This window comes from Tasmannia lanceolata, unplaced genomic scaffold, assembly GCF_043159265.1.
Source record: "Tasmannia lanceolata isolate RefF3 unplaced genomic scaffold, GAP_Taslan_0.1 ptg000011l, whole genome shotgun sequence".
NCBI lineage: Eukaryota > Viridiplantae > Streptophyta > Magnoliopsida > Canellales > Winteraceae > Tasmannia > Tasmannia lanceolata.
Window position 1 is genome coordinate 20,807,086 of NW_027518688.1, and position 107,966 is coordinate 20,915,051.

At 41.4% G+C, this 107,966-nt stretch overlaps 3 protein-coding genes, 1 long non-coding RNA gene and 2 pseudogenes across 9 annotated transcripts; 5 read left to right on the top strand and 1 right to left on the bottom strand.

The window, feature by feature from the left end:
• The first annotated feature begins 16,037 nt into the window (after positions 1-16,037).
• Positions 16,038-19,452, top strand: LOC143886243 (uncharacterized). Its single transcript, XR_013253720.1, has 2 exons — positions 16,038-16,595; positions 19,092-19,452. It is a non-coding gene; the product is annotated as an uncharacterized LOC143886243 (long non-coding RNA).
• A 2,265-nt stretch (positions 19,453-21,717) lies between these two features.
• On the top strand, positions 21,718-34,185 carry LOC143886609 (expansin-like A2; annotated as a pseudogene). Its single transcript, XR_013253880.1, has 5 exons — positions 21,718-22,037; positions 22,300-22,409; positions 22,509-22,687; positions 32,602-32,734; positions 33,183-34,185. The product of XR_013253880.1 is annotated as an expansin-like A2 (transcript).
• A 1,747-nt stretch (positions 34,186-35,932) lies between these two features.
• On the top strand, positions 35,933-40,032 carry LOC143886608 (expansin-like A2). The gene is made up of 5 exons (XM_077390656.1): positions 35,933-36,272; positions 36,695-36,804; positions 36,919-37,097; positions 37,750-37,882; positions 39,664-40,032. Exons 1-5 carry the CDS (start codon positions 36,161-36,163, stop codon positions 39,907-39,909), a joined length of 780 nt encoding a protein of 259 aa, XP_077246771.1. The 5' UTR covers positions 35,933-36,160; the 3' UTR covers positions 39,910-40,032.
• A 912-nt stretch (positions 40,033-40,944) lies between these two features.
• Positions 40,945-63,854, bottom strand: LOC143886611 (uncharacterized). Of its 5 annotated transcripts, XM_077390657.1 has the most exons (5): positions 62,831-63,854; positions 61,841-62,179; positions 56,921-56,971; positions 56,773-56,839; positions 40,945-41,218 (listed from the first exon to the last, which is right to left on the bottom strand). In XM_077390657.1, the coding sequence occupies exons 2-5, from the start codon at positions 62,033-62,035 to the stop codon at positions 41,190-41,192; spliced, it is 342 nt and encodes a 113-aa protein (XP_077246772.1). In that variant the 5' UTR covers positions 62,036-62,179; positions 62,831-63,854; the 3' UTR covers positions 40,945-41,189. The 5 variants fall into 5 exon arrangements, 3 of the variants coding, with proteins under 3 accessions (XP_077246772.1, XP_077246773.1, XP_077246774.1); XM_077390658.1 differs by having other exon boundaries at positions 56,773-56,802; positions 61,841-63,854; XM_077390659.1 differs by lacking the exon at positions 56,773-56,839 and having other exon boundaries at positions 61,841-63,854.
• Positions 63,855-64,575: 721 nt separating this feature from the next.
• Positions 64,576-65,541, top strand: LOC143886012 (expansin-like A2 pseudogene; annotated as a pseudogene).
• Positions 65,542-70,317: 4,776 nt separating this feature from the next.
• On the top strand, positions 70,318-71,216 carry LOC143886244 (DUF241 domain protein (DUF241)). Its single transcript, XM_077390185.1, has one exon. The coding sequence runs from the start codon at positions 70,323-70,325 to the stop codon at positions 71,214-71,216; it is 894 nt and encodes a 297-aa protein (XP_077246300.1). The 5' UTR covers positions 70,318-70,322.
• The last annotated feature ends 36,750 nt before the right edge of the window (positions 71,217-107,966 follow it).

A 107,966-nucleotide genomic window follows, 5' to 3' on the forward strand; every position in this document is an offset into this window, starting at 1 on the left:
TGGATTGTCCATTCAAGAGGGTGCAATTACCAAATCATGGGTGTGCTAACATCAGCACACCTCATGTTATAAAAGGCCAAGACCGAATTAGGGCAGGGGGGAAGGAGGCGCCTCATTTTTTCTGCAAAAAAAAAAAGGAGAGGGAGGAAGAGAAATAGCAGAGAGAGGGAGGGAGAATCTTCATCTTGCCGCCACCTCCTCCACCGCCGTCAACCACCATCTTCTCCACCCTCCTCTACTCCTCCAACCCTCAGCCACCCCCATTAAAACCATCTTCCGAAACCCAAAACCCAAAACCCAAACCCATTTTCTATACTCCAACAGCCGAAACCCACCTCCACCGAACCACCACCACCACCACCCATTCGAAAATCCTCTCCCACCCTCATCTCCTCCAACCCTCACCTCCAAAATCGAAACCCATCTCCACCCCAAACCCTTCTTCAAAACCCAAAACCGAAACCCATCTTCTCCACCATCCTCCTCCACAACCCACGGCCATCATCCACCACCTTCATCTCCACCCCAAACCCATTTCGAAAACCCACCACCAACCTCTCTCAAAACCCCATCTCTGCAACTTCTAAATTCGGTCGGTTCTATCAGCCATCGAAACCCCTTTTCAAACCCACCTCCAAAACCCGACCGACCACCTCCACCCACCACCATTGACTCCGGCCGTAGTCCAATCACCTCCATCAAACCCTCCCTCTCAGCCCACCATCAAACCCAAACCCTTATCCATTAAGACCATAGCTCAAGCCTACCACCATCATCCTCCGTCTCCTTCGGCCATTACCCCTACCCTCAAACCTTTGTTATTTAACCCTCATTGAAACCCCTCTCCCTTAACCTCCATTCAAACCCATTCTAATTCGCTTCCAAGGAAAAAAAAAGAAGGAAGGTTGCAGAGAAATCAACATCGGCAGCAAAGGGAGGCTCTTCGTTTATTTTGGGAGAACTGGCAGAGAGAGAGAGAGAGCTTTGAGTAGAAAGGAAAAATTGAGGGAGGCAGACCGCCATCAACTCCATCTTCTCCCACCCATCATCCCATCATTTCTCTCTACCCCGCTCTCCGGCCACATATCTGGCAAACCTGATCCCATCTCTGCTAAATGTTCTTCCCTCAGGTAGCTCATTTGACATTTTTATCTTTTCTTTGTGATTGATGATTTTCTCCTTTTAAAATTTGAGTTCCCTATTCTTCTATTAGATTGGTTTATGGGCTTCTATATCTACTAGTTTTGCTTTAACAGCCTTACGGATTTCTAATTCAAATGGTACTTTTATTGGGAAAATTTCAGTAGCTAATATTCCACTTGATTATCACTGGGCTGGATTTATAAGTGCTGGGCGAGGTTGAAGCTCATATGAATTTAATTTTTAATGATGTGTAGAGTGAAATCTGTGTGTCATGATATTGGTGTGGATGATGGACTAAAATAACAACCTTGGGCACTTCATTTGTAAATATCTGTACTGCCTTGCTTTAATGTTCTAAAAGCCGAACCTGTTTCTATTATTTTAGCTGAGCAATTGCAGTTGTTAGGAAGCCTATAGAACCATTTACTCAGGTAGCTTAAGAAAGCCTTGTTCAAGGTTGAGTTGGGGCAGTTTTGGGAGAACTGTAGCATTAGCATTTTCTTGGATGAGTCTAACCTGTGATATCAAACCAATTATATCTAGCTGATCGCGAAGCCCTACCTTGTCTCTTCCTTCCTTTGGGCTTGTTGATCTTGGAAATTGCAATAATCTTTGGAAGCGGTCCTTTGAGCACTTAAAGCTAAGGTGGGTTAGTGCAAGTTTGAGCATCGTGGTGTTAATATCATTTCCCTCATAAATTCAACTATGTCTTGATGGTTGCGCGCCCCCAACTTGTCTCTCTCTCTAAGTTGTGCCTCAACTTGTCCCCCGACTAGTTGGAGACCAACTTGGTCTGTTAGTTGCCTTTGTCTTTAATCATTGCCAGGGCGATGAAGGCGATAGCCCAAGCCCATCCTTAGGGGACTTGCTCAGTCCAAGTAGCGTTCCCCTCTTTTGTTTAGTAGGCCTACCCAACCTTTTGGATTTCTTTTAACCATTTTTTTTTTTTAAAAAAGAACCCTTCTCTGGGCAATGACAAGGTTACTTGGAGCCCGTCTTTATGTTTTGTGGCTCACCGCTTCGCACTTGGATCTGCACAAGTTGATGTCCCCTGTATGCACTGAAATTTTTACTAATTGGAATTATCATAATCTTTTGATATTTCTAATACTCTTCTTATCTTAAGCATTGAGTTAAGTTCTGAAGACAATAATGAATGGACTGTTCAGGTGAGATTATTTTGAAGCTTATCAATATTTGTTTAAATTTTATTTAAATAAATTTTTTTTAGGAAAGAAGGAGATCAGATGACTACTCTATTCGATATTATCGACATGAGTACTGTCTGATTTCAAGGCGGGATTAGAAATATTATCATGTGTATTATGATATCAGATGATTACTTTAGCATCATCTGATTTCATCCCCATATTGGGGTGGTGTTTGTGGTTGGGCATAGAAGTGTTTTATATTGTTTTTTTGCTTTATTAGGCTATCCGGCGGCTGGTCTGGACTAATTTATGTTGTTTATCATTTTATGATTGCTATAGGTTGTGTATTTTTTAATTGAAAATTCTTCTTTGCTTAACACTTGATTTATTTTTATAAGATTGGAATGGAATTCGCGATTATCTGGTAGCCTTTTCTTCTCTCTTTGGATAGACTAACACAGTCTTATAGTTTTCTGTTAAATTTCTTTAGATATTAGACCCCTGCGCTAAGAGATATACTTTGTCTCGTTAGGCAATCCTCCTTTGGAGACAAGCCTCTTTTTTAGCTTAACCTCGGGGAGGTTGCTTTGATTTTGATAAATGGTGTACCCATAGGAGGCATGCCTTGCCTCATTTAGAGAGCCTTTAAATCATTCGTTTGTGTGGTGATGTTATCAGGGGAGTCTTTGACTCATTTGATCTTTGTAGAATCCTCCCAATTAGTTGTCTTAGCCTTGCTTACCCCTTGCAAGGGCAATGATAAGGTTACTTGGAGCCCATCTTTGTGTGTGTTTGGGAGACCCGCCCGGTCTCATTCTCTCGTTAGTCCTCCTCTTTGTGCGTCGTTTGGTTTTGGGAGAACACCCTACTCGGCTTGGCAGCATACCCCTACCCTTATGGGTATTGGGTTGCACATTTGTTGCACCCTAGGGCTAGGCAGCTGTCCGGCCCGGCTGAGTGTTTTACCTCTGCCAAATGTGCAAATTCGTGTTTCCTTTTCTTTTAGAGAGTCTTTGACTCATCTATCCTTTAGTTAGTGTTAGTGGAGTCTTTGACTCGTGTTTCATTCTCTTTTAGAGAGTCTTTGACTCGTCTATCCTTTAGTTGGTATTAGTGGAGTCTTTGACTCGTGTTTCATTATCTTTTAGAGAGTCTTTGACTCGTCTATTCTTTAGTTGGTGTTAGTGGAGTCTTTGACTCGTGTTTCCATTTATTTTAGAGAGTCTTTGACTCATTTATCTTTTAGAGAGTCTTTGACTCGTCTATTCTTTAGTTGGTGTTAGTGGAGTCTTTGACTCGTGTTTTCATTTCTTTTAGAGAGTCTTTGACTCATTTATCCTTTAGTTGGTGTTTTTGGAGTCTTTGACTCGTGTTTCCATTTCTTTAAGAGAGTCTTTGACTCATTTGTTTTTGTGATGTTGTTATCAGTGGAGTTTTTGACTTGTGTTGTTGTCAGTGGAGTCTTTGACTCGTGTTTCCATATCTTTTGAAGAGTCTTTGACTCTTGTATCCCTCAGTTGCTCTTTTTGAAGAGTCTTTGACTCTTGTATCTCTCAGTTGCTCTTTTTGAAGAGTCTTTGACTCTTGTATCCCTCAGTTGCTCTCTTTGAAGAGTCTTTGACTCTTGTATCCCTCATTTGCTCTCTTTTGAAGAGTCTTTGACTCTTGTATCCCTCAGTTGCTCCTTTTGGAGAGTCTTTAACTCTTTTATCCTTCAGTTGCTTTTATTAGAGAGTCTTTGACTCATTTATTCGTCAGTTACTGCTATTAGAGAGTCTTGGACTCATTTGCTCTTATAATGGTATTATTAGAGCATAGTTTCTCCTTTTAACTCTAGGGTTCGTCCCTAGGATGTTGTTTTGTATTTTCCCTCCGGTCTTTGACCAAAAGGGTGAAAACATCAGAAACCTATAATCCAAAAATATCGAAACATTTGAATTGTTTTAAAATGTTCTGAGTGTAGTTAGAGAGTTCGTTTCGAACTACGTTGGCTTGATCCTCTTCCACGAGGTACGTAGTGCAGCTTGGGATCCATATCTCAAGTCCAGCCAAACTTTGTAAATAAATGTTTTACCCCTTTTTCTTCAAAACCTTGTTTTCAACAAGATCTTCCTCTAGAGTTAGGACCTTGTCTTAGATGGAGGGTTTTTAGAGTTAGGGTTTGTCTTTGATTTGTTGTGTGCTTGTTGTGTGTTTGTATTAGAGTTAGGAGTTTGTCCTAGCTAGGAGCGCCTCCGTCCGGTCAGTTGGCGATTCACATCGCCGACTGATGACTAGGTCTAGGATGCGTTAGTGATCCCATTGTTTTCCTTAGGACACACAGCCTAGTTACACATAGGTTGTAGGAACCACCTGCATTAGCTTAGGGCTAACTAGCATTTAGTTAGGGCATATAGGGAGTCCTAAAATCTACAATTCGCTGGAATTTAAATAATCGTTCAAGAAGCTTTAATAACTAGTCCGGTCTTTTAGATCGAGTCTAAGATAGAGGTCTAGGTGTCTTAGGCATCCTAGCTTAGAATAGGCGCGAAGAACTACGTTGCCTTGATTCTCGTGGAGGCGGGGATACGTAGGCTTCTTTGGATGAACATCAGACCATCCGAGGACTCGGGCTAATGTTTTAGAGTCTTAGGATTTATTGTGTTATTATTATATGTTTTGATGTGTTCTCTTACCTTCTTGTGTTGATCCTATACCTTTAGCTATAGCTTGCATGTGTTTGCACATCAGAACTTAGACACCCTTTAGGCATGTCACTCATAACCTAGCTGTCATTAGGTGACACATCTTTTATCTTATTTTGTGTGTGTTTATTATTTTATCCCCTGGTCATGCATGATTAGGTAGACGTCTTCCCGGGGATATTTTGTTCCCATTTCACATGATTTTTGCCCAAAACTCTTCGAGGTTAATAATAAATGGCATAAGAGACCAAGTGTTCGCACTCGGGCGAATTGGGGGCGCTCTTCGGACCTTCTCCATTCGTCACCAGGCACGGACCTTTTGTATCTCTGGTTATCCATTGCAAACAGAGCATTTGTTTTGGTTCCATGGCTTGTCCATGGATGGCGACTCTGAGTTTATTTTAGGTATGTCTCGGTTTCGAGCCCCGGCTCCGGATCAAGACATATCTCTTTCTTTTTATATCGCCACTCATGTTATGCTGTGAGAGTGGCATCAGTTTCGAGAGTTCCTTGGCAGAGCTCTCCTTCACATTGTGGAGATCTTTGAGGATTGCTGTGGGGATCTCGCGTCCCTCGGCAGCCGTCCTCCGGATCGGGGTCCACAGTATAGAGTTCACTTTTTTGTGGAACTTTATTTTGGATCTCGATGAGAATCATACCCCATGAATGAATTCCTCTAAGATCAGTAGGGTTCACTTATATGTGAAACTACCTTTTGGTTGAGTTTAGCTTGTTGTATATCTAAAACTCTTGGTTTGTCATAAAAGGATTCGTGTTTTCAGTTAGATTACAGATCTTTTATGATATAGACCATATGGTGATGTGGATGATTCAATATTTTGTTGTGAACATTACACTATCTATCTATTGGATTGTGTTATATGTAGAACATAGGAGGAGATTGTTGGGTATATAATATAACCCATGTATGTTCTAATATAAGCCCAATAAGATAATGGACCGGTGTAGTGGGCCTATTTGGGCTAGAGCCCACTAACCTATTAAAACCCTAGTGTATATAATATATATAGGGGCTGGAGGCAACAAACTTGGTATTCCAAATTAGATACCTTGGGTGTAATGCTTCAAGCAACCTCTTGCTTGACCTAATTACTCTAATAAATTCTACACAAGTCCCAACAATGGATTTGTTGAATGAAATCGAGAAAACTCAAGAAGAATCAGATCTGTTCAAAAGTGTATTTCTACTGCAAAGATTGGAATGCATGGGTAATTTTTGTTGAATTTCATCTCAAAACATCATATCCAAAGTGACTCAGATTTCCTCTTTTCATTTCAATTCTTTTAGAAAATGTATATGAGAGCTGGTTAAATTATGGAAAACAAAGCAATTCACTCAGATGAGTTTCATATAAAATGAGAACCAGATCTAGTTTCCACAAGCATTCCTCTTAGATTTGGAATTCAGTGAGATGAAGTTCTACATTGAAATTTAAATTTTTGCTTCCATTTTATATCTTGGAAACTATATTAATGAATATGGAAAATCAAATATGGTCTGCCATTGCTGGACGTTAACAAGGCAGAAACTGCAGATTTGTTTCTACTTCATATTTAGGGACTTTTAAAATCTCATAGATCTGCTCCTATTTCGTCCAAACTTAGATCTAGTTTGCAGCAAATACATTCACCAAAGGATTCTTTGGATTGATTTTGCATTTGGTGTAGACTAGTTGACCAAAATGGAACTGATGTGGTGATCCTTCTTTTTCTTCCAGGTTTGAAATTTTCACTGGACTAATTGATCTGGATCTGATCTATCATCCTCTACAAATCCTTATTGTTTAGATGTGTTTCTAGTTGAATAGAGCCAGCTGAAAACTCAACTTATCATAGAAGTTAATGCAGCTTGCAATTCCCTACTAGTTGAGTAGAAACATCTTGAATTCTAGTCCAAGTTCACAGCCAAGCTTTGGAATTACAGATCCCCTGTTCTTACTAGTTGAACTTGTGTTTGTGAGAAAAGAACTCGAACTTGACTTCTATTCTGAATTCAGCTGCTCATTGGTTCTATTCCTTTCCAAATTCCGCACACACATACATTTGATAGCAAAGCTATGCGACCCTTACCTACGTCATTTTGGTATCAGAGCTTTCTCTGCAAGCTTCAACTATGTCGCCTTCTATCTCTGTGAGCTTCAACTATGTCACCTTTTATTCCTTTCGAAGTTCAGCACACAAGCATCCATTTGATAGCTAGCAAGGCTTCTGCAACTTTCACCTGCATCATTTTGGCATCAGAGCTTCCTCTACAAGCTTCAACTGCATCACCCTCAATATTTTGCAATGTTAATTAGAGAGTGGACCGACTGACCCTCTCACCCACATTTTGTAAACTTAGAGGGCATCTACGCCATGTAGTTGAATTAGAATTCTTAAGTTAATGTTAGAGTATAGAATAAAGCAAAGTTCCTATGTTAGAGTTCTACTTATCAAAGTAACTAGCTGCCGACCCGTGAGATGCACCGGGCGAGGAACAAAATATACTTTAAAAATGTTCTAAAATTAGAAGAACTTCAGTCACTAATATAAGAAAAAGGAAGAAGGTTTAACAACAATTAAAAAGGAAGATTTTGTAGAGACTTTGTAGGAGGTGAAAACCCTCATGCATAGAAGCCTTAGTGTCCCTTTTAGGAAAAGGTAAAGTGCCTCGGAGGGCTTCATCTTCCCCACATGAAACCCATCTTCTCCAAAGATTTTTTTTTTAAATGATTCTTAAAAAAAAAAAAAAATTGCAAATGAATCAAACACACCTTTTTAGAAGGGGATGCTGGCTATCTCTTTATGATGATAAAGATATACATGTGAAGGTTGTAAAGAAAATACTTGAATAATCCAAATCCCAAAATATTTATTATCTTTTCCTATTCACATATAGGCAAGAATTGATTAGTAGATTGGGTCCAGTGGGTAGGGTTAAAATCCTATGAAATGGCATACACCATCTAATTATATGTATCTAATCAAGCTTTCTCGACAAAGCCACATCTCTATCACTGGGTATAGAAGGGCTGCCACATGGCGCACCCACGTCGTCCATGATTCTGTTTTACGTATCTATTATTTTCACATCTATTTTTCCTATTCGTGAATCCTGTGAGGAAAGGAAACTGGGTATAGAAGGGGTGCCACGTGGCGCACCCACGTCGTCCAGGATTCTGTTTTACATATATATTATATGACTATTTGGACTAACCGTGCGATGCAGGATAATTCGTAACTATAAAAGGGAAAAAAAGTCATATATATTATATGACTATTTGGACTATGTGATAGTGGACTTCCTAGGTTCCATTAATGTCTTAAAAGTTGACAGGATAATTCGTAACTATAAAAGGAAAAAAAGCATTACAACAAAGAGCTTAAATGTGACAAACATTTGGAATTTGGCATTATGAAACTAATTAGCCTGACCTAGCAAAATCTCAATCAGGAAGAGAATGGAGGGGGGCATTTCAAACATCTAGCTGCTAGCTTAAGTAACCTCATATAAGGAAAATGCTATTGCCGTTGGGCCCCAAGTTGGCCAAATGGATATGTTTAAGACTGTTTATATGGGCAGCAAACAGAAGCTTGATCTAATGATCCCATACTCTTGACCTATAATGTCTCGTCCAAGAGAACCTAAAGCGTTGTCCTGTCCAGTCCTTAATCTTATATATGGGTTGGCTGTTGTGCCTGCCAGATCAAAGATCTAGATCAACTAATTATGTTTCATTTGGAGCGGTGGTGTTTTTTTTTTTTTTAATGGGTAAGCTGGTGCTGTTTGTACATATGGTCTTTACTCTTGAATGGAGATCTTTACTCTTGAATGGTATCAAACATAAAAAAAGAGGAAAGTGAATGGAGATCTTTACTCTTGAGACACACTCAGTATTCAAAATTAGACCTTGGGAAATAAAGAGGATTGAACATAAACAGAAAAAAAACAAGTACCTATATCGGCAAAATGAATGGGAAGTAGCTAATCTCAAGTTCACTCTCCAAACATCCCTATTTGCCCATCCAATGGTCTTCATTTCATCTACACCTCCGTTTCCCAAAGCCTAAAATTCTACTGTATTCCGTTGCAATGGAGATTTTAATAAAATTCTACTGTATTCCAATGGAATAGAGATTTTAATAGATTAGGATTTTGTTGGAAAATTTGTTGAGGGTACTGTTGATGATAGAAAACAGAAACTTGTTGCTTCAAGGCGTGATATCACTTTCCTTAAGACAAGATTCGCCCCCACTAGCAGTGTGCAAAGGGGATCCGCGAATTGCCTCCAAGATACAATGAAGCCTAGTAGGGAAGCCCTACTAATGTTTGATGACGCGTAGCACTAGCGGAATCAAACCCGAAATGCCCTTCCGAAATTTCAAGCCTTAGAGAAATCTCTAGATTCTGTTTCTGCAGAAAAGCAGTATCTAGAACAGTAAACAAAAGAAAAACAGTATGTAGAAATACTTGGGGATTTTTGTAGGAGTGTAGAAGAGAGTGTAAAATCAGTCAGAATTGCCAATTCGATTTCTATCTTAAATGACTGAAGTTTGCACATTTTTATAGACCATCTGGTGTCTTTTCAGTGTGAAAAACACCTCTACAGGGCACCTTTCCAGAATGTTTGAAATCTGACCGTTAGATCGCACCCATTGATATTGAACGGTCCTGATCGATCCTAGATGTGACTGTTGGCTTGAGTAAAACCTCTCTCCAACCCAGTCATCGTTAGATCAACCATCTATGGTGTGGATCGCACCCCCTTGGCACATGACCGTTGGGGGAAGGGACACAACCCATTTGATCACACCCTTTGACCGTTGGAGTCATGGGCCCGTTGGGCCGACCGTAGGCCCGAACCGAAGCCCAACCCAACTGAACCATTCGGCTTGATGGGCCTGCGAACCATTTGACCCACCCATCCGACCGGTCCACCTTCATCTTGATCCAACGGTGCAGATCAAATCTGGAAAAATTAAAGGCTCCAATCGCTCCAAGTGCAAAGTGCACCTAAAAAAGCGCCAATAAAGCGGCACTATGCGCCCTATAGCCCATTGCCCACGCCGCGCGTGCGCGTGTGCGAACGGTGCGTTGCACCGTCCCGCGGGTCCAACCATGGGTTCAACCCAATGTGCAATCAACAAGAGTTAGAAAAGGTAGTGCTTTATAAGCCCTTCTCTTTCTTTTCTCTCATCCGATGTGGAACTATCTTTTTCAGCTACACTTCTACATCCTTTTGTAAAAGCAAATATTTCCAAGAAAACATTTTCTTTTTCCCAAACGCTTTTGATAAAACATTTTCCAAAACACTAAAACATGTAATATACATGATTTTGAAAATGCAAAATCACTAACAATCCCCCACCATTTTCAAAATCAAAGAAAATTTTCTCATCAGGCTTGGAAATCTTATGCATAGATGAAGGTATCTCTCGATTTAAACCTTCACTTAGTGAGGACATATCAAAGTTAACCAGAATTGCATAGTAGACGTATCTTTGAACTAGCTATTCTATATGATTAACCGGATACGTCTCACACACAAGATTTCACCTCTTTGGGCAATTTCTAAAACCGACACATGAACTGGCCTTGTGTCTATATCTTGGTTTCATGAGCGCTCTAGAGACTAGCCAGGTCTCATAGGAAGCGGCACCACTCCCACACTCACATAGGTAGGCTTATCAAGAGTGCCCCTGTAACTAAGACACTCCAACATTATGTTATAAGCCTATTAAGAGTTTAAATACTCAGCCTTCTCCTTTTAAACATTACAGGTACCAAGCACTTTACCTTGGGATGGCAAATAATACAGATTATAGTGCTTGCAATCACTCCATATGATGTACTTGGACTCATTGAACTTAAGACTTGATGTTTATTCAAGTGTTGAGTTGATGTTCCATCATTGGTGACTATTGGTTAATGGCTTTAACCCCATCCCTAATGATGTTTTACACACCAGATCTCTTGCAAGAGCTTTAGTGAATGGATCGGCCAAGTTTTGGCTCGATCTCACAAAATCAATAGTTACTACTCCATTAGTAAGTAACTCTCTTATAGCACTATGTCTAAGTCCTATATGTCTGGACTTACCATTATAAACATGATTATATGCCCTTGATAGTGTGGCCTGACTATCACAATGGACATAAATCGATGGCATTGGTTTAGACCATAACGGAATTTCCAATAACAAATTCCGAAGCCATTCCGCCTCTTTACAGCATGCTGCCAGAGCTATAAACTCTGCTTCCATAGTTGAAGTTGTTATGCATGTCTGTTTCTTAGAGGCCCAGGAGACTGCTCCCCCACCAAGGGTGAAAATCCACCCACTGGTTGATAAATGGTCTATACGCTCAGTTATCCAACTAGCATCAGAGTATCATTCTATTACAGTTGGATACCCACTATAACATAAACCATAGTCTATAGTTTTCTTTAAATATTTTAAAACTCTATAGACTGCATTCCAATGAGAAAAACTAGGATTACTGGTAAACCTACTAAGTTTACCTACAGCATATGCTATGTCTGGCCTAGTACAAGTCATAGCATACATAAGACTACCAATTACACTAGCATACCCTAGTTGAGAGATAGTCCTGCCAGTATTAAGATACAACTTTATATTTGGGTCAAAAGGTGTTGAAATGGGTGAACATTCAAAATGGTTAAACTTTTTAAGAACTTTCTCAATATAATGTGATTGTGTTAGAATAAGACCATTGTCCTGTCTTATGATTCTAATACCCAAAATCACATCAGCTTCACCCATATCTTTCATATCAAAGTTTTGAGAAAGATATGATTTAGTACTTTGAATGCTTGCAATATCAGTACCAAAAATTAACATGTCATCAACATATAAACAAATAACAACACCTTTGCCGCCCTTAAATTTACTGTATATACATTTATCTGATTCATGTATCTTATAACCATTTGACACTAAGACTTTATCAAATCTTTCATGCCATTGTTTAGGGGCTTGCTTAAGCCCATACAAAGATTTGATAAGCTTACATACTTTATGCTCTTGGCCTGGCAGAATAAATCCCTCAGGTTGTTCCATATACACTTCTTCATCAAGTTCACCATTTAAGAATGCGGTTTTAACATCCATCTGGTGAATGTGAAGTTTGTATATGGAAGCAAGGGCAATCAACACTCTAATGGTAGAAATCCTAGCAACAGGTGCATATGTGTCAAAGTAATCAATACCGGGTTTTTGAGTAAACCCTTTGGCAACTAACCTTGCCTTAAACTTTTCTATGGTCCCATCTACATTGATCTTCTTCTTGAAGATCCATTTACATCCTATAGGTTTAGACCCAGGTGGTAGATCAATCAAAATCCAAGTTTTATTACCCATGATAGAATCAATTTCGTCATTAATTGCTTCTTTCCAAAAAGCAACATCTTGTGACTTTATGGCTTCTCCATAGGTTTGAGGGTCACTTTCTATGCTTAAGTTTAACAAGACAGAACCTTGGAGTTTTTCCCTTGTCCCTTCTACCAGGTAGGTTACAAAGTCAGGGCCAAAACTCCTACCCCTTCTATCTCTTGAACTTCTTCTTATTTTACTAGGTTGTACACTAGGTTCACCAACTTCTGTTTGTGATTCTAAAGGATGATCTACAGAAGTTGTAGGTTCAATTTCTTTAGGAATTGCAGTGAACCTAATTTCATAGAAAAAGGCATCTCTAGATTCAATTATGGTATTGACATCTATGAAATCATTAGGTTCTATAACTAAGAACCTATAGGCCTTACTGTGACTAGCATATCCCAAAAAGATACACTCAATACCCCTTTCACCTAATTTTCTTAACTTAGGTTTAGGGACTTTAACTATAGATCTACAACCCCAAACTTTAAGGTAACTTAAGTTTGGTTTCCTTTTCTTCCACAATTCATAAGGGGTTATATCAGATTTCTTACTTGGTACCCTATTCAAAATGTGACAAGCTGTAAGTAAGGCTTCACCCCAAAAACTTTTATTTAAACCAGAATTAACAAGCATAGCATTAATCATTTCAGTAAGTGTCCTATTCTTCCTTTCTGCTACACCATTTTGTTGTGGTGTATAAGGGGCAGAAGATTCATGGACTATGCCTACTGATTCACAGAAATGAGGAAAGTGATATTCACCACCTCTATCTGATCTGAGACATTTAATGCTTGTTATACATTGGTTTTCTACTTCAGTTTTATAAATCTTAAATTTTTCTAAAACCTTATCTTTATGACTAAGTAGATAAACATAACAGTACCTAGAATAATCATCAATAAATGTAACAAAGTACTTTTTACCTCCCTTTGTGGGAACACTATGTATGTCACATACATCACTATTAATTAAATCTAACAAGTTAGAAGTTCTATCTACTTTAGGAAATGACTTAGTGATTATCTTGGTTTGCATGCATGTTTTACATCTATCTACTAAGTCATTTTCATATTTAGGAATTAAGGTTAACTTAACCATATCATTCATTTTCCTAGTATTTACATGTCCTAAACGATTATGCCATAAAGATAAAGAAGAATCCAAAACATAAGCAAAGACATTCACTTTATTGATATTAAGTTTGAACATCCCTTCATACATATATCCCTTCCCAACAAAAGTACCCCCCTTAGAAAGAATGAACTTGTCAGATTCAAATACAAGTTTGAAGCCATTCTTGTTGAGAATGCTTCCAGACACTAAGTTCTTTCTAACTTCTGGTACATGGTAGACACCGGTTAGAGTGAGTCGCTTGCCGGATGTGAACTCAAGTTCCACCTTGCCCTTCCCTTTGACTTCTGCTGTCGACGAATTTCCCATGTATAACACGCTTCCATCTTCAACTGTTTCATAAGTTGAAAACAGGTTCCTGTCTTTACAGACATGCATCGTCGCACCAGAGTCAATCCACCAATCATTGCCATCTTCAAGCATATTTGCCTCTGAAATCATGGCGACAAACTTTTCTTTGTCTGTTGGTGCACCCGACTTCTTATCCTTAAGAAGTCGGCACTCACTCTTGTAATGGCCTGGTTTGCCACAGTTGAAACAAGCACCCTTTCTTTTCTTATTCTTATTAGTATTCTTTTCAGGGTGTTTGTTTCTCTTCCAATTGCCTTTTCTTTGTTGGTTCGAATTCTTGACATTTTCCACCAAATGGATCTTAGAGGATACAGTTTCATTTTCTTTCTTGTCTCTGATTCCTGACTCTTCCTCAATCCTGAGGCATTGAGCCAAGTCTTCAATAGACATTTCCTCTTTCTTGTGTTTTAGACTTTTTCTAAAGTCTTTCCAATTTGGTGGAAGTTTGTCAATAATTGACGGGACAATGAAGGAATCATCAAGAAGGATGCCTTGCAAATGAATTTGATTAATTACATGTTGTATTTCATGTAATTGATCAATAACAGACTTATCATCTACCATTTTAAAATTTAAAAATTGACTCACAGTGAATTTCTTGCTACTGGCATCTTCCGCCAAGTATTTGGCTTCAAGTGCATTCCAGATTTCACTTGCTGATCCCATGCCTTGATATATGTCAAATAGTGTATCTGACATAGCATTTAGGATGTGCCCTTTGCAAATGTAGTCATCCTGTTCCCACTTCATCCTTGCACGAGCCTCCGCCAAAGTTTCATTTTCATTTGCTGACGGCTTTAGAGTAGTGAGAACATGGACCACTTTGAGTGATGTCAAAATGAAGTGCAACTTCTTCTGCCAGCGCTTGAAATTTCCTTTGTCGAAATGTTCGAGTTTGACAAAGTCTTGGGTCATTTGACGAACTGAATAAAGTGCCATTGAAACAACAGTAGAAAAATCTTGTCTTAAGATTGTTGGAAAATTTGTTGAGGGTACTGTTGATGATAGAAAACAGAAACTTGTTGCTTCAAGGCGTGATATCACTTTCCTTAAGACAAGATTCGCCCCCACTAGTAGTGTGCAAAGGGGATCCGCGAATTGCCTCCAAGATACAATGAAGCCTAGTAGGGAAGCCCTACTAATGTTTGATGACGCGTAGCACTAGCGGAATCAAACCCGAAATGCCCTTCCGAAATTTCAAGCCTTAGAGAAATCTCTAGATTCTGTTTCTGCAGAAAAGCAGTATCTAGAACAGTAAACAAAAGAAAAACAGTATGTAGAAATACTTGGGGATTTTTGTAGGAGTGTAGAAGAGAGTGTAAAATCAGTCAGAATTGCCAATTCGATTTCTATCTTAAATGACTGAAGTTTGCACATTTTTATAGACCATCTGGTGTCTTTTCAGTGTGAAAAACACCTCTACAGGGCACCTTTCCAGAATGTTTGAAATCTGACCGTTAGATCGCACCCATTGATATTGAACGGTCCTGATCGATCCTAGATGTGACTGTTGGCTTGAGTAAAACCTCTCTCCAACCCAGTCATCGTTAGATCAACCATCTATGGTGTGGATCGCACCCCCTTGGCACATGACCGTTGGGGGAAGGGACACAACCCATTTGATCACACCCTTTGACCGTTGGAGTCATGGGCCCGTTGGGCCGACCGTTAGGCCCGAACCGAAGCCCAACCCAACTGAACCATTCGGCTTGATGGGCCTGCGAACCATTTGACCCACCCATCCGACCGGTCCACCTTCATCTTGATCCAACGGTGCAGATCAAATCTGGAAAAATTAAAGGCTCCAATCGCTCCAAGTGCAAAGTGCGCCTAAAAAAGCGCCAATAAAGCGCCACTATGCGCCCTATAGCCCATTGCCCACGCCGCGCGCGCGTGTGCGAACGGTGCGTTGCACCGTCCCGCGGGTCCAACCATGGGTTCAACCCAATGTGCAATCAACAAGAGTTAGAAAAGGTAGTGCTTTATAAGCCCTTCTCTTTCTTTTCTCTCATCCGATGTGGAACTATCTTTTTCAACTACACTTCTACATCCTTTTGTAAAAGCAAATATTTCCAAGAAAACATTTTCTTTTTCCCAAACGCTTTTGATAAAACATTTTCCAAAACACTAAAACATGTAATATACATGATTTTGAAAATGCAAAATCACTCACAGATTTGTCATCCGCTCAATGGATCTGCCTTTGGAGAAATGAAATTGAGCGAAAACAAGAGGTGTAAGACCTGCAATTTATATTATTGGTAACCACCTTTAATTTTCTGTCTTCTTCTTAAAACATTTCATTGTTTTGTAATGCAACAGAACATTGGGATAGTAAAGAACATTATGTAGACAATCTTTAGAAATCTATAGGATCTATTCGAATTATGTAGCAAACATATTTCCTATTTAGTTACATGTAAATCATTGCTATCTTATCTCCCGTTGGTTGAGTTTTTATTAATTTTAAAGTTTGCAATTCTCTAAGAATCTTTGTGAATCTTATTAACCTCTTGTGCGATATTCTTTTGCAGCTTCAATTCGGGACAGGTACAATAACCAATGCTTTTGTAGATTTTTTTTTTTTTAATTTTCTTCTGAATTTCACTCCTCTCTTTTTATAAGATGTATGTTTAGGCTGCTTCTCTTAACGAAGGCATCCTCTCGACTGTTGAAATCCAATCACTTTAACAAAGGCATCCTCTCGACTGTTGAAATCCAATCAAGGGACAATATAGGTAACCACCTTTAATTTTCTCTCTTCTGCTTGGAACATTTTATTGTTTTGTAATGTAACAGAACAATGGGATAGTAAAGAAGAGCTCTGTCTCTACTACAATTTCTGGTCCATTTAGGCCCTATTCGTTTGGGATTATGGCAGCCGATGGTGAGCCCCCAAACTGATTATTGGACTCAAATTACATTCATTTTGAGTCCAATAATCAGTTTGGCGGCTCACCATCGGTTCTCATAATCCCAAACGAACAGGGCCTTAATGTGTGTGGATTGTGATTTACTGATCTCTCTGTCTCTCTACTAAAATTCCGAGTCGATTCTATGTGTGGATAGCGATGGGTGGCAAGGTGCCATCGTTAAAACATGAAGCTTATTCTGACCCATGTTAAGCCCGGATTTTTGGTGAAGATCGGATCGTATGGTGTGGCAAGGGTGCCATCACGAAAACGTAAGGTGTAAAATGGTGGGCCCCACCCTATGCACAGCTCATGTTTTGCATTGGTTTGGGTGGGGATTATGATGGCCTGGCAAGGGTGCCATCATCCAAACCAATTACCCATAATAGCAAGTTACAAATAGCTTTAGCCGAACTGTTTTGAGTTGTTATGTCACATGAACATTTCTCTATTATGTATTAAACACCTTATCGATGTAATTTAGATGGATATTATTATAAATTGTTTCTCCTTAAATGAATATCATGTATAATCAAACGATGGACAACTTTGATGTTCTTCTTGCAGGTCGTGTACCCCATCCTTCTTCAGGAGATCCCAATTAAAACCAGTTAGAAAAGGGTTTGATATAGAGGAGTGAATTAGAAACTGAAGAAGGGGTAGCAATTCATGGAGCAATGATTAGGCAGCAGCATTGTTTTAATCTCCTGTGATTAGGATGCAAGTCTCTATTCAATAAAGTCAGATTTTTGCTATTAACTTGGCTTTTTCCTCATAAATCTCCTCTGATCTTCTCTTTGGAGGTCATACTTTAACCCTTTGTTTCTGCTCTGTAGTCCCACGCCATGTATTCATCTCTTCCATGTAGTGACAATGTCAAGAGTGAGGTGTGACTGTTAGATTTTACAAGATTTTTACATTTGTTGTTGTTGAAGAACAGAAAGAGGGTTTTAGCCTCTGTACATCTGAGATTGCCCGGGCTTTTGAATTTTGTATGGCTGGGGAACATGTCGGTTGTTATTCTCTTATTTCTTACATAAGCATCTTATAATTTCTTTTTACACAAATGAAATTACTTTTTTTAAGTAATGACTGTATACTGATCAAAATATATGATAGATAAATAGAAGTTTTAATTATATCCCTCTAATTAAAACTTCTTTTTGTAATTCTTCACTGTTTCAGCTCTCTTCTTATTTTGTTTAGTGGTTCTGTAATTTAAATTTGTAGTCCCCAAAAAAAAGCTAGAACCACACCAGTTCCAACGGTATACTAAAAATTTATGGAGGATGGAAAAATCACTTCTCTCAGCATCATGTGTTCCCTTGCTTGGAAGAGCTGCATGTGATAGACAATTAAAATCCATTGTTAGCGAAGACTGTTTCAGAAATCTTTTGGGTTTATTTTAGCTGTCCTCTGGATCAGGGAGCTAAAAATGTGGAAAATATCCTTATGCCTATTCTTTTCCATTTCTATTTTCCCCAAGCACACTGTTTATGATTGCAGAGATATGGGTAGAGAACATACTGAAAGCATAAATTTGGGAGGAATTTATACTTACCTTTGCAAGCTGGTCTTCATCCATCAGAGAGGGATTTCAGATAGGGGGTCACTATTCTGAAGTTTTTTAATAGGGTTTGAAATCTCTGGCAATATCTTTTAAAAAACACATAATAATATCTTTTGCAACAACACATAAAAATTCAGAGTCCACATGCTACATTAGTATAATAATCTTATAAATAAAGGTACTGGACAAGGTAATTGGATTTTCCAACGCGAATGCACTGAAGGTCATAACAAATGAAAGGGTTGAGGAGATACATATTGTTGAGGTATTCAAAAGTGCCAGACTAATCAAGAAAGTGCAAAGTAAAGAAGATTGTGATTGTCATAAAAGGGTAGTGTCATTACCAAAGCACTGCAATTAGATGAACACCAGCTGTTTGAGGGAATGCATCAAGAACATATTGTTAAAACATTTTATACTATTTATGTTTGCAAAGATCTAGAATCAATTGCCAAACATTTTATAAAATCCATGTATCTTATAACCTAAGACACCATGGAATTCAATTAGTAGAAAATTTATTTATTTTGGTATTGGTTATCCATAGTAATTAAGAGTCCACATGCTATGTAAGTATAATAATTTTATAAATAAAGGTAATGCACAAGCTAATCAGATTTTCCTTAAGGTCATCAATTGAAATTCTGTTTCTTTGCATTTTCATATGTATGGGGGGGTTCTCTCTCTAAAATCCAACCACTGCCAGTGCTTTTTTAACTGACACTCTTTCACATGTATTGTATTGATTTCAGGTAGAGTCCATGGCTTCGAATTTGGAATTTCTTGATGGTATTCTACTTTAGCCTGCCAGCAACACAGTTATGACTACACCAATAGGGTCCTAAACCATCTATTTTAGAGGATTTATTTTGCCATATCCCAGTTATTAGACTATGTGCAGCAGTGAGCTTTATGGAGCTTTATGGAAGTTAATGGTGCCACAACTTATGGGGTTCATGGTATGATCCTGTAGAGTTTTTTTTTTCCTTTTTCTTTGTGTGTGTGTGTGTGTGTTCCTCCGGAGTCATGAGATATGGTAGCAATGGTGGTTTGTTGGCTCTCATGTAAGGTTCAAAGAATCCCTTATGCAAGTATCCATTTTGTTTTCTTGCTTATGCCTGCAAATTAATTTTCTTTTCCTTTGTTTTTCATTTATATGCCCATTAATGTTTTTTTCTTTTTTCTGAAATTTAATCTATCTAAAATTTTATTTCAAGAGAACATTGGGTTTTTTTATTTCTTCTCAATTTCAAATCTCCTTTTCTCTTGGTTTGTATCTGCATTTTTTCCAAGTTTGCAACTGAAATTAAAATTTATGGGAAAGAATGGTCTTGGTTTCTGTTACGCCCTTTTGTAGAAAGAATTGAGATAGGACAATTTGGTGTCAATGTCCCATTTGCAAAGAAACTCTGCAACTATGGCAGCTGCTCATGTATTAGGATGGAAACAGCCATGTAGTTCATTTTTCTTTTCTTTTAGTTTCGAAAATGAAATGGTATTAAGCATGAGAATTGTATCAAATAAAACATGATCAGTAGTTCTGCTTTTCTGTTGAATTCTTTAAGGGTCTAATTATTGACAAAATGGATTTAGCTAGGGGAATATCTATGACTTGTGGCCCGAGAGTTTCTGCTTCCTATTGGGTTTTACAGTTGTTGTATCCCAAATAGGGGTGTAAACGAGCCGAGCCGAGCCGAGCTTGGCCAAGCTCGGCTCGGCTCGTTAAGCTCAAAAGCTCGGCTCGAGCTCGACTCGGTCAGGCTCGGCCAGGTTCACGAGCGGCTCGCGAGCCTTACCGAGCTCGGGTTATATTAAGTTCACACCCCTCATCTTCCAAGGACAGCCCTACTAGTGTAATTTGACTACTTTTTTAACACTGTGGGGGGTGGACCAGTAACAAATGGGGTTCCAAAAATGAAGTGACATATTTTGCCCCCCCCCCTTTCACTCCCTAGACAACCCTTTTAATGTATATATTAATATATAATATATATATTTAAATATATTAAATTCTTAACTAGCCGAGCCTGGCCTAAATCGAGCTCGGCTCGTTAAGCTTAACGAGCCTGGCGAGCCGGCTCAGCTCGGCTCGTTAAGGATTCGAGCCAAGCTTGAGCGAGCTTTTGAGCCCAAGCCAAAATTGACAGAATCCCAAATCCTTTTATGGAATGCAAATCTGGTCGAAGATACAGGGATTTAATTCCCTCTTGACCGATTTTGCTGTATGATTGAATGACTGACCTTGAATTTTACATATTGAATTTTACACTAATTGGTACTTTTTTTATTCATTTTCCCAATAGACTAGATTTGTTTTACAATTTTTTTTACAGGTAAATTTTTTTTTTAAGCATAGATTTTTCCTCACCCCGTGCGCATCGCACGGGTGTCCCACTAGTACGATAATAGATAGATAATTCTACAATCTGCATATCCAAACGGCCCCTGCTCTGTTTGGTTGCCGGGTTTTTTTTGTTGCTGGGAGTTTTGTGGGAGAGTAAGTTAAATTTTGGTCCCATCCCATGTTTGGTTGCCTTTTAGCACTAGGTTTATTTTAATCCCACTCTTGTAATGATTACTTGTAGGGTGAATTTTTTAATCCCACTTTTGTAATGATTGCCTTTTCATCTCATCCCAAGATAATCCCAGGAACAAAAATAAACTCAGGAACCAAAAATAAGCTTGAGAAGAATTTTTTTTTCTACCCAACAGTTCAAGCAACCAAACAAAGGTTTTTTTTTTCCCACCATATCTCCTAGGGTATTTTTTTCTCCCACATAACCAAACATGGGATTTTTATTTTACCAGGATACTTCTAGGACTTTTTTTTTCCCACCTATCTCCCAGGGTATTTTTTTCTCCCACATAACTCCCGGGAACAAAAAAAACCCGGCAACCAAACAGAGCAAGGGTGCAAATAATCAACAGTTTTTCTACTCGCAGCTGTTTTCTTAGCATCGTTCTTGCTTGGCCACCCAGGAAATATAGAATTTGTTCTCATCTCTCCACCCATAACAAAGCCATCCAAATGATCACCAATAAATCCCAAACCAAAGCAAACCACCCTCCCCACTTCATGCCCCACCATGATAGACAAAATACCGCAAACACCCGCAACCGAAAAGATAAAGTTCACACAAGTGCACAAAAATGACACAAATACCATTATCTTTGATCAATAAATGCCATAGTTTTCAAGGGTATTTAAGTCATTTCAATATGCCTCATTCACATGGTCCATAGACTCTATAGTCTATACACACAACCCAAAAGCAGGCCCACACAAGTGACATCAAACATGACACAAACACTCTTATCATTGATCGTTAACACACCCCATGGTAGATAGACTAGTGTCCATAGTCTATACAAAACTTACATAAGTTCCTTCAATCATGACAAAAATGTCGACATTGATCATTACTTACCCTATCTTTCAATGATATTTAAGTCAATTTAGTACACCCCATGGCCACTCTAGACAATAAATAAAATAAAATCCATTTAAGCTTTCAGCATCTGTATTCCACTGCACTCCTCAAATCTATAAATTTTCTACCTCTTCTGTTCTTATCACACAAAACAATGGCTCTCTTTGTGGGTTTTATCTTCCTTTTCCTCTCCCCAACTAAGAGCTTGTGATCGATGCGTGCACCAATCTAAAGCTGCCTATTTCTCTTCAGATTCTGCTCTTTCTGGTTAGTAACTTACTCCATTTCTCTTCTTCATTTTCATTTTTTTTTCTAGGGTATATAATCACCATCAAGTCAATTAACCTGTCCTTTAGAAAACCCATATATAAAATCAAGCAAAACAAACCATGCAAGATTGCAAAAGCTCCATGTTCTACCACGCCTTTTTTTTTATATCTGCACCCCTCTTCTTATTTTTGTATACTAATTAAGCATTTTCTTATCAATAAATTTGATGGGTGTTTTTCCTTTTGTATCATTTATGCAGCTGGGGCTTGTGGTTATGGTGCTTTGGCTCTGGGTTTCAATGAGGGACATGTTGCAGCTGGAAGCTCCGCCCTATATAGAGAAGGAATTGGTTGTGGAGGGTGTTTTCAGGTTCTCTTCTTTTCATTTGTTAATCTCTTTATCTTCTTGTTTGAATTGAATTCGTCTGCTTCTTCTTCTTTCTAATTTTCCTGTTGGGGATTTGGGTAGATAAGGTGCGAGAACACAGCCCTTTGTAGCAAAGGAGGAGTGAAGGTGATTTTAACAGATTTGAACAAAAGCAACGAAACAGATTTTGTTCTCAGCAGTAGGTCTTTCATGGAGATGGGTCTTAAGGGCATGGGCCAAGAGGTGAAAAAGCTTGGGATTGTAGACGTGGAATACAAGAGGTAAAGTAAATTCACGAATCCTCTGCAATACCTGGTTTTTGTTCTTTACATCTAATATAAGCCAATGGATTGGTTTGTATGGGATCCATCTCCCATTTTTTCATTTTTTGGATTCTCCAATCCTGACAAAACCTGGTAACTATTTATGAGAACGGAACCCTGTTTTGGAAGTGTTTTCCTAGAATTTTTAGAAGGGATTTGGTAGACAGTAGACATTTCGCAGACAGACTGTCGCATGAGAGAGCAGCCACTTAGAACTGATATTGGCACTATCATGTTTTAATAAGGCCGCTGATATTCACACCCCCCCGGGGTGGCTAATGTTAAACGTTAGGCTTTCACGTATATGTCCCGTTTCACACCATTTGACCGGTCTCTCTCTATCTCTCTCTACACACAAATAAACCGTTGGTGGGCCCAACAGAAACCGTTGTGGAATGGTGGGCCCATCTTTGAACAACATAGGTCCCACCCATACCACACCATAGGATAATCCAAACTGTCCATTTGATGGGCCATAAACGTAAATAGGTTGCGTCCCAAAATATCATTTCCATAGGTTGATCCTAGCCCTCCGATCTAAATAGCAACTACTTATGCAACCTCTATAGATTGTTGGGTTGTGATCATCCTATGGAAATGATTTTTGGGGCACAACTTATTTACATTGTGGCCCATCAAATGAATGGTTTGGATCATCCTATGGAGTTGGCCGTAAAGTAACATTAAGGCCCGTCGACAACATAAGACGATCCAAGCCGTCCATGGTTTGGATAATCCTATGGAGTTGGTCGTACAGTAACATTAAAGCCCAATCGTAGGCCCCACAGATATTTTTTCAAATTGAAGCGTACTGTCCACAACATAGGATGATCCAAGCCGTCCATGATTTGGATCATCCTACGGTGTGGTTCGTACAATAACATTAAGGCCCAATTTAGGCCCCACCCATATTTTTGAAAATGAAGTGTACCGTCGTCCAGACCATAGGATGATCCGAGCCGTCCATTTGATGGGCCATAACGTAAATGGGTTGTGCCCCCAAAATCAATTGCATAGGATGATCACAACCCTCCAATCTATAGAGGTTTCCATAATAAGCAATTTCTCTTTACATTTGAGGGCTAGGATCATCATATGGAAACGGTTTTTTGGGACACAACCTATTTACGATGTGGCCTATCAAATGGACCGCTTGGACCATCCTATGGTCTGGACAGTACACTGTCATAGTGGGTTGGATTTGGGCACGAAGGAGGAGAATTTTGGGGGCCCATTAACTGTTCCTGTTGTGGAGCGAGGGGAAGAGAGAGAGAGAGAGAGGGAGAGAGAGTGGGTCTAGAGATGGAAAACGTGCACTAAATGATTCAAGGTGGGTAGTGCACTAAATGATTCAAGGTGGGTAGGTACACGCTACGTTGTTAAAAAAAAAAAAAAAAAGGAAATAAAAGGGGAATATAACCTCCATTTAGAGTTAAAAAAAAAGGAAATAAAAGGGGAATATAACCTCCATTTAGAGTTAGCAGTTGAAGCCTAACGTTTAACGTCAACCAGCAGAGAGAGAGAGAGAGATATCACACTAACTCATCTTGTCTTTTATTATTTAAACAGCTATTTTATAGAAACACCCTCACAGATCATTTTTAAGCTCTCTTCGTCTATTCGAGTAATTCTCAACTGAAGGCCACCAATGTAGAAATTGGGTGAAAGGCGCCTCCATTGACTGCAAGGAGCGGCTTTGCATTTATGATAGTAGTTGAAAGTCATTAAATGCAATCGAAAAATGTGTGCTGTATTCATGGAGGAGGGTGCTCAGAGATGATATCAATACCAGATCTCCAGCGCAAACCTCATCCTGAAGAAGAAGATCCCATGTTCCTGATGGAGTAAATAATCCAGTTTTGTAGGTTTCAAGAGAGTTTCTAGTTTTTAAAAAGAGGGTTTTGGGAGTTCTTCTTAAGGGCTTGGAACATGCTTGAATCCCTTTCTTATCCTTCTTTCTCTAAACAGATTGCCATGAACCAAGATCTGGGTCATCTTCTTCTCAGATCTGGGTCATCTTCTCAGATCTGAAAAGGGTCATCTTCTCAGATCTGACTCGGCTTCTCAAGATCGGATCGGATTCTTCTCCTTCTCAAGGTTCACCACTCTCTAGAATAATTATTTCTCTTCTCAGATCTGGGTCATCTTCTCAGATCTGAAACGGGTCATCTTCTCAGATCTGGGTCATCTTCTTCTCAGATCTGGGTCATCTTCTCAGATCTGAAACGGGTCATCTTCTCAGATCTGAATCCGATTCTCAAGATCGGATCGGATTCCGGTGTCCTACCGGCGAGGTTTTCCGGCAGCCATTCGGCGGTTGATTGAGAGATCTCGGTCGTAGAATTCTGAGGAAACCCAAACTCACTGACAACACCGTCGGATCAAGGGCTCTGTGAATGGCAGCCGGATCTCCGGCAGAATCGACGGTGAGGCGAACAAGATCCATCTCCGGCGCTGGAGGCCACCACACGTGTGCATCATCCTCACTCCTCTTCATCTGATCATAAAGTCTGGCAAGAATATCTCTCCTTCTGAGGAATTTTTGGGTGGAATTTGGAGAAAAAGGTACGAGAAATCTGCGGCAGGAAATATCTCCTCCTCTCTCTCCTCACCTGTCACGTCAGCCACGAAGGCTTGACAGGTTACCGAGAGATCCGGCCTTGTTGCTCCGAGCACCGGCAACGGAATCCGGCGGGTGCTCACCGGCGGAGAGATTCCATCCTGATCCGGTCCCTGTTTCTGAATCCGGCACCAGAGATCCGACCCCGGCGACTTCCAGACGGCAGCCGTACTCAAGACGCTGGGCGGATCGCCGGAATTTGCTTTAGATTCCGGGATCGGAGTTCCGTCAAGGATCCGTTCACAATATTGGGAGAGCGACACATTTTGCTGGGTGGTGGAACCTTTGGTGCTTTATATGAACTCCGGCGGGATCAGCCGTGTAGTGGGGGTGAACTCTAGATGGGCAACTGGGGCGAATTTAACCCCGCTTGGATTCCGGCGAATCCAACATGAACCTAATCATTTGGGCGCCCGGACGGCCTGTGGGCATCCGTTACGGTCTGGGCCTACCGATGAGGTGAGCCTCCGGATTCGCCGAGCTGAAGAGGCGGCTTGGATTCCCGTCCGAACCAGGAAGACCAGACGTCTGGAGAATGCCTTCCACCGAAGACAAAGTCGAGCTTTGGGAGACTGGAGATGCCACAGGTGTACTTGTCGGAATTTTAGCAGGAGAGCCAGCTGCTGGAAATGTCACAAAGCTTGGTCCAGTTTGGACTTCAATTTTCCCGGTCGACACTTACAGAGAGCGGCTCCGGTGGTGAGTCGTCCTCCTCAACCACAGGAGCTCCCTGCGGAGACAGTTAGATCGGAGGCTTTGCTTCCTGCGACTTCAGAAGGGGTAGCTTTCAGCATTGAGGTAGTCCCCCTTAAATCTATCAGTAATGCAGACTTGGGACTATGGGGGAAGATGAAGGAGGGTTGGGATGGTGATCTGGATGCCTTGGAGATATGGCTTGTTCAGAATAGCAGACAAGGGAGTGAAGCAGTGGTGTATAAAATTGCTCCTCTTGAACTACACATTGCCATCCCTGCAGGTGCTAATCGTTCGATTTTGATCAGAGACTGGAGTTCTTCATTCGATTCTCCTTTGGCAGACCTGCAAAATTGGGATCTAAAATTTCCTAAGGGGGGGAAATCGTCCTGGTGGAAAATAGAAGGCGTTCCGCCTGATGCTTGGTGTGCAGACAATTTTCGGCGCATCGGTAAAAAATTAGGCCAAGTGGTGGAGGTGGATGTCTCATGCTATGCTGGTTCCGGATATGGGGTGGGTAGGTTGAAGATCGTAACTGCAGGTCGCCCTGGAAATGAACTCTCTATCCAGAGCTCTATCGATGGCACCATTCGCTGGATTCTCGCCTCCCGGGAAATTGACGAAGGACAAAAGCACTGTGTCAATTTATCAGCTATTGATTCAAATGGGATGCTGGTTGAGGAGGAGGAGGTAAATCATCATCTCATTACTAACAACATGAGTGTTATCAATGAAGACCCACCGTCCATCAACGAAGTCCAGCATGCATTTAATGCATCCATTGTCGTCCCAGAGATCCTCTCAGAGTCGGCCTTCAATGTCGCCAACCCTGGAATGGTGGAATCTGCGCTCCCACCAATCGCTATTCGGGCTCAGCAGGAGTTGCCGGATCTCAACCTTTCCTCTGAGGCAAATGTTCAAATTCAAACAGAGGGTCCCACACAGGAACTCAGGTGGCACAGTGCCGATCGGCCTATTCAGGGACTTCCCTATTCCGATTCTCCGTACTCCCAGGTCAACAGCTATGCAGATATTATATCCATCTTATCTTCTCCGTATCAAAGAGACTCCTCTCGAGTGGGTGTCAGTCTCGTGCTCGCTTCGGAGCGCGAGGAAATTGATGCACAAGGGGTTGGCGATAAAGTCAGATGGGATTCTTCGCTGGCGGATCTTGGGTCCCAGGAAGGGGAGAGGGATTTCGAGCCTCATCACGTATGTCCTGGCTCAACCACCCCCTCCTCTTTGGCAGTTTTGAGCTCTACCCAGAAGAGTCTTATTTCCAATTTCAGTATCTCGGGTAACAATCGATCTTATTATTATGTGACAGCAGAGGAGACTGGGGTCAGCCAGTTGAGAGGACCTAAGACAATAAATCCCACCAGCAGATGTTTCTTTTTACCTAGAGAAGACTGTTTTTCCCTTCAGTGCCGGGTGGGGCTAAGGGTGGTGCTATTTGACAATCGTTGCTGGGGTGATATGCGTTCTTTATTCTACGGTACCCCTAGGGGGCGGCCCTTTTGTTCACTGGTCCAGGTTTCACTCGGCAACTACTCCCATCCTCCTTCTCCAAGATGGTGTAGCAAGGCAGTCCTACAGCCCCTGCTTTGTGCCCCATCACTCTCTTCTTCTCGGGTTGAATCTGGTCCAGTTACTATCCATCAGGTGATTGAATTGATGGTGGATCATACAGTGTCTCTCAGCTCACACTTGGGCCTAGTTTATCCGGGGCCGGCTGAAGATTACCGATCCAACATAAAGGCGGCAGAATTGAGGGAGGTCGATGGAGTGTCATCTCCTGCTCCTATATCCGATGCAAATCTGAAACGTACGGAGAGAGAATTGATACGGCTCCACTCAGATATCAATTATGACTCTGGATCGCATAGCAGTGGTCTCAAGCGTAAGACAAAAGGAAGAAAAAATGGAGTTGGGGAGGGGAGGATCTCACTGCACTCTAGTTGTTGATGAAGATTCTATCCTGGAATATCAATGGTTTGGGCTCTCGGGAGAAACGAATTCAAATAAAAGCAATAGTTAAACACCGGCGACCCGAGGTGGTGTGTCTACAGGAAACTAAGATGGAGCAAATCAGTTCCATAGATATGAGTAGCATGGGGTTCAACTCTGATTGGAATTTTGCTTTTGTAGCATCCAAAGGAGCTTCAGGGGGTATCTTGGTGGCATGGGATACAGTCTTGTGGGCCAGCTCGGATGTTTGGCGAGGGGTCTTCTCACTATCTGTAGCCTTCTGCAAATGTAATGATCAATCAGAATGGTTATTCACAGGCGTCTATGGTCCTTTGTCCGCTTCCGACAAGTGTTCCTTTTGGGAAGAATTAAATCAGAGGCGTGGCCTATGTTCCGCTCCTTGGTGTATTGGGGGGGATTTCAATGAAGTTCTAGATTCACGAGATCGAATTGGGGGTCAGCGCATTACTGTGGGTATGAGAAATTTTGCTGATTTTATCGCAAACAACGAGCTAGTCGATTTACCGTTGGGCGGTGCATCTTTCACATGGGCAAGAGGTACGAACCGGAGCCGCCTTGATAGGTTTCTTTTATCGGGCGACTGGTTGACAGGCATCTCAGAAGTTTACCAGCAGGCATTACCCCATTCTGTCTCCGATCATTGCCCTCTTCTTTTGTCCCCTAAAATGGAGTCCTGGGGCGCCCCTCCATTCCGGTTTGAATTAGCTTGGCTGGAAAATCCCCTCTTGGAGGCTCAATTAGTTCGATGGTGGGCGGACTGTGCCTTCTCGGGACCCAGTGATGTTGTCATTGGCAAAAAATTAAGGTTCATCAAAGGGAAATTAAAAGCATGGGCTAAGGCGCAGAAAGAGATTGCCCTCGGCAGGAAGAGGGTCCTTGAGGACCGATTGTTGGAGATCCATTCATTGGCTGATCGTGGATCGGCAACGGCGGAGGATTTTGAGCAACAAGGAAGGCTCATACAAGAACATAAAGAGTTGTTAAGGCTTGAAGAAATCTCATGGCGGCAAAAATCCCGAGTCAAGTGGTTGATGGAGGGGGATAAAAATACAGCCTTCTTCCATGCCATAGCCAGTGCTCGCAGACGAAGGAACCGAATTGAATCTTTAGAGGTGGAAGGGGCTGTTGTCTCGGACCGGGAGAGGATTATTGCGGAAACTATTGCATTCTACCGATCTTTGTACTCCGATGACGGGCTTGTTCGCCCAATACCCCAAGACATCTGTTTCTCAAATTTGAGTCTGGAAGCTTCTGCTGGATTGGAAATCCCCTTCTCCGAGGAGGAAATCAGAATCGCTCTATTCTCTCTAGCTCAGGATAAAGCCCCTGGCCCTGATGGATTCTGCTTGGCTTTCTTTCAGACGTGTTGGGACACAGTCAAATCGGATCTTATTCGTTTCTTCCTAGAATTTTTTGAGGGTGCTATTCTCGACAAGGGGACGGGGGCGACTTTTCTAGTCCTTATTCCCAAAATTGATGGAGCATCCAAAGTATCAGATTTTCGTCCGATTAGCTTGGTGGGCAGCCTATACAAGGTACTTGCGAAGGTGCTGGCGGACCGTATCAAAGTAGTTCTTCCATCCATTATCTCGGTAAATCAGAGTGCTTTTCTAGGCAAGCGTCAAATTCTTGATTGTTCCTTAACAGCAAATGAGGCAATTGACTATTACCGGCGGTCAGGGGAAGGCGGCATCTTATGTAAGCTTGATATGGAGAAAGCATATGACCGTGTGGATTGGGCCGCTTTAGATTATCTTATGGGTCGTATGGGTTTTGGGGAAAGGTGGAGAGGGTGGATCCGGAATTGCTTATCATCTGCATGGTTTTCTGTTCTACTCAATGGTTCAGCAAAAGGATTCTTCAAATCCTCTAGAGGATTGCGGCAGGGCGACCCTCTATCTCCATTTCTTTTCTTGATAGTGGCCGAATCCTTATGCAGTATACTGAAAAAGGGTAGTGACATGGGGCTATATAGAGGATTCCTAATTGGGACCAGTAAGGTGGAAGTCTCGCTGCTTCAGTTTGCGGATGATACCCTCCTGTTCTGTTCACCGGTCCTCTCCCAGCTTCTCAACCTTAAAGCCATGCTTCGGTGTTATGAGATGGTCTCAGGTCAACGATCCAATTTTGGCAAATCTCGGTTGTATGCGATTAATGTATCTGAGAGCGAGGCTTCATCCTTCGCCGGAATTATGGGGTGCGGTCTAGATGTCTTTCCTGCTACCTATTTGGGTCTACCTCTCGGGGTGGGCCGTCCGAGACACAACCTATGGGCTCCTATTATACAAAGGATTGAGCGTCGGTTGGCCACATGGAAGCGCCGTTTGGTTTCCAAAGGAGGTAGATTGGTGCTTATAAAGGCTGTTCTCTCTAATATGCCAATTTATTTTCTATCCCTTTTTCATTGTCCAGCTTCTGTTGCTAAGCGCATAGAGCAAATTCAGAGACGATTTCTGTGGGGTGGTTCAAGGACTTCCAAGGGGGTCTCCCTTCTTAAATGGAGTCTAGTCTGCTCTCCAATTAAAAACGGAGGTTTGGGTATCAGGAGAGTCCAGCTCTTTAATCAGGCCTTTATGGGCAAGTGGTTGTGGAGATACGGAGAAGAACACTCCTCTTTGTGGGTTCGGGTCATTGACAGTAAGTATGGTTCATCTCCTGGGAATTGGGACTCCGTTGATACTTTCAAAATCAAAGGAATCACAGTATGGAGGGACATATTGCGTTTGAAGTCCTTTTTTGCCCCTGGAGTTCGCTTCAGAGTCTATAGGGGGGATCGAATTCGGTTTTGGCAGGACCCTTGGTGTTCGTCCCATTCTCTTCAAGTTTTGTTTCCTGACTTATATATTGTATCTTCTCAGAAAGAAGCTTGGGTATCGGAATGTTTCGAACGGGTCCAAGGGCAAGTGGAGTGGATTCCCAAGTTCCGTCGAGCCTTTTTTGTTCGGGAGTTAAGCGATTACAACGCCCTTATCTCCTTATTAGGCTCTTGCTTCATCAAGTCTTCGGGCTTAGATCGTCGTATTTGGATTTGGAATCCGTCGGGGATTTTCTCTGTTAAATCTTTTTATCTCCATCTGATCCCCACTCTAGTGGAGCATGCGTCCTCCGCGGTTTGGCGCCTCGCATGCCCTCCAAGAGTTGCTTTCTTTGGGTGGTCGGTTAGCTGGGGACGAATTCAGACGATAGATTTCTTACGGAAGAGAGGAATGTGGCTGGTGGATCACTGCCCCCTATGTCTATCCGCCGGGGAATCCATCGACCACCTATTTATACATTGCCAGGTTGCTTCATATATTTGGGGTCATCTCTTTTCTAGATTTGGAGTCAGTTGGGTTGCTTCCAATTCTATGGCCGAATTTATTAGGAGTTGGGACTGGGCTCCGTGGAAGAGGAAAGGTAGAATTTTGTGGAAGATGTGTCTCTTAGCCTCCTGGTGGTTCTTGTGGAAAGAGCGGAATGCGCGGGTCTTTGAAGGGAAGGTCAGGTCCCCATATTGGATTTATATACAGGTGGTAGCAGCGGTCATCTCCTGGGCCCGTTCACTTCCTCTTTTTCGGTTTGTTTCTGCGTATGCCCTTTGGGAAGGGTGGTCAACCATATGCATGGAATCGGTTAACAAAGTGAAATCCCGACCCTCATGGTCCCCCCCGCCACCGGGGTCTCTGAAGCTCAATTTTGACGGTTCCTCTATCGGTAACCCAGGAGCGGCTGGAGTGGGGGGGTTATGTCGGAACCATAAAGGGGAAGTCATTTGGGCCTATTCGGGGCCTCTTGGATTTGCCGACTCGTCTGAGGCGGAGGTTCGAGCCATTCACAGTGGGATTCTTTCCATGCCTCGCTTGGAGTGCGACAGTCTGATTGTCGAAGGCGATTCCGTAAATGTTATTCGCTGGCTTTCGGGAGACGCTTCTCCCCCTTGGAGATTTGTGCACTTCTTTGAGGAGATAGAGGATAGAGGAAAGGGCTACTCCATGGTCTTTCAGCATGTCCGGAGATCGGCCAATGTGGCAGCCGACTCTCTGGCTAAGAGTGGTGTTTCCCGGGCCGAATTGGAGTGTTTTGACTATCTCCCCCCTTGAGTCATTGTCTTGCTATTTTATTTGCTCATTGTTCCGACAGGACCATCTCGGTTCTGCTTATTCATATATATAAATATATATTCTGTTGCTTTCTTCAAAAAAAAGGTGCATTAAATGCATAACCCCCTTTAGCCAATGGGGGCATCCTTTCAACCCATTTCTGAAAGCGCATGCCTTATTCTAAATTTCAATTCCATGAAAAGACTTGAAAATGAGAGATTTATCTAGAAAAACAAGTGGTTTAAAGGTCTTGTTTGTTAGGGTTCCACGCAAAAGGAAATAGTACCCACATCGGAAAAATGAAGTGGATGAGGATGGGTTAAAAGGGAATGGGCACCTTCCCTTACCTCTAACGGCTAGCTTTTAGGGGGGAGTTCTACCTGGTTAAATTCCCCACAGTGTTTGCTCTTGATTATGTTGCTTGACCCACCTACTCTAGTAAAATGTAATGTAAATTAACTAATATCAATTTACTTGAAAATTTGGAGCAGGATTCCTTGTGATTATAAGAAGCAAAACTTATCAGTTAGAGTGGAAGAGAGTAGCCAAAATCCACATTACTTAGCAATCAAGTTTCTCTATCAAGGTGGCCAGACTGACATCGTAGCCGTAGATGTAGCTCAAGTAAGTAGCATTGAACTATTACTAATGATAGTAACTAAAGGGCATTGGTAACCCAAAAGAAATTTTTGCCATTGTTACTTTTTATTGGTTCTTATTTTGAGTATTTTTCTAAGTAATGATCTTTTTTAATAGGGAGCCACAAAAAATGGAGAATTCCCATTTAGACAGATTATTTTGAACGTTATCAACTAAGGGTCGAATCAGCCAAAAACCATGACAAACATGCCCCCATTTTCACCACAACTTACTAGCCGAAATGTTTTATGGGAGGCAATTTTGAAAATATTAACCTAACAGAGGCTATTGTAAGAGCCAAAAGACGATTTTTTACTCTTTTTAATTTTTACCTACCTTGATTTTCTCTTGGAATTTCTTATACTTACTAAGCAATGATATTATCCTAGAATATTGAATTATATATTTACAAATGCACATTTGAAATTTACAGGTTGGTTCATTGCAGTTCCGACTAGTAGTGACAAGTGGGTATGATGGGAGGTGGGTGTGGGCAAAAAGTGTCCTTCCGGCCGATTGGAAGGCCGGGCTGATCTTCGATTCAGGCGTTCAGATTGATGACATTGCTCAAGAGGGTTGTTCGCCTTGCGATAGGGGAGATTGGAAGTGATAATCCCTCATTAACATACACTAATTTTGCTAATTCCCTTTCACCTACTAAAGAAGAAAACGACATTAGTTCCAACAATTGTATTGCTAGCAAATATGAGATCTCAGTGTTGGATTGCTTAGGAGCTAGATGAGGTATGTAGGCTAGATTAAGAACCTATTTTAGCTTAGGATTATGTTTCCTAATCTTATTCTTATCTCTCTTATAATCTCCTAATGACACTAAGGCCTTGTTTGTTTTAGATTATGACAATCGATTGTGGTGTCCCCAACAGATTATTGGACGGAAAATTGCACTAAATTTGAGTCCAATAATCGGTTGGGTACTCCAAAAGAGGTTGTCATAATCTAAAACAAACAGGTCTTAATTAAGCACCAATTAATTTTAATCAGTGCTTAAATAGTCATTAGCAGATAATAAGAGATAAGAATAAGATTAGGAAAAAAATCATATTATATATTTAAACTAGTTGCTTAATCTAACCTACCGAACTCATCTAGCACCGAAGTAATCTAACGATGAGATATCAACCCAATTCCCTGGCAATGCTAATAAATTTTGTCTCACCTATTCGCTTGTAATGTTAATGGAATATCTCCATCTATTGGTATAGGAAAACACTTTGAAAACAAAGTCCCCTCTTGAAAATAATTTCTTAATCCATTCCCGTCATTTTCACTGTAATAATTGCATTTCATGGAGATTCGAGCTTAACAAAACGGATTGCCGTTTTGCTAGAAGTGCTCATTGGATATTATAATGTTAATGAATGATGTTAAACATGTCCTATTGCTAATTGTTTCTACCTAGTTCTCTCTCTTCACCACAATTTTGTAGCCCATTTAATTCGCAGCTTTTTCACAAGTTTTGGCCCATTCAAAAGTGTTGTTTTCAAGAGTTTCTGCTAATGTTTCTGTTATGGTGGCACAATGAATAAGAATCATCAAATGAGTGATATTGTGAACAAGATGGTTGCTAGGAAAACGGGATCCCGTCATGAAAAAAGAAAGCACAGGACAAACAAAGGGAGCGTGTATTCCGTACAACTGCAAAAAAAATCAGTGAGAATGGCCAAACGTTCGGTCATTCTCTCCGTTCTTGTAGGGAATTTAAATGGGTAGAACTCGTACCTAAAAGCTAGCCGTTAAAGGGAGGGTGCCCATTCCCTTATAACCCAACCCCATCCCATCAACTTTACCAATGTGGGACTATTTGCAAGTCTTGGTAGTCTACTAGTAGTTTATGGAATAAGTAACATGTGACAAGTAGTTTATGGAATAAGTAACATGTGACAAGTGGCATGACTTGAACATGTAATTAGTGTTAGTTTTGTTAGGTACAACTATATATATTGTACAAGGATCCTTATAAAAGCTTGTTTGTTCTCATGTTAACTAAGTTTTGAATTTTAATATTTGGAATTGGATCCTTATAAGGGCTCCATCAATGGCCCTGTTCATTTGACATTATGACAACCAATGGTGAGCCTCCAAACTGATTATTGGACTCAAGTGTGAGTCCAATAATCAGTTTGGAGGCTCACCATTGGTTGTCATAATCTCCAACGATCATGGCCAACTGATTATTGGACTCAAGTGTGAGTCCAATAATCAGTTTGGAGGCTCACCATTGGTTGTCATAATCTCCAACGATCATGGCCAAAAGAACAGGGCGATGATTTATTTGTACCCCTGTAGGATAATTCATACCGCTTTTAACGTGAATTTACTTCAGTAAGTGTTAAAGTCAGCCCACGATTCACGTTGAAAGGGGTGCATATTATCCTACGTTGAAAGGGGTGCATATTATCCTACCAGGGGTGCGAATTTATCATCTCCCAAAGAATATCATTGTAGGGGTGCAAAGAATCCACAGATTTTCTCCTCCCAGCTGTTTTCTTAGCATCATTCTTGCTTGGCCACCCAGGAAATATAGAATTTGTTCTCATCTCTCCACTCATAACAAGCCATCCAAATGATCACCAACAAGCACCAAACCTAAGCAAACCACCCTCCTCACTCCATGCTCCACCAAACCCACAACCCAAGAGGCAAATCCAAACAAATGCACTAAAAATTGACATAAATACCCTTATCTTTGATTATTAAATTTCCTAGTTTTCAAGGGTATTTAACTCATTTCAATATGCCACATCCACAAGTCTATACACACAACCCAAAAGGAGAACCATACAAGTGCCATAAAAAATGACACAAAGAGCCTTGTCATTGATCAATAAATACATTGCTTTTCAAGGGTAGCTAAGTCCTTTTAACACGCTCCATGGTAGACATAGTGTCCATAGCTTTACACAACCCAAAAGCAACCCCACATAAGTTCCGTCAATCATGAAAAAAATGTCCACATTGATCATTACTTAGCCTATCTTTCAATGATATTCAAGTCAATTTAGTAGACCCAATGGCCACTCTAGACTCCTCAAAACACTTCCATGCTGTTCCAACTTCCAACTAAGATCAAACTTCCAAAGGAAGTTTCCATGTCCCCCACGCCCATCTCTTATTCACAATTCCATTAATAAAAAGGGATGGTTTCAAACAACCAAAACCTACTATATTTTTAGTCGGCTCTTCTTCACTTTGTACAGCTGTTGCCATTTTCTTTGCCCCTCCGCGTTCCCACTGTTTCATATCCCTTTCCTTTTCACCCAAGTAACAATAACAGCAATATTCACAATAAACAAAATAAAATTCATCTAAGCTTTCACCATCTGTATTCCACTACACAGTCCTCAAATCTATAAATTATCTAAGCTCTTCTTTTTCTTATCACACAAAACAATGGCTCTCTTTGTGGGTTTTATCTTCCTATTCCTCTCCCCAACTCTTGCTTGTGATCGATGCGTGCACAAATCTAAAGCTGCCTATTTCTCTTCAGATTCTGCTCTGTCTGGTTAGTAACTTACTCCATTTTATTCCTTAGATACTGCTTCTAAGGATAGGTCTTGTCGTTGTTCTCTTGGTATGTATTCCTATTCTTTTGATAGGGCTAGTGTTTGTACGCTGATTGTATCATCTTTGAGATTCTCATTCTAATAAACCAGTACGGGTCCCTCCAAACCCCAGCTTATACTCCATTTCTCTTCTCCATTTTCATTTTTTTGGTAGTTTATGATCACCATCAAGTCACTTCAGCTGTCATTTAGAAAACCCATATCTACAAACAAGCAAAACATACCATGCAAGATTGCAAAAGCTCCATGTTCGGCCACCCCCTGTTTTGATATCTGCACCTCTCTTCTTATTTTTTATATACTAAGCATTTTCTTATCAATAAATTTGATGGGCGTTTTTCCTTTTGTATCATTTATGCAGCTGGGGCTTGTGGCTATGGTTCTTTGGCTCTGGGTTTCAATGGGGGACATGTTGCAGCTGGAAGTTCTGCCCTATATAGGGAAGGAATTGGTTGTGGAGGGTGTTTTCAGGTTCTCTTCTTTTCATTTGTTAATCTCTTTATCTTCTTGTTTGAATTGAATTCCTCTTCTTCTTCTTCTTCTTCTTCTCCTTCTTTTTAATTTTTCTGTTTGGGATTTGGGTAGATAAGGTGCAAGAACACTGCCCTTTGTAGCAAGGGAGGAGTGAGGGTGATTTTAACAGATTTGAACAAAAGCAACGAAACAGATTTTGTTCTCAGCAGTAAGTCTTTCATGGAGATGGGTCTTAAGGGCATGGGCCAAGAGGTGAAAAAGCTTGGGATCGTAGACGTGGAATACAAGAGGTAGAGTAAATTCATGAATCCTGTGCCATGCCTGGTTTTTCTTCTTTATATCTAATAATCCAATGGATTGGTTCGTATGCGACCCATCTCCCATTTTTCATTTTTTGGATTCTCCAATCCTGACAAAACTCGGTAACTATTTATCAGGTCTGAGTCCTGTTTTGGAAGTGTTTTCCTAGACTTTTTAGAATGGATACTGATATTGGCACTTCCATATTTTTATAATTGCACTAACTCATCTTGTCTTTTATTATGTAAACAGCTATCAAAGGTTATTAAAGTTGTCAAAGCTCTCAGAACTCAGAAGCCAATTAAAAAAGAAAATACAAGCTAATTTTTTCCAATTATTAAAACATTGTAGTGCCAATATCAGTGGCCAAAATTTTGGAAACTGATATTTACATACCCCACTATTTTATAGAAACAGCTCCTCAGATCATTTTAGTCTCTTTTCATCTATTCCTTGTTCTAATTCCAATTCAATGTAAAAGTTTGAAAAGAAGAAGAAGAAGGGGTTTATCCACCAAAACAAGGGGTTTAAAAGTCATATTTGCTCTTGATTATGTTGCTTGACCCCACTTACTCTGGTGCAATATTCAGCAAAATAATTATCAAATTAACTGATATCAATTTCATTGAAAATTTGGAGCAGGATTCCTTGTGATTATAAGAACCAAAACTTATCAGTGAGAGTGGAAGAGAGCAGCCAAAATCCACATTACTTAGCAATCAAGTTTCTATATCAAGGTGGCCAGACTGACATCGTAGCCGTAGATGTAGCTCAAGTAAGAAGCACTGAACTATTACTAATGATAGTAACGAAAGGGCATTGGTAACCCAATAAGGGGGTCTATAAGCCAAAAGACAATTTTGCCATTTTTACTTTTTACTTTTTACTTTTTTTGGTTTTTATTTTGAAATATTTTTCTAAGGATCCTTTTCCATAGGGAGAGACAAAAAAGGGGGAATTGCCAATTAGACAGATTATTTTGAACGTTATCAGTAGACCTAGCAAACTCGACCAGTGCCCGCGGGTCGACCCGACCCACCAGCAAATTTGCGGGCACGGGTCTGAGTTTTAGTGACCCATCAAAACTAACCCGCGGGTGACCCAACCCGCAAAAACACGGGTCGGTCGGGTCAACCCGCGGGCACCCGCAAAAAAGAATGTGGAGAGATATTATTTGCACCACCTCATATCTTGATAATGAGGCAAACTCATATTGTCTTTTCCATTTTAATAGGCTGCTGGGAGCTTTTTGGCAAACCCCATATCTTGATATATCCACCCCTTTTGATATACATATGGTGTTACGGTGTATATGGTGTGTGGTATCAATAAATAGAGCGGTTAGGATCTGTTTATCGTGTGGCCCAGAAAATGGACGGGTTGGATCATCGTATATAGAATGCCGTACAATATATTTTTTTGGAAAAACCACACACCACATAAAAACTCCTAACTAACTCAGAATTTATTTTCCTCACCTACCCGACCCACCCACCTACCTCTCAATAAATACAAATAAAAATTTTTTTTTTTCCTCCTCTGAAACCAGGAAACTGCACCCCTCGCGCATATTAGAAAATGGCAGGCACAAGTCAGCTAAAATCCGCCGCTCTAATGGAGCAGATGAAGCTCCATCTCGCCTCCGATGCCGGAAAGAAGGTCGCAGAGAAGATCGGCCACATTTCTCAGTTCAACATCGCTCCCAATGTCTGCCCTTTTATCTTTCTTTTGTTTTCGATAGTGAAAAAGGCACGCACACTATTGGTTGATCACTTGATCCTAACCCTCTATAGATCGAAGAGTTGGGATCAACCTATTGAAATGATTTTTGGGGCACAACCTATTTAGGCTGTGGGCCATCTAATGGACGGTTTGGATCATCCCACGGTGCCGGCCATACACTACTTTTAAGTTTTAACATTTTCCTAAATTAAAAAAATCGTTTGAATTTAACCAGTAAACCACTGTTTGAGTTTGCGGGTGACCCGCGGGTTGACCCGGCCCACCCGCGGGCCGCGCAGGTCACGTAAATTCTGACCCGCAAAAATGCGGGTCATTTCCTGACCCAACCCGTCTGACCCGCACCCGCATCACCCGCGGGTTGACCCGGCCCGGCCCACCCGTTTGCCAGGTCTAGTTATTAGCTAGGGTCGAATAAGCCAAGAAAATGACAAAAATGGCCCTATTTCACCACAACTTTACATACAAAAAATAGCTGAAATGTATGTATTGGAATTTTTTGAGTTCTTGCCTCCTCGAGGCTCTTGAATTTTTCTTTCTTTGGCTTGTTGTTTTTCCTCCGGTGACGTCCTTGGTCCTCCCGTTTTAATATATTTTTCTCTGGTTACCTTTCAAAAAAAAATAGCTGAAATGATTGATATGAGGCAATTTTGAAGATATTAACCTAATAAGGCCATTGTACGAGCCAAAAAACTATTTTACTCTTCTTAAATTTTACCATCTTGATTTTCTCTTGGAAGCTTATACTTACTAAGCACTTATATTATCCTAGAATATTGAAGTATATATTTACAAATGCACATTTGGAATTTACAGGTTGGTTCTTCGAGTTGGCATTACATGAGCCGGAATCATGGAGCCATTTGGGATACGAATCGATTCCCATCTGGTCCGTTGCAGTTCCGACTAGTGGTGACGAGTGGGTATGATGGGAGGTGGGTATGGGCGAAAAGCATCCTTCCGGCCGATTGGAAGGCCGGGCTGATCTACGATTCTGGTGTTCAGATTGATGACATTGCTCAAGAGGGTTGTTTTCCTTGCGATAAGGGAGATTGGAAGTGATAATCCCTCATTAACATACTCTAGTTTTGCTAATTCCCTTTCACCTACTATAGAAGAAAAGGGCTTTACTTCAAACAATTGTAATTTATAGAATATATGAGATTAAGACCCTATTTTAGCTTAGGATTATCTTCCTTATTTTAGATTAAGAACCTTAATTAGTGCTATTAGGAGGTAATAAGAGAGAAAATAATAAGATTAGAAAAAGATAATATGGCTTTTCACTACTTACAGAGATGGAAGTTGGGTTTTCTCACTACAAGAAAAGTGACATTCACCGACGGTCATGGCCATCAGTGCATATACCAATGAATGTCGGTGTAACTTACACTGACACTTCTAGTGAACGTCACTAATACTACCATGCCTAAAGGTATTTACCGATGTTTATTGCAAAGCGTCGGTGATAGAATTTATACCGGCGTTTATGAACGTCGTTAAAAATAAAAAACAAACATTAGTGTTAAGGCTATCACCGACATTTTAAGTAAACCATCGACATGAGCCTTTGGATACGTGTCTTTAGCGACGGTTAATGCAGCGACGTTTTGGACCATTGGTGAATATCTTATTCAGCGACGTTTTGTGAGCGTCGATAACTACACCGACGCTAAAGACCATCGGTGAATAGCAAATTTAGCGACATTTTCTGAGCGTCGGTGAATATACCGACGGTTAAGGACCATAGGTGAATATGCTCATTCAACGACATTTTGTGAATGTTGGTATAAACACTGACGCTAACATGACCGTTGCTGAAAATGTATGACCGTAGTTTGATTGTGAGAATCACCGACGGTCCTGGCCGTCGGTAAATATGGATATATATTTTTTTAAATACCCTTTATCAAAATATTAGGATACAAACTGAAATATGGCATTCAAACAACCTCACACTACAATCCATCATATCGGGATACAACCTGTAATATGACATTCAAACAACCTCACACTACAATTGCATTGAATCTCACACTACAATGGGATACAATCTTATTATACAAACACCTATAGTACATGAAATATGGGATACAATTTTAAAACCTGTAATACATAATCAAGTGTCATTTCCAATTTTACAATAGAAAAAAGTCTCAGTTCCCTAAGAAAGAGTAAAGCAATAGAAAAAGCAAAAAAAAAAAAAAAAAACACCATCTCCACTGCGTTCTCTTCCGCTAACGAATTCAGCCCCTATCTTGGAGGCATCACTTTGATGCAGCCGTTATTTCGATCGATCGAGAAAAGACCATCCTCATGTTCATTGGCAATGCCCACAATGTCTACAGGGCCTGAATTACTAAAGGTTGACCTGTTCAATGGGCTTTGTTAGACTTAAAGAATCATAACGCAGACAACGGAAAGGTAAAATGAACATACACAAAAATAGAAAGATGTGCAGAATCAATGAATGATTTATTGGTAACTCTGAAATATATCAATTGCATTTCAAAGTATAATGCAGAGCAAGGGGTAAGATGAAATCAATGAATGACCATCCTCATGTTCATTGGCAATGCCCACAATGTCTACATGGCCTGACTTACTAAAGGTTGACATGTTCAATGGGCTTTGTTAGACTTAAAGAATCATAACGCTGACAACGGAAAGGTAAAATGATCATACACAAAAATAGAAAGATGTGCAGAATCAAGGAATGATTTATTGGTAACTCTGAAATATATCAATTGCATTTCAAAGTATAATGCAGAGCAAGGGGTAAGATGCAATCAATAAAAAAAATTACAAATGATCCTAATAATAACACCACCTTATATTATAAAGTTCTTATTACCCTCTACAGTGGAGACGGACAGAGAAATCCAATGGCTTTGGGTGACTTTTAGCTTAATTGAAATTGGTTAATTTAGAGGAATATTATCAGACATTGAAGGTCCCTCTAATTAAAAAATTGAATAGGATTTGGTTCAAGTTATCTTTTTAGCATGCTAGAAAGTTGGGAAATTTTATACATGGGATTTGCTAGTGTCCAACGTAGAAGGCATTTCACGGATGGCCTGTTGCATCTGAGAGCAGCCACCTAATGAATAAAGACAAAATCTGCTGAAAAGTGAGCGTGCGTGGCTGCTTTCAGATGCAACAGGCCATCCATGAAATGCCTTCTGCGAAAGACGCTAGCAAATCCCTTAATAAATATTTTCCTTTCCAAACTTTTCCAGAAAATTCCTGCAATCCAAACAGGGCCAAAGTAGTCAAAAAATAATACAAAACAGGCCCATTTACTTTGGGATAAAAGTATAATGTGAAATGGTCAGAACTCATGAGGTGTGGTGTGGTGTCAAGTGCTATGTCATTTAAAGGAAAGACACGAGATTTAAAGGAAAACAACATTTAAAGGAAAGATTTAAAGAGCGAATCCATATGAAGATATTCGCTCATGAGTACCCCTTCTATGTCATTTCTATAGTTTTAATATTGACCTAATGTGCTTTGTATGTTGAATAGAATGATGAATCTCATGTCACTGGGAATATGAGGAATTTGGATCAGGGGTACAATTATCCCCCACCACCTAATCAAGGATATCCGGAGGGCTCCAATCCAATGAATGGCTTCTACGTTGGAGAATCTAGGTACCATCTGTTGGTTGGAGATGGGCTGAATTCGCTCTACATTGGAGAATTCGCTCTACGTTGGAGAATCTACGTTGGAGAACCAAGCCTTTTTGGGACTTGCAATCAGTTCTCAAAAACGCAGTGGAGATGGGCTGAATTCGCTCATGAGTGGTGTTGAATAGAAGGTCAACATTTAAAGGAAAGAGTACTCATGAGCGAATATCTTCATATGGATTCTTCCAACTTCCATGACTATTCCAACATGTCACATGGTCTTTATCCTTAGTGGATGAGATGCTCCCTATGAATTACACCCTCATTTTTGTTCTTAAATAAGAATAAGAATTCTCTAGTGCTTTAAAGTAGTTCTAGGTTAAGCTTTGTTTAGGTTACTTATAAGTGTAGCAATCAATTGACATAAACCAAGTTTCCTTGATTCTCGTCATAGAATAACCAATGAAGGACTTGGGACAGTTTAATTTGTCCAAGATCTGACAAGAATTGTATAAGAAAAGGGAAACAACCCTTATACTAAAGACATCCCCTGTGGTGTAAAATGCAAATTGTACACCATGACCATATTGTATAATTCAAGAAACCCACTAACTCAGATGCTTGCTACATATATCTATACTACACTTTTCCAAAGAGAGTGAATAGAGACCACAGAAGTCATTCTAAATAATTTTCCTCCAGCATCTCAGATCTATCTAGGTCTCTTACTAGTTCCAGACACACATGAATAAAAAAAAACAATTCACTCAATTAATTACCTGGAGTCACAAATAGGGTTCCAAATGAGATATGATTCTCTCATGAAATCACTTCATATGAAGAAATCAATTGATTCTTATAAAAAAAATGGATGACTCTGCTGATCAAGAAAGTAGGTATAATAGTATGTGTACAGACGTTTTTATTCTATTCTAATACTTGTACAGACTTTAAGCACAAGTCCACCAAGAAAATGAGCAATATTCCAATGCAATCAAATAACATAAGAAAACCATTTTTAACTTGAACTGTAAGCATAGTAATTTGGCAGTGAAAAATAATCCTGCTAAGGTAAAACATATATAGCAAATATCATTTAGCAATTGTCATATCAGGCATAATTTTGTTTAAAGAAAATCACCAAATCAAATGAAGCAGTCAGAATTCCAAACATATCATAAAACAATTTAGTTGTTATGACCAATCTAAAATGAGGAAAAATTCCCTCTTAAGTCAACAACTGCAATTCCACTAATATATTATCACTACACAATCGTAAAGAATCTTTTAGCAAATCAATTCAACTAAGCTAGCTTGTGTATTGTAACGTAATAATACTAATATTACAAGTTCAAGAGCATACGTATGTATACTATTAAATTTTGTTAATTACCTCAAGTCTATCATGAGATGAGAACAGAAAAGAGCTACTGCTTCCTGAGATGGTTCTTATACATGCGATGTAGGAGAAAGCACCAGAAAAGAAAAGAAAAAAAAAAACAAAAGCAGAACCGGAATATTTCGGGAGTACACAGTCAAATGGAAAAGCAGCCACACAGGAGACCAAAAAAATTCCCATTTTGCAACTTCAAACTAGTTGAAGTATGAATGATTAAGTAATACCAACTCTAAACAGCTTAAAGTGTACCATATCAGAGCTATTGCTTAACCCATATCCTGGGGTTCAAAACCTCACTACTCCTTGAGATTGAAAATGGACATGTAAAGCCAACTAAAAAAAGGCCGGGGGCAGACGTGAGGGAGATTTATGAAGTATAAATGATTAAATAACACCAACTCTAACAGCTTAAGCTTTTCGAGTAACTGGTTGTTTCACAAGACATGAAACTAACCACTAAAAACTAAGGATGGGTTGTTACATGTGAGAGCAGCCACACAGGCTCACTTCTCAGAGACTCTGTGATCCAAGTCACTATTTGAGAGTTAGATTTGAAAAAAAGAAGGAAATTTGACGTACGGGGGACAAATAATACACAAAATGGGTCTGGGTTTCTCGTAAATGATACATGGGGGTCAAAACCCGGTTTACGAAGATTGTCATGACGAAAATGCCCCTCGAGACAGAAACAGAAAAGCTTACAAGTGATTTGACTTTGAAAATATACTTTTCAGTTTTCCCTCTTCTCTTCGTTCGTCTCTGTTTTCTTTTCCTCCTCTCCTCCGACAACAGCGATCTCGAGGGTGAGGACGAAGGTGAAGCACGTATCAAACCTCCAAAACACCAAACCCTAAATTCTGATCCTGTTACGTCGTTTCCCTCCCTTTATTCAATCTGTTTTTATTTTATTCAATCTGTTTTTTACTATTTTTAAAAATGGAAAATGAGGATGAGAGATGCAAAAGGGGGGGAAATCCTTTCTTCCTTGGCAAATTGTGTTGGGATAGGGATCATTTTCCTTCTTGCATTTCGTGTTCTTCGAGAGATTCGCCGGAAGTTGGCTGAACATCCATTGATTCCGACAACCTTGCCGGAATCCTTCTTTCTTATTTCTGCTCATTCATTTCCCTTAATATTCCCATTTTTTTTTTCATGTTGTGATTTCTTAGTCACATCCGAGATTCGGTCCCTGTTTATTTTATTTATTTTAATATCCTCTCTATTGAGCATTGGCTAAAACAAATGGCCATGATTTGAACTTGCAACTCATATTAGAAGTCTCATGTGGCGATTTAAAAAGAAGAAAAGAGCAGATTCAATGTGTAGGAGAAAATCACGATTTGAAGTCTGACCGTAATTCAAGTCATTTGAGATTCAGGAAGCCAAGTCTATAGTTCGCTTCTGTCAAAATAGCCAAAGAAAATATCCAGGTGGCTCGTGGCAATGCTCCAATGAAAAATATCCAGGTCCCCCTTTACTACTAGTAACCCAATGTAGGTAGTTGGAAACACCTGAGTGTAAACTTCATGACCATGGTTTGTAGTTGATGGGCCCTCTATGGGGACATCTTCTACCCCATTTAAGGGCCCATAATACCTTCTTGAATAGCATGTAGAGCTCCCCTATATTGCACTTAAAATCCCTCTTTAGGTACTAGTAACCCAATATAGGTAGCTGAAAACCCCATTGTGTGAACTTGAGGACCATGGTGGGCAGTTGATGGGCCCTCTATGGGGACTTCCTCTACCCCATTTAAGAACCCATAATACCTTCTTTAATACCATCTGGAGACTCATGTAATGCTGTACAGAATCCTCCTTTACCTACTAGTAACCCAATATAGGTAGCTGGGAACCCTCGAGTGTGAACTTCATGACCACAGTTTGTAGTTGATGGGCCCTCCATGGGGACTTCTTCTACCCTATTTAAGGGCCAATAATACCTTCTTGAATACCTTGTAGAGATCCCCTATATTGCCCTTCAAAACCCTCTTTAGGTACTAGTAACCCTACCTAAGTAGCTGAAAATCCCTTTGTGTGAACTTGAGGACCATGGTAGGCAGTTGATGGGCCCTCTATGAGGACTTCTACCCCATTTAAGGCCCCATAATACCTTCTTTAATACCTTGTGGAGACCAATGTAATGCCCTACAGAGTCCCCATTTACCTACCAGTAACGCAATATAGGTAGTTGGGAACCGTTGAGTGTGAACTTCATGACCACGGTTTGTAGTTGATGGGCCCTCTATGAGGACTTCTTGTATCCCATTTAAGGGCCCATAATACCTTCTTGAATACCATGTAGAGCTCCCCTATATTGCCCTTCAAAACCCTATTTAGGTACTAGTAACCCCACCTAGGTAGCTGAAAACCCTTTTGTGTGAACTTGAGGACCATGGTGGGTAGTTGATGTGCCCTCTATGGGGACTTCTTCTACCCCATTTAAGGACTCATAAGACCTTCTTTAATACCATGTGGAAACCCATGTAATGCCCTACAGAATCCCACTTTACCTACTAGTAACCCAATATAGGTAGCTGGGAACCCTTGAGTGTGAACTTCATAACCACGGTTTGTAGTTGATGGGCCCTCTATGGGGACTTCTTCTACCCCATTTAAGGGCCAATAATATCTTCTTCAATATCTTGTAGAGCTCCCCTATATTACCCTTCAAAACCCTCTTTAGGTACTAGTAACCCCACCTAGGTAGCTGAAAACCCTTTTGTGTGAACTTAGGGACCATGGTGGGCAGTTGATGGGCCCTCTATGGGAACTTCTTCTACCCCATTTAAGGGCCCATAATACCTTCTTGAATACCTTGTAGAGCTCCCCTATATTACCCTTCAAAACCCTCTTTAGGTACTAGTAACCCCACCTAGGTAGCTAAAAACCCTTTTGTGTGAACTTGAGGACCATGGTGGGCAGTTGATGTGCCCTCTATGGGGACTTCTTCTGCCCCATTTAAGGACCCATAAGACCTTTAATACCATGTGGAGACCCATGTAATGCCCTACAGAATCCTCCTTTACCTACTAGTAACCCAATATAGGTAGCTGGGAACCCTTGAGTGTGAACTTCATGACCACAGTTTGTAGTTGATGGGCCTTCTTTAATACCATGTGGAGACCCATGTTCATTGTTGAAGCAGTCATGGTTCACTTGTTTTATCTTGGATTTCATTTATTAAATTATTGGTCCAATGGTGGTCATTGAATTCCAATAGCTAGTGCTAATCTGCTTTCTTTCTCAAAAGGTCTGATGCTATGAGTTTTTTTTTTTAAGTCATGGGAGCTAATACTCGCCTGATGCCCATGTGGACCAAAATTTGTACAGACCTCCTAATCTGTTTTGGGGGTTTGTCCTTGTTGTTGTGCTTTGAGAAAATTCATATAGAACACTGATCTTTGCCCTTATTGGTCAGCTCTTTTGTTTCTTGTTTGCTTTGCTTGATATCTAAGAAGCCAGACCTTAGAGGTTAGTATGAGAATTGTAATAATTGTTGGTTTTCTTGCTAGCTTTTCTTCAAAATAGTAGTGATTGGGAATATGAGTTTATGCTATGGGTTGGATTTTATTGATTTTCTTGCTAATTTCTTTTAGAGATGATGAGGATCAGAATTTTAATGATGGTCAATATAACTGAGTTTTTGGGTTATGAATTGATCTTGGTGATTTTGATTTGGTTGTTCATTGCCATACAGTTTTTATCCGGTCAGGAGCCATTGCAAAGCCTTGAAAGATGTTGATGCGAAAGAGTGATAGACTGAAAGTAAGAAAGGCTCCAAGAAGGTCAGAAAGGAGTTTTAAATGGGAGGAGAGGAAAACGGGAGCTGTGAAGAAGAGATGAACACATGTAAGTGTGTATGTTGTTAATTGTATCAATCATAGTAAGTTAATTCATTTATCACATATATTTTGGCGATGTAATTTGTTTTGCAGGCTCCATACGTCCCAGCACGATGTTCTCCAACTTCTTTCAAATTGGCAATGGACAGGATAAAGTTGAAGCCAGTCCATTCTGATGCCGTAGAAAAGACTCCTTTTCGACATCTGTTTGGCATGGGGGACATTATCATGCACAAGCCTCTGATAAAAGCTATCCACGATAAGTGGACTCCTGCCACTAAGACGTTCACGTTAGGGAGTATAAATGTTCCCTTCCTTCCAAGCGATGTGCATTGGCATTAGGACTGCCACTTAGTGGAGAGAGAATGGAGGTGGTGAGGGTTCTCTCATTCGACAGGGCAAAACCCCAACCTAAAGTGCCTGGCTGGCCATTTCTAGAGGCCAACGTGAAGGCATCGGTTATCGAGTGATATTACAGCAATAGTTAGAGAACGAAATCAAGCTTTGATAGAGAAGACCGTCAAATATGTTCGCCTGTATCTTTTTGCGTCTGTCCTTTTCACAAAAAGCGCACATCGAGCTGACGAGTTGTTCTGGCCCTACATCGACGACATAGGAAAGATTGGCAAGTATAATTGGGCAATGGCAGTGTATGACTGGCTGGTAGATTACCTAGACAGAGTCAGCAAGGGTGGCAGGTACCTTGGTGGCTGCTCGTTGGTAATTCAGGTAATTTGGACTCATGACGTTTAATATTCTAACTGCGTTGTTTATAGTATGATTAACATGGTGTTTCATATGTATGCAGGTATGGTTATACGAGCATACTACATTTTGGATTCTCACCAAACCAAGTGCTCGTCCACGTGTGCTTAAATGGGATTGGAAAGCAAACGAATCAAAGACATCGATTAGTCGAGCAGAAGAAGATAAAGAAATCGGAGGTGAGATATTAAAAATTTGTTAACGTATATATCAATACTATTATCTTGTTAACTGACTATCTTTTCCAAAAATTCAGGTGGTGGTGACATTGAAAGTATCTCTGTTAGAGAAGTCACAGTACCTAAAGGATGAGGTAATGCAGTCGAGCAGTACTATGTTGCCTACGTTATTTTATTTTACTTGTTGATATTTTAAATTTGATCATTGACTGTCATGTTTAAACATTAGGATGTTGAGGAGACAATGGAAGCCGATAAGGAACAGTTGGAATCCGAAGGGATAGTTTTGAGAGTAGAAAGTGAATTGAAAAAAGGAAGTAGTGAAGATGACTGGAAGCATATAAAAATTTTGGCAAGAGAGAGAGATACAGTGGATAGACAGTGGCAGATGATTAGAGCAGGATGGAAAGAAAAAAGAAAAAGAGAGGAAGATGTCGGAAAAAGAGTGGAAGATGTCGGAAAGATAGAGGAGGAATTGAAAAAAGGATGGGAGCGTATACGGACAACAAATGAAGGGACAGAGGAGTTGAGGAGGAGACGAAGGGCGAAAATGCATCTCAAGGTGCACGATTATCTTCGCAGCTGTGCGAGGATTGGACGGATTTACCTGACCTTGGATGTGACATGGATGCAGCCGCCACCCTAATAGATGTATCATCTCAGTACCCCAAGTCACATGAAGAACGATTCGGCACCACACACGGGGTGATCGTTAAACCTTTGCAACAATTGTTCGAAATGGAGGTGAGCAAGGAAGTGGCACCATCTACTGAAGTTGAGCTGAAAGTGAGGGGTCCAAGGGATGAGATGGTGGATTCCGAATTAGGGAGCATTGTAAGGGGTGTGAAGATGGATGGAAGGAGTAGGAAACCTGGGAGAGCCAGGAAAAGCCCCTACTTATCAGGGAAGACCCGAAAGAGGAGGTAGAAGGAAGAGAAGAAAGAGGGGGAGGACCCCAACATACCTAAAGCATGAAAAAAGGCAATATAATTCACATCTTTCTTTCCTTTAGGCAAGTAGATGTGAATTATATTAGCCCTGAAAGAGGATGCAGAAGAAAGGGAAGAAAGATGTGAATTATATCCCCTTTCTTCTTCGGGGGTGGTTTAGGTATGTTGGGTCCTCCCCCTCTTTCTTCCCTTCTTTCTGCCTCCTCTTTCGGGTCTTCCTTGATAAGTAGGGGCTTTTCCTAGCTCTCCCAGGTTTCCTACTCCTTCCATCAATCTTCACACCCCTTACAATTCTCCCTAATTCAGAATCCACCATCTCATCCCTTGGACCCCTCACTTTCACCTCAACTTCAGTAGTAGATGGTGCCACTTCCTTGCTCACCTCCATTTCGAACAATTGTTGCAAAGGTTTAACGATCACCCCGTGTGTGGTGCCGAATCGTTCTTCATGTGAGTCGGGGTACTGAGACGATACATCTATTAGGGTGGTGGCTGCATTCATGTCACATCCAAGGTCAGGTAAATCCGTCCAATCCTCGCACAGCTGCGAAGATAATCGTGCACCTTGAGATGCATTTTCACCCTTCGTCTCCTCCTCAACCCCCTCCATTCTTCCCCCTGTCCCTTCATTTGTTGTCCGCATACGCTCCCATCCTTTTTTCAATTCCTCCTCTCTCTTTCCGACATCTTCCTCTTTTTCCGACATCTTCATCTCTTTTTCTTATTTCTTCCCATGCTGCTCTAATCATCTGTCACTATCTATCCACTACATCTCTCTCTCTGGCCAACATTTTTATATGCTTCTAGTCATCTTCACTACTTCCTTTCTTCAATTCACTTTCTACTCCCAAAACTATCCCCTCGGATTCCAACTGTTCCTTATCGGCTTCTATTGTCTCCTCAACATTCTGATGTTTAAACATGACAGTCAATGATCAAATTTAAAATATCAACAAGTAAAATAAAATAACGTAAGCAACATAGTCCTGCTCGACTGCATTACCTCATCCTTTACGTACTGTGACTTCTCTAACAGAGATACTTTCAATGTCACCACCACCTGAATTTTTGGAAAAGATAGTCAGTTAATAAGATAGTAGTATTGATATATACGTTAACAAATTTTTAATATCTCACCTCCGATTTCTTTATCTTCTTCTGCTCGACTAATCGATATGTCTTTGATTCCTTTGCTTTCTAGTCCCATTTAAGCACACATGGACGAGCACTTGGTTTGGTGGGAATCCAAAATGTGGTATGCTCGTATAACCATACCTGCATACATATGAGACACCATGTTAATCATACTATAAACAGCACAGTTAGAATATTAAACGTCATGAGTCCAAATTACCTGAATTACCAACGTGCAGCCACCAAGGTACCTGCCACCCTTGCTGACTCTGTCTAGGTAATCTACCAGCCAGTCATACACTGCCATCGCCCAATTATACTTGCCAATCTTTCCTATGTCGTCGATGTAGGGCCAGAACAGCTCATCAGCTCGATGTGCGCTTTTTGTGAAAATGACAGATGCAAAAAGATACAGGAGAACATATTTGACGGTCTTCTCTATCGAAGCTTGATTTCGTTCTCTAACTATTGCTGTAATATCATTCTCGATAACCGATGCCTTCACGTTTACCTCTGGGAATGGCCAGCCAGGCACTTTAGGTTGGGGTTTTGCCCTGTTGAATGAGAGAACCCTCACCACCTCCATTCTCTCTCCACTAAGTGGCAGTCCTAATGCCAATGCAACATCGCTTGGAAGGAACGGGACATTTATACTCCCCAACATGAACGTCTTAGTGGCAGGAGTCCACTTATCGTGGATAGCTTTTATCAGAGGCTTGTGCATTATTAAGGGTGTCAATTTTGGCTCGGGCTCAGAAGCCCGCTCGAGCTCGGCTCGGAAAAAGCTCGGCTCGAATCCTTAACGAGCCGAGCCGAGCCGAGCCGAGCCCAAGATAGGCCAGGCTTGGCTTGTTAAGGCTCGTTAAGCATTTAATATATTTAAATATATATGTTATATATTAATATATACACAAAGGGTTGTCCAGGGAGTGAAAGGGAGAGGCAACATATGTCACTTCTTTTTTGGAACCCCATTTGTTACTTGGACCACCCCCCGTAGTGTAAAAAGAGTAGTCGAATTACACTAGATAAAGCTGTCCAGGGAAGATGAGGGGTGTGAACTAAATATAACAAAAGCTCGTTAAGGCTCGCGAGCCTGGCTGAGCCGAGCTGAGCCTGGTTCGAGCCCGAGCCCAAGCCGAGCTTTGGAGCTGAACGAGCCGAGCCGAGCCTAGCCAAGCTCGGCTCGGCTCGTTTACACCCCTATGCATGATAATGTCATCCATGCCAAACAGATGTCGAAAAGGAGTCATTTCTATGTCATCAGAATGGACTAGCTTCAACTTTATCCTGTCCATTGCCGATTTGAAAGAAGTTGGAGAACATCGTGCTGGGACGTATGGAGCCTGCAAAACAAATTACATCGCCAAAATATGTGGTAAATGAATTAACTTACTATGATTGATACAATTAACAACATACACACTTACATGTGTTCGTCTCTTCTTCACAGCTCCCGTTTTCCTCTCCTCCCCTTTTAAACTCATTTCTGACCTTCTTTGAGCCTTTCTTACTTTCAGTCTATCACTCTTTCGCATCAACATCTTTCAAGGCTTTGCAATGGCTCCTGACCGGATAAAAACTGTATGGCAATGAACAACCAAATCAAAATCACCAAGATCAATTCATAACCAAAAAACTCAGTTATATTGACCATCATTAAAATTCTGATCCTCTTCATCTCTAAAAGAAATTAGCAAGAAAATCAATAAAATCCAACCCATAGCATAAACTCATATTCCCAATCACTACTAATTTGAAGAAAAGCTAGCAAGAAAACCAACAATTATTACAATTCTAATACCAAGCTGAAAATATGTATCGTGTCTGTAACCTCTAAGCTCTGGCTTCTTAGATATCAAGCAAAGCAAACAAGAAACAAAAGAGCTGACCAATAAGTGCAAAGATCAGTGTTCTATATGAATTTTCTCAAAGCACAACAACAAGGACAAACCCCCAAAACAGATTAGGAGGTCTGTACAAATTTTGGTCCACATGGGCATCAGGCGAGTATTAGCTCACATGACTTTAAAAAAAAAACTCATAGCATCAGACCTTTTGAGAAAGAAAGCAGATTAGCAATAGCTATTGGAATTCAATGACCGCCATTGGACCAATAATTTAATAAATGAAATCCAAGATAAAACAAGTGAACCATGGCTGCTTCAACAATGAACATGGGTCTCTACATGGTATTAAAGAAGGCCCATCAATTACAAATTGTGGTCATGAAGTTCACACTCAAGGGTTCCCAGCTACCTATATTGGGTTACTAGTAGGTAAAGGGGGATTCTGTAGGGCATTACATGGGTCTCCACATGGTATTAAAGAAGGTCTTATGGGTCCTTAAATGGGGTAGAAGAAGTCCCCATAGAGGGCACATCAACTGCCCACCATGGTCCTCAAGTTCACACAAAAGGGTTTTCAGTTACCTAGGTGGGGTTAGTAGTACCTAAAGAGGGTTTTGAAGGGCAATATAGGGGAGCTATACAAGGTATTCAAGAAGGTATTATGGGCCCTTAAATGGGGTAGAAGAAGTCCCCATAGAGGGCCCATCAACTGCCCATCATGGTCCCCAAGTTCACACAAAAGGGTTTTCAGCTACCTAAGTGGGGTTACTAGTACCTAAAGAGAATTTTGAAGGGCAATATAGGGGAGCTCTACAAGGTATTGAAGAAGATATTATTGGCCCTTAAATGGGGTAGAAGAAGTCCACATAGAGGGCCCATCAACTTCCCACCATGGTCCCCAAGTTCACACAAAAGGGTTTTCAGCTACCTAGGTGGGGTTACTAGTACCTAAAGAGGGTTTTGAAGGGCAATATAGGGGAGTTCTACAAGGTATTCAAGAACGTATTATGGGCCCTTAAACGGATAGAAGAAGTCCCCATAGAGGGCCCATCAACTTCCCACCATGGTCCCCAAGTTCACACAAAAGAGTTTTCAGCTACCTAAGTGGGCTTACTAGTACCTAAAGAGGGTTTTGAAGGGCAATACAGGGGAGCTCTACAAGGTATTGAAGAAGATATTATTGGCCCTTAAATGGGGTAGAAGAAGTCCCCATAGAGGGCCCATCAACTACAAACCGTGGTCATGAAGTTCAGACTCAACAGTTCCCAGCTACCTATATTGGGTTACTAATAGGTAAAGGGGGATTCTATAGGGCATTACATGGGTCTCCACATGGTATTAAAGAAGGTCTTATGGGTTCTTAAATGGGGTAGAAGAAGTGCCCATAGAGGGCACATCAACTGCCCACCATGGTCCTCAAGTTCACACAAAAGGGTTTTTAGCTACCTAGGTGGGGTTACTAGTACCTAAAGAGGGTTTTGAAGGGCAATATAGGGGAGCTCTACATGGTATTCAAGAAGGTATTATGGGCCCTTAAATGGGGTAGAAGAAGTCCCCATAGAGGGCCCATCAACTGCCCACAGTGGTCCCCAAGTTCACACAAAAGGGTTTTCAGCTACCTAGGTGGGGTTACTAGTACCTAAAGAGGGTTTTGAAAGGGCAATATAGGGGAGCTTTACAAGGTATTGAAGAAGATATTATTGGCCCTTAAATGGGGTAGAAGAAGTCCCCATAGAGGGCCCATCAACTACAAACTGTGGTCATGAAGTTCACACTCAAGGGTTCCCAGCTACCTATATTGGGTTACTAGTAGGTAAAGGGGGATTCTGTAGGGCATTACATGGGTCTCCACATGGTATTAAAGGTCGTATGGGTCCTTAAATGGGGTAGAAGAAGTCCCCATAGAGGACATATCAACTGCCCACCATGGTCCTCAAGTTCACACAAAAGGGTTTTCAGCTACCTAGGTGTGGTTACTAGTACCTAAAGAGGGTTTTGAAGGGCAATATAGGGGTTCTATATGGTATTCAAGAAGGTATTATGGGGGCCCTTAAATGGGGTACAAGAAGTCCCCATAGAGGGCCCATCAACTACAAACCGTGGTCATGAAGTTCACACTCAACGGTTCCCAGCTACCTATATTGAGTTACTGGTAGGTAAAGGGGGACTCTCTAGGGCATTACATGGGTTTTCACATGGTATTAAAGAAGGTATTATGGGTCCTTAAATGGGGTAGAAGAAGTCCTCATAGAGGGCCCATCAACTGCCTACCATGGTCCTCAAGTTCACACAAAGGGATTTTCAGCTACTTAGGTAGGGTTACTAGTACCTAAAAAGGGTTTTGAAGGGCAATATAGGAGATCTCTACAAGGTATTCAAGAAGGTATTATTGGCCCTTAAATGGGGTAGAAGAAGTCCCCATAGAGGGCCCATCAACTACAAACCGTGGTCATGAAGTTCACACTCAAGGGTTCTCAGCTACCTATATTGGGTTACTTGTAGGTAAAGGAGGATTGTGTACGGCATTAGATGAGTCTCCACATGGTATTAAAGAAGGTATTATGGGTCCTTGAATGGGGTAGAAGAATTCCCCATAGAGGGCCCATCAACTGCCCACCATGGTCCTCAAGTTCACACAAAGAGGTTTTCAGCTACCTATATTGGGTTACTAGTACCTAAAGAGGTTTTAAAGGGCAATATAGGGGAGCTCTACATGGTATTCAAGAAGGTATTATGGGCCCTTAAATGGGGTAGAAGAAGTCCCCATAGAGGGCCCATCAACTACAAACCATGATCATGAAGTTCACACTCAAGGCTTTCCAACTACCTACATTGGGTTACTAGTAGTAAAGGGGGACCTGGATATTTGTCATTGGGCATTGCCAAGAGCCACCTGGATATTTTCTTTGGCTATTTTAACAGAAGCGAATTATAGACTTGGCTTCCTAAATCTCAAATGACTTGAATTATCGTTAGACTTCAAATCGTGATTTTCTCCTACAAATTGAATCTGCTTTTTTCCTCTTTTTAAATCGCCACATGAAACTTCTAATATGAGTTGCAAAATCAAATCATGGCCATTTGTTTTAGCTAATGCTCAATAGAGAGGATATTAAAAAAATAAAATAACAGTGACCAAATCTCGGATGTGACTAACAAATCACAACATGAAAAGGAAAATAGGAATATTAAGGGAAATCAGTGAGCAGAAATAAGAAAGACGGATTCCGGCAAGGTTGCCGGAATCAATGGATGTTCAGCAAACTTCCGGCGAATCTCTCGAAGAACACGAAATGCAAGAAGGAAAATGATCCCTATCCCAACACAATTTGCCAAGGAATAAAGGATTTCCCCTCCTTTTGCATCTCTCTCAACCTCATTTTCCTTTAAAAAAAAAAATAAAAAACAGATTGAATAAAATAAAAACAGATTGAATAAAGGAACGGAAACGACGTACCAGGATTCGAATTTAGGGTTTGGTGTTTTGGAGGTTTGATACGTGCTTCACCTTCGTCCTTACTGTCGAGATTGCCGTCGAGATCGCTGTTGCTGGAGGAGAGGAGGAAAAGAAAACAGAGACAAACGAAGAGAAGAGAGAAGAGAGGAGGGAAAACCGAAAAGTATATTTTCAAAGTCAAATCACTTGTAAGCTTTTCTGTTTCTGCCAGAGGGGCATTTTCGTCATGGCAATCTTCGTAAACCGGGTTTTGACCCCCATGTGTCATTGACGAGAAACCAAGACCCCTCTGATATTTTGTGTATTATTTGACCCCCGTACGTCAAATTTCCAAAAAAAAAAAAAAAAAAAAAAAAAAAACTTACTTCAAAATGTGATATCAAATTTGCAGCACAGTGGAAACATGAAATTAAATTGAGTTATGTGTTGAAATCTGCTCATAACATCAGATAACAGCCACATGTAGATCAAGATCCAAGAGGAAGAAAAGGATTCTTGAGAAAATGCGAAGGAGCTTCGATGTTGGATAATAGTTGCTGAAAATCACACTTGTTATCCAACACTTAATGACAGACAAATCACGGAATAGTTCATTTTAACATAGGGCAGAATCCTAATGATAGAGTGCGGATAGAATGGAGCTTCTCTGTAACAAGAATTTACGCACAAGACAGAGAACAATTAAAATTTCTTCAATAAAGTGGAAGAAACTGCTTACATTGAAGGCTCATCTTGCTTGCCACCGACCCTGTTGATGATGCATGACATTTCAACTCAACAGGAAGCTATTACTTTTGACTATTTGTGAAGAATTCCAGGGTTCCCAAAAGTAAAACAACATCAATTATAGAGGATTTGGGGCTTACCTTGTCACTTAATCGTAAATTGAAGCTCCCCTCGAGAAACGGAAGCTTTTTCTGCAAATTTGGTTGAGTAAGAATTTACAAAGGTTGTACAGATGGAAAAAAAAACTGATCAGTTTTTGTTGTGAGCAGGATGTCAAGGACTACAAAACTAGTGCTTCCATAGCTATTTTGAAGGGAAATGACTATCACTGGCTGTAACATAATGAGGAAATTGATTACCATTCGAGAAGAGCTCGTAGAAATGGAAAGTTGAAATAGGAAAAAAGAATCAAATAGCCAAACAAACCTACTTTTGTCAGATCTATGACAAATAGCTCATTGTGACTAGACCGTCAGGAACACAAATAAAAAACGAACAGACATAAAATGAAAGACAATATTCAATTACAGACACCATTTTGTTGACATCAAAAAATATTTTGATGTGATCATCAAAACATTGAAAGGCAAGCATTTTGTCGCTAAGAACAGTAGACATCCAAAGACACATTATGACAAGACAACACATACACAACTTTTTGCAAAGTGTGAAACAACCAGTTGCTCCAAAGACACATTGTGTCTAGGGAGTTGTCTAGTGGAATAATGTTGCTTCAATTATAAAAGTTCTAACGATTTGCGGGCCCTTCTATGATACTCATTGATCACAATCGGTTTACACAGCTTTGCATCCTGGAAATTAAATGTCAAGCCTCCTGGTCTTCAGATCAAATTTTTAAGGAATCCATCGATGCTTGATAACATAGTCCAGAGCCTATTTAGTGGTAGTGTTGCCCATCCTGGTAAGTTTTAAATGATACACTTTGGCAGCTCTAAAAGACATTATTTTATGACTTAAAATGAGCGTCTTCTGTAGCACGTCCATAACTCCCAAAGTTTCGACTGATGCCCGACTTCCCAGATTACCTACCTTTAGGCTGAATCAAAACAATTCCATTGAACCACAAACAAATCAAGATAAGAAATTAGACACCATTTAAGTTCGAACCTAGAATGGCATTCCTACAAGAAACTGCAGAGCAACATTCTGTTGGGGTTCCACAGAAAAGCAACTAGTTCCACATCGGATAAGTTTGGATGGGGGTGGGTTATAAGGGAATGGGCATCCTCCTCTAAAGGCTAGCTTTTAGGGGTAAGTTCTACGCGGTTAAATTCCTACACATTCGACGCCATTAGAACAATTCATGCATGTTGATGTTCGAAAAATAATGAAATATATTCATCAGTTACAATTGATGTTGAGAAATTAGATATTTGTAAATTCACTTGTGAGTAAAAGGGTGTCATTGGATAACCCTAAAATAATATGCGCATAATCACTCATGCATTTAGTCGTCACTTATATATAATTTTACAGCAAATAATGTTTATAATATGTTTATATCATAGTTAATGCCTTCTAAATGTCCTATTTGCAAATAAGACTAACTTAAAATAATCTTATTTGCAAATAAGGACCCATTTTGGTGGTATCCTAAGAGGCCATAAATCTATTACACAAGCAGAAAACAACACCCTCTCTCTTCAATTTTCAGCATCATGTAGCTAATTCTACTCAACCAATAGACTAAAATATAATTGCAAGGGAAACAAAAACATCACAACAGAATCTATATACATATTAACTAAAATAAGCAGAAAAATACATCAGTAATGGTGAATCTGGATTTAAGTTGACAGAAAATTTCACAAGATGAAAAAAATTTCTAGGTGTTCGATAATTAAGCAGGAATTTCAAAAACTATAGAAGAAATTACAATAAAAGAAAAAAGCGAGCTTTTCTGTGATTTCCTTAGTCAAGTACAAGAAGCTGAGCTTGAAGTCGAAATACACCACGATTTGCCAAAGAAATAGGGTTCTGAAAAGATGAAAAATGAAAATCTAAGATGGAAAGCCAAAAATCAAGATGAAACTAGCTAGAAAATAATAGAGCCCTAGAACTTAGATCATTAGATGAATACCAAAAGAAGAAAGAAGAAAGAAGAAAACTATACATCAGAGATTATACCTATTTGCTTGACCTCCTCCTCTTCTTCGTTTAGAAACTGTCAGAGAGATGAAGATCATATCTTCATTTTCTTCTTCTTACGATTGTAGGAGAGAGTTGAAGAAAAATGCAAAGATGAGAAATCGTCCCAAACCCTCAAAAATTGCAAAGATGAACAAGAAAAAGGAGATTTTAGGAATCCGAGAAGATCAAAGAGGAAAAGCCAAAAATCAAGATGAAACTTAATTTATAAAAAAAGAAAAAGAAAAAAGACTCCATCTCTACCTTATTCTTTAGGAGCGAAGGGAATCCGAGAAGATCAAATCTTCATTTTTTTTCACCATAGAACTGTGAGAGAGTTAGACAAAACTGCAAAGATGAGAAATCACCCAAAACCCCCAAAAGTTGCAATGATGAGGAAGAAAATGGAGATTCCAGGGCTCGTTTCTGGTATGGGGAAGCAAAAAACCAAAGTTCTCATGGTACAAACTAAGTAATGGAGTTTTTAGGGCTCGTTTCTGTTTTTAGGGCAGGAACAGAAACGAGCTGAGAAGTGAACTCCGCTCGAGGGGCATACAGTTCCCTGACTTATTTGGGAGTGAAATCACAGACGTTCCAAAACTCACGCCCGTGGTTCTCATCATCAGCGACGTTTTCTAAATGTCGGTAACTCGTAATCCAAATTAGCAACATTTTACTTAGCAAACGTCGGTAATTAATCAGTTTTAGTGACGTTCACGGAACGTTTGTATATACCCAAGGCATATTTTCTTGGGCAGGGCACGGGAATAATTCTTCACTGTTGTTCCATGTACGAACGTTGGTGCATATAGCCTATTAGCGACATTTTTTCTAAAACGCCGGAAGAAGAACGTTGGTAATAGTCCTTTTTCTTGTAGTGTCTATTCTCATGAAACTTCATTGTGACAGTCAAACAGATATTCATATTGCTTCTAATCTGGTTTTTTCATGAGGACGAAGTACATAAAAGCCAACTGTAATGTTTTTAGTAGGAAGGGGGATCAAGTGGTCTTCCAAGACCATTGCTTCATCATATGTTTGTTCTAATTTTCAGATATCCGGTATCTTGACCGAAGCGACAGTTTGAGCTAGCTTCCATGATGTTTTAGGCAAGATGGGCATGTGTGAAGGATACAGGTTTAAAGATGGGGCTCAACATGTACGTATGCTATGAGTGAGAGAGAGGGGGAGGGGGAACTACGACTTTGGGTTCCACCCATTGCCATTTTTGCACAATAATGAAAAGAAAGAGTTGTGGCTTTTGGGGTGACTACACAAGCTAGAAGGGGGTTGGTTTGAAGTCGTTGGAGAAATTTGATTTTTTTTTTTTTTTTTTGAGATGGCAAACATATATCATTAATAAAAAAGAGGGGGCCCGAGATGGACCACACCAAATGGAACAAGGATCAAGGAAAACAAAAGAAAGAAAGAATAAAATACAATCTCTAGGAAGGAGATAATCAAACCACTCCATCTCCAACCGCTCAACCCCACCCCTAGCCAGAGCATCCGCCTCCCCATTAGCAGATCACCGGACATGATTTTCTTCCTCCTTGATGTTGTTATCTCTTGATTTATATTATTTATTTATCTTTTGAAATCTTTGGCAATCTAGGTCTTTTTTAATGAATTTCACCATTAAAAAAAAAAAAAACTCCTTCGCCTCTCATCCGCTCTCCCATCTCTTTCTTTCTCTCATCTTTCTCTCTATTCACCTCTTTTCGTCTTGTCTTCAAGACTTCTCAAGCCTTAGAATTTGGTTTTTTCTTGATTTCTTCTATAATGGTCTAGATTTATCACAGGGACAGAGTCACAAAGCAATAGCGCAATACCAAAATGTGTAGTGAAAGCTGTTTGGAAAGTAACATTAAAACTGACATTCGATTAGCCCGGTATTAGTGCATATGACAAATAAAGTTATCTATGAATCATGAAAATAGTCTAGAATCCACAAACTGAGGAAGTATCATGTCAATGAATAGTACTGAGGTTTGATTAAAATGGAAAATTGTTTATGAAGGAACTGTTTATCCCAATAGAAACCATTCTAACCATATTCTATAAGAAGTCATTCTAACCATATTCTATTCTCTTTCTACAGAAATTCAAAGGCAATATCAGATCATGGCTTGGGTATTATACAGTTTTTTTTCCTTTTGGTTAAGTAGCACTCTGCATTCATTGTTTAATAGGAGCATGAATTCATTATTGATTGGTGCAAGGAGTTCAGTTCAGGAAGGTTGATGGGATTTTCTATGTTCTCAAGTTAAACACAATCCCCTTTTTCTTTCATGATGGTTATAATGAATTTGTTTGCCTTATTGCTTGTTTTACTTTGTAAACTTGGGCAAGAATATGTTGACAATATAACGTCGCAGCATTACTTGTGTAAACATGATTTCCAACAAAAAGAAAATTGAATATGCCCAATTTTAATAAAGAACTTTGGTGTGAGATGAAACGTAGAGAGGAAGAGAAGCTTGATAAAAATTAGAGAATATTCGATTAAAATAAAAGAGATATCTGGGTAAGAGAGGGGAATGGAAAGGGACTAACGCGGATGAATTGTAGCAAGCATTAGAAAAATATTGGGGGTGCAACTCAAAAATGTCGGGTTGAACTCCCAAACCCTCAACCGGCCCGAACTCAACCCAACCCCTTTTTTCCCGGGTTGAACCCGACCCGAATTGCACCCCTATAAAATATCAACACATAACCAAAAAGAGGAAACAGGACAAGTAATCAATGGTTGGAAGAAGAAGAAAATAGGAGGCGCCTAAGAAAGACCGGATGGCAAAGTACAATGTGAGTTATCATGTGATGTTTAAAGTCTAAATATAACACATTTAATGTTTTTACTAGAAATAGAATATAAGAAGTTATTTTCAAAAAAGAATATAAAGAGTGTTTACCTTCCCATCTTCAGTGACTTCTGCTCCAAACATCCATTTTGGATGCTCAGCATCTCTCCAGCACAAAATATCTTGTGATTGATCCGTACCCAAGAAATGGTAATAAAGCTCGTGATTAAGGTTAGCATTTGTTTCGGTCCCAGCATCCAATTCTCCGCCTTCCCTTTGGAAAGTTGCAGTAATACCAACTATCATAAATGTAATAACATACTAAAATTAAAAGATATCGACAAGAGTCATTTAGCAGGAGTTCTTGCAAAAGTTTAACTTGGGAGCCGGATAGCAACAATAGAAAAACCCTTTGCTGTCATGAGTCCAGTTAATAGATGAAAACTTAACCTGTAACAAAGTAAATAAATAGACGTATAAGTTGATAACTTTCCACCCCTCAAGCAATTACACAAACCAATTCTTCAAGTTCAGTGAAAACCAAGTAAACATCATAACAATGTTTTCTTATCAAACAGGTATGCAACAAATGCATTCCGTATGTTATGCTTTCCAAGTCAAATGCAATTCAATTCAAAAACTTGTAAAACGGAAGAAAAAACTCAAATTACAATCGCTACAAACAAATGGAAGTAAACATGATTCTGTCAATGATATTTCCCAACAATGTAGCGCAGGGATAAGTATGAATTCAGAAATACATCACAGTTATATATGAAAGGAATATTATTTTTCCATATAAAAAGCTTTATGTTGAGAAAAGATACGATTCAAAAACCATTCTAAGCCTAACATCCAAATCTATTTTGGGTGTTGTAATTTAACAAATTTCAGCATTTTTTACTTAACCCATATGGAAGAATTCATGCAAATATGGTTTCCAAATAGATCAAAACAGAAGATCCGCTCGAACTAAGACTATAAGCCAAGAACTTTGCATCCTCTCTAACAGAAGATACGCTCAAAGCAACAGTCCCATCCTCACTCAACGCATTCAGGTTGAGCGAGGATGGGACAATGGCTTTGAGCATATCGCCTTACCCCTGTGTTGTGGAAGTAGAAATACTTGTCCAAATGTTTGAATGGGGTATCGAATCTCGGGTGATCGAAGAGCGTTGATGGGACTGTTGCTTTGAGGGTATCTTCTGACAGAGTCGCTGCTGGGGACATGTGAAACGAGAATGGGACTATTGCATTGAGCTTATCACCTTAGACCTGTGTTGTGGAAGTAGAAATACTTGTCCAAACGTTTGAATGGGGTATCGAATCTCGGGTGATCGAAGAGCATTGTAATTTGGCGCTGCAGCTTCTCCCTCGGGTCACAAGTCTGCAGCAACGACTCTGTCAGATTCGCCTGCTTGGCTACGAAATCCTTCACCTCTTCTGCATCTGGATCTTTCAACCTAAACCCCAAAAAAACCCCATATTCCAGAAAGCCCACCAATCAAAAATAAAAACTCAAAAATGAAAGAAGAACTACGGATTGATACCACTTACAACCTAAACCCCCCCAAAAAAACCCATATTCCAAAATAACCAAACAATCAAAAAGGAAGATTCAAAACCCGATAAAAGAGCTACAGATTTGTACCAGCGGTCATTCCAACCTAAACCTCTCAAAAAAAAAACTCCAACAATCAAAAAGGAATATTCAAAAACGAAAGAAAAGCTACAGATTTGGAATATCAGAGATATTCCCCAAAAAAAAATACCCAACATTCAAGAATCTAAAGAAGAGCTACAATACTTCTGACCAAAACCCCCAATAAAACCCATATTCCAAAAAAAACACCCACAAGAAGAATTCAGAAACGAAATAAGAGCCAGAGATTTGTACAAGCGATAGGGAACTCCATGGAAACTATCGACGACAGAATCGTCTCTACGAGCAAGTGGGTATTGGAGAGAGAGATGTTCTAGGGTTGAAAGAGAGGCCATTTTTTGAAAAAGAACGACAAGGCCATTATCTTTTTCTGTTGCATGGAGGGTATTGGATCTCTGCTTGGTTCATTGGTTAAGACATGGATGACTGATTTATATGCTTTTTATGTTGCTGGGGGGTATTGGAGAAGCACACGACTCATTGGTCATTTGGTCTATTGCTTAAGGCATGGATGAACCAGGACTTTGGCATATATTTCGGGCATTGTTATCAGCTGTATTTTGATGAGGGCACTCCTCACTTTATTATAAAAGTATGATATGGCCTGCACCATAGGAGAAATATAGGTTTGGTTTGGGAGTGTTTTTTATTAGAGAGGGGGTCTGTATGCCCTAACTTGGTGCCCTTTATTTAGGGGTGCAACCGGTCGGGTTGCTCGACACCCCAACTCCACCCAACACGATTTCCAATTCAGGTTGATTTTTCCCAACCCAACCCAACCCGATTTTAAAAATCACCCAACCCAACCCAAATTCGGGTTCAACCCGTTGGGTTCGGGTTGAACCCGACCCGAGTTGCACCCCTACCTTTATTAGAGAGGGTCCATACGCCCTAACAGCTGTCAAAGACTCAAAGGTTAATACAGTTTCCAGAAAGCTCTCAGAAGCCAATTAAAAAAGAAAATATAATCTAATTTTTTGCAATTATTAAAACATGGTAGTGCCAATATTAGTAACCAAAATTTTGAAACTTATGTTTACATACCCCTGCTATTTTATAGAAACACCCCCACAGATCATGTTAATCCCTTTTCATCTATTCCTTTTTCTAAATTCCAATTCCATGAAAAAGCTTGAAAAAAAGGGAGGGATTTATCTATAAAAAAACAAGGGGTTTAAAGGTCATGTTTGCTCTTGATTATGTTGCTCTAAACAAGGTGTAATGTTCAGTAAGATGCTTGTCAAATTAACTAATATCAATTTACTTGAAAATTTGGAGCAGGATTCCTTGTGATTATCAGAAGCAAAACTTATCAGTGAGAGTAGAAGAGAGCAGCCAAAATCCCAATTACTTAGCAATAAAGTTTCTCTATCAAGGTGACCAGACTGACATCGTAGCCGTAGATGTAGCTCAAGTAAGAAGCATTGAACTATTACTTATGATAGTAGTAACGAAAGGGCATTGGTAACCCAATAAGGGGGTCTATAAGCCAAAAGACAATTTTGCCATTTTTTCTTTTGACCTTTATTGGTTTTTATTTTGAGTACTTTTCTAAGTAAGGATCTTTTTCCATAGAGAGCCACAAAAAAGGGGGGAATTTCCAATTAGACAGATTATTTTGAATGTTATCAACTAGGGTCGAAATAGGGAATAAGACAAAAAATGACAAAATGTCCCTAAGGTAATTTTCACCACAACTTATGTACTAAAAATAGCTGAAATGATTGATGGGAGGCAATTTTGAAAATATTAACCTAATAAGGCTATTATAGGAGCCAAAAGACGATTTTACTCTTTTTAATTTTTACCGACCTTGATTTTCTCTTGGAATTTCTTTTACTTACTGACCAAAGATATTATCCTAGAATATTGAATTATATAGTTACAAATGTGGAATTAACAGGTTGGTTCTTCGAGTTGGCATTACATGAGCCGGAATCATGGAGCCATTTGAGATACGAATCAATTCCCGTCTGGTCCGTTGCAGTTCCGACTAGTGGTGACGAGTGGGTATGATGGGAGGTGGGTGTGGGCGAAAAGTGTCCTTCCAGCCGATTGGAAGGCCGGGCTGATCTACGATTCGGGTGTTCAGATTGATGAAATTGCTCAAGAGAGTTGTTTTCCTTGTGATAAGGGAGATTGGAAGTGATAATCCCTCATTAACATACACTAAGTTTGCTATGTCCCTTTCACCTACTAAAGAAGAAAAGGATATTACTTCAAACAATTGTAATTGATAGAATATATGAGATCTCAGTGTTGGATTTTGCTTAGGAGCTAGATGAGGTATGTAGGCTAGATTAAGAACCTATTTTAGCTTAGGATTATCTTTCCTATTTTAGATTAAGAACTTTAATTAGTGCTATTAGGAGGTAATAAGAGAGAAAAGAATAAGATTAGAAAAAGATAATCCTAATTTAAACTAGTTGCCTAATCTAACCTACAGACCTCATCTAGCGCCTAAGCAATCTAACTGTTACATATCGACTCAATCCAATGGTGAGATCTCACATATTCTAACAGTATTAGCCTTGCAATGCTAATAAATTTTGTCTCACATATTCCCTAGTAAGGTTAATAAAATTTTGTCTCCATCTATTGGAATATTAAAATGTCAACAAATGATGTTAGACATGTCCTCTTGCTAATGTTTCTACTTTCTACTAATGTTTATCCTAATGCTCTCACTCTCTCCCACTACAATTTTGTAGCCCATTTAATTCACAGCTTTTGCGTAAGTTTTGGCTCATTCAAAGCTGTTGTTTTCAAGAGTTTTTGCTAATGTTTCTATTATAGTAGGGCAATGAATGCGAACCTTCAAATGACTACTATTGTTGAGAATCATTCCAGCAAGTTATGGTGGTGCCATGTGCGATGTAAGAACTATACTTGCAATAAAAGTGAATTATTTATCACAATTAGAATGATGCCTGAGCACAATGTATGCAATAGATGTCCATCATTTAAACTCATTTATGATGATTTATTAGATCTTCACTGTCCAAGTCCGCTAAGGCCATGTTTGTTTTGGATTTTGAGAACCGATTGTGAGTCTAAAACTGATTATTGGACTCAGAATTAAATGCACATTTGGCTCCAATAATATGCCTATGGTAGAAAATAATCAAAATGAGAAACAACCAGTCACTCCAAAAGCTTAAGCTGCTAGAGTTGGTGTTATTTAATCATTTATATCTCCATACTTTCCCTCCTCCTCTTTGTTTAGTTTGGCTCGCTTTTAGGATGGCTATACTCTAATGAGGGGCAGAGGAACATATAGGGTGGGGGTGGCCACGGCCCCCCAATAACTTGCAAAATACCATTTTTTTTGTAAGGTAAGGTGGGAGTTAACCCCCACCCACCCCTCCAAAGTATATATTCCTGGCTCCGCCCCTGACTCTAATAAACGTAAAATTGCATTATTCTTATGGAACACATGCATTATGTCACACAAACAATGTAAAACCTATTTTAGAGAAAACTATTGTCATTGTTTAAATAAACTCTCATTAAATTTGAAACTTTCACCGAACGCATAAATTTGGATGGAAAGACGTGCTAATGATGCAAATTTATGTATAACCACAGTCAAACATTTGGCAAAACCCAACCGTGTTGCCTTAAAGAGCACGGTGGGAAATGAAGTCTATAATTAGTTCTTCTCATAGAAGAAGAGGACAAAAAGAAGATGGGCCTTCCCTAACCTCTATATTAATAGTCAATGCATGTGATGGGAATTTGGGTTATTTGAACTCTCTGATGTTCTTCTCTGTGGTCAACATCCCAAACTTGTTTTCTCTTTTCTTTAGTTGGGATACATGAAGGTGGTGGGAATGGAATTATCTTCACATGTCTAAGTTGTTAGCCTGAAGTTATTTACTAGTATACACACGAGTGGCATATGCCTCCTTGTCACCTCCAACAAACCAAAACAACCATATTCTCTACAAATTCAATCCAAGTCATGGGTATTGTTAGAGAAAGATACTGCCAACCCCATACAAACGTGGCATATATGGTTGATACAATTTTATGCTGACCCTTTCTATTTTGGTCCAGAACTACGCCATTTATAGGAGGAAAATGATATTCCCAAACCCTTGTTTCAAAATAATGGCACTACATCCTTTATACTTTTCTAATTACTAGGGACCATCGTAGAAGGCATTTTGCGGCCGGCTATTGCAGGAGAGTGCAGCCACACAAGCTCACTTTTCAACAAATTTTGTCTTTTTCATTTGGTTCATATGAGGTGGCTGCTCTCTCGTGTACTCACCAGATCAAAGTGGAAGCACGAAGTATCTCAAGAACCACTAATTAATAATCAAGGGTGTCAATCATCTTTTGACTCAACTTCCTAGCTCTCTAGCCCTTCCTCAATTTCTGGTGGTTTTCGTCCCCGCTATTTTAGAATTCTATCTTACGGTGATTAGGTTACATCTGTCAATATTTCTATATTTCAAAGAAGGTACAGCTACATGCTCCTTCCCATGGTTTTGAAATTTCGTTCTATATAGGATATAAGCTCCCCAATTATCAGACAAATTTAAGAGATGGGTTTACTTGGTACTGATTCTGTCCAAGTCTGAGTAAAATAGCCCTTGGCAAATTGGAAGTCTACCATCTTTCTTCATTGATAGGTGTTGATACTGTGTCCTCCCATTGACTTGACTTGAAAGAGAGAAGGAATCTGATGAATTGAAATTATAACGCACGATGTGAGATGTTTGCATAAATACAGCCCATCCAATCTGTCATGTCCGGTTGGGAGACTCACATCTTTTTGGCATCTCTTCGTCCATTGGATCTCTTATACAAAACTCTTTAATAATACCCGATCTACGTGCTCATCTCAAACCCCATATCTACGTGGTTTCTACACCAAATTCTTTTAATATTTGCATGATAAGATAAATAAACATATACCGTTACTTACATGTCCAGATTCATCCTTCTCTTCTTCTTCCTACTAGAATCCCAACTCTTGTTGGTATGGAATCTTCAATTGCTAGAGAATGAATTGAATTAGAAATCCACCTTTCAAATGGGAAAAAAATGCCATGCTTTGGGTTCTTATCATTATTGTCATCATAATACTAAAAAAAACCATCAAATTTTCAAAATGACTCAAAATGCTGACTAGTTATTTTCTATTCATGCCTGTTACCAGATATAACATCTACATCTTAAGGGGATCGAAACAAAGAGAGCGATGTATACATGAAAAAGGGGGTGCAAATATAACTTCGTGATAAGAAAAATGATATCCTATTAACAAAAAGGGGATTGATAAATCGACCCCCTATGTGTCTCTCTCTCTCCTCTGACCATTGGCTTGCCTCAACCATGGGGTCTCCACTCTTGGCTTGGTCTTCGCTCGCCTTCTCTTTTGCACGGAATTCCTCGTCCTGTGTGTCCCTTCCCCTTCCCCTATAACTTCCGCGTACAGCGGGTCGCCTAGCAGTGCCATTTCTGGCCCCATTGCTAATAGCAGTTGGGTCGGGAAGACATTGTTTGGCAGGCATCGTGTTGGCGCGTGAGTGGCATTTGGATCGTGCATGCTGGTGGGTTACCTGCCATTGCGCCCGTGGGCGAGTAGGCCATGGCGTCACTGATTTGGCCGTGTTTGCACCCTTTGTGCGTTGTTTGGTTTTGGGAGCACACCTTGCTAGGCTCGGCGGTTTACTCCTGCCCTTGTGGGTACTGGATTGCACGTTTGTTTGCACCCTATGGCTTGGTTGCTGCCGGCTTGATTGAGTAGTTTGCCTCCGCCAATGCGCACAAAAATTCCTTTTCTTCGTACCAGAGGAGAGAGAGAGACACATAAGGGTTATCACTCCCCTTAAAAAAAACCTGCGAATTGGAAGGGATTCATTGTTTTTTAATCTCATGTATTTGGTTAACACTCCTCACCTCGAAACTCAATTCGATGTATCCAAAAAGATACTCTTACCTATGCACGTGCATGTATGTGGTAATAATTCAGGACTCACCCAGTCACTCCATCTCATTGTAATAACATAGAAATGTGCTTGATCAATAGGTGGGTTCACAATTGGTTAATCTGGACCATCTATAGATCTACTGATATAATCTTTCTTACCCATTTGTAATTTTGTTTCCCAATTTTGGATAATCATGCAACTAGGAGTTTTTATATGGTGTAAGCCCTTATAGTCCCTTATTTTTCAAAACATATTGTATGGATCACACTACAGGATGATCCAAACCGTCCCTATGTTGGGCCTCAACGTAAATAAGTTATGCCCAAAAAATCATTTCTATAGGATGATCCCAACCCTCTAATCTATAGAGAAACTGCATATTATGAAAACCTCACGAGGGCTAGGCTCATCAGATGGAAATGTTTTTTGGGGCACAACCTATTTAAGTTGTGGACCATCACATGGACGTTTGGATCATCCAATAGTGTGGTCTGTACTGCACTTTTTTGAAAAAATACAGGACAATAAGGGCTCACACCATATAAAATCTCCATCACGTAGAGTGTATAATTGATCGAATTTTAGAACTGTCCAATGATGGGGGCTACTGGGGAAGGTTTAGTCACTAATCACTAATCACTAATCACTAATCACTAATCAGGCAAATTCTAGTCAACCTCAATGTGGGTCCCACTCTAACACTGTAATAAAACCTTCGTGTGTTGTTCCCACACTCCGAAATGCCAGGGTGTCCCCTACACGTGGTGTCCCTGGTCCAGCAAGATGGGAAACTAAGAGAGCCTCGGTATTCATAACCCCCTTTATTCGCGGATCCAGCTCCCTACTCCCCGCTCGTGCACACTTTTAAGAACACATAATAAAATTCATACTCCCACCCCCATTTTTTACATGGACACCCCCCTACTCCACCCCCTTTAAAAACCCTCCTCACCACCACTCTTCACATCCAAAAACGCTAACAAAAATGGTGACCGGATTTCGACGTTCCATCTCTCTTCCAAAACCTTACCGACCGGAATCCACACCGGAAAAATCATATCACGTGCGATCCACGAGTCTTCCCTGCACATCTCATCCGTTGATCTCACAACTCAAAGATCATCTCAACATTCTCAAAACCTGGGAAGCCGAACCCGGCTCGCACACTTCGGCTTGGCTCTGCGCCGGCTTGAGCCGGCTCAAAAACGTCCTCGACTCCCTTGACGATCTCCTCCAACTCACCCAATCCCAAGACTCTCTCCACCGTCAATCACATTTCATCGAGAAGCTTCTAGAACATTTCCTCAAATTCGTAGACGTGTATGGAATCTTCCGAGCCGTGCTCCTCGCGCTTAAAGAAGAACAGCTCGCGGCTCAAGTCGCAATACGAAGCCGCCGAGATGAGTTAAAAATATCTTCCTATATCAAAGCGCGAAAGAAAATGGATAAAGAGATTTTAAAGCTCGTATCGGTGGTACGAGATATCGGGAGAGAAAAAGATTATGTTTCGGTATCGGTTTCGGATTCCGACACGGAGTTGGTGGGTATATTGAGGGAGGTGAATTTGGTAACGGTGGGCGTATCGGTTGCGGTTTTTTGTGGGATTTTGGGGTCTAGGTTGACGAGAAATTGGATGGGTTTGAAGTTTTGGAAGAAGAAGGAGAGAGGAGATGAGATACGAGAATTTCGAGATGCTAAAATGGGAGATTTACGAGGTTTGAGGAAACGCGAGGAGAAGGAGGAGGAGAAATTGAAAATAGTGTTGAGGAGATTAGAGGATTTAGAGGATTGTATTGGGAGGATGGAGAAGGAGAGTGAGCGTGTGTTTAGGAGTTTGATTAATACGAGAGTTTCTCTTTTGAATATTCTCACTCAGTAGAGATGAATAAAAGATGTGTAAAATTTTCTTTGTAGTAATGTACAGTTGTGAGTTTGTTTGATTAGTGGATGACTCTTTTGAATATTCCAACTTTTGATTGAATATGACTCAGGAATTGCTCCGAGTGATCAGATGCCTGCATGTCTACAAACATGGTTAGTGGTGGGTCTAATCGGGCACCATGAATTCCATCCATTGCTGCCTAACCAACCATTATTGGATGATCCTGGCCTTTGGATCCAGCGATTCTTTTCTCCTTTTGCAAACAAGAGTTGGATTAACGGTTCTGATTATATATATGAAATGGGGCACGCGTTATAGTTATAGTGAGCAAAATTTGATTCCGCGGGAGAAATTCAAGTTCAATACAGTATTGGCTCAAAAAGTGTAGTAAAAACACGGAAAGACAAAAATAATGCAATTAAAGTTGTGTCATTTACAAAATATAGTGGGTTAGAGTATGGATTTGCTAATGTTCATCGCAAAAGGCATTTATCATATGGTCTGTCGCATGTCAAAGCAGCTACAGAGGCTCACTTTTCAAGCATACTTTGTCATCATTCACTCTGTTGTTGTTCTGACATGCGACATACCATCTGTGAAATGCCTTTTGCGATGGACGTTAGCAAATCCCTTAAAAGTAACTTGTTTGAAACGTTTCCCTAAAAAATAGAGGTTTTTTTACCGTAAAAGTTTTAAATTGAGTAGTAAACGGTGAACCACATTTTTTCGTAAATAAAACAAAAAAAAAAGAAGAAAGAAAGAAAGAAAAAGAAAGAAACAAAGAAAGAAAGAAAGAAGGAACGAGAGCAAGTTGGTTATAATGGGGTATGGCCAGATGAACTATAACGACAAAAGGGCATAGCAAGTTGGTGATTATTTTTGCGAGTAGAAACAACTAATGTTGAGTAATTAAAAATTATGGTATTAGTGGCTCTAAACAGCTCGAGATTCTCTTTTGACACCACTTAATCTTAGCTGGTTTTGCATTTCCAGTAGAAAAACACAAATAGTGAGTGGTGAGTAATGTTCCAATGGGGCTCATCCTTATCGCAATATGACCTAGCGGGGCCCGCCTTCAACTGATCTGGACAATCCTAACCATCCAATTGATGCATTTTTCTCTCCGATGCCTACGTTTCTTTTTCCAATATTGGTGGTAGAATATTGGAAGATGACAATCAAGATGGGGCCACCAAATTGATCAATCTAGGGTGATAAAAGCTGGTTCCGATTCATAAAAGACTAGCAACACATTGAATTTGGTTGCCACCATATTTTAATATAATGAGGGCATGAGGCATGCATCCCCACTACACTAAAGTTGTATTACCTTACGCTCGTAAAAGAAAGAAACAGAGCCAGAGTAGCTTTGTTTTACATTTGGCCCATCTTGTAGCTTTGGCTACAGGAGGGCGATTACAAGGTCTTGGACTCCAGCTTGTTCTGCTTGACCGTGAGTTTGATGAACTAGCTAGATTATGAAGCTTTAATACAACTTGATTCAGATAATACTCGTTGTAAGTCATCTTCCTGTCCATAAATACAAAGTTCAATCTCATCATTGATCTATCTCTGCCACACAAAGTGAAGGCATATAGTTGCAATACGCATCCTCTTGGAAGCCATGAGAAAAAATAAGCTTCATTGTTACACTTTGGGACCCACCCAGGAGCATGATCTAAAGTGTTCATTGAGTTGTCCTCGTTGTGGATAAAAACATTCTAGAGAAGAGATAATCCTAGCGCACTCATAAAAACAGATTGTTAAAAGAAGTTCCAAGTTTATGCCATAAAATTAGTGATCTTTGGATCACTGTATTTGTTTTGCATCCTATGTTACTACGTGTGATGCATCAGCCAAAAATAGTTTGTATAGGGTACGTTTGGCTACCATGAACTTTTTTCATGATAAATCGGGGTCTCTAGGTGGGGATGAGGGTGAAATGGCCAAAAATCAGGAAACAAAAAACAGGAAAAAATCGGGGACTATAGTTTCCTGTTTTTTGTTTCCTGATTTTAGCCACTTCACCCATCATTTCCACTTGGAGACACCTGATTTATCAAGAAAAAAATCATGGTAGCCAAACGTGCCCATAGTGAAGAAGTTTACCGTGTAAATGTTTTGATCAAAAAACTGTTTCACAACAATTTTACTATGATCGGAATGGAAAGTAGGTGTAAAATTGGTTTTACTCTCATTTTTTTGTTGAAAGGAATGAAACGGAGCCTGAAAAGAAAGAAAAAGAGAGGAAAATGTAGTGCAAGGGGTAAGTGTTTGATGGTTTTAAAGAAAGAAAGATTTAAACTTTTTTTATGCCTAAATCATACATGTTTGCTGGTTTAAAAGATAGAAATATAAAGAGAGTCTTGGAAAAAGTGTTTATTGATTAATGCACTTGTGTAACCCATCTTCCCTTCCAAAGTAGGATAAATTACAACCAAATACATTGAAGAGTTAGGATTATTCTATATATGGAGAAGATTTTTGGGGCAAGGCCTATCTTGAAGTAGGGAACAACAAATGTTTGGCTTAGATGATCGAAATAGGTAGGTAGGCCCCAATCATTCTAAAAAAGTAGGCCTGATCGATTCTACATTTTTCTACCCACATTATAATTTATCCTCATTTATTTCTTTGTAAGTGATGGGCTTGGGTGTAACAAGATGTAGCTTGTCGTGGTGGCCTGGTACTTCGTACTTACACTCATAAATTTTGGCACGTTCACAAATAATCTAAGGCTCTATTTGGATTAGAAAAACAATTCTCGCCGAAAACATTTCCTGGGAAATTTCTTCGGTTTCCATGGTTTAGAGTCAAATAAAATGGTCATGGCTTACTTGGAGCATATCATTATAAATTGAAGGTCTCCCTAAAGCCGCCACAGAGTAGACCGCCTAGGGCGGCGGATGCGAAAGTGTGGTGGAATATTACTGCCCTAAGTGGGGCCCTGCCTTGGCATGGGACTAGTAGGGAGCCAACCTGATATGGGGCAAGTTTAAAGGGCCTAGCCTTTCACGTTCCATCGGCTCTTGAGCTCTAGTCGTATTGGTTAGGTACCGTATTTGCCAAAAATTTCAAGTGATCGAGATTAATTTCTCGTTCCTCTTTGCTTCCCTGCTCTTCCCTATTCTGGTTGACTTAGAGAAAGAGAGGTTAAGGGTTGGTCTATTTTGAGGAAGACCAATCTCCAATTGGGACACAAGGTTCTTAGAATGAACATGATGAGCCAAAGTAAGTTTACGTCAATGAAGATTTTTCATTCTTCAAGCAATTTTCTAAATACATAGTTGTCGACTGTAAAAGCCACAAATGTAGGTGAAAGCAATTATCTCCAAATGACACCTAGAGAGTTCCTAACAAACCCAACCTCCTAATTGTGGTTTTCATTGTGTGCCATGTATATGCATGGAGAACATGTGTGTGCAAAAGATGCTATGTATTTGGATGGTAGGACATGTGTATGCAAGAGATGCTGGATGGTAGGCCAAGTGTATGCAAGAGAGGGACATGTGTCTGTATGGAAAGACAAATGTATATGTGTATGCATGGAAAGACAAGTATGTGCAAGAGAGGGTCATGTGTGTGTTTGAGTGGGGTGTGGGTAGGGGTGGCAAAATTGGCTGAACTGAACCAAAACCGAGCCGAAACCGAACCGAAAATTTGGTTTTGGTTTGGTTAAACCAAACCGATTCAAATTTTGGTTCGGTAGAACCAAACCGATGATCGATTCGGTTTCGGTTTCGGTTTCGTCTTGGTTCAGTCTGGACAATGGTAAATGCGCCCCTTTTCATAGGAAAATGATAAATGCGCCCCTTTTCCTCGGTTCGGTTTGGGCGTTTGGTTCGGTTTCGGTTCGATTTGGACATATATATGTTCGGTTCGATTCGGTTTCGGTTTGGAGTGTAAGCATGTTCGGTTCGGTTCGATTTGGGGGTCAAACCGAACCAAAGCCGAACTGTTGCCACCCCTAGGTGTGAGTCAAGCTACACGAACTCCCAACAACAACAAGTATAATGACCATGATACCCTCCTAAAATGCACATGACAACTTATAGATACCTATCATGTCCTTCATTTAAGCAAAAGCCAAGAATACCCTTGAATAATATAGAAATACGTATTATGTCCTTCATTTAAGCAAAAGCCAAGAATGACGTTGAATAATATTGAAATACCTATATTGTCCTTCATTTAAGAAAAATAAAAGAATGCCCTTTAATTGTATTTATTTCCTATCTTGTCCTATGATTCAATAAGTACATTGATGCGCATGGGTTAAATGTGTATATGGCTAACATGTCCTAGCACAGAAAAATATTTTATTTTATAAAATTTCTAATTTCCACTTAAGGATTTACCGCAAAATTAGTAAATTGAATGAAGGTAAGCTTCATTGTGACCAGCATTCTTCGAGGATTAAAATAAAGGAGAATGAGAAGGTTGTAAATTACTTTACCCTTGTTGTTTTCGGATTTGCTGAGCTCCATCGCAAAAGGTTGTCTTCATTAATGAGGTGGCTGATCTGATGTGCGACAGACCAGCTGTGGAAACCCTTTTGTGATGGACGCTAGCAATTCCCAAGATGCATGAATGCTCTACCTTCACCGGAGACACACAAGAGCACTTGAAAAGGGACAGTCAAACCTCGTATTTGAGCCAATGCCAGCTGGTTGCACTTTCATGTCACTTGTGAAAAAGTAATATGTTTGAACTTTCATTTCCAATCGTCTTTTGGCTTCTACCTATGTTTCAAGCCTTTTGAAGTTGTTCCCTTTTCAAGAGCTCTTTTGTGTCTGCCGGTAAAGGTAGAGAATTCATGCATCTTAGTTTTTGTGTAGTTTGAGGAATCTAGAGAGCCTCAGGTAGGGTTAGGGGAGAAAATAATAATGGGGTCGCTGAATCTATAAAAGGAGAAATGAGAAATAATTGCATGGCAATTCATCTTAACTAAAAGTTTTCATTTTTGCATTATTGATATGCAATTATTAGGTGCACCGAAAAAATGAGCTTGCCAACTCTATTAGGGGCCAGGGCCTGTTTGTTTTGGATTTTGGGAAGCGATCAAGAGTCCACAAATCAGTTATCAAAATCCAAAGCAGACAGGGCCTTAGGGCCTGTTCATTTCAGATTATGACAACCGATGGTGAGGGCCCGACCGATTATTAGCCAGAAATTATGTTTAATTTTGGGCCAATTATCCATCGGTTGTCACAATCTGAAACGAGCAAGGCCTTAGTTTTACCGAATATGCTTTAGTTAATGGAATAATAGATTTAATTGAGAGGTTTATGATGAGCATTTTAATTATTAGAGTAGGCCCTCGAATAACTTATATTTGCTATGGAAGATTTCTCATATAAATTAAAAGATTCTCTTTTTAGCATCTAAGAAAGCTGCAGTGAAAAATTCTCTCTGTCTCCATCCTTGTGACAAGACTCCATGTCTTGTGTAATCACTGATTGTTATATGTTGAGTCCAATAACCAATTTTGGACTCAAAATCCGAAAACAACAGCGCTTAAGCTAGGGCACAGATGACCTTCATCTTTTCTTGCAAGCCACAGTGTAAGGATGTGGATGGGGATGCAAGACTCCTTGTATTAGAATATGTTAGATTTGTGAGATTAGATTTGATAAAGGTGCTAGATTGAGCAACTTGGCAAAATATGGATGGGTTAATTATTAGGTTAGATTAGTATGTTTCTATCTTTATAACTTTCGAAAATCAATGCTCATCTTTCTATGTTTATCCTTTGAGTGTTCTATATAAACAATCATTAGGCTCATTGTAATTTATCCACATTAGGCTCATTGTAATTTATACAAGATTAGTGAAAATTTTAATTTTATCATCTTGCAATCCTAGGTAGTTGACTGCAACACTTGCCACAACATTTTGGCTACTCCCCGAGTCAATGATAACCTTGAAAAGCATCCCACTAATAGTGCAACGAGTAGAAAATATGTCATGACAAGGTTGCTCTTTGTGAAGTTCTCAACGCAACAGTAAGTGGTGAAACATGCTCAAGGGCCTGGGTATGATCTATTGGATCTTAAGTCTCTAGGGACCTCCTGGTTTAGGCTCTGTTTGGAATGCAGGGAAAATACTTATAGCAGAATTTTAAGTCGGTTTTAAGAAAATGAACGTAAAATTTGTCTTGAGTCCATTTAACGTCGAAAGAAACGGGCGTAGGATAAATTTTAAATTTCTGTGATTCAGAAGGAAATGGCATTATCATGGCTTATTTAGAGTCATATTATTATAAATTGAAAGTCCTTAAGGCCACGTTTGGATGCCCACAAGATTTAGATTTGGATTGCTCACATTTGGCAGTTGAGATTTGGATCCGGATCATATCCTTAAATTTCCATATCAGCTACAACAGTGAAAAAAATCTGATTTTCAAATCTATTCTGCAAGACATTATTTGGAAATCCATATCTGTGGCAAGTACTTTCACCCTCGCTGCTAGTTGACCTTGCTGCTGCTGCAGCAAGACGTCCCTCCCTCCCTCTCTCATACAACATGAATATGAAGATGATTGATATGTTTTGTATCCAAAACTCAAATCCAAATCCAAATACAAAGACATGAGGTATCCAAACGTGGCCTAATTGTAGATAAAACTTAACTGCCATGGTACAAGTTACTGATTTTCATTTCTAATCAAACAATGGAAATGCAAGAAATTAGATTTTGGGTGACATACTTAGTCCCTGTTCATTTTAGATTATGACAACCGATTGTTAGTACGAAACAAATTAAATTTTGGGTTCATTAATTGGTTTGATATTAACAATAGGTTGTCATAATATAAAACGAACTGGGCCCATTTGTGTCCTTTTGCTCAGATTTAGGTTTTCAGAACCGTTTTGGGTTCAACAATTGGATTTGGACTCACAATCGGTCGTCATAATCTTAAACAAGCAGGGCCTTAGTCGTGACATGGAGGTGAAACAACCTCAAGAAATTATTTTTCTTGTCCAAACTTTTCCAAAAAATTCCTGTAATCCAAACAGGGGCTTAACAAATCTCAAACATTTTCCATTTTTCCTTGAGCAAAGTGACCAAAATAGCCTTGTAAGCACTAAAAACCCCAGCCCTTATAAAACCATTTATATTTGTGATAATGTTATGTGATGCTAATATTTTGAAAATTCGTGTTAAAATAATAATAGAAAATACAAATATAAATCAAATGGGAAACATTGAATTTTGAGAATATTACATTTTTTGTGGGCATACTGAAAGTTGGAAAATTCCTTTCTAACTTGAGGTTTGAGAAAAGTATATAAGTGCACCAATCATGTTGACAAGGATAACACTATCATCGAATTGGTGCTATCAATGGGCTTGACATCTCAAGGTGTCAAGAGACATACAACTAATTGCACCATCCATGCCAGTGTGTCAAAGCATGTCAACATGGTGGGTGCATCAGGTCAGGATAGCATTTTCCTTTTGGGGCTTTTTGGATCTAGGATAAAAATATTCTTGGAAAAAAAAAATCTTCCCCAGCAATATTAGTTTTTCAACCACTTTAAAATCTGGCATTTTTTTATCGAAAATTTTATTTTTCAACAAAAATACTTACCCTAAATTCAAATATCTCCTTTGATTTAAAGAATTTTTCTGAAAAACATAAACTGGAACTGGATCGTTCAGTCTAAAAGATAAGACTCACGTAAGTTGACCAGCGATTGAGCCTAAGTTTGTAAATTATGACTAGGTAAAAATAAAATTATGATTGGGCCGGGCCGTAGGTGTAAAATTTATTTTGTGCTCATTTTTTTTTTATCGGTAATTTTGGATTAGGCAGACCTCCACCAGCTATATTAAAAAAAAAACAAAAATTTACAATCTAGGATAAATCATTCCGATACATCATCAATAACAATATTTGCAAGTTCCTCTGGAACCAATTCAAGAGTAATTGAGTCTCCTTTACAGAACCAATTCAATATTTGTGCTCATTTTATGGCGAAAGAAACAGAGCAGAGCCTGAAAAGACAGAAAAGAAGAGGAAAATGTAGTGCAACAAGGAAAGTGTTTGATGGTCTTAAAGATAAAAAGGTTTAAAATTTGTTTTACTCCCCATACATGTTTGATGGTTTAAAAGATAGAAATATAAAAGAGAGTTTTTGAAAAGTGTTTATCGATTAATGCACTTGTGTAATTCATCTTCCCTTCCAAAGTAGGAAAAATTACAGCAAATAAGTTGAAGGGCTAGGAGTATCCCATGGAGAAGATTTTTGGAGCAAGGCCTATCTTAAAGTGGGGACCAACAAATGTCAGTATGACTTAGATAATCCAAATAGGTAGGCCTCAATCATTCACAAAAAAAGGTAGGCCCTATTCTACTTTTTTCTACCCACCTTATAATTTCTCCTCATTTATTTCTTTGTAAGTGATGGGCTTGGGTGCAAGCATTAATTAGAGAAAGATATTATGATGAGTGGAGAGAGAGGGTAGAGAGAGAAAGAGAGACCACCATTTTCAAGACAAGATTTTGTTGATGTCACCAAGAAAAAGCTGATGTGACCACTAAATATTCTCCCACATAAATCCTAGGAAAAAAAAAACCCAGCAACCAAACAAGGCAAATAATCTAGGGACATGTTTCGATAGCAAGAAAAGCAATTCTTGTGGAAAAAATTTCTTGGGAAATTTTTTATGTTTCCACGGTTTATAGACAAATTAAATGGTTATGGGACTAGCAGGGCCCAACTTGGCATGGGACAAGCTTAAAGGGCCTAGCCTAACACGTTCGACCAGCTCTTGAGCTTTAAGCATATTGATTAGGTACCCAGCATTCTATTATTTTCACCAAAGAATTCAAGTGAGATTAATTTCTCCTTTCTCTTTTCTTTCTTACTCTTCCCTATTTTGGCTGACTTGGAGAAAGAGTGGTTATAAGGGTGGGTTTATTTTGACGAAGACTGGTCTCCAATTGGAGCACAAGGTGTTCGGAATGAACACGATGAGCCAAAGTGAGTCTACATTCAACAATGATTTTTCATTCTTCAAGCAACTTTATGAATACATAGTTATCGACTGCGAAAACCTCAAATACAGATGAAAGCAATTATCTCCAGTGACACCTAGAGTGTTCCTAACAAACCCAACTTCCTAATTGTGGTTTTCATGGTGTGTCATGTGTATGCAAGGAGTGAACATGTATGTGCAAGAGATGCCATGCGTTTGGATGGTGGGATATGTGTATGCAAGAGATGCCATGTGGTTTGATGGTAGGACAACGTATGCAAGAGAGGGGCTTGTGTGTGCATGGAAAGACAAGTGTGTGCTTGGGATGCCATGTGTGTGCACGTAAAGAGACAAATATGTACATGGTATGCTATGTGTATGCATGAAAATACAAGTGTGTGCAAGAGAGGACTGTGTGTGTGTTTTGAGTGAGGTGTGACCCAAGCTACACCAATTTCCATTACCAACAATTCTAATGACCATGATACCCTCCTAAAATGCACATGACAACTTATGCATACCTATCAGGTCCTATATTTAAGCAAAAACAAATAATACACTTGGATAATATAGAAATACCTATCATGTCATACTTTTAAGCAAAAGCCAAGAATTCCCTTGAAAAATATTAAAATACCTATAATGTCCTTCATGTAAGCAAAAGCCAAGAATGTCCTTGAATTGTACTGATTTACTATCTTGCCCTATGAATCAAAAAATGCATTTATGCCCTTGTCTTGTATTTATTTCCTATCTTGTCCCATTAATCAATAAGGACATTTATGTCTTTTGGTTAAATATGTATATCACTAACATGTCCTAGCACGCAAAATTAAAAAAAAAAAACCTTTCTTATAAAATTTCTAATTTCCTACTATGGATTCAGGATTAACAAGGTGTTCTTAAGATTAGTAGATTGAATGAAGGTAAGTTTCCTTGTGATCAGCATTCTTTGAGGATTAAAATAAAGGAGAAAGAGAAGCTTGTAAACTGCTTTACCCTAGCGGTTTTCTAATATATGGAACTACTTCAAAATGTATGAAACATAGGTTGAGGCCAAAAGAGGAGGGAAAATGAAAGTTCAAACATACTACTTTTTCACAAGTGAGGTGAAAGCAAAACCAGGCATTGGTTCAAATATGAGGTCTGACTGTCCCTTTTCAATAGCTCTTTTGTGTCTGCCTATAAAGGTAGAGAATTCATGAAATCTTAGCTTATGTTGTAGTTTGAGAAATCTAGAAAGCCTTAGGTAGGGTTAGGGGAGAGGAGAATTTATATGATGGGTGGCCGTGAAAACACGTGAAGTCTGAAAAAATTAGGTATGGCCCATTTTTTTCGATGATCCAAACCGTTCATCTGTTTGGGCACAATGTAAATAGGTTGTGCCCTAAAAATCATTTCCATAGGATGATCCTAACCCTCCGATCTGTAGAAGATTCCATAAATGATTTTTGGAAATCTCCATTTTCAGATCAGTTCAGGTCGGAAGGTTAGGATCATCCTATGGAAATGATTTTTGGGACACACCCTATTTACATTGTGCCCAAACAGATGAACGGTTTGGATCATAAAAAAAAAGTGGGCGTACCTACTTTTTTAGAATTCACGTGTTTTCACGGCCACCCATCAAATAAATTCTCAGGGGAGAGAATAATAATGGCGTCGCTGAATCTATAAATGAGAAATGATTGCATGACAATTTATCTTAGCTAAATGTGATATGCAATTATTAGATGCACTGGAAAATTGGGCTTGCCAACTCTAATAGGGGGGCTTAGTTTTACTGGGAATACTTTAGTGAATGGAATAAAAGTATACATTGAGAGGTTTATGATGAGCATTTTATTAATTGCAGTAGGCCAACTCTAATAATTAATATTCGTTGTCGAGGATTTCTTGTACTTATAAAAGATTTTCTTCTTAGCATCTAAGAAAGCTCTGAGTGATGAATTCTCTCTATGTCGTGAATAAACTCCATATTTCTTGTGTAATCACCGATTGTTATATGTTGAGCCCGATGATCAGCTTTGGACTCAAAAATCCTTTTAAAAAAACAGGGCTTAAACTGGGGGGGATGTACAGAGGGGCTTCATGTTTTCTTGCAAGCCATACTGCAACACTTGCCACAACATTTTCGCAACCCCCTCAGTTGATGATAACCTTGCAAATTATCCCACTAGTAGATCAACGAGTAGAAAAGACATGACTAAGAGGTTGCTCAACACAACAGTAAGTGGTGAACCATGCTTCAGGGACTTCCTGGTTTAGGCTCTGCTTGGAGTGCAGGAAAAACACTTCCAGAAGAAATTTTATGCCGATTATTTAAAAAAAAAAAAAAAGAGTGAAAAATTTGTTTTAAGTCCATTTTACGTCAAAAGAACACATGGACTTAGGAAAAAAAAATTATTTCCATGATTTAGAGAGAAATGATATTATTATGGTTTATTTAGAAGCATATCATTATAAATTGAAAGTCCTTGTAGATAAACTTATGGCGTGTTCGGCAAGGCTTCCCATTCTCTCCCGAGAATTCAGGCGGAAGAAACGGGCCTAGTGGGTCGGTTTACCGAACATCATGAAACGAGATATTTGGGATTTCTCATTCACCACACCCTAAAACATAGGTGGAAAAATGGTTGCCGAACACGCCCTTAACTGCCATGGCACAAGCATTTGTAACAAAACATGAAAATGGAGGAAATTAGATTTTGGGTGACACAGTTAGGCCCTGTTCGTAATAGATTATCACAACCCATTGCAAGTCCAACAGTTAATTTTGAGCTCAATAATTGGTTTGGGACTCACAATTGATTCGCATAATCTTAAACGAATGGGGGCCTTAGTGAAAGGACTGATTTTGGGGGATACATTTCGGCCCTGTTCATTTGAGATTGTGGCAACCAATTGCGGGCCCCAAAGTGATTATAGGGCTCAAAATTAAATGTAGTTTTGGCTCCTATAATCAGTTTGGGGTCCACAATCGGTTGCCACAATCTCAAATGAACAGGACCTTAGGCCTTGTTAATTTAAGATTTTGTAAGTCTAAAACCAATTGTTGGACCCAAAATTAAAAGTAAATTTGAGTCTAATAATTGGTTTTGGACACACAATTAGGGCCTGTTCGTTTAAGATTATGACAACCAATTGCAAGTTCTAAACCAATTATTGGACTAAAATTTAAACCTAATTTTCAATCCAATAATTGGTTTGGCACTCACAATCGGTTATCACAATCTTAAACGAACAGGGCCTTAGCTGTTATAATCTTAAATGAACAGGTCGTGACGGAGGTGAAACGACCTCAAGAAATTGTGGAAAAGTTTTTTCTTTTCCGAACTTTTCCAAAAGATCCCTGCCATTCAAACAGTGCCTTTATACAAATCTCAAGCATTTTCCAGATTTTGGAAATTCAATTTTTCATTCCCTTCACATAGGATACCGATTCCGATTCCTAATTCCGGCAATCCAAACAGCCTTCGTGTGTTTTGAAAAATTGACTCTCTCTCTCTCTCTCTCTCTTTTATCTATCTCCGTGCATCATCATAGCTTCCTCCTGTATTACCCACCAGATATTCATAACATCACTAAACAATGACTTTAATGGAAAGAAGAATATGAGTTTTCCAAGCAATCATCTTTCCTCAATCATAGTCTCATGTTCAAAATAAGAATATCAAAAGCAAGATTATTGATACCCGACACATCTTCCATGGTGGGTCCCACGTACCCTTCATCCACTCCTCTTTAATTCAATTCCAGTTTCAGTTTTAAAGGGCCGCAGTCAGTGCTAGGAGTGGGCACTGGCCAGACCATTCAAAACCCATCTCAATGTAAAAAAGATCTCAAATTGATTTTGCCCCACTCTGGTAACATTTTTTCACGCCTAAAGACCATTTTTACATAGAAATTCAGAGTTCAGACCAAGACAGAATACTTTTTTCGGGTTGAAAAATAGTGTTCTTTTGTGGATTAGAAAGGTGGATATCACATAGATTGGAGCAAATCTAAAGCTGTCACTGTCCTTAGAAATATAATTGCTACCAAAGAAATGTTCCCACTTGATTCTTTCTAGGATCTATACAAGGGCTGTTGGTGTATTTTCCATTTTACACCGTTCAATTGATGGATATATCCATCAATCCAGGATCCAGGCCGTCCGATTTTATCATTGGGTGACCTTGTTTATGGGCTAGAACCCCCCTTGATTCTTCTGGCATCTTCCCCCTTCAGAATCTGCCTTGGTGGGACCAATTTCGCCCCCTTGATTCTGTTTTTTTTTTTTAACCAAATGCTGGAATTGGGTAGAACTAGAATTCCAGCAATCCAAATGGTATGCTATTTAGAATATTTTCTAGTGTTATTCATTTGAACCCAACTTTATCTAAACTTTCCTAATCCTTTTTTTACGGTGACCTAACATTCTCCCTAGTAAGATATATTTGTTAGTGATTTTGCATTTTCAAAATCATGTATATTACATGTTTTAGTGTTTTGGAAAATGTTTTATCAAAAGCGTTTGGGAAAAAGAAAATGTTTTCTTGGAAATATTTGCTTTTACAAAAGGATGTAGAAGTGTAGTTGAAAAGATAGTTCCACATCGGATGAGAGAAAAGAAAGAGAAGGGCTTATAAAGCACTACCTTTTTTAACTCTTGTTGATTGCACATTGGGTTGAACCCATGGTTGGACCCGCGGGACGGTGCAACGCACCGTTCGCACACGCGCACGCGCACGCGCGCGCGCGGCGTGGGCAATGGGCTATAGGGCGCATAGTGGATCAAGATGAAGGTGGACCGGTCGGATGGGTGGGTCAAATGGTTCGCAGGCCCATCAAGCCGAATGGTTCAGTTGGGTTGGGCTTCGGTTCGGGCCTAACGGTGGGCCCGTTTCGGTTCGGGCCTAACGGTCGGCCCAACGGACCCATGACTCCAACGGTCAAAGGGTGTGATCAAATGGGTTGTGTCCCTTTCCCCAACGGTCATGTGCCAAGGGGGTGCGATCCACACCATAGATGGTTGATCTAACGATGACTGGGTTGGAGAGAGGTTTTACTCAAGCCAACAGTCACATCTAGGATCGATCAGGACCGTTCAATATCAATGGATGCGATCTAACGGTCAGATTTCAAACATTCTGGAAAGGTGCCCTGTAGAGGTGTTTTTCACACTGAAAAGACACCAGATGGTCTATAAAAATGTGCAAACTTCAGTCATTTCAAATAAAAATCTAATTGGCAATTCTGACTGATTTTACACTCTCTTCTACACTCCTACAAAAATCCCCAAGTATTTCTACATACTGTTTTTCTTTTGTTTACTGTTCTAGATACTGTTTTTCTGCAGAAACAGAATCTAGAGATTTCTCTAAGGCTTGAAATTTCGGAAGGGCATTTCGGGTTTGATTCCGCTAGTGCTACGCGTCATCAAACATTAGTAGGGCTTCCCTACTAGGCTTCATTGTATCTTGGAGGCAATTCGCGGATCCCCTTTGCACACTACTAGTGGGGGCGAATCTTGTCTTAAGGAAAGTGATATCACGCCTTGAAGCAACAAGTTTCTGTTTTCTATCATCAACAGTACCCTCAACAAATTTTCCAACAATATTGACATTCTTCACTTAGATTGAAGAAAGTTGATCATGTTGGCCATGTTTGACACACGGTCCCCGAGGTTGGATATGATCCTGTTGGCCATGTTTGACACTGCACCCATCTTTGAAAGTTGTCATCGATGCAACCCTACTGCTAGGGCACAGTGCTCGACGCCAAGACAAGCATTGATAAGTGTAAGAACTTAGTATATTTAACATGGATCTATGGCCTATATAGACATAATTTGTTGTGGAACTAAGAACACATTGCTATAGACACTTGTTACTATCTGATGGCATTGCAATGCTAGTATTATAAAATTTACTTCCTCGCATCACGACACAATGGTCTTTATGGATCATCATGAGTGTTTTTCTCTAGCTAATCTTGTTGTGAAGATTGTTGGGGTAAGAGCTTTGTGCACTTGGCTTATTTGCATTTTCTCATTTTTATGAAAATAGCACTAACTTTCAAGTAAAGACTAGAAGTACCATAGATGAGGTGAGCCGTGAGCTACTATAAAGAATTTGGTGTCTCTAAATTCTAGCTTGAAGCATACACTAATTAAAATCTTGATCGATATGGTCATTGACAAGAAGGAACACCATGGTGCTCTAGGCCGGAATTGGAAAGTGTTTGACTTCCTTCCCCCTTAAGTTCTCATTCGAGTTGTATCTTTTTGTGGTTGTTTTTCTTTTCTGTGTTGCCTAGTGTTAAAGTATAAAAGATATATAACGCCTTTCTCTAATAGCTTAAGCTATTGGAGAAGTTTGGTAAGTTAACATTGTATCAAAGCCAAAGGTCTCGAGTTCAAACCTCCCGGATAGCAAAAATCCACATGCAATGGTTGGCCCAAAGTGGGACCACATGTGCCACACGTTTACCAAGTGGACCACACGTGCGGGGGAATGTTAAAGTATAAAAGTAACAGCTTTCTCCAAGAGCTTAAGCTTTTGGAGAAGTTGGTAAGTAAACACCTAGATCGTCTCGATCGCCCAAGGTTCCCATGTTCTTTATATTTTCATTAAGATAATGTTTTGCCTTGCAATAAAAAAGGTCTAAAACAAGGTGAGTTCGCCCATTTATCAGAACATACCCATGCTGATATTAGTAGCATTTACTCTGTTCATTTTACACTGTTAACTGGTTGTCAAAGGCTATTACAATTTCCAACAGGAAAATTGTTCCGGGGATGGGAACTATGTATAGAATCGGCAGTGGACTATGAACATGTTAACAACTACTTGCTTTATTTTAGTTCTTCTTTTGCTTTTTTCTTTAGAGTAACAAAACTACCCCTCCTTATATGCCATGTGGTATGTAGGGATTTGTTCGACTCTGGTCCCTATTAGGCTACAGGTTTCGAAGCAGTACTTTTCCCCAAAACCTCCACCAATCAAAAATGTGAAAAACAAAAGTGATTAATGCTAACACTTGTCTCAGGTTCTCAAATTATTTCCATGCCAATGTTCTTCTAGAAAATGGGAAATGAAATATCTGCCGATTTTTCTTAGCTGGCCCTCCTGCTCGTAGTGTAAAAGGGTTGGTGGGATTCTGTACAAAAATTTGGTTGGAAGATTCAAAATAAAGATCTCACTTTTACTTCTAAACTACTTGTCTTTTAGTGTTGCTTTGAAACTTGAACCTAAGACCCATGTATGTTATGAGAGTGCCTTTGAAATACAATGCAAAAAGTTTAGTCTAGCATTGGATCCAAGTGGAAGTAACTTTTGCTTCCTTATAAGAGGTGGTGTGGAGGGAAAGGATTGGGCCTTTCAAAAGGGCATAAGATTTGTGGGGGTGACCCATTTTGAAATGAACCAAGTCAAACACACACACACAACTTCACATGCTGGGCTATCGTCCGAGGGCCGGGGTCAGGCCCTAGGCTTAAAAGATTAATTTTTTTTATTTCCAATGATTAAAGATTCTAAACTTCTTTGAACGAACTGTTTATTTTCATTTTCAAAAGTTAAAGTTTATAAACATTTCGAATGAACATCATTTTAATTGTCCATTTATTTCCAAGGGATTCGCTAGAGTCCATCGCAAAAGGCATTTCGCGGCTGGTCTGTCCGCATTAACGAGGTGGCTAGTCTGGCTGGTCTGACGTGCGACAGACCAGCAGCGAAATGCCTTTTGCAATGGACCCTAGCAAATCCCTATTTCCGAGGGTTGTTTTATCTTGGAGGTTGGTTCGTGAATCCCATATTGCACCTTAGGGGTGAATACGATTCTTAGGTGAACTGATCAAGTTGCACGACTCGGCCTCATTCTTTTCAACTGCATTTTCAACAGTTAACAAAAGTGTTTTATCTTCCTAAATCTATAAATGCATCTACTTAGAAAGAAAAAGGGGCGAATACATCACTTCCCTGACAATATTGTAGTGAGAACATATCTTGTTCCTCCTATACATAATTGTCATCTCTCTCTCTCTCTAATAATGCACATGGAGAAGGAGACATTGGATTCTCTGATAATCACCTTTTTCTTGAAAGAAGAAGAAAGTGGGCAGAAAGAAACCCGTGGCCCACAGTCTTCCTGCTATCTTTTGAATTTTAGCTACATCCAACGCAGATAACCTTGTCTTAAACGTATGTGATCATAACCTCTAATTTATTTAAATTATGTCTACTGTAGCAACATGAGCCATTCATATATATATATATAACACTAATCTCACCACATGCTGACATGTACAGTACAAGTCATGCCACGTGGCTTCACTAGAAGCTGCTTCGTGGCATTCAACATCTGAAGAACACAGTCTCTGATGTCTTAGACCATGACACGTGCCAATAGTTTTTTTTTTCCCCCGCATCACATGACATTTTTTTCGAGATAATAACAACTCAAAGTTCTTCATTCGTACCCATGTGAAGTTCCAGTAATTTCATGGCCTCCATGTGCCATTTTCGGCTTGAGTTTGTAAGATTATGGTTTCTCTAGTCGGTGGAAGAAAAAACAAAACAAAACAAAAAGAACTTTGCTATTGTTACTCACGAGTAAGATAATCTAGAATCTACCATAAGGCTCTGTTCACTTCTTTTCCCTGGTGCTGTTTTCCATGGAAAACAGTTTCCTGATATGACCTTGACAAGATAGGATTTCTGTGTTCACTTTTTTTCCAGGGAAAAATATTATCAGACGTGGAATTTCTTATTTAAAAGCAGAAAATGACGTGGAAATTGACTTTTTCCTTGTTACTCAAGATTTGGTTTCCGATTGAATATATCAGAAAGAGGCTTTCCAAGGAAAACAAAACCTTTTCCTTGACAATTTCCCTGGATTTCTTTTCCTTCTGCCACGTCACCTGGAAAGGAAAGGAAAACGAAATCCTTTCCTTTCATTTCCCGAGAAAAGAAGTGAACAGGGCCTAAGTTCAAATAATAAAGGTAAAGTTGTGTTCATCGGGTTAACATGCTTTTGGTTTTTCATACTTTATAATCACCTATATAATGGTGTATACTGATTTTTTTTTTTTTTATATCAATTTGTTTAAGTATGGCTAATTTTAATTATGTGGTATTATTTGGATAAATTATTATACTATATTTATTATTTATTAGATGTAGGAATGCGAAACTCAAGGGCGGAATTGCAAAAATGAGCTGAAAGGGCGTCCTCTGTATTTACAAAATGCAGTTTGGTGACATGCAGCCAATGGGAACGCCCTTTCAGCTTATTTTTGCATGGGTGACCTTCAGTTTAGCATTCCTCTAGAAAAATGCCTTTAGATACTTCTTGTCCATATCGGAATGAAAATTTATTCACAAGATTGAAGTATGAAAAAATAAACGGCGAAAAATATCTTAAATGATGTCTACCTCCTTATGGGCAATCAAAAGTCTAGAATCATTCGATTTGAGTGAGACCAAAGGCAATAAGCCAAATTTGTGATAATTGTACATGTGTCAACGGGCCCATCTTGTTTTCCTTACAAAAAAAAAAAAAAAACAAAGCTTGTCAGTTGCCAAATAAGATTTTACTTTACTTTTTCTTTTAATTAAAAAAATAATCCATCTGAGACAAATTAACGTGGGTGTCATAATCAATTTAAAAGGGATTATAGGCCAATAGCAGGTTAAGGATGTATAACTGCTCAAAACTTGAAAGGTGGCTAAGAACATGGTTTTCAATTTCGACCAAAGTCCGAAATTTGGTCTGAAATTTCGACCGAAATTTCGATCAGCACCGAAACCGAAATTGGCAATACTCGAAACGATACTAGATTTTGGCCGAAATTTCATTTTTTCCTAAATTTTGTCTGAAATTTAAGGAAATTCAAACCAAAAACCAAAAGTCTGGATTTTTTTTTTAATTATGTAATATTTCCCAAACTTTCAACCGAAATTACCAAAATATTTCGGCTGAAATTTCGGCTTCGGCCGCATACCAAAACCAAAATTTTAAACCATGGTTAAGAGAGGGAGAAGCCATGGATGCCCTTAAAACGGTGTAATTTCAGGGGCATATTGGTCAAAAGGGGGAAACTTTCAGGTGAATGATTGAGACTGAGACACTCGTGAATGCAGAAGCAACAAAAGGGGCGCCATGAGAGCTGACACATATTAAAGCAGAGGCGGGACCCACTTAGTAATGTGAAGTTCGGAGGGAGTGCAAATCCCCTTTGGCCCGCGCTGAGGACGAAAGGTTATCTTGGTTTTTGTCTTATAGACTTTCCTATGAACGTTACTCATTCCCAAACATAGTACTCTCTGCTTTCTACTTTTATCTTTCGTTGACAACTTGTTAAGTAGTGGGAGAGGGTGTCATTATCAACATAGAAAGAGAGAGAACAAAGAGAGGGAAGAGTGGGAGAGGGTGTCATTATCAACATAGAAAGAGAGAGAACAAAGAGAGGGAAGAGAGAGAGCATCATCCTCCGAGCCAAATTCCACATTTTTTGAAAAATTTGGCTTGAAAGGTATAAAAAAGGGACATGGATGACACGCCACCATACATGGTATAATTACCTACGAAACTTCCTTTTATAGTAGTTTCCGAGGACTTCCATGCTACATTTACCAAACAATAGATTTTGCTCACACCCAAATGCAAAGCAAAACCCCTAAGTTATCTTGGGTTATGACCAACCAAACAAACTGTATGGAAGCAGACTTGGAGAGTAGCCGAATAAGAAGTCAACAAAAGTGTTGGATTTGCCTGGAATTACCTCAGAGAATAGTGGCAAACAAAGTTTGGCTGCGCAGCATAGACTCGAAGATATGGGAATAAGTAGGGAGAAGCAGACTCGGAGAATAGTGGAATAAGAAGTCAACAAAAGCGTTGGATTTGCCTGGAATTACCTTAGACAATAGTGGTAAGTAAAGTTTGGTTGTGCAGCATAGACTCGAAGAGCATGGGAATAAGTAAGGAGTGTCATTACTAATATAGAGAGAGAATAGAGAGAGAGAGAGAGAGAAAGAGAGAAAAAGCATTATTCCCAAGAGTTTTCAAGCTTGAAAGCTAAAAAGAATGGGATAAGAATTCCACCTCAGTAGACATGCAATTATTATTTAGGAAACATGCCAAGGAGTTTTCTGGGAGTTCAATGCAATATTGGCAACCAAACGAGGAATGTTGTCTGAAATTCCTTCTAAATCCTGACGGTTGTTAAGAGTTTGTTTTGGAAACCTTGAAAAAAATATTTCATTGAATATTTACTTAGTTATGAGAAATGGGTGAAGAGGAAGAGGCTCGTGAGGATAAGATCGAGTGAGAGGGAGCATGAAAAGCCCCTTGAAAACATGATAAAATAAACTCAAGTAGAAATAGCTTATTATTTTAGCTTATTATTTTACACTATTGTGTACGGATTTCTCATGCACTCTCCATCATCTCTTCACTTGTGCTGCATGAATTCTCTCCCCTCGCACCTTAGCTCAACTTTTACTATTGAGTCCACTCCACTGGTATTATAATTTTTCATGAATGGCAGATGTGCCCTAAGTCATTAATTTTTCCATCCCTAAAATCTTGTGAATGAGATCTCCATTGGCACATGTCAACAGTACTCTCAACTAACATTAAGTACATATACCACATGTGCGTACTCTCTTCACTTTCGAAGAGAGAATCTTTCTCGTTCGATTGCCTTATTTATTTATTAGTACAGTGAGGGATGCTAAGCCTATGAGCATTGTTAGGTCTAAAATTGGTAACAGGTTATGGTAGGACTGGATGGTCCGAGCTAACAAGTCACAGCTGAAGGGCTGGTTGAGTCCTGCGCTGCACAAGGGTACAGACAAGAAAGAAAAGGGTCAGAGGACCAACCCGGAGTGATACTCCGGACGGGCGCTTCGACACTCAAGTCAGTATGAGCAGGAGTGCAGAGCAATGTCAGAGCAAAAGCTTAGAGTTTTGATTCTCAGATTTCAGGACCCTCACCTTAGTACAAGTGAAGGCTATTTATAGTGATTCTGAGCCACCTGTCTAGGACAGGTGGTAGTTCTGAGCCACCTGTCCAAGACAGGTGGTGGCCTCTGTATGGACCAGGTCTCATACCTAAGGAGGGCAGGTGGAAGTCCCTGATTGGTCCAGGTGTCATACCTAGTAGGGACAGGTGTTGGCCTTCCAACGGTCCTTGTGAGGGCCACGTGCCAGCAGCCAATTGGATACTGAGTTCGGACCCATCAGTGCTGAGTCCGGATTCCATCAGTACTGAGTCCGGACCCCATCAGTTGCCCCTTGGTTCTTCGAGCCATGAGAGTGGCTAGAAGAAGCAAAGAGAAGGTAAAGACAGCGTCTGACCGGCCTCAAGGCCTCTGGGCGGCTCAGGCCGGACTCAGATTCAGCTAGGAGGAATCGTGGCCGGACAGGAGCCTCCGGGCGCCCTGGCCTGGCCTTGAAGTTTGGCCTGAAGGAGCACGGCCGGGCAGAAGGCTTTCGGTTATCTAGTACGGCCAAATTTTGGACCAGAAGTCTGGCCGGCCAGGCTTCCTGGGCGTCTTAGCCGGGCGTAATTGGTTCATGCGGTTCATGCGATCCTGTCCGGCTAAGGCTGTGGACGGCCAGCCGGGCAGGTCTTTTGCCTTCTAGCGCTTTTGTCGTCTAGCGAATGCGCCATATCCTGTCCGGCCGGCCGGACAGGTCTTTTGTCTTCTAGCGCTTTTGTCGTCTAGCGAATGCGCCATATCCTGTCCGGCCAGCCGGACAGGTCTTTTGTCATCTAGCGCATTGTCGTCTAGCGATTGCGCCATATCCTGTCCGGCCAACCGGACAGGTCTTTTGTCATCTAGCGCTTTTGTCGTCTAGCGAATGCGCCATATCCTGTCCGGCCAGCCGCACAGGTCTTTTGTCATCTAGCGCTTTTGTCGTCTAGCGATTGCGTCATATCCTGTCCGGCTAAGGCTGTGGACGGCCAGCCGGGCAGGTCTTTTGCCTTCTAGCGCTTTTGTCGTCTAGCGAATGCGCCATATCCTGTCCGGCCAGCCGGACAAGTCTTTTGCCTTCTAGCGCTTTTGTCGTCTAGCGAATGCGCCATATCCTGTCCGGCCAGCCGGACAGGTCTTTTGCCTTCTAGCGCTTTTGTCGTCTAGCGAATGCGCCATATCCTGTCCGGCCAGCCGGACAGGTCTTTTGTCTTCTAGCGCATTGTCGTCTAGCGATTGCGCCATATCCTGTCCGGCTAAGGCTGTGGACGGCCAGCCGGGCAGGTCTTTTGTCTTCTAGCGCTTTTGTCGTCTAGCGAATGCGCCATATCCTGTCCGGCCAGCCGGACAGGTCTTTTGTCATCCAGCGCATTGTCGTCTAGCGATTGCGCCATATCCTGTCCGGCCAACCGGACAGGTCTTTTGTCATCTAGCGCTTTTGTCGTCTAGCGAATGCGCCATATCCTGTCCGGCCAGCCGGACAGGTCTTTTGTCATCTAGCGCTTTTGTCGTCTAGCGATTGCGCCATATCCTGTCCGGCTAAGGCTGTGGACGGCCAGCCGGGCAGGTCTTTTGCCTTCTAGCGCTTTTGTCGTCTAGCGAATGCGCCATATCCTGTCCGGCCAGCCGGACAGGTCTTTTGCCTTCTAGCGCTTTTGTCGTCTAGCGAATGCGCCATATCCTGTCCAGCCAGCCGGACAGGTCTTTTGTCTTCTAGCGCATTGTCGTCTAGCGATTGCGCCATATCCTGTCCGGCTAAGGCTGTGGACGGCCAGCCGGGCAGGTCTTTTGTCTTCTAGCGCTTTGGAACCTGTGCCTTGTATTTAATGCGGACGGCGCATTTAATGCGAACGGCGCATTTAATGCGGCAGGTGACGTGGCGCACTCCGGCTGGCGGGAAAAGGGCGGGATTTTTCCCGCTCTTCCCAGCCTCTCTATATATATCGAAGTTTACTCTTCATTATTTACTTTTCATCTTTTACTCTCCTCCTCTTCTGCTCGGCTATTCAAGTTTTCTGCCCGCTTCGAATCAGTGAGCCCGGAGATCTTCGTCCAACACTTCAGTTCGGTAATCTCTTTTAGCTTTTCTTTTCTTCCCTTTTTAATGTCTAGCACTAGTTCGGAGACGGACTCTAGCTCAAAGGAGTCCGGTTCGACCAGTACCACTACGGGGTCCGGGGCGTCAGAGAGGGCGATGCCGGCCTCACCTATGGAGGCCGGTGTTGAGGACGAAGAGATAGTAATCGTACTAGACGAGGAGAGCGGTGAGGAAGTGATTGTGGACTTAGACACAATCCCGGTTCGTGGGGACGGACCGGACCGGGTAGAAACCAGCGACGATGAAGAAGACGTTGAAACGGCAGCTCCTCGCTCGCCGCGCATGCCTGTCAAGGTGATAGCGGAGGCACGGATGGAAGCCAACCCACAGTATAACATCGGGGCCCTGTACGAGGTGAACCATCTGTGGTCGGGCAAACTTCAGACCGTCAGGGACAAATACTGTATTCCTGGTCGGTACATTTTGAGGGCGGCCGTTGAAGGGGACCGGGCCAGCAACGATAGCGTAGACCTCTGCCTATATGAAGAGGCCTTACGGGCCGGACTTAGGCTCCCCTTCCACCCCTTTTTTGTTGACGTACTGAATTATTACGGGCTGGCGGTTACACAGGTCGTCCCAAACTCTTGGAGAACGCTGGTCGGCTTCTTGTATCTTCTGGGGGTCCGGCTCCGTAGGAACCCCACCGTGCCCGTCTTCAGGATGTGTGCGCACCTGAAGAGGCATAAGGACGGCGGCTGGATCTATATCAGCCAGAGGCCCGAAGTGAGAATGATCACTGGGATACCTACTTCCATTCACACATGGAAGAACAGGTTTTTCTACGTAAAGGACACCGAGCCGGGCTCCCACTGGCCGTTCTCATTAGAATGGAGAACGTCGGACACTCTTCTCCTTAGTAAGAAACCAGCCCTTGAGGACTCTGACCACATGACCTTCGCTCTGATCAAAGAAGAGCTCAAGCGAGGTCAAATACACTGCTCAGAATTCGAAGAGGAGGCCAAGCTGGTAGCGCTCGGGGTCAGTCGTGCGACGCCGGCACGTATGTAGACTTTTTAGGCCAGCACTTTATTTTCCTGAACTGTTCTTCAATTTTTCATAGTTCTGACTGCGTTCCGTTCTCTCTCGCAGAAATGGTGAAGCAGATGTCCCTGTTGGACAGAATCAAGCAGACCTCCCAAGCGTCCTCAGCGCAGGAGCAGCCCCAAGCCAAGGGCAAGAAGAGGAAGGTACCGGAGTCGACTCCGCCGATGGTCGCACTGGCTAAGCCTCTGAAAAGCAGCCGGGCGATGCATAAGCTTGCCCTATCGAGCCGGGCAGATACCACGGGTCAGAGCTCCAGGTCTGGAGGGATGACAGGGCCGCAACACGGTGGGGCAGTTCTGGGCATTGCTGCCGCCACGACGGTTGGAGGCGACAACGTCTTCCGCCCGAACTGGGCCGTGCAGAAAACGGACACCGGTCTGGGGGATACCCGGATGGCCACGGAATTGATGTACAAGGGCGTCCTCCCACGCGACCGGTTAGAAGTCGAGAAAGAGGTGCCGGAGACCTGCGAAGCGGCAATCAGCTCCGCCCTCTATCAACTCCAAGTCTACTCGAGGGACATGGCTAAGAAACGATATATCTTCTCTGAGACGATCACAAAGATCGAGTCCGAGAAGGCCCAGCTCCAGAAAGAGAACAGCGAGCTTACCGAAGCCGTCCAGATCAAAGAAGCCGAACTCAACAGCTTACAGGACGAACTGCAGAGAGTCAAGAACCAGGCCGTGCAGGATCTCCTAATTTCGACGGAGAGGGCCGGAAAGAAGGAGAAGGCGGCCGTGGAGAAGGCCGTGAAGGAGACCGAGGAGAGGAAGGAGGCTCAGCACTTCGACTTGGGCCTCCAGGCCTATAGGGCGGGTTTCCTTCTCTGCTCCGAGCAGGTGAAGAGGCTTCACCCCGGCGTTTCCCTGGACGGACTGACCGTTCCGTATGCACCTCCGGAGGGGGAGGATGACGAAGAGGAAGACGAACCGGACTCCTCCCGGCCTGTTGAGATGGATGCGGAGGTGACTGTGGCCGCAGTCTCCTCTATTGAGGTCGGCGAGCTTGCAACCCTCACTCCTACAGAGGTCGTCACCGAGGGAGTGGCCGACGAGGAGGCCTGAGTAGCAGCCCTCTTGCTCCTATCTTTCTTTTTGGTGGCATGTTTTTTTTTTTTTGCACGGTTCGTAAGGCCCATTCTTTGTAAGCCAGCTCGGCGAAGAGAGCAATTTTGTAATATGAATACTATGAATACAAATACACTTTTGTTCAACTGTTTGTACGGCCTTCTTGTTTTTTGTACGCATAATATCTGTGCTGCTTCCTTCTCTTTCTGTCGAGCCGGAGTGGTTGTCCGTCGTTGACCGAGAGGGTCTGTGGGCCATTTACAACGAGCCGGAGTGAACCACTTCAACCCCACTTCAACGACCGAGAAGGTCTACAAGCACCGAGCTGGGAGCTAAGTATGCAAACACTTAGATTCTTTGGAAGTGGTTTCCACTGCGGGCGTCCTCGGCTAGAACTGATCTCCAAGCCCCTAGGATGAGCCGGAGTGCACCACTACTGCTCGTCCTGAGTCTGCGAGAACCGAGCTGGGAACTTGGTACGCAAACACTTAGAAAATATTTGAAGGTGGTTTCCACTGCGGGCGTCCTCGGCTGGAACTGATCTCCAAGCCACTAGGATGAGCCGGAGTGCACCACTACTGCTCGTCCTGAATCTGCGAGAACCGAGCTGGGAGCTTGGTATGCAAACACTTAGGATATATTTGAAGGTGGTTTCCACTGCGGGCGTCCTCGGCTGGAACTGATCTCCAAGCCAGGATGAGCCGGAGTGCACAACTACTGCTCGTCCTGAGTCTGCGAGAACCGAGCTGGGAGCTTGGTATGCAAACACTTAGGATATATTTGAAGGTGGTTTCCATTGCGGGCGTCCTCGGCTGGAACTGATCTCCAAGCCAGGATGAGCCGGAGTGCACCACTACTGCTCGTCCTAAGTCTGCAAGAACCGAGCTGGGAGCTTGGTATGCAAACACTTAGGATATATTTCAAGCTGGTTTCCACTGCGGGCGTCCTCGGCTGGAACTGATCTCCAAGCCACTAGGATGAGCCGGAGTGGTCCAGTACTGCTCGTCCTGAGTCTGCGAGAACCGAGCTGGGAGCTTGGTATGCAAACACTTAGGATATATTTGAAGGTGGTTTCCACTGCGGGCGTCCTCGGCTGGAACTGATCTCCAAGCCAGGATGAGTCGGAGTGCACCACTACTGCTTGTCCTAAGTCTGCAAGAACCGAGCTGGGAGCTTGGTATGCAAACACTTAGGAAATATTTGAAGGTGGTTTCCACTGCGGGCGTCCTCGGCTGGAACTGATCTCCAAGCCAGGATGAGCCGGAGTGCACCACTACTGCTCGTCCTAAGTCTGCAAGAACCGAGCTGGGAGCTTGGTATGCAAACACTTAGGAAATATTTGAAGGTGGTTTCCACTGCGGGCGTCCTCGGCTGGAACTGATCTCCAAGCCAGGATGAGCCGGAGTGCACCACTACTGCTCGTCCTAAGTCTGCAAGAACCGAGCTGGGAGCTTGGTATGCAAACACTTAGGATATATTTCAAGCTGGTTTCCACTGCGGGCGTCCTCGGCTGGAACTGATCTCCAAGCCACTAGGATGAGCCGGAGTGGTCCAGTACTGCTCGTCCTGAGTCTGCGAGAACCGAGCTGGGAGCTTGGTATGCAAACACTTAGGATATATTTGAAGGTGGTTTCCACTGCGGGCGTCCTCGGCTGGAACTGATCTCCAAGCCAGGATGAGCCGGAGTGCACCACTACTGCTCGTCCTAAGTCTGCAAGAACCGAGCTGGGAGCTTGGTATGCAAACACTTAGGAAATATTTGAAGGTGGTTTCCACTGCGGGCGTCCTCGGCTGGAACTGATCTCCAAGCCAGGATGAGCCGGAGTGCACCACTACTGCTCGTCCTAAGTCTGCAAGAACCGAGCTGGGAGCTTGGTATGCAAACACTTAGGAAATATTTGAAGGTGGTTTCCACTGCGGGCGTCCTCGGCTGGAACTGATCTCCAAGCCACTAGGATGAGCCGGAGTGCACCACTACTGCTCGTCCTAAGTCTGCAAGAACCGAGCTGGGAGCTTGGTATGCAAACACTTAGGATATATTTCAAGGTGGTTTCCACTGCGGGCGTCCTCGGCTGGAACTGATCTCCAAGCCACTAGGATGAGCCGGAGTGGTCCAGTGCTGTATGTTGGTGTTTATATAAGTGACTCAAAGAGGGACACTTGTTCGGGAAACTTATTTTATTCATTTCGGAACTTGAGTAACTACAGCAGTTCTTTACAAGTGTACGAAGGCAAACAAAATTACTGATAGTAGATCCGAAGATTTCTAGAATTCCAGGCGTGCGGTAGCATCTGTTCGTCAAGGGACTCTAGCCGATAGCTTCCTGGGCGGACGACTTCTTTGACTCGGTACGGCCCCTCCCAGGTCGGAGAGAGCTTGCCTACTCTTCTTGGCTGGGAGACGGAGGCCTTCCTCAGGACTAGGTGGCCGGCACAGAATTCTCTTGGTCGGATCTTGACGTCATGATATCTAGACACTTTCTGCTTATAGGCCGCGGCCCTGATTTGAAACTCCTCACGAACTTCTTCAAGCAAGTCAAGGTTGGCACGGAGTCCGTCCCCGTTGAGCTGCTCATTGAAATGGACGATCCTTGGGGAGGGGACGCCGATGTCAACCGGGATCACTGCTTCTGTTCCGAAGGAAAGATTGAAGGGCGACTCGCCTGTAGCAGTGCGCGGAGTAGTCCGATACGCCCAGAGCACACGATACAGTTCGTCAGCCCAACGCCCGGCCTTGCCATCCAGTCTCTTCTTTATCCCCTGCAACAGGGTCCTGTTCGTCACCTCTGTCTGCCCATTCGTCTGGGGATGTGCCACAGATGTGAACCTCTGCTCTATCTGCAGGTCTGAACAAAACTTTCGAAAGTTCCTTGAGTCGAACTGCTTGCCATTATCCGTTATGAGGACCCGGGGGATTCCGAACCTGCACACTACTGATTTTCAGAAGAAGTTCTGTACATTCTGCTCTGTGATCTTGGCCAGAGGCTCTGCTTCTACCCACTTGGTGAAATAATCGATGGTGACAACGACGAACTCACGGCCTCCAGAGGCCGGCGGGAAGGGGCCCAGAATATCCATTCCCCAGACTGCAAAGGGAAGAGGACTGATGATCGGGGCCATCGGAACGGGGGGCTGGTGGACGGCCGGAGAGAACTTCTGGCACTTCTCACACTTTTTCACAAGGCTCAGAGCATCCTTCCTCAATGTAGGCCAGTACAGACCTCTCAGGAGGACTTTAATGGCGAGGGCCTTGCCCCCGAGGTGCTCTCCGCAGATTCCTTCATGGGTTTCCTGCAGGGCTAACAAGGCATCACTGGGGCGGAGACACTTTAGATACGGGAGGGTATACGACCTCTTGTACAGAGTCTCGCCGTCCAGTGAAAACCTTGCTGCCCGCTGCATGACCTTACGGGCCTCCTTTTTCTCTCCCGGGAGCTCTTCGCTGCGCAGATACCTGATGATCTCATCCATCCAGCACGGCTCATCGTCGATCTGCATTACTACGACGGACTGGCCATCGATACTGGACCTCTTCAGGAACTCCATGCGAATTTCTCTGAGAGCGGTGTAACCTGACGCTGCAAGCTTCGATAGCACATCCGCCTTTACATTCTCTGTTCGGGGGACTCTGACGACCTCGAAGCTCTTGAACTTATCAGCCAGACTGCGAACCCTTCCCAAGTACTTGATCATCCGCTCTTCACGGGCTTCATATACCCCCTGGATCTGACAGACGACCAGCTGTGAATCGCAGTACGCCTTCAATCTCTGAGCACGGGTCTGCACAGCGAGATTCATTCCGGCTATGAGCGCTTCATATTCTGCTTCATTGTTGGACGCACGGAAACCAAACCTCAGGGCATAATTCAGGACGAAATCCTCTGGTCCAGTGAGAACTAGTCCTGCACCACACCCTGTCTTGTTCAATGACCCGTCCACATACACTTCCCAGAGCGGCTCTTCCAAATCCAGATGCGCGCTGACGGACTCAGTCCCGTGGGGCGGGGCTGCTCTGGACTCGATTCGCGGCTCGTATACAGCCAGCTCTGCTTCTGGAGAAGGTACTGCTACCAACCCGGGATCTGGATCTGGAACTGTACACTCAGCTATGAAGTCTACGAGAATCTGAGCTTTGATTGCCGGCCTGGGCAGATACTTGATATCAAACTCGCTGAGCTCCACGGCCCACTTGACAAGTCGGCCTGAAGTGTCTGGCCGGTGGAGGATCTGTCTGAGGGGCTGTCCTGTCAAGACCCTGATCGTGTGCGCCTGGAAGTACGGCCTTAGCTTCCTGGCCGCCATAATGAGGGCGTACACGAGCTTCTCTACTCGCTGATATCTGGTCTCTGCATCGTGGAGGACCTTGCTGACATAGTAGATCGGCTTTTGCTGGTTAGACTCTTCTCTGATCAGCACTGCTGCAACTGCCGAGGGTCCCGCTGAGAGATACAGAATCAGCTCTTCTCCTGGCTCTAGCATGGACAACAAAGGGGGAGAGGATAAGTACTGCTTCAGCTCCTCGAACGCTGCTTGACATTCCGGAGTCCAGGGCGCGGTTTTTATTCCTTTGACCGCGTTGAAGAACGGGAGGCATCTTTCGGCGGACTTGGAAATAAACCGCCCCAGGGCTGCCACCAGCCCGGTCAGCCGCTGCACTTCTCTGATACTATTGGGAGGAGTCAGCTCCATTACTGCCTTGATCTTCTCTGGATTTGCCTCTATTCCTCTCTGGCTTACCATGAAGCCCAGGAATTTGCCTGCCCCGACGCTAAACGTATACTTAGTCGGATTAAGCTTCATGTTGTGTTCCCTCAAGACTTGGAAGGCCTCTTTGAGGTCCGTGACGTGGTCGGAAGCACTTCTGCTCTTCACTAGCATATCATCAACGTAGACCTCCATGTTCCGGCCGATCTGATTTATGAACAACTTGTTGACGAGCCGCTGGTAAGTGGCTCCTGCATTCTTCAGTCCGAAAGGCATCACCCGATAGCAATAGGTCCCCTGGTCAGTCACAAACGATGTCTTCGGGATGTCTGACTCGTACATTCTGATCTGATTATATCATGAGAAAGCATCCATGAAACTGAGCAGCTCATGACCTGCAGTAGCGTCAATGAGCTGATCTATTTTTGGGAGTGGGTAGCTGTCCTTTGGGCAGGCCTTATTCAGGTCTGTGAAGTCTATACAGGTCCTCCACTTCCCATTGGACTTTTTTACCATCACCACATTCGCGAGCCAGTCCGGGTACTGGATCTCGCGGACGAAATCGGCCTTCAAAAGCCTCTCCACTTCTTCTCTGATGGCTCTCCGCCTTTCTGGTGCAAAATGCCTCCGCTTTTGCTTCACGGGCTTGCAGGTCTGATCCACACCGAGCTCATGGGTGCTAATTGACGGGTCGATGCCGGGCATGTCTGAAGGAGTCCAGGCAAAGACATCTGCATTGGCTCTGAGGAACTGAGCAAGATCCTGCTGGGCGGCCTCTGGCAGGGCAGAGCCGATCTGGACAATCCTCTGTTCGTCATCGTTGCTCAATTGGATAGAAATGAGGTCTTCGGCCGGCTCGTTGACTGTGATCTGCGCTTCATCTCTCAGATCATACAGCTCGATTGGCAAAGACTCAGACGCATTCTTCCCTCTCAGCGCCGCCGCATAGCACCGTCTCGATTGGGGCTGATCCCCTCTGACTTCACCTACGCCTCCTGGCGTAATGAACTTCATCTTCTGATGATAAGCGGAGGGAATAGCTCGGAGGAGGTTCTGGCCAGGGCGTCCTAGAATGGCATTATAGGCCGACTTGGCCTTCACCACCAGGAAGGTCACCATGGCGAAGGACTGGCAGGGCGGCTCCCCGATAAGAACTGGAAGCTCAATCTGTCCTTCAACCTTGTCAACTTCTCCTGAGAACCCGAACAGATCAGAGTTGGCCGGCTTCAGACGGTCAGTTCCGATCAACATCTGCTCGAAGGCATGGTAGTAGAGGATGTCTGCGGAGCTCCCGTTGTCGACCAAGATCTTCTTCATTTCCCAGTTCGCCACCAGCATGGTGACGACCAGGGCATCATCATGTGGGAGGATGAGACCGTCAAGATCTGCTTCTGAAAAGGATATCTCATTTTCTGGCTTGGCCTTCTTGCTGCAGGCATGGACGGCGTTGACCTGCCGGGCATAAGTCCTGCGGGCCGATGAAGAGGTCCCTCCCGCGGTCGGCCCTCCTGAAATGGTACCAATAACACCATGAGGTTGAGGTTGAGGTTGAGGTACCTGAGGAGGGAGAATGGCCGGGGCAGGAGCTTGGATGCGGTCGCCCAGAGGTTGGGCGTCTCGGGGGCTTCTATCTCTGGGCCTCGGGTTGTCCTGGCGCTCCCTTCTGTTGTCATTATTTTTTAAGTACCTTCCAAGGTACCCTCTGCTTATCAGCTGCTCGATCTCCTCCTTCAGATGAATGCATGCATTGGTGTCATGGCCGTGACTCTTATGGAACCGGCAATACCTGGACATATCTTGCGTGCCCGCCTCTGATGTCTGCTTCTTCGGCCATCGGATGAAGTCTTCCTTCCGAATGGCTGCCAAGATTTGGGCCCTGGATGCGGTGAGCGGGGTGTAGCGCTCCCTCGGCGGGGGGCTCCTCTCCTTCCGGGGCCGGGGGGAGCTCCTTTCCTTCCGGGGCGGGCTGCTCTCCTTCCTCTGAGGCCTGTCTTCCCTACGTTGCTTGGCAGGGTTCTTCTCCTCGGGTCTTCTCTTGCTGACGGAATCCAGGGCGGCGAGAGTTTCCTCGACGGAGATGTACTCTTCCGCCCCGGTCATCAGATCTGCCAGGGACTGCGGATTGCGCCGGGCAACTGCTCGTCTGAAGTCAGTTGACCGGGCTCCGGCCAGAAAAGCATTCGTTGCCGCGGAGGGACCCAGGTTGGGTACCTGCAGGGCCTCCCTGTTGAACCGGCCAACGAACGTTTTCAAGGCCTCACCGTCTCCCTGTCTCAGGGCCATCAGTGAAGCTGTTGTCTTTCGAGGTCTTCTGCTGCTCATGAAATGTCGGGCCAGGTCATCCCCGAAGTCGTCGAAATTGTCCACAGACTTGGGCTTCAGCCGCGAGTACCAGTCTCTCGCGGCTCCAGTTAATGTGGTGGGGAGTGCCCTGCAAAGGAATCCATCCGACGCCCCGTGGAGAAGCATTGTGGTTCTGAAGGTCTGCAGATGATCCACGGGGTCGGTGGTCCCATCGTATTGCGGGATCTGCGGCATCTTGAAGCCCACGGGGACTGCCGCATCGAGTACTCTGTCTGTGAAAGGAGGATTGCTACTGAAGATCCTCGAAGCAGGGCGGCCATGATCTCTGGCCAGCTCTTCGATTCTATTGTCGATCTTCTGGATCCTCAGTAACATTGGATCATCCCTCTTTTCGGCCTGACGGGCAGGTCTGCTCCTTATGGCTGATGGGCTCATTGCAGAACCGGACTGGCTGAGTGGACTCCTTCGCCGGTGCCGCGATCCCTCTCCGTGCGTGGGGTCTCTCTTACTGCCACGTTTCTGCACGGAGGGAGATCGTGACCGGTGATGCTGACGAGGCTCGGGACGCACGTTCCTGTCCCGCGAGCGATGGTCTTTTCTTGTGGAGTGACGAGTCTGGTCCCGGGGTGGAGGCGTGCGTTCTCTGCGGGAGCTCTCTCCCCTCTGAACGGGTCGAGAAACTTCGACTGGGTGTTGCTGGAGTGCGGGGGCCGCATTCCTGAACTGCGCAACTACAGCAGTCATTTCATGAAAAAGGGCCCGCATCTCCCTTGGGGTCGGGGTAGGGTCTGAGCGGTCCGAGCGAGGCGAAGTCCGCTCCACGGCCGCCCCGACCTCTACCTGCGAGGCCAGTCGCTCACTTCGTCCTTCGCGGGGGGCCGTAGCCCGGGTAGCCCGAGAAGTCGGAGGTGCTCGCTTGCCGGTCTGTCCTACCATTGTTTCTTGAGATAAGATGTCGAACAGCTTTTTGTTGCGGCCGTCCCACGGATGGCGCCAAATCTGTTAGGTCTAAAATTGGTAACAGGTTATGGTAGGACTGGATGGTCCGAGCTAACAAGTCACAGCTGAAGGGCTGGTTGAGTCCTGCGCTGCACAAGGGTACAGACAAGAAAGAAAAGGGTCAGAGGACCAACCCGGAGTGATACTCCGGACGGGCGCTTCGACACTCAAGTCAGTATGAGCAGGAGTGCAGAGCAATGTCAGAGCAAAAGCTTAGAGTTTTGATTCTCAGATTTCAGGACCCTCACCTTAGTACAAGTGAAGGCTATTTATAGTGATTCTGAGCCACCTGTCTAGGACAGGTGGTAGTTCTGAGCCACCTGTCCAAGACAGGTGGTGGCCTCTGTATGGACCAGGTCTCATACCTAAGGAGGGCAGGTGGAAGTCCCTGATTAGTCCAGGTGTCATACCTAGTAGGGACAGGTGTTGGCCTTCCAACGGTCCTTGTGAGGGCCACGTGCCAGCAGCCAATTGGATACTGAGTTCGGACCCATCAGTGCTGAGTCCGGATTCCATCAGTACTGAGTCCGGACCCCATCAAGCATGGTTTTAATTTCGACCGAATTTCGGATTTCGGTGGAGACCAACACCGAAATTGACCAAAACCGAAACGGTGATTTATTTAGGCCGAAATTTCGGTTTTTCCGAAATTTGACCAAAAAAAACTGTTTTTTAATATTAATTTAATATTTTACCGAAATTTAATGATAAATAAAATAATCATTTCGGGTTATGTACCAGATTTCGACCGAAATTTTGAAATTCCTTGGTCCGAAACCGGTACCGAAACCGAAATTTTAAACCTTGCCTAAGAGAGCCTTTAAAACAATAAATCACATAAGTTGTTAATTTTAAAGTGTATTTTTTGGTTAGCTTTTATTTTAATTTTATTTTGAGAGATGTAGTAAGGAGCAAGGTTTAAAATTTCGGTTTCGGTACCGGTTTTGGACCAAGGAATTTCAAAATTTCGATCGAAATCTGGTACATAACCCGAAATGATTATTTTATTTAATATTAAATTTCGGCCGAAATTATCGAAATTTCTGTAAAACATTAAATTAATATTAAAAAAACAGTTTTTTTTTGGGTCAAATTTCGGAAAAATCGAAATTCCGAAATTTCAGCCAAAATAAATGACCGTTTCGGTTTTGGTCAATTTCAGTGTCGGTCTCCACCGAAATCCGAAATTTCAGATTTCGGTCGAAATTTAAAACCATGGTAAGGAGAAATATGTATTTTGTGTCTATGGGCATTTTGGTCTTTTGTTGGCCTAGCTTGCACATGTGTGAGCCACACATGTTTGCTCCATCTTTTCCCACTACCTACCTATTTCAAATTCAAACCCTTACTTGGAACTCCAAACCCATAACTTCCCTGAGCATTTAAGACACCATTTTCCCATACCCACTACCACTTACCTAAGCTATTTTCTCTTTACTTTCCTTGACCAAGCCTATTCTCATTAACTTTATTTTGGTAGAGATTCTCCACGACCTAAACCCCCATTGATGCTTTATTGAAGCTCTCTTGTGTGCAAGCTTTCCTCTTGAAGCTTTCTTCTTTTTATTGTTCTTTATCTTTTAGTGTTGTTCTTTCTATCATATATTGAAGCACGTCTCTTTTGGGCATTGTTTTTATTCTACTTGGTTGTTCATTTTGGGCTAGTGTAAACTTTGATTTCACTATTTAAGAAGATGAATTTCCGGTGTTGTGAAATCCGTCTTTCTCTATATGAGTAAATCTCATTCATGTGACATTTATATGATCTAAACTCTTCATTTGGTAGGCCTTATTTTAGAGATGAGATGGATACCCTGATTGGATGAGCACAAACTTTTTTTTTTCTTTGAAATTGCAATATTTTAATAATGAAGAAAAACTCACAACCGAGGAGGTTGAGAGAACTAGGAGAACAGAAAGAAACGAACAAGCAAGAGCACAATCATAATCAAGGGGTAAGTAGTCGAATATCTCTAGTGTTGAGTGATCAACTTCGGCACAAGCAAGACAATTTGCCTCTCCATTACCCGACCTACAAGTATGGTCAAACCGGACCGAGTGGTGCTCTGTAGTATCCAAGATCTCATCTAACATCCCTGAGAACCACCAAGGATGAGGATGCCACAATTATGTGATCAATAGCTTATAAATGAACAGCTAAAAAAATTGAATAAGGGGTCTGCGTTCAAGTATTGTGATCGAATGGTTAACGATGTCTGGCTTTAGTGATTTTCATGCTATGTCATCTACAAGTCAAGGGGTATCAGATGAAGGATTTAGATTATGCTGACATAATGTGGGTGGGGCGAGGTCTAGGTCGAATGACATGATTTAGGCTCCACATTCGACTGTCCTTATGGCAAATTCACACTGAATAAACAATCCTAAGCCTTCCGATGGGCGATTTTCGCTAAGATTGCTTTAATTTTCTAACTAATTTCAATTTTGCAGGCTACTAGTACGATTGTGTTGTATCATCTGATTGGAGCATATTTTTCCCAATGGCAGATTTATCATCATACCATTTGGGTCTTTACATGAAATTCGGGTGGTGTAGATGAATGTGAATAAGCACAATTAAGAAGGATTTTATTTAGAGTTCCCACAAGGAGGCTCTAGCATTTTCCTCCATTGTTTTGGAGAAGATTTGATCATATGCATAAAATTGCAAAATAATATAAGTGCCATATGAATGGCACTCTAGGATGGGGCCTACTCAAATGAAACCAAAATAAGGGAAGTGATATATTCACCCCCTTTTCCTCTCTGGGCCACCCCCACTAGTGTATTTATGACTTGGGGCACGTTCGACTAGCATGAGTTTTTTTCATGATAAATCGGGATCTCCAAGTGGAGATGAGCTAGAGGGTGAAGTCTCTACAAGTCTGGAAACTAGTGCTTCCGGTGATGATCGGATTTGGAGTAGAGATTTTTGTTTCCGGATTTTAATTTAGCCACTTCTACCGCTTGGAGACACTAGTTTCCTGTATTTTGTTTCCTGATTTGTAGCCACTTCACCCTCATCTCCATTTGGAGACACTGATTTATCATGAAAAACAATTCTTGGTAGCCAAATGTGCCCTCAGTACTCTTTTTACACTACAGAGGCTTTGCCCCGGGAATAAGAGGTGAATAAAAATGGGCGAATATATCACTTCCCCATTATACTTAATTCAAGAAATGATTTATTTGCCCCATTTTCTTCCCTAGTCCCACCCCTTGTAGTGTTAAAAGATTAGTCATAAATGCACTAAAGGGAGTGGAGCGGGGAAGAAAAGGGTGCAAATATATCACTTCCCATTAATTCCACCAAGTATGTGGTCCCCATTTTATTAGAAAAATCAAGTTGTATTTATTTGTTTTTCAGTAATATTGATTACATTGATGTTGTGTTGTTGCTATTATTATTAGTGTAATGCTATATTTGCCTCCCTTTCTTCCCCAAGCCACCCCCTTTAATGTAAAAAGGGTAGTCATAAATACACTAGAGCGGATGGCTGGGGAGGAAAATGGGGGTGAATATATCACTTACCTTGTTATTATTCTTGAATGTTATCCCAACACTGACCACACTGATGCA

What these genes read in the sequence shown, in the direction of transcription:
- LOC143886611 (XM_077390657.1), bottom strand. Translation starts at nt 62,035, where the DNA reads ATGATAGTTGGTATTACTGCAACTTTCCAAAGGGAAGGCGGAGAATTG. An exon ending in AAGTCACTGAAGATGGGAAG is followed by an intron (nt 56,972 to 61,840) that starts GTAAACACTCTT and finishes CCAAATTTGCAG; the next exon opens with AAAAAGCTTCCGTTTCTCGA. An exon ending in AAGCAAGATGAGCCTTCAAT is followed by an intron (nt 41,219 to 56,772) that starts GTAAGCAGTTTC and finishes CCCATTGAACAG; the next exon opens with GTCAACCTTTAGTAATTCAG.
- LOC143886608 (XM_077390656.1), top strand. Translation starts at nt 36,161, where the DNA reads ATGGCTCTCTTTGTGGGTTTTATCTTCCTATTCCTCTCCCCAACTCTT. An exon ending in GTTGTGGAGGGTGTTTTCAG is followed by an intron (nt 36,805 to 36,918) that starts GTTCTCTTCTTT and finishes GGATTTGGGTAG; the next exon opens with ATAAGGTGCAAGAACACTGC. An exon ending in TAGCCGTAGATGTAGCTCAA is followed by an intron (nt 37,883 to 39,663) that starts GTAAGAAGCACT and finishes TGGAATTTACAG; the next exon opens with GTTGGTTCTTCGAGTTGGCA.
- LOC143886244 (XM_077390185.1), top strand. Translation starts at nt 70,323, where the DNA reads ATGGTGACCGGATTTCGACGTTCCATCTCTCTTCCAAAACCTTACCGA.